The following is a 144,179-nucleotide window of genomic DNA, read 5'->3' as shown; positions in this document are numbered from 1 at the left end:
TATTGAATTAGGTCTGCGATGGGTTTTTTTCCATCCCCTTTTTCATCTCCCATTTGTGCTGCTCAGGCCTCCACCGGTTTCTTTGTCCCCACATCCTGCAAAAATGCTGAATATCTCAAGCTGTTGTTTGTGCCCAGACTTTTGGGCTGCTTTACTTGTGACATTAATTCAACATATCACCAACAAATTTCTGACTGTGAGTGTTTAGGTGTCTTTTGGACATATCCTTGCACTAACAAATTTTTTCCTTGGTGTGTTTTGGCTGCAGGTCTCAATGGGAATAAATGTCTTTTCCTTACTTATTTTTTCATTTGGTGGTAAATCCCATTCTCCAGCATGGCAGGTTGGTGACCCTGCAAAGATCTGCATTAGGATGTTGCACATCCAGATATTTTGAGTCTGATCCTGCTCCTGACCTACTCAGTGCTACCCATTTTATTCCCAGCCAGAAGGAAGAAAAAAGGAAAATTAAAATGTATTGGAACTTTTCAGAAATGACAGATGAGCTCAAAATTTTCTTTTCTTTTTTTTTTTTTTTTTTTAAGGGGGAGGAAAGAGAGTGATTTTTTTGATTACCACAATTTATTTTATGTGTTGAGTAACTGGATTGTTAGGGATTTCCAACCTGGAGCAATCTTCTTCATATCTTTTTGCTTTTTTTTTTTTTTCCATGAGACATGAAGAGAAACAGACCCCTTGAATTATGTCAGCTTTGTGATGGGACAATGTTTTCATGCTACTGTATTTTAATATCCTTCTCAACAATAACATCTTCTCCTCATTAAAGGTAGGTCAGTGAACGAATCTAATAACACATTTGGGGAAACATGAGGAGCTGGGATATGCCCTTGGCTTTTCAGGAAACAGAGGCCTTTCAGAAATGCCAGAAAAATGAGATTCTATTTTTCCAAGGCATCAATTTTTTACTTTTTTTTAAGCAACCCAAAATGTGCATAATCATATTATAGGCAATCAGAGTTCTATTCAGCTACTATATCAAACAGGCATGTCATTAGCACAGCAGGCTAATTGCTGGAGCTTTCCTTGACCTGGGACTTCAACATTAAGGCTCTGGGTGGCCAAGCCATTTTCATAACTTCGTCTGCACTCCACAGGTCCAGAGGAAATCAAGGCCTGTGATTGCTGTGGTAATTTTCCTTTCAGAACAGATTGCCTGATTTGACATTTTAAGTACAGTATCTTGTAACTCACAGGCAGGGGAACCTTTCAAGGAAACTGCTGTGAGTACAGTCCCCTGCTTTCCTTGCTAAAACACTCTCCTGTGTCTTTGGGAGACTTATCTTTGTGAGAACACAGCAGCAGATCATGAGAATTCAGTTGCCACTATGATAAGGTCATGTTATGTAGAAATATGAGCTCCTTAACCTCTGATCTTTCCCCCTACTTCCAATTTTGTAGCCTTTCTCCACACGTAGTTCACTCTGAAGTCAGGAGAAATGCCTGGATTCCTCTTGGTTTCCCCATCAAGAACAGGGAAAACTTACTTTTTTTGGTCTTAGACTTTTTTTTGAAAATCCACATTGTGCTCTTTTACAGGTTTCTAACTGGCTCCCGCCAAACAAAACCTTCTTTCACCTCCTCAGACATGATGATATAAAATATCTGCCATTTCTAAAACCATGCTCAGAAAAAAATTTCATTTCTGTTACTACTTAAGCAAAGGTTTGAGGCGAGATCTGGTGAAATGGCTGCATCCTGAAAGCCCAGGAATGGACCAGAAGCCAACAATACACTTGAATTAAGCAGAGCTGGTTTTTTGACCAGAATTTCAGCATGAAACCCCAAGTCAACCAAAAGTCACTGGAGGAGGTTGTGATCAGTGTGACATCTCTTGCTGTCAACTGATTTGCACTAATACTGGATGGAGAGTTTCCATTTTCCCTGTGTGGAAGAGGGGGAAGAAATGATCCAGAGCCACCTGAACTCCCTGCAGTAGCTATGGAAAGGCAGGAAAACACTCCCAGTGGGATTCTTGCAGAAGCAGAAGGAACACCCCAGCTGAGATGTCTCCCACTTGTCCCCAAATTACTCACTGATTCTGAAGCTCTGAGTTTGCTCCTACTCCTCTAATGGCTCTGCTGGACAGAGAAATAGGAAAACAAGGAATGTGAACTGGAAACTTGTCTAACAGATATTTGGCTTTCAAATTACTCTGGACAGCACAATCAGTTGTACACCCTCTTCCCAGCTCTACTCCCCCAGGCTCTGAAATTTTCCAGGAAAATGGGACATTTTGGATCTGCTCTACAAAATCTGCAGCTGGAGATAAATACGTACAACACATACAAATCACTTTTTTTTTGTTGTTGTTGTTCTTGTTAAAATCCATTAGTAGAAGAATAATGTTAATAATAATTACAATCTCTCTTTTTTTGCCCTTCCCTAAGAGTAATTAGATTGGAAAGGGCACAATACAGACTGATTTTTCAAAGTGAAAGGAGGAAAATTACTCTCCTGAAATCCTTGAATAAGTTGATGGCTAAAGAAAAATAGTTTTAGTGTTTAAAGCTGTATTATGAGGTCACACAGAGACACTTATTGTATGGGATTAAGTCTGAAAACTTGTATTATAATGTGATTTCATAGCAGTATTTTGCAATTTCTGTTTTACCAGTTCACTTATAACTTTTTGAACTGAAAAAAAAAAAGGTGTTTCTGGGAACATTCCATGAGTATCTCCAATCAAGTTTACTAAACACGATGTTCTTTACGATTTTAATTTCATCAACTTTTTAAAATATCTGTTGAACAATTAATGACTTGTATTGCTTGAAGCGGGAATTTTCTCACGTAATTTATAGACTACAACATTGCAAAAGGTGCCTGTCTTTTTCTTAGTATTGATCCAACAATGAGTGAAGAGGGAATATTAAAAGTTGAGCAGAGATTTAATTATGCCTGGATTATTGCAAAGGAGCAAATGCCAGGCATTCCATTCCTGGAAGTGTTCAAGGCCACGTTGGACAGGGCTTGAAGTAATCTGGTCTTGTGGAAGGTGTCCCTGCCCATGGCAGGGGGTTGAAACTGGATGATCTTAAAGGTCCCTTCCAACACAAACCATTTAATGATTCTGTGATTCTCTGGCCAAAGGAAAATATTCATTATATTACAGGAAACACATTTCCTTGGTCACTGAAAACTGAATAATTATTGAGAGTGCAGCAACAGGGATTGGATACACAAAGGGCTTTGGTGACACAGACTGGAGAGGTACTCCATCATCTGCTTGGTTATTTCTCTGATATAATGAGAAGCTGGATGGGACCTGTGGTCCTGACTGGAGAAACAGGGGTGGGTTTCATGCTGTGCTGACCTGCGGTGTGCGTGTGCACAGGTGGAGTTGCTGGTTGTGTCACCATCCCTGGTGCAGGTAGAGACAACGAGCTGCAGAATCACCTCACTCAGTGCTGCAGTGCCTGGAAGGTGGAGAGAGAATTCCAGGCTGCTCTCTTCCCAGTCCTGCCCCTCGAACACAAATATACACTTCAGATGTTTAGCTCAGCTGGCTCAAACGAGCCGTGGCACTATCAGTTATTCGGCCCCTTATCCCATGGGAGGCTCAGGTTGCGTGGACTGAGGACGGTTTATCCTTTGGTCTAACGGGATAATCTTCCAGCTCAAGCAATAAAGTCTTGCAGCTCTGGATCTAGAGGAACAAGAGGTCTCCAGCTCTCAACTGGAACTCTCTTTATGCAGAAGGATATAAAACCAAGCACGTGTATGCTGTGCCTTGGCAAGGGGAGCGCTCTCCCTTCTCCAGGCGACATGTGAGTCTGCTGCTCTTGCCACTATCTTAGACAGTCATCTTCTCTGTAGGAAGAATGGATTTAATTATATCACAGTTTCCAGTTTTATTAATGCTCAAACAATACGAGCATTAAAGTGAAATAATATGCCAAGTACTGTAGAGGCCACTGAAACGTTTCCTGTTATTGTGTTGTAATGGAGATTGCAGTAACAGAGCTGTTCCAAATGACTGCAGCAGAAAACGTCTCTGAGCCTCTCCAAGATCCACAGCTCAGCAGAGCTCTCAGGACTGGCAGGGCTTTCAGGACTATCGCTCTCGACAATAGAGTTTCTAGGAATTATCATCTGAAGTGGCAAAGAATTTGCCCAGGAGGACTGGGCACGGCTCAGGCACTTCCTTGCTTCCCACAAGCCTTTCCAATGAAAAGCAGACCTCCTCTGGCAGCAGTTGGAGCTGCCTTGGATAAAGGGCTGCGACTTTCCCTTTCCACACAGAAATGACCGAGCTGGTGAGCAGAAATTGGTGAGACACACAAGGTGTAGAAAAGTCACTAGTGTTAGGAGAGAGCTCATCTGGGTGGCAAATTTCCAGTAGGAATTGGCATTTGGGCTCATTTTCCTACAGGGACTGTTGTCCCAACACAACATTACCCAAGAGAAGAATGACATATAGTAGTGGCTGTGATTCCCAGCAATGTTCTTCTTGGAAGAGGAAACATATGACATGCCTGTGAATTTTTATACCAGCTCACAGAATCATAGAATCATGGAATAATTATGGCTGGAAAAGAACTCCAAGATCATCAAGACCAACCTTGTAAAAGACCTCCAAGACTGACAAGTCCATCATTCAATGGAGTACTACCTTACCCACTAACTCATATCATTAAGTGCCATGTGTACTTGCTTTTTGACACTTCCAGGGATGGTGACTCCTTCACTTCCCTGGGGAGCCTGTTTCAATACTTAATCACTTTAATTTTCCTAATATCTGACCTGAACCTCCCCTGGTGGACATTGAGGCTGTTTCCCCTTGTCCTATCATTACTTGCTTGGGAGAAGAAGCCCACTCCCACCTCACCATATTTTTTTTACTCCATCTGAAATAAGCAGTTTAAATCATAGCTGTTTAGAGTCTGCTGACTATCACTGCTGGGTTCACATTCCTGTCCTTCTGGAGGATGGTGTCCTTTCAGTCTAGGTGTGGAACCCCCCTGAGATCCTTCCCTGCAAACCATCTCCAAAACAGGGGTTGTGCTAATGAAAGATACAGCTGAACTCCACTGACTTCAATGGCAAAACTCCACGAGGATTGTATTTCCTGCCCTGGGATTTAACCAGATTCAAACACAAAACCTCTAACAGAGAAATGTCTCTTTTATGTTTTACCCCCATTCTTCTACTAGTCTTCAATGTTAACTTAATCTCTGCCTCCTATCTGACCTTTTTATCCATCCACCTTTACTGAAAATGAGTCATTCAATCATTTCAGCTCAATATATTGCCCTGGAATGAATTCAGGGAGACATCCATGATTGTTTCCTGCCATAGCCAGCAAGTGGTTTCTATGTGCAGTCCCTCGTGATGCTTTTCCAAGGCATTTAAACTCAAGTTAAAATAAATTGCAGCTCTTTGAATATAGCATTGGAATACAAGTGAAAATTGCAGTGTTCTCATCTATTTACATGGAGACACTTGATAAATAATGAGTCAGTGGCTGCTTTATCATGAATTGCTTGGACTACCCACAAACCCTTCATTTTGTTACTTGGGTTTGTTGTCACTACCTTAGCTGAGAGTGGCTAGGGATGACTTAAACCATAATTTCATAGAATCATAGAATGGTTTGGATGGGAAGGGACCTAAAAGCTCATCCAGTCCCACCCTCTGCCATGGGCAGGGACACCTTCCACTATCCCAGGTTGCTCCAAATCCCATCCAACCTGGCCTTGGACACTTTCAGGGATGGGGCAGCCCCAGCTTTTCTGGGCAACCTGTGCCAGGGCCTCACCACCCTGACAGGGAAGGATTTCTTCCTCATATCCCCCCAAAATAACACCCTCCTTCAGCTTTCAGAGACTGAAGCTCCCACTGATAAACAGAAACTGAGGTGGTTACAAAAAGTAGGCACTTTGGAAAAAACCCAAACAAGTTTAAACTCTTACTAATCAATTGATTGTACAAGAGTTAGTCCTCGGCCAAGTGATTACTGTTGTCAGGTGAATTTGCTATCACAGGACAACATAGAAAGCAGGCTCAGGTTATATGTTTAGTATAACCTGCTCTATCTATAAGATGCTTTGGAATAGTCAGGGAGAGACCTCAGGAGCTCTGGATGCTTTCAGAACATCTATAATACACATTTCATCAACCCTGGAATATGAATCTTGGTATCAGAATGGATAATTTTTTTCCCCTGTAATAAAAGTAATTTAGTTGCCTGCACACAGAAGTGCCTCTCACTTTTGCCATTTCCCTTCTCATACTGAAGTATCATAGAAATGTTGTCTGTGGACAAAGAGGGAAGAATTAAATCTCAAGCACTGAAAACAGTGGGAAATTTATCCTGATTCTGGACTTTTACAAGTTGTGAATAGTACAGGAATTAACTCTGCAGAATACACGTTTTCAAATGAATTAGGCCATATCTTTATGTCTTCAGCTGGATATAAAGTACATACAAATAATTAATTTCTCCAAATCCCCTTTCCTTCCAGCTGGAGACTCACTGGGATTTTTTGGTCAGTTCTGCACTTCAGGATGGGAAGAATTGGAAAGAAAATCAACTGTAGACAAAACTGGCAGAAAATCAGGAGACAACTGTGCACATGGGCAATAGAAATCCCACGTAAGGAAAAGGAGGAAGAACTGTGGAAGAGAGACAGGCTGCACACAGTAGTCCCAGTGTTTGCACTGGTTAAACCCCTTTTATCTCACATTCATAAACACAGGCTCTCTATATGATATAAACCACATTTAGCTGTCATTGAAATGCTGTGATTTATGGAACAGGGCTGTCCCTAAGAGGGTAACAACACTTGGTGCTTATTTTGGCAGGTGCACTAATTCAAACTGCTGAGCAGCTCAAAGAACAGCTCATGCTAATGACAAAAGGTTAATGATTTTCGTTTCTTTTTCTTCATTATTTTTTTTATATTGGAAATATTTGTTCAGTTTAGGCACTGCTTCATATGTGACCCCAGCTCCAGCCAAGCAGATGTCAGCTCACTTTGCATTTGGCAGAGGCAGCATTCGAAGAAAATATTATTTTAGTTTCAAACATGACTAAATAGCCATCAGAATTGCTGGGCTAATGAAGAGACATCTACAGACCTTTGCCTTTTCTTCATGCTTGCATCTAACAGGCGAGAAATAATGATCTGTTTCCCTGGTAAATCAGAATTAACCTGTCCGATAGAAAAATCAGCTTAAATATATATTCACTTTTCTATTTATCAGTTCTGGATGATATTTTACAATTTCTCCCTGTTCCTCTAATGCTCTTGTTACCTGAAGCTTCTTCTGGCTTAATAGATTTGTCTGTAAAATCTTAAATAATCCCGTGCTCTCCACTGTTTGTTAACTGTCCAAGTTATCCCATTATAGATTTTATAAGTGTTTGTGGTCATGTTTAGCAAGATGGAAACTCGTATAGTCAAATCTTGAACCACACATCAAACCCCTGATTGCCAAAAGCAGGACACAAAGAGTTGGCTGTCCAAGCCTCAGATTTGTGCTGGCTGCAGAAAGGGTCCCTGTTACCCCCTGTCTGAGCTGAAGGTTTTTAGAGGAACAGCAATATCCTTCACATGTGGAATATTTACTGATACCTGGGGTTCAGCCAACTGGTCCTGAAGAGCAACACCAGGTGGGAGTGAACCAGGGATATTCTGCTCTTCAAAACCAAGGTTTTAAGACTATTTGATGTAGTTTGGCTCGGGTGCCAAAGCTCAGCTGATATTCCCACTCCCTCCCATGATGAGGGAAACCAGAGCCAAGTCAGGGGAGCCCTGACCCAAGTTTGGGGACAGCATGGGAGCAGAATCATAGAATGATTTGGGTTAGAAGGAACCTTAAAGGCCATGTTGTTCCAACCCTCTGCCATGGTCAGGGACACCTTCCACTAGCCCAGGTTGCTCCAAACCCCATCCAACCTGGCCTTGGACACTTCCAGGGATGGGGAAAAGAGGAGGCCACTCCCCTGGGCAGGATGTCTGTCGTTCATCAAACCACGTGCCCAGGCAGGTTCTTCAGTGTCTTTCATGGGGTCTGATCATCTTGCACTTCCTGCCTTATATTGCTGAAGATGAACATCAAACACAGGCCTGTTCTGTGCTGGGAGCAAATAGGTGTGGGAAGAAACCCTGGGAGCTCTGCACTGGGGAATTAAAAAAATTAAAAAAGGAATTTTTAAACCCTTTTGAGAGCTTCAGAGGATAGACCCTTAAAAATGCAGTGCTTTATTGTCACTGTCAGCACGTGAGTGCTCAGAGAAGTCCTGTCCTCAGAACACAACAAGGCCACTCATCTCATGTGCAGCAATATCAAAAGCAGCAGAAAAGTCCAACAATAACAACGAAGCAGCAAAATCCTGGCCAGCAGTGAAAAGTAGGTCATTTTGAATGCATCCAAGGGCTGTATCTCCACAAGGAACTGGCCAGAGGCCAGAAAGACATTTGTCAAATTAATCCTGGAAGATCAGGTGCCCGTCCCCCTCCCCGCCCTCTCCTCATTAACCTTTGGCACAAAGGCAGGTTTGAGGCTGACTCCTAATAAGTGTGACTTTTCCTGGATAGTCCAACTTCATTATTATTATTATTTTCTGAACCACAGCGTTGCTCACAGTGAGGGCCATGTTCCTGTTGTTCAGCCAAGTTATCAGTTATACAGGGAGGGGAGCTGGGGTGGTCACACCACTGACTCCTGGCTCTTGTCGTAGCCTGACACGTGCAAAACTGCTTAAGGTTCAGCTCTGGTCCCAGCTGGATCATGCTGAGGACCAGCAGAGCATCAGGGTGGTTCACATCACGAATCAAACCCATCCCAGACCTGGATTAGAGGCTGGAAAGCCCTACAAGCAATTGCAACAGCTTGATAAGTGCCTCATACCGGGAGAATTCTCCACTGGAAAAATGGGGTTACATTATCCTTTTTTAATGCTCTCTGAGAAGGGCTGGATCTCAAGTGGTTGAATTAGGAGAAGCAGAAGTGAACAAAAAGCCCCTGAGGTTTAATGAGTAGCTGTTCAGAAAGCTTGAGTCCATCAGCTATTTACTAGGAAGGAAAGAAGGAAACCTGGAAAGCATTAGGAACAGAAAGACCACCAGACATGAAAAATGGGATTTTTAATGCTGAACTTATCAGCAGAAGAGGCCCTCAGAGTTTATAGGCAGAGTTTTAACACCACAGCAGGACTTGATAGGTAAAATGTGTGCAAATTCAACCTTTTTTCCCCACCATTGGTCAATATTTCTCTCCTACCAAAGTCAAGAATTACTTTGGCTTTAGTTCATTTTTTTTTTCTGAAGAACTCCTTTCTGCAAAAGATGAGTAGATGACAAAATATGTAAGAGGATGACTAAAGCATTGGATAAAAAAATACATTATGGGCACAGGGTGTAATATGTGGTAATGCTGGAGAGTGTGGATGCCTAGGAAAGAAAAAGACAGGCTGACCATTTTAGTCAAGAGCAAAGAGAAGGATGGAAATCTGGATGCTGGAAGTGAGGCTTGGTCCAGGAATCAAAATCCATAAAACACATTAGTTCTGGGGTGAACATAGTAAAGAGTCTAGTCCAGGTTAGCCAAATATCTGTGGCTTCAATAGAAGCTTTTAGGAAAATATGCAGCCACTAAACCATTTTTACTCAGTGCCCTCCAAAGAGAAAATACTCTTTTAGCTGTTTAAGACTAGTTTTTTCCTCCCACCCCTCCTGACCTGCCTCACAGGGCTGAGTCAGGAGCAAAATAGGGAGGAATGAAAAATCACCATCTGCTTTTGTCGCCCCCATGACCCCAGTACCAGTTGTTACTCACTGGCCACATTTCTTCCAGCTCGTCCATACAGATAAGAAACCCTGTGACATTGAATTCACTCTGTGTTAATAATAATAATAATAATAATAATAATAATAAAATAAAGGCAATCAAATTTTAAAAGACTGGTTTTCAGGGAGCTTTTTGCATGGAAAAACCTGGAGAGAAGTGTCTGTTGTCTCCTTGAAGGAAGATACATCACTAAGTGGCTGTAACTAATAATCGTGTGATATTGAAGGAGCACAGAATTTACTGGAGCAGTGGGATTACTTTTGTTAAAGCAATAATGCCTCATTTGTTCTTATGACAGAGCTTTACAACAGTTACACAGGCAAGCCTTTAACATCCATCAACATTACTGTCTGGATTGTATTATCTAGGAAATCCCAGAGTCACCAGCCTACAGGTTGAATTAGCTGCAAATTCATTTCAGATTAGAATCCCTTTTGTAAATGCTGCAGTCACTCAGGCAATACCTCGGAGAAACCAGGGGGATGTTATTGAATTTTGTGTTAATAATTCTTTCCCAGCCCTTTTATTTTTTTGGTAACCGCTGCTTCTTGAAAGGCATTAAGGCATTAAGCTGACTTTAAAATAACAGCAGCAAATGCTTTTCAAAAAAAAAAAAAAATCTCCCTTTATGTTCTTTCTGCAGGAACAAAAACCTTTCAAATAAAGTTTATGGTGCCTCTGTCCCTCCTTTAGGTGTTTCAAAAATATGTCGGCATAGAGGTCCAGAGCAAATCATCCAAGGACTCATTCACATTTTTTGGCCATCTTTTGCACAAGTACCTTCTCTGTACTTGCCTTACCCAGCACACCTTGACTAGACCTCACCTTGGAGCAATCCAGCTCTCAGCTCTGTAGGCTGGAAAGATCTCAGGAGGTTGAGATGATCTTTTCCCTTCTGATATTGTTTTTTGCACCCTAAAAACTGTTTTTTTTGAGAACCTGTTTTTTTTTTTTTTGTTTGTTGGTTTGGTTTTTTGTTTTTGTTTTTGTTTTGTTTTGTTTTGTTTTCTTTTTTTTGTGGTTTTGTTTTTTTATTTTGTTTTGTTTTGTTTTTGTTTTGGTTTGGTTTGGTTTTTTTGTTTGTTTGGGTTTTTTTAGATGTTTCTGCAGCTCCCATGAGAATTAAACCAAGAATAAGGGTCTTATTGCAGTTTTTCTGGTGTAAATGTAGAGCAGGATCGCTGATCAGACCTGGATCCACCTGGGGTGAGTTTGAGTCTCTCGAGAATTTCCAGGCAAGTGGAATTCCAGCAAGAATTCTGCAGGCAGGAAAGAGTGTCTGTGACTCGAGTGTTAGAGAATGTTTGAAGAAAATGAAGTTTGAACTTCAACCCACAAAAATTCACAACAGAATCCTGATTTGGAGGATCACACCAAGCCAACTGTGGGGCAAAGCTGCCACCACATGACTGCTCAAATGTCACCTACAACGCTTGAGGTTTGTATCATTGCTGCTGAACTGCTCCCAGGCAACCCCCTGGCCATCATATTTTTGGCTAATTATGCTGAACAAAGGCTGTATCTGAAAATTCACTTGTTGCCCACGTTATTCATGCAAATCTTTTGTTTGGCATCTTGTTATAGAAAGAATGGAGAAATCTAAATCAAGGAGCAGATCCCCACATGTGAGCTTTTTCTTGAAGGATCTCTTCTGTGCAAGACAGACAGAGCTGGGTTTAAATGCCCTGTTACAGTCTGTGTTGATACACCCCAGGATATGGTAATTTTGATTCTTTACATTTCTAACCTGCTATGTTAACGTTTTTGGTGTAACTTACACTGCTGCCCTCAGAGAAATAAAAAAAAAAAAAAAGGAAAAATCTCCTCTATGCCCTTTTTATAAATTCATTTAAAGCTTTAACAAGAGCATTTTATGTTCTGACTGAAGAAATAGGTGTTATTTATTGTGCCAGAAACTATCAAAGCATCTGTTTAAGCTGAAACCTGTGCTGGAGCTCCAGCCTGTTTCCTCCAGGGCTGCAGGACATCAGGAATAGCTATGGGTGAACGTGGGTCTCATAAATATTTATTTTAAGTATTTAAGGCCAAGTTGGATGTGTTTTGGAGCAACCTGGGCTAGTGGAAAGTGTCCCTGCCCATGGCAGGGGGCTGGAATGAGATAAGCTTTAATGTCCTTTCCAACCCAAGCCATTCTATAGTTCTACGATTTTGCTACCAAAAATGAATTAATTCTACTAATCCTCAGAGCAGGTTTAATCTGTAATTGAAGGCAAATCTATGGATTTCCTTCCTTAAAGAGCAATTGTTCCCTGATTCATGAAGTGTCTGTTTCAGGAGAAGCTCTCTGTTTTCTGGGGACTGGAAAGCCCCAATTCCTACCCAAAACTGAGGTTTCTGTGACTGCCACCCCCTCCCAAGACACACACACTTGCAGACACAGGAGTAATGGCTATTTTAGCCTGTCATTCTCTGCAGCCAAACCCTCACCTCTGTTCACTGGGGTCTTTACATAACCTGACCTCCAGAAGCCAATTACATCTGTTTTCTTTGTGCTCATGTGTTTCTAGTATTGACACCAACTTCGCTTTCAACAAAGGGTGGGTTCCCATGAACTCAGTCCTTTATTACCAGCTGGTTCTTATTAGAGATTAACCAATAAAAAATGAGTAATACAGTCAGCAGTGTGTTCCTACATGTAGCACTTTTCCATGTGTTTCAATTTACCAATCAACCAATAAAGCCCTGCCCTCCAATGAACTGCATTCCATACCTCACATTTTTTGCTTATTTTGATAAATGTAGCTTTTCATAGATAAAAAGGGCAAGAATCTGGCTAACACTGTCTACTGTTAGCTGGAACACTGATGTTGGTTAGATGAATTAGAGAATGCTACTTGATCTTTTCTCTGACAGCTTATTATGCCTCGGTTCCTGGGCTTCTAAAATTTCTCCTGCAAAGCTCCCTGTCACTGTGCTTAGTTAAAACTTGTCAAAAAATTAACAAACCCAATTTCAGGCTTGTTTTGCTTATTTCCTTCAGCACAAACCAGGCGAGGGAGACTTTGAAAGGATACACTCCTGCTGCTGCTGTTGCAGATGTTTCTGCAAGCTAAAATTCCTTATCCAGCATTATGTGGGGGATTAAAGGGTTCAAACCTGAAAACTGCAGTCCATAAAATGGGTCATTTCTAGTGCAAACTTTTGGGAAGGAAAATACAGAAAGCAAACAGCAGCTTCATGGATTCCTCAGTGAGGGAATCTGGGAGCAGACTTGTAAAGCTGTTCTTTGCAGCCACATCTTCTCTCCCCAAACCCTTCAAACATGTACTTTATATCAAGCACTTAAACAATTGCACTCAAGCCAATAAATAGCTCACATGCTTAAAAATAAGCATATGTCCAACTATTAATTCATTTTCATCATTTAACATGAGTGGCTGAAGCCCTGGCTGAGTCTCTGGTGTCAGTGAAGGAAGATCATCATCCTCACTGGAACCAGGCACACAAACATCATCAGGAATGTGTTGCCTTTCACAAGCAGGAGAAGAGCCTTTGGTAGAACAGTCCAAACAGTTAATTTATTTACAAATTTTAAATTCAGCAAATTATTTTGTTTATTGGCACAATTTTAATAAAAATTCACATGTATGAAGGGGTGGTCCATGAAGGGCTATCCATGTCTCTTGCCTGTAAGCAATCCAGGTGGGATGAATGTTATTAGATCCTTTAATTCTCCTAAATAGACCTTCCCTTTGACACTGAATTCTGAACTTGGCTTCATTATCACTTTTCAGCAGGAAAATGAAAATACAGTAAATCTTTCCATTAAACCAAGCTGCTGAAAAGGGAACTTTATTGTTTTAAGGTAGTTCAAAGTAGGTTGAAAAACTCCCTGTAAAAACAGGCACGAACTCCTTAAACCCCCCTAAGGTATAAATGTGCTAACTCGATGCTTGGTTCCTCTGACTCCTTCACTACCCTTTTCCCATCACAGGCAGGGAAAGTTCAGTGGTAGGAGAACACGAACCAGAGAGTCACTGAGAGTTCATCACAAAAGATATGGAAACCTGACCTTGATGCCACCCAGATATCAGCAAACCTGGGATTTTCCAGGGAGTCTCAAAGGCATCTTAATTCTATTAGACCTTCATGACTCAAGGCACTACAGCACCAAGCATCTACTTTTAGGTGACAATCAAACAGCTACAAACCCTCACCCAGTCCTAAAAACACGAGGGCTTTGCACACAAAGATGCTCAGAGCAGCTTCAGAAAGCAGCTGTCATGAAATACCAACTAAAAATAAGTGAAGTACATTCAATGATGCCTTGAACTTTTCCCTTTTTTTTCCATTAGGTACTTTCAGGGGAAACACTGATCCTGGAGAAGTTAAGAACAAACCTTTGACTTCCAAGGAAGCCCCAGCAAAGTGGGGAAAGGTGTGGATTTATGTCCCTACAGTTATCCTGTATAAGTCACTGCAAAAACACTCATTGGAGAATAAGAGGGTTTTGGCTCTGTCTGAAGCCCTACCCTGAACTGTCAGCTTTGAAGATGAGATTCCCTTGCTGACTCCTCTTCCATTGCCTTCTCCTAAGGCACAAAATGTTCTTTTTAGGTGTTTTTCCCAAGCCTGTTTCCCAGCTGTTGCTATGACAAATTACAGAGACCAAGATCCTGGAAGGATACAGGAGATGACAAACCTACTGCAACTTTTGCAGGCACTGAGTTCCCCTCCTGCTGATAGGGCCAAGTAAACAAGGTTGATTCCTCATCCCTCTCTCTGGTGCTTTTCAGACAGAGGTGATATCTTTTGGGAACCAAATTCCTAATTTCTAGCTGCAACTAGGAGAAGAGGTCAAGAATGGGCTCCTTCCCATCCAATCCTCCTTCCAACACAATCCCCAGTGGTGAATTTGCATCCTGTGTCCAAGATCCCAAAGTGTTGCTGCAGATTCCCATGAACCACATGCTTCCAGCTCTCCACCAAGGCTGCTGAAGCCCCATGCCATGAGTTCCTCCAAAACAAAAGAGTAGTTTCACTGAAGCACCACGGTTATGTGGCAAGTACATTCCATTTAATAAATACATTCCATTAAATAACTGATTAAGTCTTATGTGAAAAATAGAGAGTGCTGCAGAAGATTAATTTCCAGAAAGGGCATTTTTTCTTTTCTTTTTTTTTTTTTTTTTTTTGATAGTTGGAATTAGATTCTGGGATGGAGAGAAAGCTGAGGATGGCTGATAACATTTTGACAATGATGAGTGAGGCTTTAAGAAATAAATACAGCCAGGATTATTGAAGTCTTTTCAGCAGCAGAGTTTCCAATTCAGTGGAATCATATGAAAAAATATTTGCCTTTTTCAAGTCACCTAATCACTCTAGAAAGCTGGCAGCTATTCAAGTGATGTACACTTAAAATGTCAGGCTAAATTATAGATTTCAGCCTTCAGAATGTGCTGTTAAGAATAATTCATTTGTGTTTTTCAGTTAAAAACATTTTGAACCTTGTGCTTCTCTATTACCGGTGTGGTTTTTGTTGTTTACGTCAAGGAAGTACAGAAATAAATAAATAAATGAATAACAGGCAAAACAGGAGAACATGGAGTGAGCAACACTTTTTCTGGAGATCAGCAAACATGAAGGAAGGAGAAGGAAATTATGAAGAAAGAAGGGCCGAGTTCTGGCCCCAGTATTAAGGATGTGAAGTAAGTCCCAGGTAAAGCCACAGCACAACAAAGTACTTCCATTTCAGTCCATGGGACTGAACTGGGCTGGGAGAGGGCAGTCAGGTTAACAAACTCTCACCACTGTGCACAGAACACCATTATTATTGCAAGAGGATGATTCATGTCCCAAGGGATCTAAGCACCATCTCTGTCACTAGAACTGAACGATTTAATTCGCTGCTTCAGTGACTAGAAAATTATGAACTGGTGTGAGCTGCTGCTCAGGAGTGGTGGGGGAAATATTGATAATGCACCATCATGTGGCCTTGTCTTCTGCAGGGTGAACACCCCCAGCTCTCAGCCTGTCTCCAGAGCAGAGGTGCTCCAGCCCTCTGACCCTGTTCATGATCCTCCTCTGGAGTTACTCCAGCACATCCATGCCCTCACAGAAGAGGAGAGCTGGTCTAGTCGTTGGCTTCTTCAGGGACACCTAATGACAGGGCCACTCCCTTCCTGTCTCGGCTCGGTTTGGATAAATCCAGCTCTGTGGTTTCTATTCCCAGAATTCCCCTTTCTGCTCTACAGACCTAATTGCTACAGACTCAACTTGTACCTGGCAGAAGAAACTCCCACACCCTTGCAGAAACCTTGAGGTCTTTGCAGTCAAGTCCAGGAGAGAGCAAAGGGGATCTTGTAAAATACCTCTGAATCCGAGGGAAGTGACATATGTCTGGAATATCAAATAAATCATGCCAGGGGAACTCCTGGGGGGGGAACTGCAGGTTGAGGGAACTGGATGGGATACCTGGTCCTGGGAGGGACCTTCTTGTGTCTTGGCCATGGGGTTGGCTGAGGTTCTTCCCATCAGTGGTACAGTGCCACCAACAGAGATGGGCTCTGATATCAGCATGACTTTGCTTTTTTGGCTTCCTGCTCCAGTTGTTGCTTCACATCCCCTTTTCATATTTTCCTCACAATCCCTAGCCCTGACAAGCCACGTCACCCAGAAAGGCCTTCCTTCAGATCACTTCCATGACATACCCTTGACTGTGGCTATTGTTTGTTGTCATTGTTATCCAACCTTGTCCTTTCCCACAAAAGGAACAGAATTAAATGAAATGCTTCATTTCCAATTTCAATTTATTTGTCTTTTTCTCCCAGCCATTGCACTTCAGCTGTCCTCTCTTGGCTAGATTAAACAGACCTCTAATATATGTTATTTTTTCCTTGGTGAAAATAGTTATGTGCTGTAATCAAGTCTCTGTTTGATCTTTTTAATAAGCTAAATAGACCAATTTCCTTCAGTCTGCTCCTTCAGAGCCCTCCTATATTTGAAACAAATGCTTTTGCAAAGGAAAGCTGGTTTTTTTGCAAAGCAGTCTGCTCTACTTACAAGACCCATTCAAGATTCTCAGTACATCCTCTCCAAAATAATGGCCCAAAGAGATATTTTGAGGCTTGACTGTCAACTCCTCTCCGTCCCTTCTGCCTTCAAGCTGAAGAGATTCCATCTGGCAACAGAGTTTTGGGTAATGAAGTCATGTTTGCAAGGACAAGAGGATGTCATGTTTGATGGGACAAGAGAAAATGACCTGAAGTTGTGCCAGGCAAGGTTTAGACTGGATATTAAGAAAAAATTCTTCATTGAAAGGGTTGTCAAGCATTGGAGCAGGTTTCCCAGGGAAGAGGAGAAGTCACCATCCCTGCAGGGATTTAAAAGATGTGTAGATGTGGCATTTGGTGACATGGTTTAGTAGTGGCCTTGGCAGTCATGGGTTAATGATTGGATTCAATAATCTTAGGTCTTTTCCAACCTAAATGATTCTATGCAGTTTTGCACACCCTTTTTGTAGTTGCTTGTGGGATGGGATTGACTGTATTGTGTGCACGTTTTGAGTTCACATCAGCCACGATGCCCATGGTGGTCATTGCTTCTCCAGCTGCCCATCCCACTGGATATGCCATTGGAGATCAACACCTTGTACATCCTCACCCTTTAGGCCACCAACAGCCATGTCTCATGAGGAAGGAAGACTCTCCTGCAGACAAACCTGACGCCACAAGGACCCTGCGCCCCCAAAATGGTGTCGCTCCTTCTCACAGATCAACAGCAGGGCCCTGAGACAACTATAACAAAAGGGAGAAGGAAAAACCCTGGTGCTGGAGGAGTTGTGTGGGGTCACCCCACAGCTGGTGTCTGAGGTGCTGGTGTTGTCCCCCATCCTGGGTCTGGGATGGGAGGGCTGTGGGGGCCGTGAGGGCTGGCAAGGAAGAAGCGCGGGGGAAGTGCCGGGCCGGCAGAAAATAAATCACAGTGCCTTGGTGCTGTCACTCTGTGCCCCAACTGGTCTCCACAAACAAAACTTCACTGTCCACTGACAAGAACAAATAAACCCAGTCGGGAGAGACTGAAATTCACAGGGGATCTGAAATATTTACCTTGATACCTTATAAGGCTAATAACCACTTTGCTGCTTTGCAGCCACTGACAGACTAAAAAAAAAAAAAACACCAAAAAACCAAAACAAAAACCTACCTAAAATGTTTGGGGCTTTTGACTAGTCCAACCTGTCCTGGCAAAAGCATCAAAGCAGGATTAGAACAAGGTTTTAATTATACACACTTTCCCCTGCCCCCCCTTCCCCTTCTCCCCTCCAAATCTCTTGCGTTTGATTCTGGAGATCAGTGGAGTCAGCCAGATATTGCAGTTAATATAAATGATTTCATTCAAGCTCCTCCACCAAAGACACAACAAGCATTTTAAAAGCTGTAGGTGACCCTTTTGCGTGCTCACCAAGTTCTGTTCCTTTCTTTCATATTCTTGCAAACCCCATTTTTCAAAATTACCTGTAAGAGTCAGAACCTGGTGCATGCCAACAGCTCCAGACAAATAACTAACTCACCCTGGGAGGAAATATCCATCATCTTCTGGACATCAAATAAATCCTGCTGGGGTCAGGACTGGGTTTGGCCAATGTTCCTCAGCAATAAAGTACTGGTCAATTAAAATATGGTTACATTCATTTACTGAGCAAGTATAAAACACAACAAATGCTATGAGAGGGAATAACCTCATTTCTCTGTGTTTTTTCCTTGACTGCACAATTGCATCAAGGCTTTAAGTCGACAGTTGAAACAATTTGAGCTGAAGTTGCTGAAGCAGCGCCGTGATAGATTTGCGTCATCTGTGAATTGGACACAGTGGGTTAATTGTAGCACTGACACACCAGGGATTACTTACCCCTGCTGATCAAAGGAAACTCATCCCGAGTGGGTGAGGCTGGAAGGGATTTAAACCCTGGATGGCTCTGACAGTTCAGGCTGATCTCAGCGGAAGACGTTGGGTGTTTCGCCGCCCTGAGCATTACCAAATATTCAAATATGGAGCCTTACGGTGAACTTCTGATCTTCACAGTTGAGGGCATATTCTCCCTTGAAAGGAGGTCAAAAGTTTTCATTTTCTGAGGCTTCAGATCAGATTACAACCTCAAAAGTAGCTTTGCCAGAATACCAGTTTTTAAAGACATTCTCCCTCCACTTCTGAACCCAGCTAGTTTGGTATCACATTTACGAGGATGAGGAGAGGAAAAAATCCTGTCTGAATAGTTCAGTCAGTGTCAGAGTGACCCTGTGTTCCACAGCCACAAAATTATGTGCTTGATTAAGAAAGAGTGAGAAATATGACTGCTTGAAACACAAGAACAAAATCAGAATTAAATCCATTTTTGGTTTGCTGCTTGTCAGACCCCGCATGTGTTTTTTAATCTCTCCTATGCTTTTAAACTGTGCCTGACTCATAGCTCTGCTAGTCCACCTTTACCCTGAGCGTGAAATCATGGATTACAGGGCTACTGTACATGGATTTATTACCAAAAGTACCAGCTCTGCCTGTGTATCCTGTTTTCATTAGCAGTTAAAAAGAAGCAATTGCGTATGTGTGTAAACACATTTAAGAAAACCCACTTATTTTCCTTCTTTATTTTTATTTTCTTTTTTAATCAGAGATTGAAGTTTTGGTTGGCTTCCCACCCCCGAGTCTCTATAGTTGCTCTGTAAAACTCTGCCAGCACGGCAGAGGTTTGTCCCTGCCCTTTGTCATTACCAGTGACCCCAGATTAGGGAACTCCCTCTCACATGTCCCCAGAGTGCCCAGCCCAAGGCTCTTCATCAGCACCACAGTAATGGGCTGGGCAACCACCCCTTTTTCCACTTCATGATTTTTCAAATGTTTCACTTTTCAGCCTAATGACATGACTGTACTGCATCTAATGTGTTTTGGGGTTTTTTTAATTGAAGGAGCACAGCTTTTCAACACAGGATTCACCGTCATAAAGGAGGATGCTCTTCTTCCCAGTTCAGCCCTATCCCTTCCATTCATGTGTGTTGGTGGGGTGGATTGGCTTTCAAATTTCTATCAATTGGGAATTCTTTGGATTTTCCATAAATATTGTAGGTCCCTGTATTCACAATTAGAAGTCCCTAATTGCAAATACAGTGAGCGGTTAAATATTATCCCCGGGGGTTGGAACCAGATTGAGCTTTAAGGTCCCTTCCAACCCAAACCATTCTGTGATTAAAGATAATAATAATAATTCAGTGATGCAGAAAGGATCATGAGACTGATTATATTTTTAGGATAATAGAAAAAAAATACCTTATATTTTTTTGCTTAACTAAAACAGCAAAATCAGTGACTATTTTACATCTTGAGTAGAACTCTCAGGAAGTAGAAGTAGAATTGACCAAGAGGAGTAGCTGCATAACAACTTATTTGAGGCATGAGGTTTTACTGCTCTTGGTACAGCACACTCACCCACAGAGTGCACAGGAAGAGAAGTGATGCCCAAAAGCAGCCAGGATACATAGAATAAAAAAGAATGGAAAATATTTGGCTGAACAATTTTATTTGGGGATTTTTTTTATTTTAATTTTTAACAACAGTTAGTCTGGGAGCAAACTCCTCTGGGGAAATGTCAGGAACAATTATTTTTTTTTTCTTTTTCTGTGGTCTGCATCTCCAGTGGAAAACACTGTCACTGGCAGATGGCATCTGTGGTAACCCCAAATGCCCAACTGAAGGCTAAAGAATGTGCCTCAAAATCCAAGCAGAAGACCTCAATGAAGAGGAGATGCTTTCATTTCCTCTCAATTTACAGGGTATATTTTCTCCACATGCCTCGAGCCATTTGGGGTCATCCCACAAGCCCATTCTTTGAATTTATGATCATTATTTGGTATTTGTGTTGCATGAGGGCTGAGAACCAGCTCTGGAGGCTTATGGTGTGAATGTCTCCCAAGGAAGGGAACACCAGTGGCCCCAGCAACTCCCATCTGCCTGTAGCATTTCCTTTTATCCCCACTAATTTGTTCCTCTCCAGCCCTGGTGGGAAGGCTGTAATGTTTTTTTCTGAGAAGGCTGGGAAGGCAAAGGGGACAAAATGTCCTGGGACAGGCTGGAGGAGGAGAAAGTGGGGACAGAGGACCCCCAACTGTTGCACTAAAGAATTATGACCAAAAAAGATTTGCAGACCTTCAGCAAGAGCCACCAGGAGGAATTACACCAGGTCATGGGCAGTGCTGTATATCATGTCCAACACAAGGAAAGACAGTTTATATTGTTGAAATATTGCAGGTTACTTTAGGAAGCCTTATTTATTAAAGTCATGATGTGTTTAATAATGACAGCTTATCTTAATGCCAGATATGAATGAGTTGCTGGAGCAAGAACTGCCAGCACAGAAAACCCACAGAGTGATGGTCAGACTCCCACAGACCCCATTTCATGTATGTGCAGAGCAATATTCCCTGGGAGCAGCTTCTGGGTCATGTAAAACTATCTTACTGAAGACCATCAGGAGAGAAATCCAGGATCCCCTGTGTGTGATATCCGGGTGTTTGTGGCTGATGCTGGACAGTCCCTCTGGCTGCTCAGAGGCAAACAGCGCCACTTGGCCACGTGGAGATCTGGATGAGATTTAAACTACAAAGGGGTTAAATTTCAAACCAAGACCATGTCTCCTTTGAAGCCTGCCCGACCCTTCCCCCTGTATCCTTTTGGTTTCCCACTGATAGGGCCCCAGGGAGCAGGGGATTAGGGCTCTGCCAGGTCCATGGCCCGTTGCTGGAGGCTGGGGCCAACTGATTATTTGCATGGTCCAACTGGGAGCCATCTTTCAGTTTTCCCTGACAAGGGTCCAAGCATCCTTCTGCAGACACAAGGAGCCAAACAGTCCAGAGGTGCAATTTGTCCATCAGTGCAACCTGTTATTAAGCCATTCATTGCACACCACTCCCCTCCCTTGCTGTCACATCCCTGCTTGTTTTCATGCCTCTAATTTGTCACTCCCAAACAGGCTGAGAATGTTGGAGAGTGGGGACTGACCTTTTGATTTGGCCCATCTATTTTCACCCCAAAGCATTTCTGCCGTCACTGCTTCCTCTGAAAAATCCCACGTCACTCATTTCCAGGTGGCAAAAAAAGCTGGATCTGGCTGTGCTGGCTCATGCTGCTCTGCCCAACCAGTGTGGGAAAGCAGCATCTAGAAGGAAACTATTTTGCTGTGACAGAGACAGCCAGAGATAGACAAGAAGAGAAAATCTGGCTGCCTTTGCTGCACCAGAATTTCCTTTCATGATGTACCACATTGAGTCTGGAGAAGGACCCAAGTCCCAAAATGGTACTTCTACCAAGATTAAAAGGTTAAAAAAAAAATCATTCCTTAAATTATTTTTTCTTTTGTCTTCTTAATTCTCTTTTACTCTTTTTAGTCCACTAATAGACCCCATCTCGATACAAACTGTTCCCATCATTAGATCCCCTGATTTCCTTTTCCCACAGTTTGGGATGGAAGGTATATAATTTGACTTTTCAACACATACTTCTGCTGTTACAGACCCTCATCCTGCAAATGCTCATGGGAACTTGAGTCTGAGTATTTGAGGCAGGAATTGAAGCAGAAATCAATATAGTCCCAATGACAGTCTTTATCCTCATATTTAGCCTAAAACAAGACTGGAGGTTAAATTGACTCTAAGTGTATCATGCATTTTCTAATAATTCTGCAACATGTCATCTCCCAGTTCTCCTCAATAAATGAAAAAGCTGAGCGACATTTTACAGGGGATTCTTTGGTAGAAGTACATGGATGCTGTTTCAAAAATGTGGCATTGATACACCTCCTTCCATGACTCTAAGAAACAGTAAATGTCTTATATCCTAGGATGTGAATAAACTATTTGCATAAATTATGATCAGACAATTAAATAGCTGAGCCACATTCTGAAGAGATTTCTCAGGCTGAAATCCGTGCTTGAGAAATGGTCCAAAATTCCACAATCGCTCACCAAATGACTGTAACTTCGCACATCTGGAATTTAAAACTTTCAGCGTCTCTTCTCCATAAATTTTAGCCACCTCAAGGTCCTTCTGCCACAACTACAACTTTCCTGACATGTTTTAGTGCTGGAGGTTAAAAATCACGCTTTACCTCAGCTCTGTCAGGGTCAGATTTGTGGAGGGTAATTCTGTCAGACAAGATATCTTTGAGATTGCTTCAAAACCTGTCACTTGGGGGAAGAAATAAGACTTTTCCACAGTCCCTTTGAAGAGGAAGCTGTTCAAGTGAACAAAAACGGGCTGGATCTGCTTGCAACAGGGGAAAGAAAAAGTGAAGCTAAATTACCTAAACAGCATCTCAGCTCTTTGCAATATGGCACAGTTTTGCAGCCAGATTAAGTGAGTAGATTAGAGGCCTTGCCAGGGTTAAGCCCAATCACATCAAGAATCGAGCAAAAATTAGTGAGTAAGCCAATTTTCCCAGAAATCTCCAGAGACCAGCTTTAGGAATGATGGTTTTTCCATTCTACTTAGCACTCCATGGCACAGTTTCACAAAGCTTTTCAGACCTTCCAACGTCCAGATTTAATGGGTGGTATTTCCTATTTTGACTGGTAGAGAGCTCATCTATACATCTCTGAACATGTGCAAAAGGTCTTTTGCCAAACCCTTCTTTTCTCTCTCCCTCCTTTCACAAGGTTTAATGGATAAAAGAAATTTCCTTTCTCCCATGTCATGGTCCACATGCCATCTTTACTTTTTTCAGCATTTTTTGTACTCCTCTCGTGAGGCTGCAGCTTTGCTTAAATTAAAGCAAAGAGGTGAACTGTTGGCATCTTAGTTCATGGTTCAAACACCTGAGTTCTTAGTAGGAAATAAAAATAAAAGTTTATCCCCTAAAGAACAGGATTGCTCTTAATGTAACTGAGTTCCAAGAAAAACTTGGAGGTATGGTGTTTCTGGAGAGAAACATTCCAAAATTATTGCCTCTGAGTGTGGGTAGGGTCAAATTAAGAGCTGTCATAAAATACAGTGTTGGTGGAGAGACACCCAGCAGCTTGTGCTTCCAGCCTGTCTTGCAGGTGGGATGAGCCCAGAGATGGCTCTTATGCTTATTGAAATAAAGTTATTTTTTGAAAAAAAAGAAAAATCTTGATCATTTCCTGGCTGTGTGGAGTTTCTTCCAGCTCTCCCTTCCTCTTGGTGTGCTGTGGGACGCTCGTGGGCTGCAGCTGGTTTGCCTTTGTACTCCGTGTCCCTCCTATGCTCCCTCGTCTCCGAAGGTGGACTCTCCCAGGCAGATGAACGCTGTCAAGGAGAATGACAACTCTGTGGCAGAAGCCCAAGAGCCCTGGGCTGAGGAGCAGGAGGCCCTCTGCTTGTTTATTTGGTTCTGGCATGTCAATGAACACGTAGCAGATTCTGCTCCTACCCATTGTGCTCCTCCCGGCCTCGGCCTTGGCGAGAGCTTGCGTGTGTTGTGCAGGATGGCCCAAGCCAGGAGGTTTCAGGGAAGTTCCCTGCGTGTCTTCTCAGCTCAGAGAGATCCTCAGCTGCTTCTGAAGTCCTTGTGAAGTTGTGATGTTAACCTCGATGTCCTGGACAAATTCCAATGTAAGTAATTACAAACTGCCTATCTTATTTCAGCCTCCTATGTCAACTCCACGCAGTGTACTTTGGCTCTGACAATTTTCTCTCCATTTTTCTGTCCTAAACAGTTGCACAGCATTGCTTTGTGGAATTACCCATCTCCCACCTCTGGTGGTTGTCCAGTTTGGGATGCAAATTTTGTCCCAGAAAGAAATGAAGAACAAGTAAGTCTCCACAAATTCTCACTCTTCAGACAGTGGAAACATGACTTCTCCACTAGGTCTGCATCTCCTCACAGGGGATAGATGAGATCAGGAAGCTGGCAGCTCTATTCCAACTGTTTTCAGCTCCTTCAGAGCCCTCCTGAGGGTAGATTACAGCACAGAGCTGCCTCCAAACCATGGACCTGCAATCAGCCCATGGCCACCAGATAACTCACATAAGATAAAATCTCTCCCCTACCCAATGGTGAATCACAATTTGTGATGTTTCCCTGTCTGGGATTAAGGGTGCAAGAGGATCTCAAATGAGTTCTGTGTTTTACTTCCAACTGCTGTTCTGCTACTGTCCACAGAGCTGACAAAGAAGGTAAGCTGTCTTCTGAGTGATCCAAAAATTGGAATAAATACCCCTTCTTGCTAACAAAGAAACTTTCCACAACCTTTTCTGCCCTGCCAAACCAACTGTGCCTTCCCAGCCACAAAGCAGCCCGTCAATCTGCCTTATCACACCCTGATCACACCGTGCTCTCAACTCCAGGTTTCCCCCAGGACTTAACATCTCTGACCCTTGGCCAGACAGTACAGGAAACATGTAATAAAAAAGTTACTAGAACCACTCAGCACAGTAAATGTGGGGACATTTGTGCACCCTGAGAAAAACCACAGGCGCAGCTGCCTGAAGCCAAGACACTTACTCACCTTCGGATATTTATTATTCCTTTCTTCCAACCTGCTTCCTCGTTGCCATCTGTCTCTGAAGCAGGAGGAGTGCATTCCAGATTATCCCTGATGCTTAAAATGTGGAAAGACAATGATATAAATGGCAAACTGTGCGCTCAGAGGTCATGGGCTTTCCCACACATCTCTGCTGGCCACCTAACCTCTGCCTCCCACCCACTCCTAGTTGTGGAGCATTTCCATAAGGTTTCTTTAAAAATGAGGGGATGCTGCTTCAGACTCATTTTTAATAAAAAAACTCCTGCGTCTTTATGTATCTCAGTGATGTTTGGGAGTTTGCTGCCCTGTTGTGACAATTTACATCCAAGTACATTGAAGTCCCTGAGAGGTTTCTGTGACCATAGATCTTGTGCCTACTTTATTCACTTCTGCTCAGCTCTTTTTTCATGGTTGATGTGAATCAGATCTCCTGATTCAGTGTTAGTGGGGCAGGAGAACTGGTTGCAGAAAAAGGTGAATTTCCACTTTAAGTTTATGTTTTGAAAACTCAGCCTGAGCAATTGCAGCCTCATAGTTGAACACACCTATTTTAGGTGTGAAACAAAGCTAAATACACATGCACAAATACATAAAGGATGAATAGTTTTCCAGCTAGGACAGGCAGCTGGAGTCTTTTGGGGAATAAAAGATTTCCTCTGATCCAGTCTGCCTTATTTTGACCCTTTGAACCCTGACAGCATGGCATCTGTGGGAGACCCCACAGCCAGAGCAGGCTACATATTGATGTCTCTAAAGCTTTAACATCGGAGGGACAAATGTTTTAACCTTGGCTTTTAATGCTATTACACATTTTTGTCATGTAAGGCAGTGTTAAGAGTAGTAAGTGACTGTGTTTTGTTACAGAGGAAATAAGGAGCCTGAATCTTTCCTCTCCCCCATCCAGACACTCCCTCCCCATATCCCTGTTAGGCTGTGGAGGTACTAAAGGCCATACAGATGAAATCTTACACTGAACCTGCTTCCTTTTTCCAGCACCACGTAATTTGCCACATCAATGCAGCTCCCACCCTGGGATCTGGAAATTCTGTATCCCTTTTCAGAGATGGCCCTTTGATTTTTCTTGGACCTGGCTGTGTTTTTAAGCCTTTCTAAGATAGCTGCACAGGAGCAGGAAATTCTGTAGACCCCACTCTGTCTCAGGAAGAAGAGATGGAGCCAAACTCCTATTAGCTCTTCCTTTTCATTTGTGACTGTTTGGAAGGAAAAAAAAAAATCATCAGACACAAAAGCCAGGCACAGGCATTTTTATTGAACTTCTTTATTCCTTTTCCTTTTCTTAGAGTGTTCAGCACAAAATGTTTCCATGCATGGCCCATGCCCAGGTCGAGGGTATCTCTCTGTAGAGCAGGCTGTGGGAAAGCAGAGCAGTTGTTGGTTCTAGAGGAGTTTTCAGCTTCAGCGCGTGAATCAAATACCTGAATCAAATTATGATGTGCAGCTGTGAAAATTGTGATCGTGAAACCTGATTACAATCGCCCCCCCTGCCTCCCTCCAGAGGTCAGTGACAATATACAAAAGACCTTCCCTTCTCCAATGTAAATATTCCATGAAACAAAGATGACTTTCTCCGTAAGTCTTGTGTTTCTCAGGGAAGGAGGCTGGACAGTGCCAGCAGAGTTCAGAGCTCGCGGGAGGTCAGGATGGAGACTCTCTGTTCTCTTGGCGATTGGTCACTGATTTTTGGAAACATTTTTTTTCCCTTGGCTGCCTTGTCTCCCTCACCTCACTAACCATTTAAAGACAACTGGTGCTGATCCCTAAAGGGCCATGTTATGTTTTGTTTTCCAACAAACAAACATCTCATTTGACTGTGAGCCTCTCCACATCTATTTTCCAGGCAGTGAAAGCCACATAACCTTCTACCTTCAGAGATTCTTGCTTATGTGTAAACAGGAATCATTGTTTCCCTAGGCTAGGTATGTTGTAATGACATTTGTAGAAAACAGGGATCTCCTGCTCATTGTTTAACTGGTTAAACTTTCATTCTCCAGCCAACACCCCATTACAGAGGATGCAATCTGAACCAGATGGGCCCAGGTCACGATGCCTAAGGTTCCTCTCAGTGAGATCAACCTTAGGTTGCATCTGAGGTCTTATTTCCCTGTTTGCTGGAATGGATGGATCTACTTCTTGAAGTGACTCACACAAGTAAAGTATTACAGAATTAGCTTTTAAAGCATGTATGGAGCCGTAAACTGCCCTGGATGCAAATGTTTTCCGTATGCAGAACATCTGCTGCTGCTGCTGTTTCCAGGCGGGCTTTGCTGTCAAAGTGTCAGCTTGGTCTTCTGGTCAGGCTGCTCCACTGGGACGTTGGAGACCTGGGTTCAACCCTTTGCATGGCACAGACTTCTTGGATGCCTTAGGGAACAGCTGTCTGTGAAGGCAGGAGTGGCAGATGGAAACACAGAGAGTCTGGAGGGTGGGATGTGCAGGACAGAACACAGGGATGTGCTGCGTGTATTGTCCCTGCTCAGAGGGAGCACAGCCTTCCTTTGTCCCATCTGCTCCTCGGGAGTGGCAGCCAGTGAAAGTGGTGGGATACAGTGGGAACACAGAGACAAGGCCAGCATGGCAGAGCTGGGCTGGACCCCTGCAGGACCCTAATCCAAAGACTCTGGGAGAACTCAGAGCTGTGGAGCACACAGGTAGTAAAGCAGAATGATTGAACAGGGAGGAGCAGTTCCACCTCCCCTGCCCTCAGGGTTTTCTTGTTACGGGATGAAAGCCCCAGAGCTGCTTGTGAACTTGGGCCATGGGATTGGCAATTTGCTGGGCTCTCTGCCAAGCCACGAGGCCAGATGTTCCTGCCGTCATCTGAAAACCACTGTCTCAGTCAGTAAACATCACATCAGTCCAAGCTCAGACCTGATTAAAGGAAACTTTGGATTTTCCACTTAATGAAGAAGGGGTGAAAGGTAGGAATGTACAAGAGATTGCTCTTAGCCAAAAATGAATCAAGAAAGTCAGTGTCTTTATATGACTGACTACAACTACTGTGTAACTTCAGACTTGGTGCAACTTCAGTGTGACACAGTCACCAGCAAGACTGAAAAATCCTGGGTTTCAGTCAGAGGATCCTCCCAGAGTTCATTTGGTTCCTGAGGCTTATAAATACTCACATTTCTTAAGTTAAGAAACCTGGGCTGGAAAAATGCACCAGAACAAGGTGCCTGTGGGAAATTCCAGCTCCTTACTGCTTCCATGTCTGATGCTTCGTTGTGGTGCGATGTTCACTTGAGTCCAAACACACGCCAAAGAAAGGTTACCAAATATTTTAGTGTAACAGAAAGATTAAATTCTGCTTCTCTTTTGAAAACCTAAATAAGCCTGCATGTGGCTCTTGTTGGTTTTTTTCCCCCTCCAACTCCTCATCCTCTGCCTGCATCAGAACAACATGGGCTGGACATCTTTTTGTGACAGCATTGCTTTGAGATGATGCTGTTGAGGCAGCAGGCTCCAAATTGTGGCATTCCCCCCATTATTACACAAAGTCTTCTAAAAATGCTGCCTGAGATTTGGTACCCGCTGAGAGGTAGACTGTTGTATAGATTTGTGCAAGAAATGGACCTTCAGAGAGAGAAAGGCAGGGAATGGGGAACAGGGGTGAGAGGGATGGCATGGCAGGGGCTTGGGAGGCAGCTGGACTCATCCTCACCACCAGGGAAATCCCAGTGCCCAACTGCAGGTTGTGTGCTAAAGAGCATCCAAACTCATATCTGAACAGGGACTTTCATTAAAAAATGTAAGGAATTTCCAATCATTTTCAAGGTTGGAGAGATGGCAAAGTGGCATGAACGTGTGTGTACTCAACCACACAGTCTGGGTTAGTTATTGTTATGGGGGAAAACCCATTATTTTGCTATTTTTACTTTTTAAAAAAAATTCTTCCTTTGGAAAGAAGATATTCCCCAGTGCAAGAAATGCAGAAATGGAGATATTGGGTAAATTACTGAGTGCAAAAGTGAGGTGTTAGGAACTTTGTCAGATCTCATGGAAGATGTAGGCAATTCTAGGATTGGAATCCTCAATGTCAGATAACCCAGTGCTGATCTGTATTAACTACCTTAACAGTAGAGCATGGATATTTTATTTCACTGCATGCACGAAGAAAAAACATTCTGAGCCCTAAACAAAGTAGTAAAGTAGATGAAATCAGATCAGCTACTTGGTGAGAGTTAAAAATGACCGTAGGAACATCCAGAGACATTCAACAAACCATTAAATGCTTTTGTTCCTGGCAGCCTGGACTGGCCAACCCGATAGTCAGGAGTAATTTATTGAACTACTTTGTCCTCCACATGCACATGTGTGATGTAAACAGAGAGATAATAAACAGCAGCTGGGGATCCCTTTTTCATGCAAAAGGGGAACTTGTTTGAAATTTTTCTTGCTCCCAACTGTAAAAATGTTTACTTTTTTTCAGGCTGGGACAAAAGCCTTCGTATCACAAAGCAGCGTTAATCATCCTGAGTGACAGCACGGGGACAGAGAGATGAAAAAGGGGTGGAAGCTCGAGCAGTTTGTGATGGTTTAAACCAATCACTTGAAATCAGACAATGTCAGTGCAGTTTACTACACATTTTTATGTAAGTAGTCAACGCTGCTATTAACAGCTGGACTTCAAAGTTCAGATGGAGCAGGAGCCTTGAGGTCTGGGCAATGTTACTTTTTTTCCCTCCTCCCCATCCTTGTAGTCATTAACAAGAGTTGGTTTACATGAACATCAAGTGCTGATAAGGATGTCTGAGTATTGACACAGAAATTGCTCAGTAAAGAGAGCAATTTATAGGAAAGCCAAGTGTAAGACATTAGTCATGCACTATTAGGGGACAGCAAAGTTTTACAGAAGGATCTTTTGAACTCGATTGGACTTGAACTTAATAAAAGCAAATTCCAAAGGAAAGCTTTGCTTTGTGTCGGCCAAACATATTAAACCAATATTGCTCTGTAGGTAATAACAGCAATTCAATTAACCTAATTCTACCTTCATTGGAAATGCAATAATTATGAACAATCAGAACTTAATTGCAAGCTCATAACTAGTAAAGAAGGTTGAAGGTTGAAAAGGGGTTATTCCCTAATATTTTATCTGCTGATAAATGAAAAATTGTAAAAGATTGCTGCTATTGCAGCAAAATAATTGGAGTGTAATAGCAGTTATAAGAGAATTTAATAGAAATAATAATATAAAAATAGAAATCATATCATAAAAATATTTTTTAATTTAATTGGCATCTTAATGTGGAGAAGCCAATCCCAAGAACTGTGTCTGATTGACGCTACTTGATTTCCATGGTGTTGGCAATCTCATGGAAAATTTATTTTAAAATAATCTTCTACCGAGAAAAACCCAACTTAGAAGTCAAGTCACATTTAATACTGAGATTTAAAACAATTCTGAGCACTTTTCACAGAACACACTATTAACTTGTAGAACTCATTGCAGCGGAATTTTATGGAGACCAGAAATAAAAATTAATTTAAAATGAAGAAAAAACCTCCATCAATGACTATTAAAGTCCAGATACACACTCCAGAGCAGGAAACCTCATACCTGTTGATTGCCAGAAGTTGAGAAAGTCCAGAAGGGAAAGATCATTTAATATATCCTGCCCATTGCAATTTTTTTTTTGTAGGTATCTGTTGGTCCCTGGTAGCACCAAGGTGACAGGACAGACAGGCATTTATTCTGATGTGGAAAAACAGGTTACACCTTTCTATCTCTTGATGAGCTTTGGATTTGCCTCTTCCAAGCTGTGAGTAACAAATGTGGAGTTTACACATTAAATAGATGCATGGAGGCTTCCTAGCATCCTGCTGGATGGAGGCTGGACCAGTTTCTCTGATGATATTTATTCCTGAAAATATCAAAATCATCAGTGAGTGGTTTAAAAAGACAAAAATCTTCTTGGTTCCAAGCCTGGGTGTGGGAACAGGGGTGAAATTGGGAATGTGAGGGACCTAAGGCTGGGTACCACAGTGCTGGGATGAGTCCCTGTGTGGATGTGTGAGAGATGTTCCTCAGGGATTGCTGTTGGTGGTGCTGCACATCTCCAAAGTGCACCCATACACCCAGGCTTGGCTTTTCAGTGTGACAGCACCTGTTAATTGTCCAGTTAGGTATTACCTATTAAACATTTACTGCCTATTTCCTGTACATGTCTGGTGAGGCTTGCAGGAAATTTAGAACAAATTAAACGGCAGCTGTAATCCCTCACACTCCCCACAGCCCCCGATATTCTAAAATATCAGAAATCCATGTCACGAGCATCAGACACTTTTAAGGCAGCAAAACTTCCCCTGTGTCCCCAGCCTGGGCAGCCCAGGAGGTTCAATTACTCAGTTGGTGTCTCTCCCCTTACGCTCCCTGTCTCTCCACCCACACTTTTGGTATGTTTGATGGGGCTCTTTCATCCCCCCCACTGTTCCCACACAATTTCACATGTGGTCTGAGTGGGGCACTTCCTGCCGTTAAAAAAAGCAAAACCAAGCCCCCTGCAGGAACAGCCTGCGTGCAGAACACCCAAGTTGACAGAGTGTGAGAGAGAAGGACTAATCCATACCAGATGAGCAACAGCAATAGCCCTACTGAGCCAGGCCAAACACAGAGCAGAAGACAGAACAATCCTTTTCTTCCCCCACCCCCCCCTCCTCCCTGCTCCCTCTTCAAGTGGACACTTCAAAACACTAGGAAAATATTCCAAGGAGCATGGCCCTAACTTTAAACCGATATTGTTTGGGTTAAGTTGCCTACTATGCAATGTTCTTTCTTCACTTTCAAAATAAACCGTAGGAAGCATTAATGCAAATACTGTATAAACACACATTCATTCCTACATTTTAAAATCTGCCCCAGTGCTCGGGCTTTAGTTGCTGTTTAATTTGATGCGAGAACCAGATGTATCTTGAAATTGCAGATCTTCACAACCTCCTTACATGTAAACAGGAGGAAATCTGATCCATATCTGAGACAGAGACCTCCAGAAAGCCGGGTATCCAACCCGGCTGCCTGTCCCTGCCTTTGGATGTGCTTATCATCGCTTTAATTCCATCCTAAATTTGAAATATCAGACCAAAGAGAGGAAGGGCACCAGAGTCAGATTTTTTGGACAAAGCTCAGTAAAAGCTTTTGGGTTTTAATTTTTTTTTGCTCTGGGAGATTAGTTGGAACCGGCTAAATACTTTATTTTTTACATCAGAAAAGGCAAATTATAAGATAACCCAGGTTTTCAGTAAAAGAAGGAAAAAGGAGCAATCTGAAGTTTAAAACTGGTTGTGATATGATCTTTAAATAATATAGACAAGCTTTGAGTAAATACAAACACATAAATTTAAATACAGACATAAAAAATTAATATATTTACTAGCTGATATATTTATTCTAGTATCAAATTGTACTTTCAGCTGTCTTTCTAAAGGACACTGTTCAATCCAAAGCCATTTTTGGTTCACTGAGAATAGATCTAGTTTTGTCAAAACATTCTGGTTTTTTTTAAAATTCAATTTTTACCTCAATCTTCATACCTGGACCTCTTTTACAGCCTCAAAGTGTCAAGTTTTGGGTATAAGACTTTATGACAAAAAATTCACAAATGCAATGGAAAGTGATCACGGGAAATTTTTGGTTAAAAAGTATTTTTTAATTGAAAGAAATCTCTGGAGAAAAAAAAAATTCTACCACCTTCCCATAATATGTTATAAATTAAATGCTTAGTTGGGCATTCGTAAATGTAGTTATTCACTTGCAAATTGAGGTGTAATTTCAAAACTGCTCCTCCCCACAGGCACAGTGGGTGAGCTGTCACATCCCCCCTGGCTGGTGGTGCCCTGGGGACCTTGGGCACCCAGAGTTCTCCAGGACCCCAGAGGAGCATCTCAGGGTCTCATCTGGACCTTGCTGTGGTTATAAAGGAGCTGCTAAGCTGCAACGTGGACCTCCATGAGATATTTCCCTTTTTGAAGCCTCCATATAAAGCAAATTCAGGTCTCTCCATATAAATCCACAGTGCAGAGAGTTTTGAAGATGTGCCATCCCATTACTTTGTTACACTGAGTATTGAAGGAAAAACCTGACCCACTTTAAAGAAAATGAGTCTCTAATTTCTGTAGTTCAGGAATTCATGCCCATCTTGGGCAAAGCCCCAGCCTTCAGATGAGGCACTTCCTCACTCACTCACTCTCCATCCCTCGTAGGTCCTTTACTTCCACAGGACTGAATCTACTCTGATTACTTTTGGCCATGCCAAAAATGATGCATTCCCACAGTTGCCAGAAGGAGCTAAATAAAGCCTATTGGGTCACATATCCACTTCCATAAGAAGTGCCTGGATATATATTTACACAATACTACACCCGATGACAGCTCCAGAGCTATTACACTCCACCAAGCAAACAGTTCACACTAAAGCTCCGCTTTGCTCCACGTTCGTCACAACAGACACAGCAACGATCCAAAATCCGCTTTCCCTTTCACATCCCTCTTGTGCTTATGGCCAAAAGGAGCATGAAAATTCCCCAAAGGAAGATCAGAAGCAGAGGGAAACAGCATTAATCATGTGTGAGGACGCCTGGGAGATGATGTCAGCATGCTCCCTCCTCCCTGCTTCCCGACGAGGATGGGGATACACAAATCCAGCTCTCCAGCGCTGTTGTAGCAACACTCATGGCAGAGCAGACATTTCATTCCTGTTTTTGCTGTTTCAGTGCTCACACCTTGTGATTCTCAGAACAATACTCCATCATTGTTCCTTTCCTCCACTTTTCTCCCTCCTTTGGACCCTTCTTTGGATGGGGATCTCACGCCCGGACACAGGGACTGTAGCTACAGGAATGCACCCCCTCAGCACGCTCATATGTCCATCAAAGCCATGTCTGTTGAACAGAAGAGGTTAACAAGGTCTGTCCCAAACAGGTGGCTCTAAGGGTGACTCGGTCATCCAATTCTGGCTCCTCCAGGGTTTGGAGGTGAGGGGAACAGCTGGGATGGGGAGATTAAACTGAGGAATTGGAGAAGATGGGACAGGCCTCTGTATGAAGCAAAGCAATAGATCTTCAATGATTTCAGTTTTATACCTGCAAGGAAATAGTGTGCTTCAGTTTTTTCCTCATTGCCATGATGGCACAGGAGGCATCCTCTTGATGCTGAAGCACTGCTTCAAGAAATGATGTATTAAAAGCAGAGACATGGAGACATTTGCATAATAATAATAATAAAGTTCATTGTGGTTGGCACAGAAAAAGTGTGTTAGTTGGAGAGAAAGAGGAGACAGTCAGTCCTACATCTACTCTCCTTAGAAAATTTATCCATATGGGAAAAATCTAGAAAATCTCAGTGGTTCCTGATCCTAGGAATAATATCCCACAAGTAGTGATGGTTCCAAGGATGAAATCTCCAGGTAGACATTATCATTGGATGTTTTCCACTTGTGATAAGGGTGACTCTTTGCTGTATCTTCTATTTCTCCTCTCCTTTATTTCCCAAATGTGGGCATGCTCTTAGTCCTGAAAGCCCTGGAGACACAACTGTGGTCACTGATATGGTTCGGTGTGTGACTCACCAAAACATCAGATGAACCTGTGGCCAGATCCTTCCCTATAGATTTTGATGTGTGAAGGGGCAAGTTTTGAGATTATCAAAGTATGTACATCACTCACACAATAAGACAAGATTTGTACCCTGAAACTCGGGCACTGAAAAAACAGTCAGCTAAAAAATATTTCATATGTGCATACCTACCCTGGGTCCCACTTCTCCTGCCATTGTTTATTGTGCTATCCCACTTTTATGTAAAGAAGGAAAAAGTTCACTGGCAGTTGCTCTCTCCTATGAACAAAACCCCTATTCTACATTTTTAAAGCCTGCAGCTGAATAAACGAGGGGAACCTGGCCTTTCTTTACAGGCAGGGGCTGTCAATATTATATGATGCTGGAGAAACACAGGGAGAAGTGAGGCAAGGAATGAAAAACCGAGATTTTCTGTTTCAAATACCAAATGTCTGAAGCCAGTGTTAGGCTGTGCCAACACACTGAGGAATGAGTGAAATGTGAAACATGATCTCCCTAAGACGCTGGAAGACATAGAGGCTGGATTCTCAGAGCGTTGCTATTAAAAGCCCATTTGAAACTCTGGGTTCTCCTTTGGGAGGGTAACAAGAAAAAAAAAAGGAATTTGCTGGTAAAAATTATATTTAATTGCATGTTGAATTTAATTCCATGGGCGGAATATCAGGAACAACAATATATTCTTGGTGTTTCTCATTTGTTGGGCGTTCTGCAAGGTTTTGTTGCTATTGGTTCTTGGGGCAGGGGTTGCCTTTCTCCCTTGGGCGCGTGAATGGCCGAAATGTCATTAGTTGCAATAATTAATCTTTGCTTCTGTGCAGTTTCGAGAAGCAGTGGCTTTATTGAATAGCCTTCTATTTAAATGTAAGCCAGATGCCGTTCTCGTAGCCATCACAAACACAAACTATTAGTTTTAGTTCAGGTCACGGCCAGTTTAGTTATTTGAACTTCTCTAAACGGTTGTGCCTCCCAGGTCTCTTGCTCAGCCAGGCTGGGGCACCGAGTCTAAATAAGGCAGAAAATGGTAATTTTTAAGCCAAACTTTAAAGCCAGTGCAGAGCTGTGTTATGAGAAAAAGAGTTAATAGTTTCAGTTCAGTTCTACCAAGATTAACTTTCTGCTTTTAACCACTTGTGTTTTCTCTCAGCACTGGTGTTTGCTGGACATTTCCATCCAGAGGCAGGTGGAGCCAGTCTTTGTGTTACAAATATTCCCTCTGAAGGCAGGAGAATGTTTTTTGGGAGCCAGCTTACCCTACATGAGCAAAACTCACTCAGCTGAAGACTTGGCAGACACTTTGCTGTATTTACACCCACATATCACACAGACACTGCTTATAACCCTTACAGCTCTGTATCTGACATTCACATACCTGACTCTAATTAATTAAAACACTTTTGCCAGTCAAAGACCTGCCCCTGAAACTCTGGGTGTAGCTTGGGAAGAGACCCAGTCTCTACTCTTTCTCTTAGACATTCAGTGGTCTGTGAAGAGCATCAGCTTCAACCAGATGCAGATAATTGGTGGGAAATGTTTGCAGGACAATTGCAACATGCTCTGTGATGTATCCACAAAAACTTAGGGGTCCACTGGGCTGGAGCTGAGCACAACAGCCCAGATTTAATGAAGCAGATGCCTTGTGTCCAGAACTCTATCCACAAGCCTTTCTGTGTGTATCTGGATATTGTCATCTAAGGAATGACATGAAGGAACTTCTTCCTTGCTAATTTTGCCAACACAGGCTTGCAGCGACACAGCGTGTGTGGAGGATCTGGCTCTGGAATCCATGGAGCTCAAAGCATGTACAATATTTTCCAGTTTCCTGATGGGTTCCATGTAATGCAAACAGAATTTAACTTTTTAACTAGATCATTAAAAGTGTTGGCAAGAAGGTGTTGGTCATGTCACTGAGCTCGTTGCTGCATCACTGTAATTGCTATTAATCAATAGCATCTTGGAGCTGTTGTGCTCACTTAACAGGTTCCAAATGGTTTGACACTGAAGTGAAAACAAAGAGACTTTTTTTTTCGCCTCCACGTCTCCTTTTTGCACTTTATATTACATATCAAAAACCTACTCTCTGGATCCTGATATCAGATAATCTGGGTCTAATTAATGCCTGAGAACATTTGTCCCCTGCTTTACTTTTACACAGAGGAAGTGTGATATTCAGATTCTTTCTGTTATAAAGAAAATATATTAAATTTTAAAGTCAATAGTTGGTGGAGTAGAAGCTCTATGGGTGTCAAATTCTATGAGGGATGGGAAGGAAAGGAAGCCCAGGGACTTTATCCCAAAAGCAGATCGAAATCCAAGTGTTCAAACAGCAACTTAATTACTGTAACCCATTATTGAGATGAAGTGATTTCATCCCTGCTGTCCCATGAAACAAGACCCCCAGCTACTGCCTGGTGAGGAGCAGATGGAGGGGTGTCAGGAATGATAAAAAGTCCCTGAGTATAAATGTAACAAATAGGTTAAGAGAAAGGAATGGCGCCGTGCATATCATAAAACCCTGTCAGGCTTCTCATGTTCCGATAAATCCTGATTTTGTAACGGGATAACAGCAGAGCCCCCTGCTTTGGGTTTCACAAGTGATTAGATCACTGATGTATGGGGCAGGGGACAGGAGAAGGGAGGAAGGGACACCACTGGGAGGCCTTAAATGACCTCTGCTCGCTGCTCTTTGATACGGTGAGAAAAGCCCAGCTAGATGGGGCAGGGTTGCCATTATTCTGTGGTTAATTTTGTGGTGGCCTTGTTCCAAAACGAGTTTAATTGGAAACAAATTTGCTGAAGCCTGTGCAAGGAGACCTGATGGAGGGCATGGAGGGGTGAAGAGCCCAAAAATCATGCTGTTCACTTCCAAGTATGGCAGGGTGAGGGGACTTTGATAGACCCTGGGGCTGATGCACAGAAAGCTCAGAAGAGATGTAAAGGCTCCTCCAGCAGTGTGGTTGAACCTCAAAATGATTTCCCCATCATTCCTGAGCAGGAGCAACCTCATCTTCCCTGGGATGGGGAGCACCATCCTGAGTTCAGCATTCGTAATACCATTCATTTATTTTTACATCCCACTTTCATTCCCATTATTTTCTCATTGCATTGCAAGAGCGAAGCCTTTTCTCAAACAAAAAAGCCCTCTTGAGACAGTGATGTATAAACAAGCGAGGCCTCCCTTTAACAAGAGAGAAAAACATTAAACTTCATTTTGGGCAAAGCACCCACCTATTCATCTTTCTTCGTGCTGTTCCTTTTAACACTGAAAATACCCCCAAGCTCTTGAAATCCTCAAGGTATATTGGCAATGCAGAGGTCAGTAACTTGATCTCAGTGCTAAAAAGACACTAACAGTTCTTGAGGGTAAAGGAAAGCTCGTTAATGATTTTAGCAGATGAACCAGAGAAGGGGGGGAGGGTCAGCTGGTAAATCCCATACTACCCTACAAAAGATAACCTTTGACTTCTCCTGACTCTCTGAACTGCACTGCCAGCAAAACCCCAAGTCCTTGTGGGACCAATAAATCCTTGGGTGTTCATATCAGAGATCCTATATCCCGGCTGTAAAACATGAGAATCTCAACACAGCCCAGTAGTTAAAAGTCAATGCCGATAAAGCCGCTGGGCTTCGCTTACCAGGGATGTGGCTCTGGAGTCCTTTCCTTCAGCGAGGGAAAAATCCATTTCTGGGCTGGAATTGAAAAACAACCAAAACAACACATCCGTAGGCCAAGTCTGCCCTCAGATATGCAGGGGCAGCTTGGGAAGTCGATGAGCATCGTGAGTGTTTAGCTGAGGGCAGGGTTTGGCTCCGGGCCCCCTCGCTCCATTTATTCAGGCACGGAACACGTTCCTGAAGGGAACCAGGCCCAGCCAGGCCTGAATGTCCCTCAGAAAATGAACTCTATAGAAAGGAAAATAAAGACTTGAAGCAACTGGTGTTTGAGTTAGGAAAATCAAAAGACACTGCTATTTTTATTTTGAGGAGCAGGCAGCATCCACAGGGAGCAGGGGATGTTACCATGTGGTAATTTTTGTTTAAAATGCACCTTTCTTCCCAGAACAAAGATGAGATGTGATACAAGTGTTCCGACCAGGGAGTGCTTTCAGGCCAGTAGCACAACCTTTCTTAGACAGGACAGTGAAAGTACTTCTTCAAACTCTGGCTGGTTTTTGCTGGGAGCTGAAAAGCCACTTTGAGATGGAGACCCACTGCTGGGTCCTGGTTTCTCTCCTCCCAAACTGCCCATCGCTTTGAGGGCTGAACTGCTTTTCCTTCACTGGCTTCTCCTTAAATCAAACCCAGTAATCACTTCCCTTTCTAAACTGCCAACATCCATTCTTTGGGGTTTGGTGGACAATAGGCAAAAAAATGCAAGGATACTTCCATGTTCATGTCTGTGGTCATTGTCCAGTCCATGACCACTGTCCAGATGTGCCCAGAGGAGCAGGGAATGTAGAATCAAACCCTAAGTGGTTTCAGGATGGAGTTCAACAAGACTGCTGTGGTGAGTTTTGGTAGCAGGCAGTTGGATTTAGCAATGAGATTTCTTCAGCCTTGTGTCTTCTGCTCACATTTGAGTTTTTACAGTCATTGAATTGAATTGAAAACCCACACAGACACAAACCCAGTGATGCACATGGAAGAGAGATTGTGTGTGATGGGTCATGCAAGAAACATTTCATGAATTACTCAAGAATTCCTCTCCTTCCTCTTTTTAAACACATTAATATAATAGTGAAATAATCACTGCTGTGAATAACAGTCCTGTTCAGCTCATAGCTGTTTGATTTCACTTTTGCCAAAGAATGATACACCTACTCCACTCAAACTAATTTTTTTCAAATCCAAGGATAGATTAAAAACACAAAAAAAATATTTGGCAAAGGAAAATAAGATGTAAACAGTGGTAATTTCAGAGGTCTTAGCTGTTTTATGTCACGATGTCTTTTTTACAGCTACTTCTGGCCTCAGTTTCCCCAAATTAGCACTACCAGATCACCAGTGGCACTGCTTGTGGAACAGGGGAAATAAAAATTTTATTCAATATTATGTTGCTCAGTAATGATTGTAATGAAGAATCCTGTTTTATATCATATAAATATGCCAGATCCTTGTCCAACTAATATTTTCCAATCATTTTCTTTCCATTTTCCTGGTGATTATGAACATATGAACTAAAATGAAATGAAGACGTTATAGAATAAAGTAAGTAATGAGATCAAGGGTCACGAGTATTTGCTCTTGCACTGAACCTGAAAGGAAATCTTCCATAAAGAAGTTTTTCCTGTAAGGCCAGTGGGAAGCTAACAGGAGCATTAAGATGGAAGATAGGATACCTATAAAAAGTTATGTTTCAAAAGAAGGATGTGGGAAGAAAGGAAAGTAGGGAAGGAAATGGTATTTTAAACCATATTAAAGTAAGAAGTGGGTTTCCTAATTCTGCAAGCCTTAATTAGCCCCCTTTTAAAAGTTAGGCAAAATAGATTAATCCCAAAACATCGCATTAAATTTGCCACAGTGCCTGCCCTTCTATTTGTGTGGGTAGGAGCTTCACAAAAGAGCTCAGTAATAATAATCATAAAACAAGGACAGCAGCCCAACACACAGTGAGCAACCCCTCGGTAATAAACTGGAGTGTGGAGCTCAGACCAACACTCCAATAACAAATTAGTTGGTGCAGCGCCGAAGGACAACCCAACAATAACAAACCAGTGTGTGCAACCCAAAGCACTCCAGAGCAACCCAACAATAACAAACCAGCCTGCATGCCTGATGGGAGAGAAGAAATTCCGCAAGGAAACGGGTTTCAGGCCGAATTTTCCAAGGGGTTATTATTATTAACAACAGAGAGTTAAGCTATTAATGTTTAAATTAAGAATAATACCAGAAGGTAGTACCAGAATAATACCCAATCCTGCTCCCACTGGCTTTAATGGGACTAGGAACGGACCCAAAGTACCCTGAAGGGATTTAGCCAGAGAGGAGAACAAACTTTTACCTGTAACTAATGAGCCCACCATGGCAAATGGAAATTTTGTTCATCTCCGCTGGATAATGTGAACTGGGCTTTATTGGGAGATGGAAACTGTTTAAGTCCTGGCACCAGGAGTGTGCTTGTGGTAACCTGCTCTCAGATGCTACTGAGCTGGAGCAGGGTTAGATCACCTGAAGTGAGGATGTCTTTCCACTTCACTGTTTTCCTACTGTGATGAAATTCCCAGACTAGTCTTCAGATGGGATAAAAAGAGGCTAGATCCTCTATGGAGCCAACATAAATTGTGCCCTATTGCATGAACCCCCTTCCATCATTCCCTCACAAACACATACCCACACCCCATTATATACATTATACTGTAAATATATTGTGGTTACTTTTTCAAGCCCAAATCCATCCTCAGGGCCTCTCTGTGCAGAAACCCTCTGCGTCAAAGCCTGTTCCCCCCCAGTCCACTGAGCTGTATCTGACTCCTGAGGTCCTGAGCACAGCCCTGAAAGCTCAGGCACAGCAGCCTCTCCGAACTTCACAGTTTGAGTTCATGTCTGATGGAGTTTATACCTCCCAGAAGCAAGCCTATGGAAAGAGCAGATATCTATCAGAATGGATCCTTAGGAGTAGGCACGGTTACCCGGGTGATATCCAGCCTGAAATATGTTCTTTAATAAGTGAAGATGGTAGTTATTCCCTTGCTGTCTTTCTGTCTTGGTAAGAATAGGAAGTCCAGTTCCATCCTTTCCCCCAGAAACATGTCTCAGAAACAGTCCCTGTTGTCAGTCTGGGATTCGTGGGGAAGAGGCTGGATGGAGTCGCTCAGAGATGCAGGAGCAGATCCAGCATCCCATGTCTGTGCTCCATGCAACATGATCATTCTCTTTTTTTTGTGTCCTCTGACCAAGAGAGCTGGGAAAACACCTCCATACAGAGGAACATTCTGCTGATAAGGAAGACAAGGAGAGATCTGTATTAGCAAGGCAAGGCAAATCCCATAGAGATTTTGTGAGAGCTTTCTTTTTGCCCTGGAAAAGCATGATCCCTAATGTTATAAACTGTGGTTTGGCTCCCACATCCATTTTGCCCCGTGATTACTGCAGAGTGAGCCCTGATTCAGACCAGTTTAACTGGAACCAGAATACAGCTGAAGGTGTTTGGAAATTACTTTCAGTCTTCAACACTCCAGAGACCTGGCTGGGAATGTTGCAAATAGATCAAGGAAATTAAAAGGAACATTGGGGTCACTAGCAGAGGTCAAGAGAGAAAAAGAAGAGTTGACCTTGATTAATCAGAAACACGATGCTGTTGAGAAGAGAAAATATTTTGGGGTTTAGACTCCTGGCAAACAACAGCAAAATACCAACAACTGCCGTTGGATGGATTTTTTTCCTTCCAACCAAACCAGAGGAAATTCCTGAACTGACAATGAACAGGAACAATGAGTGAGTCAGTACCCTCAATGCCAGAAATTCTCTGGATTTCCTAGCCAGACTGATGTCTTTGGAAGGTCAGAGTGATACAGAGATACACTTCTGTAAAACTTGGGGCTTGAAGATAAGCCAAGCCAAGATGCAGATAATGAAGGCAGAAATATTCCAGCTCCCCATAAAACACCAGATCTTTGGAGGGAGAAAGAAGGCACACTTTCTTCTCATTCTTTCCTAAATTTTTACTCATTTATAGCATTATGTTGCTTTTAGTTTTCTACAAAAGGTGCTTGGATGTTGTCCCTGATGATGACCCTGAGAACCACCTAAAAAGAGCTGTGGGAGGATGATGCTAAGAAATTCTGACTATTAGTGCTTTTATCCTGTCTCTTTTGATTCCAAGAAGATCTTTTTCACTTGGTAAAATGGGGCCCTGGCAATACCTCACACCAAAGATGTATAAAAGCCAGAGGTAATGTTAATATTTATGCTTCTTTTTTTTTTTTCCTGAGTGTTTATGCCTTACTGTGCTACATCCTGAGTTTATTCATGTTTATCTCTAATCCACATCAACATAATTGTGGATGCAGCCTCAGCATGTAAGGCTATTCTTAAACCCAGACCAAGCACAGTCACATATGAAAATAAGTCTAATCAGCATAATTGGCATCAGGGTCCAAATTTCAGCCCAGTAGTGGCCTGTGTTGAGTTTGGGTGGATCAGTTTATGTTCTGCACCCAAGGATGGCATAGATACACGTTGACATATTAACACCAGCTCATGAAATGCTCCATAAATGATGTAAACCCAGGAAGTGAGGCAGAAATGAGCAGCCAGAGGAGAATGTGATCTTTAAATCCTAATGGGAGTCTCTCCTCTGTGCAAACATTTCTGCCATACGTTACTCATTCTTTTACTTGCTATTAATTTAAATACAAAACTGTGAACATTATCTCTGGGACTTTTTTCCCCCTGGTAGCTGTAAAGTCCCTAAAATTCCAGTTCCTGGTCCTGATCTCACACTGTTAATACCATGACTAAACACACACACATGATAGATAGGAGCTCTGAAGATATCCAGACGCACAAAGCAGATACACAATGTGATATTATTACTGGCATACTACAAATCTCATTACTTTCAGCAAGTATCAGTGGAGAAGTGACCTCCTTGCAATGTGAACACAACCAGAAACCACAGCCCCAGGCCCTTTTTCAAACTGAAATTTCCTAATCTCACACTACTGTACCAAACACACAAATATGCAACAATGGATGGAAAGAAAATGAGGCTTCACTGTATGAGAGTTGGATTAGAAAGGAATGGTTGGGAAACCTTAATTGTAGTAGAAGAACATTCCAGCTCAGGGATCTGATGACACTGGAGCTGAGCTCTGCTCCTGTGGTTTCCAGTCCCACCAGATGGATAACCTTGTGCTGAAACGGCTTCATCCGCGTTATCCGTGTGTTGTTTTCCTCCACCACAATCAGCTCAGCTACTGTTATCCTTAGATAAAGATGAAAAGTTAACCTGGGAAAAACAAGGTTTTATTATTATTATTTGTTTCTCTCTGAAATTTCAAAGGGTACAGTGGGAGCAGAAGATATCCTCTGGAACACGCTGTCAGGAACTGCAAGTTGATACAGATGTATTGATTTAATCAGCCTGGATGACACCATTTATTTATGCAAAACATCTGTGGCAAAAATGGGGGACTTTGAAGGCACCGTGATACCCGCCTGGTCTTGCCTTGCACGTGAAAATGTGTGATAAGAGCATCCACTCAGCTTGGAAGGGTCAATTTGAGGTGTATTTGCTTAATGTATCCCCTATATTCATGTTATGCAGGACAGCTCAAAGGCCAGGAGGCTGTGAAAGCTTTTTTTAAAAGGACAGCAGGAAATTTTACATTTGAATTCAAAATTATCACCCATTACACCAAACTGAAACAGGCAAAGAAATCAGAAAGCACAAATGTTAAAAAAAAAAAAAAAAAAAGAAAAAAAAAGGAAAAATTAAAGTGATTGTTTTCTGGGATATATTAGAAAGAAATTAAAGAGGTTTTAATTCATGGGAAGGCAAATCTTGTCTGCAAATTTGAGGGATTACAAGATCGAATCTGAGATTGTCATCTCTTCAACAACAGCATGAGAAAATATTTGGAGTTCCTACGTACACCAGCAAAAGTTTACATGATAAATCAGTAGCTTGAGTGCTTCCAGAATACCAGTACAGATGAATGTGTTGAAACTATTGTTTCTGTTGTCTTTTTAATGCTACTGGGAAGCTTTTTGTGGTGAAGCAATAGTTATTGCCAGCTACATTATTACAGTCCCAGTCTAACATCTGCAATTACTATGGAGTAAACGGTTTGCATCCCATATGAAATATAAAAAAAAATGAGGAACAGATTTCACTATTATTCTCTCTCTCTGCGAATCCTGTGACATTTTTTACTGTTTAATCGTGCCTGGGCAGTTTAAAGGTCTGGGAGAAAAGGAAGCCAAGGGGCTCATTTACAATTAGTGATGGCTGAATATCAAAAAGAAAAAAAAAAGGAGAGGCAGAGGGGGAGAATTTGGTGGTTCAGGAAAATGTCAGAAGAGTTCAGATGATTATCAGATATCTATGGAAACTCTCTCTAGAAATCATGTTTTTTGGTTTCCTCTTCTGTATCCAACTCATCTCAAGGTGCTGCTTCTCCCTTTCCACTCAGCTCACTTGGCACACCCATGTCTCTCTCTACCACGACCAAGCACCCACCTCTCCAGCCACATCCTCTTAACACCACTGTCCACCACCCCACTTTTTACGTTTTCTTTCTCACACTCTGTTCCTCAGAGCTGGGAGGAGATCTTACCATAAATATCCATACAGCTTGCTATTTTCCTTGCTTCAAAGCTCTCCTTTTACATTTTCTTCTACCACAGTGCCTACAAAGAACAATAAAATCCATAAAAAGTTGTGTTTCCTCCCTCCTGGAGGGAGAAAATAATTTTGCCAATATTCTGACCAATACTGACTTCGGTGTGGTTGCTCAGAGAGCAAAGGACACCAAGTAATCCCAAAATTCATCATTTGTCCTATTTTAGTTGCCTTTAGAATGGGCTTTGTTGAACAAGGTGCCCAAGGAAATGGACCTTGTGATGAAGATCTCATCCTTGCTGAGATGTTTTGGACCATTCAATGAGAGACTTGGTGCTTGCACTCAGTTCTTCTGGCACAGTGTGTCCTTGAGGGAAGGTTTAATTTGTGGGAAAGCCCAAGCCAACTAGGGCGGATTCCAGCCTTTAAAAAATATATGAAAAAACTGCTTTTATGGAGCTGCCAAGATGTGTGTTTCTTCTGTGTTGCCATCACAACCCTGGATAGGCATTAGACAGCAAGGCCTTGATGTGATGCACTAAGTCCTGATTCCATATTGGATATTTCTAATGCCAAAAACTAATCCAGGAGTAGCCAGTGCAGGCCCTAGTCCACACAGGATTTCCAGAATGCTTTCACATCTTCAAAGCACTGTGCAAACAGGAGCTAATTAAACTTTAATTAATGTCTTGACAGCTAAAAGGTTTCTCGTTTTGCTTTTAGCTGATGCTCATTCATGGCCAGTAGAAATCATCTAAGACCCCAGCTAAAACACTCTCAGGGTAAACAGTCTCTGGTTTGCAGCATACATTTAGCTAAGAGCTGAGTGAACACTTTTTTGTAAATGTATTTACTTATCCTTTTTTAAAAAAAATATTATTTCCTTTTTTTTTCTTCCCTGCACAAAGATAAATAAATAGAAAGCTGGAACGAAATGACAGAATATATGTAAAACGGAGGGGAAAGGTTAAATACCAAAGTGAAATTGGGCATTAAAACAAAAGTCCATTCTCAGGGTGTAAACGAAGTGTCCAACCCTTTCATCAAAAGTGTTTACAGCTTATTTTTGTAATGTGAGTCTAAGTGGATAATGCAGCACACAGCATGGGGCTGTGCAGAAATACGGCCCTGTTTGTGATTTTAAAAATCATAACATTCTTTGAAATATGAAAATCCTGAGTCTTGATACGATCCATATTATTGAAGTGATGCCAGGCACCTCTATGTATTTGATTAACTTGCAGCAATCCAGGGATTTGATAGAGACCTGATTTAAGAGCACAGCTTTTGTAAGGTGGTAATGAAGTGACACAAACTGTGCAGAGATTCAAAAAGGTGAGGAGAACTTCCTCCTTTCCTGCTTAAACTTAATTGGAAATGCTCAGTTCTTCAGAGAATCAGGTCATTTAAGACCAAAGAGAGGATTCCAGAAGCAAGAAGGGACTTAGAAACTCAAGGTTCTCAAAGTAAAACCCTGATCTTGCTGTCATTATCAAAAAGTCCTGGTGTCTGGAGGGTTCCAAGGTCTCATTTGCCCATCTGCTTTTTTTTAATCCAACATGTTTGTACTAAAAAGCTTCTTTCACTTGTTCATGGCCAAAATCTAATCATGGCAACAGCAGGTTTGTTGAAGACCTGTCCGTGCCCCATCCCTGGAAACATCCAAGGCCAGGTTGGACAGGGCTCTGAACAAATGGGTCTTGTTGAAGGTGTCAGGTTGGATGGGGCATTGAAGAACCTGGTCTAGTGGAAGGTGTCCCTACCCATGGCAGGCAGTTGGAACAAGGTGGTCTTTAAGGTCCCTTCTGACCCAAACCATTCTGTGATTCTATGACTTCTGTCCCTCCTTATTGCAGGGGGTTGGACTAGGTGATCTTTAAGGTCCCTTCCAACTCAAACTATTGATTCCAGGATTCTGGGATTGAATCTGCTGCATAGTTCTTGTTGGAAGAAAAGCCACCAAGGACACCTCAATTAGGTGGTTACACTGGGGCATACATGCTCTGCCTCCATGGATGGAAGTGGTCCTGTGAAAGGAACATGGGGCCCAGTGCCAGGTAGGAATTCCATGTTATGTTGTCTCCTGCCAGCTCTAGACAGCTTCCAGTAAGAGAGCTGGGTCATGTGGTTATGTGAACATACCCCAGTACATATGGACTCCCCCTGTGGTTTGGGTGTACCAGAAAGACAACACGGGAATTGGTGTCCACATTTGGGCACCTCCCTGGGAATTCTGGTCAAAAACCACTTCAAGAAAACTGGATCTGGACCAGCTTGTCCTATATCACCTGATGTTTGTACTGGGAATGTAAATTATGCTCCTTCCCTCTTTCATCACACCTTGTGTTCCCGCAGCACCCCGGGGGTGTGTTCTGGCAGGGTTTGCTGGGAAATACTCTGAAACTCTGGAAGGAAGGAGGACTCAGCCATGAGCTCTCAGAAACCCGTGGTCTTTTGTGACTGAGAGCTTGCTGGATACACTCACTACATTTTTAACAACGAGACCATTGGCAGAACTTTCTAAAATCATTGGTTTCCTGCACCAGAAAACAAAGAGAGCCAAACCCTTTCCATTGAGTTGCTGTCGATTGTTCTTGTTTCTTGCTTTGCTACAGGAAGCACTAGAAGCCAATATCTTTAAGAACTGGGATCCAAGCAGCTTTCTCACATCTCCTTGATGTTTTGTTCAGATCAAGTTATATAAAATGTTTTTCAAATTCTGGTCAAATTTACCATTAGGAACAATTCCCGTTATTCATTCATTCAACATTTTCCTTTGTTTAATATAATGGGAGTTCTCTGAAATTTCTTTTTATGCCAATCAAAAAATGTCTTTCCTTTCCTAGTGGTTTACAGCCCTCATATACATGCAGACAGTTATCATATCCTCTCTTAGTCATAATTTGGCCAACTTAACCATATTTAGATATTTTAATCTTTTCTCGTAAGTCAGTTCCCTTTTGGCCCTTCATTATTTTTATTACTTTTTTATTATTATTATTTTGCTTTTTCCTTTCCTCCTCCCTCCCAGAGCTCTCTCTGTGTTGTTGATACCTTGCTGAGGTTCTCTGAATGGAAGAGCATTAAAAAAATTAGAGGATCACCATTAGCACACTTTGGAAAACTCTTCTCTCTCTGGTTGATTCAGCTTCATCTCTCTTTTTGGAGTCCCCATAAATGACCAGTTTTCCAGTGCCATATCCTACAGCCAGCAGAGATCAGATGTGCTCCCCTTTGATAGTCACAAACACCTCTGCATGCACATAGACCTTTTCTGCTCGAGGTGACTTAGCCTGACTTGTTGAGGGTTTGCCAATAATTCAGCTCCAGTGTTTTTCCCAAGTGTTTCCATCCATCTGCAAACTCAAAGCACATTTTGTTTGCTGTTTCTTCCACTTTATTAATGAAGAAATTAGATAAAGTCGGGCTTAGCGCATTTTCCTCTCCAAGTAGCACCTCCTTCATCTCCTCAAACCTGACATGTCAAAATTTATCTTACTTTATGGTATTTCAGCCAACACAGAGACCACAGGCAAGTTTCTCTATCCAGGCCAGATTGAGTCAATCTTTCAAATAATATTTTATGAGATTATCAAACGCTTCACTAAAACACAGATATATTTGCCCAGAAACCATCAGAGCTGTTTCAATCTTCCTTGCCAGGAAGTTAAAGTTGGAGTAGCTGGTTACAAGATTGTGAATATCTCTTATGGAGGTCTTCTGCTAGTTTAGAGCCAAAGGCAGTGCTTTTAAACTAACTTTGTCCCCTGCTAAAACTCTCTGAGTTCCAGCTGCTGTATCACCACCCCAGAGTTGTTTAGTAGGAGGAGGAAATCCAGGCATAACTCCTTGACTGGAGAGATCTGAGCATTGCTCCTGTGATATTCAGATGCAAAGCCAAAGTGGGCCTGGGCACCACATCACCCTTGTTGGTGTCCTGCTGTGCCTTAGCTAAACCCCCTTGTGTCTTGGTTGCTCTGCACAGCTCTGTGGTGCCAAGACTGGCAGAGGGAATTGGTGTCCACCCATGTGGATGTGCCCCTACAGCACCTGTGGGTTGCTCTGGGTCACCTTAACCCAGGCCAAAAAAATGAAGAACTGGGAAAGGAGAAGCCCAAGACCTGAGGCCACTCTGTGTTGGTTTGTCATCACCTGACTTAATAGTTAACATTATGATTACATTTAAGAGAGAACATAAGGAATGCATTTGTCTGGAATTACTTATCACTTGGAAGTCTAGGCTCCCAAGAAGATATGAACAGCTTTAGCAGGTCAGGCTGGAAGCCCATACCAAATAACCTCCTATCTGCAACAGTAGAGAGAGCCCAGGAAGGAGCACAAATGTAGGTCAGATCTGCAGCAATACTTCCCCCAAAATACTTGCCCAACCTAGAGTGGTTTCTGGCTCAGGCACTTTCTGAACCAGACTTGGAGTCTTTCTGTTTAATACAAAACCCAGATGGATTTTAAAAACCTCTGATGAGTTTTTCTTTCATGAATGTATCCAGTAAACTTCTTGCAGTCCCAGTATCCTGTGGCAAGGACTTCCACAAGATGATGAAGCACAGTGTCAAGGATTACTCCTTCTTGGTTTAAACTGCCAGCTACCAGCTTCATTTCATGCTTCTGAGTTGTTGTATTAGAAGAAAAACCATCAAACAGCTGCTTGCTATTCTCTCCTTGTCATTCACAATTCCTGAGAACTCCATCGTATCCTCTCAGTCATCTCTTTTCTGGCTGAAGACACATAGCCTATTTAATGGTTCTCACACTGAAGACCAAGTCTTTAATTACCCTTGGTGCCATCCTCTAAGCCTCTAAGCCTCAGTTTGACTGGTTCCTTTAGTAGCTGGAATATTTCAGGTATTCCAGGTGGAGATACACCAAAGGTTTATAAAATAACACCTTCTCTCTTTCTCTCTCTCTCTCTTTTTCTCCCCCTCCCCTTCATTCCTGTCTTGAGAGCTACAAATGCAACCTATTTCACAGGATAATTACTATCATAGATCTAACTATTCTCAGCTATTAGAGTTAGTTTAGAGTGTAAGAGAATCAGTTTAGAGGATTTCCAGTATGGTCTCCCCATGCACATAATTTGACATTTCTCTATCCTGCATTTTAGCTGATGTTTTCTCACTCAGACATATACTTCCAGATGAATTTTTGGCATCTGATCACAGTCAACTTTTATCTTTTGCCCCTGAATAATTAAGTCCTATCATCAGGGTGGACTCATCAGTCTGTCTCCTTTCTCATATCAAGACTTCTCAATTCTTCCCTGGTTTGACACTAGATTCTAATCTATCTGTCGAGTGGAGTGACCCACACAGAACTATGTCATTAGTGACTGCTGAAATGTCTTGGAAAGCATCTTTCCCTCCTAGGATGAGTGATGTGGGAAGAGAAGTAGAAATAAAATTCCTCTTATTCCTGGAAATAAATGACAATTGTTCCTAAAGTCTGCAGACGTCTGGCTATTACATCATCCTGGGCTCTGGTGTTTTTAGCTAACAGTCCCTCAACAAAGGAGATGCATTTCCTTCAAGGAACTTCACCATTTACACATCTGATACTAATTCTTACTGGGCCAAAACAAGAATAGGCACAAGTGATTTTTTCAGTTTATGTTTACTTTTTCCCAGGCCACAAAACACCCATTGACTGTGAAGCTTAGATTTGCTGCATAACAAATGCCTGCTTTCATAATAAGTTATTAAAGCTGTTTCAGAAATAACAGCACGAGAATCTGCAGATGCTGACCTAAGGGGAAAAAAAATACAAGCAACATTCAGCTTTTATTTGATTATTTATTAAATATTTATCACAGTATCTGAGAACTGAAGAAATTTCATTCTGCCCAGCTGGTCATTCTGAGATTTTGAAGTCAGCAAAAAGATGGCAAAAGGGATTTCTTGTTCCTTCTGGGAGTTATAAATCACACTTTGAGACTGCAATTTGGTTCTTTGCTCCCGTTTCCCCATCTCTGAGACAGGGAAGAAGTTTCTTTACTCACATGGGAGAGAGCTTTAATTCAGGAAGTGTTGTGGAAAACACAGAAATCTGGATTGTCACTGGCCCTGCCAAAAGTTGTTGGTTATAAATAAAATGAGCCAGGAGAAAATCCTTAGTCCTGGGGCATCAGGACTTGTAGCCCTTGGATGGTTCCTGGGATCCAGGCATTGCCTTGGAGCACCACTCAGATCCAAATGTTCCCCACCTTTCTCATCAGTCAGTGCAGATTTTCTTGAGGGGCAGTGGCTGAGCAAATATGCACAGAAAGGAATATTTGGGCCAGAAAAGGGAATTAAAGGGGATGTTGATTACAATCTAAATATTTCCCCCTTTGAAGTGAGCAGGTCTGTGTTTGGGCAGGATCAGATACTCTTTTCTCACAGTTTGAGGCACATCATGAGTTATTTTGTGTTCTTGCTGTTGGGAACATGATTTCATTGCAGCCTATTGCAAAGGGCTAACTGAGGTAAAGGGCAGGGAAGGTGTTGGGATACAGATGCCCTGTGCTCACAGCCCACTCTCTGGCTGGAAAATCCCTATATTGTGCTATAACACAGCTATCTTCCAGTGCAACTGTTGGGTGGGGAGAACAGGAGGGTCAGGAGATTACCAGGGTAATTCTCTCTGCCACGCACAACCCCTCCTTGATCATTTGTTGAGTTTGAGAAGCTGAGATTTGAGCTTTATTCCTGCCTGAGAGGTCTTTATTCTTTCCCTTTCTCCATATTCAGGAGGGTAATAAAGTCAGGAAACGTGAGGAATCTGGTCAATGCTGTATTCCAGCCCTGCCACACATTCCAGTGCCCTGCATTTAAAGAGTGTATTTTGGAAATCAGCCTCCTTTTTTTTCCTACCATTTATTCCAATTCTCATACTTTTCCTAAGCATCTGTTACAGGGAGAAGTCAGTGGGTGTCAGTGTCATTCAGGATCAGGCCGGGACAAGCAGGGCTCTCCTACGTCAGAGCTTTCCAGACCTTTACCACATTTGGATGCAGCGTGGAGTCAGAGATCTGGAATGAATTGCTCTTCCACATCTTCTTTTTGTGTCACTGAGATAGAAAACAGAAAGCATCAGCTCGCAATAAATTCCCAGATGTGCTAAGTAACACACAATGGAGGTCCTTTCAGCAAACTGTCAGAAGGAGGAGACTTCACTGGGAGTAGGAAAGGGCAGCTGCCTCTCTGCCGAGTTTTGGGCTTTACAGCTGCTCCCCAACCTATTACAACCTCATTTATCCACTTCAGCCCCGTCCCCTGTCTTGCCTCTGCTGCAGACCAGGGCTGTGTGAAGGATAAGGAGCTTCATCCTCTCCGGGGGTGCTGGAGCTGTGATAACAACCCCAGTGCTGAGGGCAATTTTGGAGAGTTTAAGGGTTTTGGTAGATCACAGAATCACAGAATATTCCAAAAGGATCATCGAGTCCAACTCCTGGCCCTGCACAGGACCATCCCCAAGCATCACACTGAAAAAGCTCGTGCAGGAACCATTTTCTTAGCTACAAAAAAATCAGATATTTGGCATTTTGTGAGTTGCCACCCTCCAGAAAGAACATCATGGCTGGGTCAGGATCAAGACAAAAGGAAGAAAAATGACATACCTATGGCTCCAAGCCTGCAGGAAGCATTTCCATACCACGTTGAACACTTGGCTGGTCTGCCCTCAACAGAGCTACAAAAAGATGTTTTTCATGGCCAGAGATGGTTTTCTTCTGAATATGAAAACTCAGATATGAAAAGGCCTTTATTTACAAGTGTTGATGCAGAGAGATTTGCAAACTGCATCCCTGAGCCAGCAAAGATTTCTCTGTGGGAGTGGGAGTAGAGTGGGAAGTCAGTGGTACAGGGTATTGGGAATGATCCACCACACTTTGGCTCTGCCACTTCTGGTCTCTTTTGCACTCTTTGCACTGGGCCCCTGAGAATTTTGCCTGCACAAATGCATAGAAAGAACTGAAATTAAGTAGAATCCAGCTTTTCACTTATCCCATGCAAGCTTGATCCTTAACCATCTCTTTCAATGTTTTTTTGGGATGGCTCACATAACTTGGGAAGTTATGGGGAACAGATCAGATGATGAGAATCACCTGCTCCCCTTACACAAGCAGTGATAAGACCCTCCATGTACCCCCAGCTGTCCAGGCTGGCAAAGCTCAGAAGATTTCTGGGCTCAAAAACTTCATTATCTGTAGCATGTGCAAATAACTGCACCCACTGATCCTTTCTTGGCACATTCAAACAAGAGTCGCATTTTTAAAGTTTTCTGTCAGAAAAATGATCCGAAGGAGGTTCCTTTTACGAGTGAAAGTCCACAACATGAGCCTTGCCCCAATTATTCCTACATACTGGGACGACAAATGTGTCTAGCTGGGAGCCTTGCCACTTCCCTCCTTTCCATGGAGAAATAAGGGAAAGGTTGAGAACCGAGGTTGTGAATCCCTGCTGTACCCCTGGAAAGTAATAATAGCAGCATCAGTAATAGCTCTTAAATCAGGAGGACTTGCTGCAGCCTGGCTCCCACGAGCTTTGCATGACAGCCCTGAGCGTTCACGGGAATGACATGTTCCCAGCAAGAACATTCTCATTTGCATTATGGCAGGACATGGAGACCCAAGTTAGATTTTAAGTGTTGAGCAAACCTGATGTGACAACATAGTCCTTGTTTCCATACCCTGTTTAGACTAAGCTGACCCTTTTCAAACCCTCCTCCCTGCTCCCAATGAAAGCTTTGTGGAAAGGCTCACGCAACGCGATGAAGGAAAAGTATAAAAGCAAGAGAGAAAAGGAGGCAAAAAGCATTTGAACCTTCACTGACTCCAGAAATTCCTGCAAGCCCTCAGACTTCTCCATTTTCTAATTGAGGTAACGAGATTACAGGCTACTCTGTTAATTACTGAAATGTGGAATGGACTCATATATGAGTAATGACGTTGTCTATTTTTGAAAAATAGTAAAATCAGAGACAGGTTAAAATTTTTTTTATATTTTTCTACACAGACACTACTTTAAAGCACATTGTTTTATTAACACAAGGCTGACACACTGTGTTGGCCACAAAGCCACTGATCAGGCCAAAATACATGGAGGAAAATATCATTATCAGACCAAACTACACTCTCCGACTACAATCTAAACTACTCCGTGGTAACTATGCCTGATTTTGCAAAATGATTAAATTCATGTTCTCATGAAAGTTCAACCTCCAATTTGTAAGGAGTCCAGCGTTCTGCTCCAGATCCCTTTGCAGGAGATAGAAATGCTCATTAAATTCAACATGCCTTGGATCAGGCTCCAATCTGGAGTTCACATATGTACAACCCACAGAAACAATCTCAGTGGTTTATTTCTATCCTCGTGCAGGTAAAAACTGAAAAGTAAGGAAGGTGATCTTTTCCCAGCAAATAGAAAAATAAGGAGAAAACTATATACTAATAGAATAACATTAATTCTCCTTGTGGAATGAGCATTTCGAATCAGAGGAACAATTTACTGTACCTAATGATTTCAGGAGCACAAATCCCACAGGAGATAATAGGACTTCACTTTACGTGCAGTTACACACTTTTAAAAATGCTTCCTCTAATTACAAAGCTGTTATTATGGGTCCAACGTGTGCATATTAGGCATACACGGAGGAAGGATAACATGCTATACTCACTAAATCAGCCAGAAAACATGCATTTTCAAGAAATAATTCAACGTGTTTTCTTTGTGTTCAGCTTGAAGGTTACTTAGGTCTTAACTACAGGAAATTATAAGTAAGATTATTTTTTCTAGGGTTTTTTTTTTTTGTAAAACTAAATAGAAAATTAAGATATATATCTTTTTCTTCAAGAACTATGCCATTAAATATAGTGATGTACAAATTACAGACAATTAAAAGTAGATTTATAGTAAAATATGAATATAAGATATAATGAAATTAGTTTCTACTGTTCATAAATAAGTACGATGTAATATATAAAATAGTTTTCACTATTAATGATTTTTAAAAATACTGCACTGTGATTTTAAAATGGAACTGATATCTGCAACCTTGGCAAGAATAGAATCCCTTTATTAGTGTTTGTATCAATATAATGCACTGGTTTTAAATGTTATTTTGTACTGAGAAGAATATTTTATGAAGTTAAATTTCTATACATGTTGTGGCTGTTAATGTGTTCCACGATTTACGACCGATTTTGGTTTTCAGATCAGGGCTTGTGTGTTTCAGAGAAATATTTTGCCAACGTTGTTATTCCCTTCTAAAATTCCATTTCAATGGTAATGTATTTTTAAAGAGTGAAGCTCGAGAACAGAAATAGCACATATTTTTTGAAAACTATACAACCTTGTATAGTTTTCATATACAGCCTAACATTCATCATCATCTCCCTGCTGCTTTAGAACCACTAATGTTATTATTCCCTTCTTTTATTTTTTTTCTTTTTTTTTGCTAGGTAGAAATATTAATGAGATATCATTTCCCTGCTTTTGTAAAAATCTCTCTCATGTTGCTTGTTGGATAAAAACCCAAAAGCCGGTGAGCAGCGAGACCACACTCGGACTTGCAGCTCCGTAAACTCACAAAACACGCTTCTCATTTCACCCTTGTTCCCTGCCTTTGCTTTAAGCTGCCCCCAAATTTCAGCAGCAAAAATTCTCCCCATCCCCGTCCGTTCCCCATCAAAGGAACCAATACCTTATAACAGAGGCAGGTTGGAAAAAAAGAAAAAAACACAAACAACCAACCGGGCAAACTGATTAAACAGCGGCGAAAAAAACCGCTCTTAGACATCAGATTTCCTGAGCTTTTTCCCCTCTCTCGCTGCACTACTTACTTGTAATTATGTCTGGGGCCATTCCTTCCTATTCCACAGGATAAACTGGAATATACTGCTCGGCAGTTTTGTCTCGAGCTCTTTAAACACTAGAGACCTTATAAGCAAACAACCCTTTTTTTTCTGCCTGTTATGAAATTTTAATGATCTTCCAGGGCTCTCAAAATCAAACCAACTTTCTTCCCTCCCCCTGCCCCAACAACTTGGCTCCTTTGTACCTTTTGTTTCAGAACTGTGCCCAAACTAAATATACCAAACCAGGAGGGATCTATAGCTTTAAAATAGGGGTTAAAGTGGCCCTTGTTTTCCTGCGTGTCTTCTCGTTCCTGGTAAACTGTGGGATTTTGCTTGGGGAGCGTTGGAAAAAGCAGATTGGGGAGTGGAAACTGGATCAGAGGTGGACAGAGAGTCCTCAAAAGGGGTTTCATGGAGGGGATGAGGGTGCCAGCGCCAGTGTATGCCAAACAGCTTTGTGATGGATGTGTTTATCCTTAAAACTAAGGTCCCATTCAACGCTGCCATGGCCGGGATTGGGAAGGCGGGCGGCGGGAGAAGTGCTGGGCGAACACGGGGGGTGTGTTAAGGCGCCTTGTTTGAGCACTCCCTGAAGTGCCAGGGCAACAGTTTGTATTAAAGGTGATTTGTGGACCTTAAGGACCACTGTAAAGGACCCCAAAAGGGTTTTATTTTGGTGAGAGAGAGGACAACCTCCCTCCACAGCCTTCCCCACCTCAGGGCACCGCTGGACTCAAAGGACTGCAATGTACAAGGAGCTACGAGGTGACGAGAAATGCTGTAAAATAAGTAAAATCCTGGCTAGTCCCTGTTGCTGGAATGCATTTTCTCGGCTCAGTGCTTATCTGGAGATCATGGGTACTGCCCTAAACTCTGCCTAAGTCACCTTTGCTGCTCTTTTGATCCCCTTCACCTCAATAACTCCAAATTCATAGTATTTGACTCCTCTGTAACACCTCCTGCTCCCAGTCCTGCACTGCTCAGTCATAGGTGGAAATTACAGCCTTTCTGAATGTTCCCTAATTTATGCCAAGTGCTTTTGGTCAGTTTGGAGAGAGCTGGCTGGGAATCCTTAAAATGCTGGTTTGTATCCCTGAAATACAGCAAACAGCCATTACAAGTGGAGTTAACAGGTTGTAGCTCAAATTCCACTTCAAAATTTGATGTGTGGAGAGCACCAGAACAAAACATGACCTGACTGGAGCCCTCTCTGCTTCCAAAGGCAGATTTTAGAGAATGATGATATGCAACACTTGGTGTGATTAATAGATGTGGAAATGTGTAACTGGAATTTCACAACTTTCAAGAGTGTTTTGCTGTCTCAAGAAGAGGAGATCTGACGTAACTCTTGGTTTCAGGGGAGAAAGATGGTTGGTGGCTGTCCTAAACCCATTTTGTTGTCCTCATCAGTCCATTGGCATATGGATGGAGAAGAAGAGAAGAAATAGCTATAAGAAGAGTCCAGAGAAAACATTTGGGGTAAGAAGGAGAAGAAGAATTAGAGGTAGGAGAGCAGGTCATAGGTTGCAGACCATGGATTTTTGGGGTGTTCAATAAGCCCCAGAACATCCCTCTTGACAACAAGTCCTCCCCATGAAGGGAGGAAGGGGCTGCAGTTCCAAATTGCCCCCAGCCCTCCTCATTTAGCATTTAACCCTGTGCAAGGGGCCGGAGCACAGCTGAGCACGGCCAAGAACTGGCCTGGGAACAGGGTCCGGGTTAGGATTGCACACATCAGTAACTCACTCCCACGGCCCTGGGCAGCATTGTTCTCTAAAAGCAGACATGTTTCCTTCCAAGTAGCAGACATGGAAAGAAAAACACACACAAAAACAAATCATCTTGTCCTTCCTTCTCCGGATGGCGGGCAGCCCGCTCTGCTTGTCACTGAGGCTCGAGGTGAACACGGTCCCAGTCTGACAGAGGTGATGGGGGAATGAAGAAGTCGTCCCCAAGTCCCTTTCCCTTGGAAAATCCACTCCTGAGGATAGCTGATCCTGCCAAGCTTTCTCCTTGACCTCTCCTATGGGTCCTACCCACACATCTCAGCACATGTCAAAGGCAGGCATAGGGTGCTTGGGGGTTTTCATTGTGTCAAACTCTTCCTACTCTAAATTAGCTCATGGCTCCATTAGGCTTCCCTAATATTCATCTAGTGTAGCTCCCTGCCTTTCTGCAAGTTCTGGAGCTTTCCTAATGTCTTTCAAAGTTTTGGGGTTTTGGCTGGGAAGAAATCACTGCAGAAAGAAGCAGAAACAGCCGTGGGTTATTGTATCCCTCCTCTTGGGCTGCATTCAGTCCTCATGTCCTGAAGGCATTGGGGGCGAAGCTCTGAAGATAAAAATCCTGTGTGTTTTCAAGGGGATAAACCCATTCTTTGCGATGGGATGTCCACCACTTGCTGCCCCAGCTCTGTTATCTGTCCCTCATCATCTATTTTTTTAAGCTTTCTCTCTTCACAAAATATTCAATAAATCATAACAGACTCAAAACACAGTTGGGCATCTGTCCTGCTGCTGGGGCTTTTGGCTGCATTTAGATCATTAAACGGGCCTGGCTTTACACAACCTGACAAATACGAGGTGAACTTTACCCCTGGGTCTGCCACCTTCACACAACAAGGGCACATATTCCACAGCTGGGGAGCTGTTATTCGACTCGGACTGTACCACAGGTCAGAATTTATGACTTTGTTATTATTATGTTTGTGAGTTTTACAGCCACACGGGTCCCGCGGGAACCCGCAGCACTTTCGCTGGGCCATGTCAGTCAGACATTCGTAACGCACCAAAGAGGAAGCATTGAAAATGCTGGGAATATCCTGTCTAACACTGTCTCTCATCTCTCTGACCCTCAGGTAAGGGCCAGACTTTGTTTGCACCCAGCATCGGAGGAAGCTGATAAAGGGCCTAAGAGGAACATGGAGGGGGAGTGAGTGGCAGTGAACACTCAGCAGTGTTACTGCCAGACACCTCTGCTGCCCTGTTTGTTCCCTCTAATGACACATGTCCCAAATTTCCTGATCATAACAGTCATCATGTTGCTCTTGGTGTTTTATTGCCCTCTGATGTTGAGCCAGGAGCTTCACAATGGAAGTTAACCTGATGTTAATGAGTTTAACCACTCCAGTTCATCTGCTGACTCCTCAGAGCGTTAATGGCTTTGGGGGGACACAGAGAGGTGTTTTCACTCACGTAGGATGTGCAAACATACCACACTCTGCCCAGATTTCACTGTGAGCCATCAGCAGCAGTGCTGACAATTCAAAAGCTTTGCTTTTTGTCTTGTGGATGCCTGTGGTTTGCCAGGAGTGGTGTCACTAGTGGGGTAAAATATCTGGAGTGGGAGCCTTTCCCCAACAGATGCAATGGATGGATGCCCATGAGCATCTGCCAGGCTTCCTTATGGGGACTGCAGTGAGCAAACCTCTCTGCTGCAATGTGGGTTGTAGGGTCACTGACATGGTGGCATCTCTTACTGAGCCATCCAGTGTGTTTAGCTGTCAGAAATGCTCCTGTTTGGCCATCTGACCCCCCTGCAGCAGCATGGTCCTTCCCACCAAGCTGCCACAGCCCTCAGGGGATCTTCACTCTTTAGAAAAGTCCAAAGCTTCCCAAGCAGCAAATGCCTTCACCCTCAAGGAGCACCAGCATCTCCTGCCATCCACAGCCAAGAGCTGACAGAGGCTTTTTCACTCTCTCCTATTTTGGGGACACCCAGGCCAGGGACCAGGATATCTGATGGAGATGGTGTAGGCCAGGTCTGACATCTTTGCCTGAAACCATAAAATGTCAAGGTCACGATATCCTCAGAATTTTCCTCCCTTTTCCTTCCTTCCCTGGTCCCTCTTTCACCCTCTTACAGGCAGGACAGTAACACACAGACCTCCAGGATTCACTTCCCTTAACAGGCATTATGCTAAAGGCAGCAATGGAATTGCATTTTATGAGACCTGGGGTCTGACATTCCTCGCATTTGGATGTAGAAAATATCCAATCAATGTCATCCTTTCATTGCCTGTCCATCCTGGGAAAAAAAGGGTGTGCTATTGTGCTAAATGTGTAACTATTATTGGGACCCACAGACCTCTGACTTGGGAACACACTGTGCAAGCCAACCTTGAACACACACATTGAACTTAAAAAACATATACAATAAAAAATATCTAACTCCCAGGTACCCAGTGATTATTCTGTAGCACAGAATAAGCTTTCTAACTGCCTTTCTTTTCCTCCTGCCTGAAGAAATTATTCCGTTCTGCACCTGTCCATGGAATATATCATCTTAATTCAGCATACCTCAGCCCCTGCTGGGCAAAGGCAACTGGATACCCCCAAGAAAAGGCCAAAGCAGGAGTCCTTTAACCTAATAAGGCAGACAAGGCTACAAAGGCATCTACGATTCCCCTGGATTTTCCTCCAGGGAGGCAGGTGCTATTGATCCTCGAGGAGCACAAACATGTGACATGGCCTTGACTGTGTTGTGCCTTTCCTTCACTGCTGTATGTTCTTGTGCTACAGTCGCTGGTTTTCCAGATGGGATGTAAAGCCATGGAATCCCACAGTAATTTGGGTTGGAAGGGACCTTAAAGCTCATCTCATTCCATCCCCTTGCCATGGGCAGGGACACCTTCCACTATCCCAGGTTGCTCCAAGTCCCGTCCAACCTGGCCTGGAACAATTCCAAGCCTGGGGCAGCCACAGCTGCCTTCTCTCTGCAGATCCCTGTCTCAGGCTCTTGTGCTGAGGATGACCCTAAAAGCCACGTGGTTGATGGTTAGGAGGCTGCATGCCCAGCAAAAATTACGTACAGCTGTAGGAAGCTGGGACTGATCCTCTTGTCTCATGTTGCCAGCAAGGTCCCAGCAACACGTGGGAGCATGGGAGGGAGAGGAGCATCCAAGGAGGGGATGGTGCTGCTAAAATGGCAATGGGAGGGATTTGCTGAGGACTTAGTGGGAGAACAGGAGAGATTCAGTGTCCCTGGAGCCAGCAGGGTCTCCCACATGTGCCGGCAATTCACACTCCGGCTTTTATGAGGTGAGAGGAGCTGCTGGAAGGCATTTTCCCCAGCTTGTTGAGGGGTGTGATGCAAAGCCCTCCTGGTGAGGGCAGGCTCTCAGCCCAGGTGTGAGGGACAGCAGTCAGTGGAGTTCCTGGAGTCTGCACATGCCAGCCTGGAGAACGGGCATGGGAAAAGGTCAGAAATGTAACATCTGCTTTATTAAAAAAATAAAATAACCCTCTGTTCAAGCACATAAGTGCTTTCCTGCAGTAGGAGAATTTCCCTCTTTCAGGAGCTTCTGAATGAGGAAACCAAGAATTTCCAAAGAAAAAAAAAAAATAGAAGGAAGATGGAGATAAACTTCAGCTCCAATGCTGAAGGCTGAACAAATGCAATCTGCTTTTCTGACACTCAGCAGAAAGAGAGGCAGAGCTGAGCAGGAAGAAAGAAGGGTCTGATTTCACGTGCCTCATCTTAACGAGCCCAACATCACACGTGCCTTTAGCAACAAGAAAATGCTCTGCAGGCACTCAAATGCCTGTGTGTGTGTTTGTGCACTCGTGTGACGCAGGGCTGAGCCGCGTTGTTCAAGCCCAGCTCCCCACTCAGACACGTAAATTAATCCTGGTGGGCGCTTGGGTTTGCACTTCACGCTCTCAGCGAAATGTTAGACCTTTGTGTGCTGTGTGAGAGGGGAGAAAAGGCAGCTCTTTCCCTGGCACTCAGGGTGACCTGGCTCTGTGTCGGTCCTGGCACCCCCCAGACCCACACACATTTTTTTTATTCCTCGTTATATCCTGCACGAATTCCTTCTGGTCTGAGAGTTTCCATTCTTGATCTCCGTCCAAAGGTGAGCGTTCGCTGTTGAAAGTTTGTTCTAAATTGATTTAACTATTTTTAAAAGTTCCTCATTGCTGAATAAATACACCTTTCCCCCTGCAAATGTGTTTCCCTGATTTTCTCCTCCAAAGGGAGCAGCAGGGATTTAGTAAAGCGTTTTAGAAAGAATAGTGTGGTTGATACCAAGGGACCCAAATGAAAGAGAAACAAAGAAAGCAAACAGGATATTTATGGCAACTCTAGAGAGCTCTCTGTATGTAGCCATTAAAATAGCCCTCAAATGAACAATACTGGCTTTCTGCTCTATCCTCAAACACAGAGGACAACCTTTGAAAGACTCCTACGCACATCCAAGGCTTGTGTGGGTAACTGTGGATTGGCAGGTGAAAGGAAATAATCCTGAGCACGTTCTTAACCTGCATGAAAAGCAGTTTGACTTGTGCACACATTGGAATACACACACTGATTTGTTTTCAGATGTAGTTTAACCATTCACTCTGCATTTCCTTGGAGAAAACTTACAATTCTTCAGGGCAAAGAAAAATGTAGCAAAATTAGGCAGCTCCTGTGCCTTTTCCTGCTTCAAATGTTGAGTTGCTACCTGTCCTCTTGAAAAAAATGAGTCAATAAAATAGTCCCGCAAGAAAAAATTACTGTACTTTCAATTTTCTAAATAAACACAACAGAAAAACCATACAAGGCTTACGTAGTTTGCAAGTGCCTCTTAAAAAATAAAAATCACACTGTTTTCACAGTTTAGGCATCACTAATTTCCAGTGAATAGACCTTGCTGCATCAGCAATTTCCATCTCCACTAAATGACTCCAAAAGGGTCCTACACTGCCCAAATGTTCTTTTTTTTTCTGTCAAAAAAATAAACTGCTGTTTCCCTTTTTGTGCACAAACATTTGTCACTGTTATAACCTGGAGTCTTCCACTCTTGGTTGGGAACAGGCTGAAGGGAAGTATTGCCTGAGATACATCTTCCTTGGACAGCTTTGTCTTTTCTGCTCCTTTCTCCAGCAAACATATCAAATACCACTTTAGAAAGCTGGTTTGAACAAGCCAGCCAGTGTTTCAACATTCATTCTATTTTTCCAGCTGAATTTGAATTTTTTTTTAAACATAAATGGCTTCATTAACGTCAATTTGTGGATCTGTTAAGATGTAGGTGGTCTGATGCCTTAAATATGACTGTACATTTGTTCCACTCCACCACCGAAAAACCCTTCAGTGGGATGCAATGTAAGGAATTACCATCCAGCTCCTTTTTTTTTTTTTGCTTTTTGTTTTCCAAAACAGCTGTGTCACAGATAGCCCACCCCTCCCCTTGCTCCTCTGACCTCTTATTCTGCAATCCTCTTGGATTCCCTCCAGGGAGGGCAAATATTCCCTCCACCTTCCCCCAGAATTGTATGTTCCTTTAACCTTGGAACGATCTTTAGCTGCTAAAAATAGACTCCCAATTCCAGACTTTTGCCGACTCTTCTCGTGCCACAACTGCCTTTTGACATTCTGTTCTCCCTGGTGGATCACATGCCCCGTCTCTGCCTCCCTGCCAAGGCTGACAAAAGCACAATGTGTCACCAAATTTTTTGAACAGGAATTCCAACGACCAGACAGGAAAAAAAAACAAACCAACAAAAAACCCCAATGATGTGTTGAGAAACTTTTTTCATATGAAAACCAACAGAGAAAAAAAAAATCACAGAATTACAGAGTCATGGAAACTCCAAATGGAAAATCATTAGGTTATCCAGGCAGTTTGTTTGCTAATTAGGGATGATCCCCTATGGCACTGGCTGGTTTAAAAGCCCTAAATGAGAGATCTCTCCCCAGTATCTAAAAAGATTATCCACAATCCAAGTTATCTCCCAGTGTTTCTGACTGAATTCCTCCTCTCAGAACAGTTTCCTGTCCTTTCCCATCATGGACCTCATCACCACCACTCTTTCCATCCCATTCTCATGAAAGGACTCGAGGTACTGAGACTTTCTCCACAGGAAATGTCTATTTTTTCTACAAATATTTGTAGGGTAATATCCCCGCCTGGTGTTTTATCAAAACTGAGGTACTCAATAATCTTAGAAGTCTTTTCCAAATTAAATTATTCTTTGTTTCTAATTAGGATAAATTATCTTTCAGCTTTCCAATTTTCCTTTGGTTTTGGCTGTTGTTTATCCTGTTTATCCTGGTGACTCCTTCCAGTATCACAAAATCAGGCAGCACTTTGCTGGTAACAAGGGGCAGCAGGTGGGATGATGTGACCTGACCACAGAAGAGCAGTTGTCTCCTGGATGTCACCCCCACATACATCCCAAGAGTTCATTTTCCCAATATTAATATACACTTGCGAAAAACTAGCGATTTGCTGTTTGTCAGCAATAGCTCAGATTTTTGTCAGTGTTGGCTTTTTCATTTTTTCCCCTTTTGTTGTATATTTGTCCTTTTGACTACCCTTTTCTAAAGGATTTGTTAATTTTTGTTTGTTTGTTTGTTTTGTTTATTTATTTATTATATTTTTTCTTTTCTGCCCACTTTTCTAATCCCTTGGAGCAACAGGGAAAACAGTAGAGGAACATCAGGTCTGATGTAGCCAAAAATGCTGTAAATGTAGAATTTTTGCAATAAGTCTCTTATTTGAATATTTCTTTGCTATTTCTTCCAGAGGAAGCTCTCAACTATGCTGTGGAACTTGAACTTCCTTGTCTCCTTGTTGTTTGTTCATTCCCTGCTCAATGCTGTGTTTTGCAGAGACCTGTTCCTGGTTCCCATCACACACTTTCAGGTTTCTCCATCCAAGGAGCTGCCAGAGGGTCTCTGTGAACACTGTGCTCAAGTCTGGGTACGTGACAGTCCCATTTCACTGTGCTGCTCCAAAGGCCATCCCACAGACCACCCGTGAGCATGAGCTTTCTCAGGATTCACAAATAATCTTTCAGCCAAATCCCAGAGGAACAAAGATGCCTCTCTGTCTGTCTGGGGAGAAACAGATTTAATTGTGTCACAGTCATAAGGTATCTCTAAAGAGTGCACAGAGATAACCAGAGAAAATTGTACAATGAAGGGATGACTCTCCGGATATTCCAGACCTGAGGCACGGACAGAAGGCAAAATAGAGTTTCCAACTGACATCAATATTATTGTGCCCTTTGTCACCCCATCCTTGATTTCAATCAGTCACTTGGACCCCATCAATTGCTTCCATTTTGGAAACATAAAATGCTTGTGTTATTCAAGAGCACCAGAGTGAAAAGGGGGTGAAGAAAAGCAAATCTGAAAACTTAATGCAGAGAGCTCTGACAAGTTGGTGGTCTGGTGGGGTTGAATGATCTCTTTCTGGGTTTCCTCGCTGCTGAGAGCAAATCCTCAGGGCTAAAGGTGCACAGCTCCAAGTGAAACCATTTGTAGCTGTGTCCTGGTAGCACCATAGATCACTTTCATTTGAGAACTGTCCTCACAATCTCTGCTTGTTCCTGATCAATACTTCACTATGAATAAAAGTGAACAGAACAAATTGGAAAGATTTATTAACCCTGCTGATATGTTAAAAGCATTCTGTCAAAGAATTTGAAAAATGCTTCTCATATTTAGTGTTCAGAGACAGAAAATCCCTTTTGAGAAAGGAAAGGTATGTAAAATACATCAGTACCTCAGTGTGGAAATCCAGACCTGGCTCACTATATACATTACAGATGAATAGGTATTATTGAAAACTGCATGTGGTTCTTAGTGGGGAGAGCAGCTCCACATATGAATGAGAAAGTAATTGTCAGCACTCAAGGAGAAACACTGGTCACATCTTTAAGGGAGTTGAGAGAATGGGAGGCTTTAAGATGGTAAAACACAAGATTAATGGAATTGGGAGAAGCTGTTGACAGAATTTCTTGAGGGGAATGAAATTGGAAAGTGATACTGGTTGGGACGCGGCCCTTGGAAATTTGCAGCAGTCTGAAGCCATACCCAGATCTCCTCACTGTAATAAAAGCAGGGGCTGAAACCAAATGAGGATTTGAACCGCATGTCAGAAAGTCACTGCTGGAGTGGGATTCCAAAAAGCACGTTGCAGAGCAGCGAATGAATCACAGCCCACAGGGTGCAGAACACACACTAAATGAATCCAGCATGATGCACTGCTCTGCAGGGCAATCACCACCTTCAGCACTGGCACAGAAAGCAACAACCAACCTCAACGTGTCACTTTTGTCCAAAATATTTTTCAAAGGTTAGGGCAACACACAGCACAACTGGGGGTGCCTCCAGAGGAAAGAACACCCCTGGCCAAATCGCTTTCCAGTTTGTGCTTTGGAGTTTACTGGACTGGCATAAAAGGAGTATCCTGCAGCCCAGCCCAGACTAACATGCTGCTACTGGGATGGGGAAGAAACAAGAAAATATGTCAAAGAACACCCTGGTTTTGTATGCAGGTGATATTCTGGTAATTTCTTAGCAGTGCTAAAACATGAGGCAAGTTCATGGCCAGGAGTTTGAAGGCAGGTCTTTTTTCTTCTGAGCCTGGCAAGGAGGCAGAGAGTTTTATTGGAAGCAGGCAGAGTTTCCATGCCTTTGTCAACTCCAAATCAGGCTGTTCTTCTGGAGAACATCTTTAATCAACTGGAAGCTGATCAACCCACTTCATGAGTTGGGTTTTTCACTGGAACAATATGGTAACACCAGAGGCCTCTGAGCTGTGCTCCAGTTAGAGTTCTGACATTTGAAGCTCTGGATGGCTTAAGCAAGGCACTTTAAAAAAAAAAAATAATGTATAATTTCTTAATAAAGGGAAATGGGTAGGACTTTCTCCATAAAGAACCTCTACTTTTGGAAAGAACTGTCCCTATTCTGGATGGAAACACCCTCAGATGTCAAGAGGATATTAGAGTGAACAGGCACAGTTCTCCCATAAAGCCATTTGGTGAAAGAGTGGTCAAAGTCTTGAGAGCACTCAAGGAAAGCAGACCCTTCCAAGAGCAGATCACCCTCCTGGGATGCTGAGGCAATACCTCCTCGAAGCTAAAAAGCTATTTTTTGACTGAAGGGACAGCATTCACCACTGATTGTAGGAGGTCTTCCCTGTGAGGTCTTCCAAATCCCTCGTGGCCATGTTGAGCCTACCCAGGCTGTGAAAGCCAAAACTATTCCAGGCAAAGCGAGTACAGCAGTAGGAAAGTCAGCTGGAAACACACTTTTTAAAAAATTTCACAGGGAGAAAGGGAATAAAGTTTGATCATTTCTTCCACAGCACTGGTCTGGAATTAGGGATTATAGCAAGATGCAACATGAAAAGCATCTTACTGTATTTTTTTTCATATTTTTGTCCTCTTTGAGGAGTTGGGGAGGAGGATTATGGAGAACACAGAAAAAACGTAAAACAGTCATCTTTCTCACTTGACCTGCTTGCTTTCCTAAATAAAGTGACATTGGAACACTTCACACTAAATGGCATTTTCTGACATACCCACAAGTATGTCTTTCCTCCCTGTTGCATGATAATCCAACACCTAGGAATGCTCAGCCAGCTGGATCACTCACGGGGTAGACTATTCCAGTAAGTCCCTCAGAAAACAGATGTTGGATCCAGCACTGGAAAGGCTCATGAAGACCTGCCTCCCCCCACAGTCAGCACAAGAGGTTGTTTAGAACCAAACAGAACAAAGAAAAGGGATTTTTTGGGGGTGTGTGTTTTCTGGTTGGTTTTAAACTTAAAGCTAAAATAGGGGGTGCAAAAGCAGGGGTTGGAGGAGCATCTGATGATTTGGACAAGTGGGTCTGAATCTCAGAACAGATATTACATTTGGTCTCTAACCCTCAGTGTAGACTAGAAGAGATTCTCAGTGGAATATCAGATTTTCAAGTGACTCTGCAGTCTTCCATCACAACTCCTCATCACTAAGTCAAAATATGTTAGTATCAAACTTTCAAGGCCTTTTCTGAGGGAAGGGTGGGCTAATTTCACACAATATTGTCGAAGTGGGGATGAGAACCCTCTTCCATCTGCTCTCCCCAGTTGCCAGGGGCTGCTGTGGTTCCACACAAGAAAATGTTAATTACATGATCACGTTGTGTTTCTTTCCATCCAACCCCCTACTTCATTCAAAGCCTTGGATGGAAAGCACAGCGGGAATGAATCCAGGCTGTGCCTCAAATGGACTAGTTTTTGCATGTCTCGCCTCTTTTTTTCACAGTAGTTGGACGGGGCATGAACTTGTAGCAATCAGATATCTAAAGGCTTTATAGAATGGGGACAATTTAAGGTTGCTTGGGTGTTCTGGATTCAAGCACTTCCTAATCTTCTCAGAGCTTGAGTTTACAACTTAAACATTTCTTAAATGCTGATTTTAGACGTGCTGCAGAGTTAAAAGAAGGCTGCCATCGTAGGAGATTGTAACTTGGAATTCTATTTAAAAAAATGACAAGCAAAAAACCTCTATTGTTTAGGATCATCTACAGGGATTATCCTGAGCAGTGGAAGTTGGGATTGACTGTCACACTTAGTTGTCACCCTGAGACCTACAATGGAGTATTTAAATAAAGTAGTTGGGGCAAAGGACTTGAAACCCTTTGCTGTAGGAAACAGTTCTGCAATGACCCCATTAAATGGCAGGAAGATGTGCCATATCTGCATTTTCCTCCCCAGATAAATTGTATATAGAGCTTTGATCTCCACGCTCCATATGACTTCCATGAAAAAATGCCTTTCATATCCCGGGCATTGGAGAGTGTGAGAAGACATGAGGGTCTGGCTCTGTAAGATTTATAGGGGCATTTAGTCAATCACTTCTCCACCCTCCACGAGCTGGGCTTGCCCCAGTGCTGCCCGCCAGCCCCAGCCAAACCAGTGTTTGATCTGAATATGCTGCAGCAAAGCCCACCATTTGTGCGTGATTACCCAAATTACAAAGCCATTTTGTAATACGCCCCGTAACGAATTAAATGAAAAAACATGTACAATAATGAGGTCTTTATTTCCTGACTTTTATTTTCTGCAGCAAAATGAATAAATTGAATGATTTGAGCACCAAAACCCTCCAGTCCACCTTGCCCTAAACAAACTGTGGAGTGATTGCAGAAATGAAGAGGTAATTAACTGGGAGTTTAGCTCAACCAGCTGCTCTCTGTATTACCCAGGCAGACTAAGCCTTTGGCAACTGGGTTTGGTAACACCCCTCGGCAATTTTCAGCGTGTCTTTTCTCAGAGCCTTTAACGTGGCCAAAACCCCAGGAATCCACAGGTTTTTAAATGATCAAATCCACAATTTTTGCCTGCCTGTCATGTTCGTGCTGCAGACTTAGCGGATCTCCTAGAATAAGGTTTACAGCACGTCTTCTGGATTTGATTAGGAGAAAATCTGTACTTCATCTTAACTCCTCCACTTTTTCTGCCCTAGACCTGAGGAATGCAATATTGGCTTCTCCCTCAGCAACTCCCACGTTTGTAGCAAACATTATTGAGCTGGGTTTCTGTCTGGAGTGTACTATTTTAAAATGGCCTTATTCCCACCTGAGCACTGTGGCATCTCCAGCATTGAAAATTTTTATTAATTCATATATATATTGCTATTAATGATGTATATACTCCGTAGCTTGCCTTAAGCTTGAGAACCTATCATGCTCAAAACTGTCCTGCCTTCCAGGCTGCATTTATCAAATTAATTAAACACTGAATAAAGAAGTACTGATGGCAAATTCCCTCCCTCCACACAGAATATAAAATATAGGCAATCAAGTAAAAAAGCTTTACTCATTCAAATTTATTTCTATACATTACCCAAGAGCTTTCCAATTTGCTTAGATGTACAAAAGCATATATTCTCTTTTTTTATGGCACACATATAATGTAATAAAAAAGTACAAAATGAACTCATTGGGAACTCAAAATCAGTAGTTTCTCTCTCTTGATTTTTTGTTTTTACTCTTTAGCAATGAACATCAATATTGCAACAAACACCAGCATGAGGCTTCCAACCAATGTTAAACCTCCCCTCAGCAAGCCAAAGGAATGTTTTCCATAATTTCTGTGGCAATATATTTTGGTGGCTCATGTAATCAGAGCTTTGAGAAGTTGTGCCTTCCTCTATCCCTGTATTGTACCTGTTACGTGACTGATCTTAATTTAACTCCCATAATCAATCCCTGCATCACCACTGTTGTAAATCCCATTTTATGCACATGTAGAGCACGTAGGGTGAGAAAATTTCCCACACCATAGTTCCAGACATTGGTGGGGAAGGATTTCTTTGCTGGCTGCTGATAATAACCACTGGAAGTGAGCGGAAGGGCTTGAGGGGAGATATTAGCAAAATGCAAACAGATAAGGAAAGAAAAATGGGATATGTTTATCATTCCTGGCAGGGATTCAGTGTTCTGTGCTGGATGAGATGGTTCAGATTCCAGGGAAGCTACTGCATAGGTGTAGATTGCCCTGAAAAAACAGACTTGGCGCCTTTGATTTTAGTTTGCTCCATATCCAGAATATCAACCCTTTTTTTCTGCTACAGCTGAACTATCCAATGAGGGGTCCTGAAGTCAAACACGCTTTGGTAGCTCACTGCTAAATTATAATTGCAAGACTATGGGCCCTTAAAAAAAGACCTGCACAAATCTGCAACTGAATTGAGACTGAAAGTGGCTTTCATTTTATTATTCAGCTGTTTTGGTGTACCTCATTCATGTTGCTTAAAGTCCTACTCATGGATCAGGAATTAATGACTAGAGATGGTGCTAATATGGAGCTGAAAAAGGTGACCCCCAGGATGTTTTCTGGTTGACAAATCCTTTTCTTACTCTAAACTTGAAAGAAGCTCAAGCTATACTGGCTTTCAACAGAGAACTGCTGTTCACTGAGATACATTGATGAGTTTTTCTTCAGTTGATAAATTTAGAAGAATTAAAAAAGAGATAATTCTTTTAGAAAATAGCTAACACTGTCTGTTTACACATATCACATCAGGGGTCAGGTTAATCTTACTGGTGGATGTTCAGGGTAAACTCTGATTCCCAATCATGTGAAAAAAAAATCCTAATTATTTTAATGCAACCCTAAATTCATTTCTGTGTAACTTGATTTGCTGGTATCAATTAGTATGGAAAGGTTTTTATGTGTAAATCTCAGTTTGCTTTTGGCACAAATGCCACATAACTTGAGTTTGTGTGCAAAAATGAAAGTGAAACTCAGCTGAGTCCATATGATTTCCTACAATTCTGTTTTCCAGGTCCAGTTTCCAGCAAACCTAGGACAGTTAGTTGGAAGCTCAAAAACCATTCTGAACCTTGGTTGACTTTTCAGTTTCAAAAAAAAGCCAAGATCGGGGCAATTTTTACCTGGTTTCCAGTTTCATAGGTACAGCTGGTTGAAATTTTTCAAATAAAACAAATCATGACCACTTGGCTTTTCTCCAAACATTCATATTTTTAATGCAACTCCCCCCACTATTTTTCGACCTCACTACTTTCTTTGGAAAAAATTCAAAAAAATTCTTCGATATCAAAAGGGAAAAAAAAATAAAGACCTTTTCAGTGGCCCACAAAATACAGCTTTTGTTTATTTCTGGGCATTTTGGGGGGTTTTTTTTGGACAGCCACAGCAACTGCTTTGACTGGTTACCTCAGATTGTTCTGTGCTTTAAATTTCCTTCCATTCATAGCTGAAACGCTTTGGGCCTGATTTTCCAATGACAAAGCCAAAACCACTCAACTCCTGGTCACCATCTCCCAGGTTTTTCTGGGGCAATAAAAAATGATTTATCATAAAACAAAACAGGCTGAAAAATGTTATCGCACTTGTAAACGTCCCAGTAAATCTTTAAACCCTGCTTTTCACCCTCTGCCTCTAAGGGAAGTTTGACTAAGTATCAGTCAGGATATCACAGCATATCATCTTAGCTTAGGCAAAGATTAGCTTCCACTTCTTGCAGTGCTCGTTTTAGACCATGTAACAGATGCTGTTGAAAATCCAAAAGGTGCAATAAATCCCCCCCCCCCGTCCAACCCTGAGAGAAAATCAGTTCAGTGACCTCAGGCTGTGGAGTGAAAGGTCCCTGTGTGGCAAAGCTCCACAACTCGAGCCCTGTGGTGACTGTGCTTTGTCAGGAATGACCTTTCCTCCCACGGAACTGTTCCTCCTCTTCCTCCTCCTACAAAATCTGCACATTTTACGAGTGAGTGCCCAGACCTCCCAAACATGTGACTCAATCCGTCCTTCAGGGTCCAGTTGGACTATTTTTCAATTACTGGGCACTTCGTAGCCGGTTGACACCTCGGTGAGCATGTTCTCAAGCGGCTTTTAGCCAGAGACACACAGCTTAAGCTTTTCAGCAGCTGCTTTATCTCTGCTTCTCACCCCTACCCCCACCCCAATTTAAGTCTAAGATGAGCCTCCACCCCCAAAGCCCATGATATCTCACTCCAAAGTCCTGTCAGAGCCACAACCAAGGCCATAAATTTCCCAGCTGGGTCACAGTACTCCCTGTTCATTTAGTGAAACGTTATAAATGTGTCCAGGCTCTGAGTGAAACCTAATCCCGACATTCCCCGCATGGCGATTCCTGCAACTGATGGCAGGGTCATCTGGAATTACCATCCCTTATCTGATTGGAAACTCATCACCTGTGTTTCAACACCGAGGGCTTGGTAATGCCTCATAAAATCAAGCCCTCTGCTATTCCAGGTCTGGTGCTTTGGGATGGAGCAGACACTGGTCATTGGAAAGATCACAGGGTACCCGGTCCTGCCTGGCCATGCAGCAGCAGAGCTGAGCTAGCCGAGGATGATGCTCTCAAACACATCCAAAAATGGCTCATAAGGGTGGAACGGATGGGAATGTCACCCCAAGACAAGGAAAGGCTGCAGTTTGAAACTTGGCAAAGCCAGAGCTCTTGGGGAAGGGGTCAGTGTGCAGCTGGTGGGAAGCAACATCATTTCACTGAGACTAAGAATTTATGTTCTATATTTTTTTCATGTGGGACCCTCACTGTGTCACATCTGAACATCTTCTGTAATGGTTACATGATGTCCTCTCCTCCTGTCCTGGAGGGAAACTAAATCTGAAATGCAGTGGGTTTTTTTGGTTTGACAGGAGAAAAGTTAAGATACACTGTTAGTGTGTCCTTTCCATTTCATCCAGGGAAAATGAAAAAGCCAGAAGGAATCACACCTCAGACTTCATGGTCTGAGCACAAAGACCCACAGGGCAGACACGTTTTGAACTGTTCAACATAAACCCGCAGCTAAACCCTTCAGATGTTTTAAACACCACCCCAGGCCCTGTGCAGGTGCAGAATTAGCTCCAGGTCTCAGCAGATTGGGCTGCCACCCTTCCATTTCCCAGTGCAATGCTATCTGTGACTTCCATTCCTAGATACAAAACAGCAAGTGCCTCTGAGCTATATGCTAAATAAACACAGCTCAGGAAAAGCTCAAACCAAAAAGCTTCACTTCCAGCCAAAATTCCTTCCCCTGTGCCAGCCATTCATTCCTGTAATATTTAGTGGATTGCAAAGAGATTTTGGATTTCCTGTCAGGTTTCTGTCCTTCAGGGAGTTAATTATGACTTGGGACTCAAGGAATGGTGTCTGCTGTGGTGCCACGCTTGTGCACATGTTGCTGCTCTGATTTATCATTGTGTCCTTGCTTCTCTCAAAGGTTCTGTTCAAGTCTCTGAAAAAAAGCAGGGAATTCACTGAGCTGGAGTGATTGATTGGGAGACAGGAGGGGACAGGGGGGTTGATAACTTGGTCTGGACTGGTGGATGCCTCTTACACAGCTACAGGGAAAAAAAGAGGTGAGAATGCAAAGACCAGAGATTTTAGTTCTCTTTAGTGCCTCCCCCTCATATCCAGCTCCTGTGGCATACATAACTCAGTGCTCCTGGTGGGAGAGCCCCTGCCCATGGAGCAGGGAGCAGGCAGGAGGAGGCTTCAGCCTCCACCAACCTCGAGGACACAGCTGAGATCCCAGGACTGATTCACTCAAACCATTTCTACCCTGCAGGGAGTGCAAGTGGGTGCACTTAAATCTGTTTTCAATGAATTAGCGTGGGCAGTCCTGGCATTAACACTGAGCTACTTGCCCAAGTATTTACCCAGCTTCTCAGGTGGGTTTTCCAGCCATGCTGAATTCCGTTCTACTCACTGACTTCCCTGAATACAGGCACTTAAATCTCCCTGTGAGTAACTTCCCCAGCTGTAAAATAGGGACAGTGTATCTCTGCATTGCAGGGGTGAAAGGAAAATAAATATTCTAAAGCTTCTAAGCAGCTTAGGTATTAAGAAAATGAGATACATCTGGGGCTAAAATTTACAGATAGGCCATTTGGATACAATCTGATTAGATTTATCCCCTACTAAAATTGTGTAATTTCTGTAAGTTCAAGAATGTTACTCCTCTCCCAGTGAAGCAAGAATCCCTGCCAGGTCCTAGGCTTAGGCTATACCAGCTTTTGGGGAAAACATCTCAATGAAGCAGCTGATGCAGGAGCTTCGTGCACTTGTATTCCACCTATTCTCGTGCCCATCCTCAGCCATGGAAGCAGTTTCCCACATGCCAGGGTGGCAGCTCCCTGGTGGCTCCCCATGGGTCTCAAAGCTGCAGATGTATTCTAGCCATAGATCCTGGCTGTGGGTCAGGTGTGAATTCACTGCAGCATTCCTGTCTCATTTTCCAGCTTATACTGAAAGCACTACAGTGCTTTGTGGGGTATGACTGTGGCTTCTTAAATCTGACATAAAAAAAGGGCAGAAAACTGTCCTTTGCTGTGTTAGTGAACAAAAGCTGCTATTGAAGGGCCAGGAAAAAATGTGGTGTTTAACAGACAGTGCTCAATAACGCTAGGACAGTGTTATTCCAGCACAGAGGGGACCTGAGGGAGATAACCTTCAGATAAAAGTTATTGTCAGGGCCATCTCCCTGAAAATACCGCTATTCACAAGAGAAGAGACCAATTCCAAGTGTCAGCTTTTTACTGGATTTAATTCCCAGTTAACCAAAGTCATGCCCAGGATTAAATGAACACACATCAGCTGAAATGCTGGTGAACATTTTCCTCTCCTTCTTTTACTGGTGCTGGTCACTTCTCTCTGGCTCACCATGGCCTTGTACTGTGGTGTCCTCACTGAATCCATGCTCCTGCTAGAATCATGGAATGGTTCGGGTTGGAAGGGATTTTACAGCTCATCCAGTCCCACCCCCTGCCATGGGCAGAGACACCTTCCACTAGCCCAGGTTGCTCAAAGCCCTGACCAACCTGGCCTTGGACACTTCCAGGGATGGGGCAGCAACAGCTTCTCTGGGCAACCTGTGCCAGGGCCTCCCCACCCTCACAGGGAAGAATTTCTCCTGTACATCCAATCGAAACCAGATCTCTTTCAGTCTGAAGCCATTTCCCCTTGTCCTGTCATTCCAGGCCTCTCTTAAGAGTCTCTGTCCAAACTTCTCTTCCACTTCTCAGCACATACAGAGCCAACTTTGCCATCTCCACTGCAACAGCCCCTCTCAACCATGCCAGGATTATGGACTATTTAATTGCCCTCTGACAGCTCACTGGGGGTGGTCAAACTGTGAAACCCCTTCAGGAGGCACCAGCCAAGTACAAAATGAATCTCTCTGCAGCTGGGGGAGGTATTTTGTGCAAAACATGGCAGTTCCACTGAATTTGTTGCCCATCTCCATCATGCTGCTGTTTCCTTATGTATAATCATTTTTATTAGCACTCAAACAGCACTTCCTAAAACACTTCTGTCATCTTCAGGCTTTAACTCAGTTGAAAAGTTTATTGTGAATATTATTTTCAGACCATTAACAAAGCAGTTGTCAGCTGTTCAGGGAAAGCAAGGTGCAAGAAAGCAAGAAATTTAGCCAGGGCTACTGAGAGACTCATTGTCAACATTGAGATTAAGCTGCCAACGTCCAAGATCACTTCTTTTGTCATGAGGCTGTGTGAAAATATAGATCTGAGCTGAAAGGGGTTTGTAAGAGAGGCTGCTCCTTTTCTTAGACAAGCTGTGTGTCCTCAGATCATCTACATCAACTGCAGCAAAAGGCCTCTGGAGCTCTGGACTCTGACAGCAGTACTAGAAGGTTTGAGTGGTCTGTGAATAATCAACCTCAACTCCAAAAATAATACAGTTTAAAGGATTAGTCTCTAACTCTTTTACCCTCAGACAAAAGCCAAAAGAATGGTGTTGTCTCAGTCAAAGTCTCAATTTAATGGATTAACATTATTAAATTTAAACTGAAATTATTAATTTTGCTGAGAAATTAGCTTGAAATTTCTTCCTTAAGCCCTCAAGACCTGGCCAGGAGTATGTTTTTTCCAGCTACACCGGCCTGATCAACAAGAACATATTCCTGTCTCTGAAAACTTGTCTTTCTCCCATCACAGCGAGCACAAAATATTGAACTTTGGTGCATCGCAAACTAAGCTCAGAATGCACCTCCTCTGGAGAATTCTTGAGAAGGTGACTGAAAGGTACAGGGGCTGCTGATCTCCAGGTGTGCCTGATACACCCAGGAGATGTGAGGCTACCTGCAAAAAGCGGCAGAAATTGCAATTTTGCATGAAAATTCACAAAAATTTGCCAAATTCATTTATTCACATCCCTGCCCTGCAACTCCCCCACAGCAAGGAAGAGTTACACACCACCTGCAACTGCCCCTGGGAGCATCACCTGGAGCTCCAGCACTGCCTTACCTTTGGACACATCGAATTCATTTGGAAGAGAAAAACCTTTCCATGGAGAAATCTGAAGGGCTCATTTGGGTTTCTGGGCAGCAAAGGCTTCCCTGAACTCCCACAGAGCTGAGCCCACTGTAATGAAGGAATTTTTAGCAACGCTACATATAAAATTGGAGCAGGTGCTCTCAATAAAGAAAATTCTTCACCCTGCTCATATTTATTTCAGTTCCTCTCTGTCTGGGCATTAAGCCACCATTTCAGTTTCAAGCTTTCCTGGCTTGCTGGAAGGGGTGAAGGATAACCTTTTTTTCCCTTCTTCTCCCCCCCCCAAGAAAATGTGGAAACAGATTTTAACCTCAGCCCTGGAAGCAGGTTGGGTGATTTGCCAGCAATCCTTCTAGAATGAACTGCCAGGCCACCTAATTAAACAAACCTCCAACATTTTTTAGGCTCCTCTCTCCCAGAGTGCACAAAAGATCAATTTTTGTCCTTTTAGAGGGTGGCATGAAGGAGAGAACTCAAACAGCCTGATCCTGGTTGTCTCCCAGATAGGGATTTATTTCAGAGATGAATTCCACCTGCAGAAATTATCCCTGGATCCAGACTTCGACTGCGGTGTTGGAGCTGCTGGTGATGGAGAAAGATTTTGGATTTGGGTTATATTGGGCAATGAATGTTTAAATTTGACCAATTATTTTTCCTGTGAGGTGCCCAGAGTCATGTCTCCAGGAATAAAAGCAGTTCCTTGTCCTCTACCTTCTCACAAAGAAGAAATTTTGCAGTGAATAAAAACAACAACCCGACAAAGCGTCGGCGCGCGGGGCACAAGTCAGCGGAGCCACATTCCCATTTTCATAATTCATGGGAGCTGCCATATCTGCTAAACTGCTTTGGGCCACTGGGCGAGTGTGGGGTGAAAAAGGAAGGGGAAAAAAAATAATTAAAAAAAAAAAATGGGCTGGCAGGGGAGAGGGAGACAAACAGACCATTCATAAAGGCATCACTGCAGCGCTTTATGGCATTTCACGCTCGCCCAGAGGAATCACTGGGAACACCGGGAGGAGGCTCCGTGTTAACCACGGCAGGGGCTTGAACTCTCCTGCTGGTTAAAAATAGATGTCTGCCCCCACCCCACAGCCAATCTCTTAAGGTGGACCCTGCCCAGAGGTGCCCTGGGTGGGTATTGAAGGGGAAAGTTTGGCTTTCCCCACTTTGCTGAAGCGCCCAGGGCACATTTGCAGTTAAATCATGCTGTTATTTTTATTGTTTCTGACTCGTTAAAGACAACAAAAAAGGCAAAAAGAAAATAAAAAAGGCAAAAATGAAATAACTTTTATTGACTTGAGGCACTCTGTACGAACACTGAACTTTTCCCAGTGTAGCTTTCCTTGCAGTTTCCACACTCACTGGACTGGGTGACTCAAAGGAAAATATTTCTTGCTCGAAATGATTATTTGAAAGAGTTCACAGGAATCTTTTCTCCTCTGGAATGGATGGGCAAATTCCCAAAGCAATACTATCAACTGGGAAAGAGATGAATATCATCTTAGTCAAATCATTTACTAAAAGACATGTTGTAAAAATCTGCCAAAAGCATTGTCCTGTGAATTTGTTCCACAGACTCCAATCACTGGTGGATCTGATGGCAATCAAAATCCTGCAGTGACTTTCTCTGCCAAGGAAGTAGATTTTTTAAATAATTGGTTATATGCTACTGAAAAATCAGAAATTCTTTATCTGCAAATATGAACCCCATGACTTGTAGCAGAACTAACTTACTGCTTAACCCCCCCCCCCAAAAAAAAATATTGCTTAAGACATTTTATAGAAGAAAGAATTAAATATTCCCTCCTGAAAAAGAGATGATAAGTTACAATCAAAATTAGGAGTATAGCCTGTGCCACTGACACATCATTATATATATAACACATATATGTCATTTTATATTTATCTCATTGAATTATTCAGGCTTACAGATAAGGGTTTTTTCAGTATCAGTATGTGAATTAAATATAAAAAAATTCTCACTTCTTAAGAAAATAGATGGAACATCAAGTAAAGGTATAGAAGTTTGGATGTGAGTTGACTAAGTGTGTAATTGTGAGAAATATATTTTTCAGAGGAGCAGAGAGAAATTCAAACACTCAATGAATTTGGAAGATTTTTAGTTACAAACATACTATTGACAACACTGAAATACTACAGTGAACATGAATCACTTTTTAACTTGTTTTCTTTGATCAGAGAGTGACCTACCAGTTAGAGACTCTATTTTACCTTTTCCTTTCATTTACAATTTTCCCCCCCAGCTGAGCCCCAGTAAGATTAGACTTTACTAAAGTGATATTTAACTTTGTCATTTCATGCAAGGATTAGCTATGGGGTCTACCCACAGGATCTGCCATAGGAACCACACTTTCAAGGTATCCAATATTTTGTTGTTGCTTTCTCTAGAGAAAAAGAATCAACTCCCTGAAATCCATAAACATGCAAATCCATGAACTACACCAATAGAGGAAAAAAATTAACTCCTTAAAGTAACTATCAGCTTGTCAGCATTTGTACACCTCATTAAGCTTCTTTAAGTCCATCATTAGCTAAAGTTTTTGAAATTCTAACTTGAGGAAAGGAATATCTTTAAATTATTACTGAAAAATTCAATATGCCCTTTGAATTTCACAGCTTAACTCTTAATAACCACTGAAACCCCATTCCTGGTAAGTGCTACAGAACTTGTCTAATTTCATGGTGGGGGCAGGCTGGTCATCTATTTATAGGCTTGAGATGAACATTTGCTGACATCCACATGGAAACAATCGGGAATGCAAAGTGGCTCATGCTGGGTCACGGACTGACACACATTTGTTAATCCCCAGTTCTGCCTTCACCTGAAATTGGAACGAAATGGTGCTCACACCTCAGGCTCAGCATCTCCAGTGATCACCCCGATTAGAGCTGATAAGACACTCAGTTGAATAGTGAAGGCACTGTAAAAAAACCTAATTAAGTTTAATTGTTGCGCAACAGTTTAATCAATGTTGTTGGTAATTAAGTGCAAATTATGCACATAATATGTTACAGATGTGGAGCGCTGCTTGGGAAACATAGAGGCTATTATGGGATGTAGGAGGGGTTGTAGGGAGGGGAGGGAATTTGTTGCTAAAGTTGCAGTGGAGACTTTGGATACCCAAGACTGAGGTTTTAGATCTCTGTATGTCAGAGTAGTTTTAGAGCTTGTCCTGTCAAGAACCTGCTTTCTTGTTGGGCTTTAAACCAGCAGAAAATGTGGAAAACTCAAGCCCTAAAACAGGGGATGTTGGTGAGATTTGTGATGGTGATTAGTTTTCTCAGAACCTGAGTAAATCTGTAAACACAGTAAACTCAAGTTGAAAGAGTCATTCCATTCCAACCCGCTGGTTTTATATCTTCCCACATAACTTTCTAAAAAAAAAAAATTCTGGATACAATTTCTCATGTTTAGTCTGAACTTAGAGGGGACTTTTGTTTCTTCAAAAGCTGAAATAAAATTAGGTTGGCTACTATAAGGTTTAAGACACAAGGAAGAATGTTGTTGGAATGGAATACCTTTCTCTGTACATGCTGCTGGCATCATATAAATAAGTCACAAAAATTCCAACCCAACCCAATCTCTGATTCCATAAAATAATTAAATTGCAGTTTTAAAAACTTTTCTTGTATTTTTAAAAAGGTTTTATGTATTTTTCTTTTTGCATTCAGCCTGGAAAAGGTAAAAATCTTTCTTGGCAGAGGGGCAAGTTATAATGAGGAAAAAGTTGTTAGATGCTCTGAAAAAAATTTGATTAAAATTAAAATATTTCATCAATCTGTTCATGATTCTGCATCAAATATCACTCAAAGAGGTGCTTAGGACTGTGTGAGTGTGCACAGAGCTCAGTCACCTCTTTCATTTTCAGCATCTGTGATTGCAAAGGGAAGGACTGAGTAGCAGCTGGGTAACAGGATAAAAGGATAATCCTTTTAATAAAATGGACTGATTTTCAATTTATTTGAAGAAACATGCAGTTTTCTCTCTTACATTTGATCACCCAAAGTTTATCACTGATTACATGTTCACAACCCTTTGAGAAAGTGAAGTTTGATAAATCCCAGTTTACAGGCAGGGAAAGTGAGGCACAGAGGGTAAAAACAGGTTCACTTTGGTTTCTCAGAAGTGAATGATGGTATCAGCCTGACTCACCAAACTTCAGCCATCTGTTTACCCTCAAAACTTTGTTTCTTGTGTTATTTTCTCCTGTTTTTACCTGAGCTAAGTCAACTGAGCAGGATACACACGTGACACTAATTCCATCGTTGAGCAGACTCATGATTTTTAAGCCTTCTGTCAAGCTCTATAAGACTTTTTAGCTGCAATATGAGGTGTGAACAAAAAGAACTGTTAAAACAATTGGGGTCAGAACCTGCCCACTGGATACGAGAACTCCTGTGGACTTTAATGGGATTATTTGCATGAATAAAAAGAGCAGGAATACCCCATGGCTTCCTCATTTATGCCCAGCAAATGGAAACCTGGTGTTATATGACCAGAAGAAAATGAAAAAGAGGTGGTTGGAGTGTGGTGGTTCTCCAGTGATTTTGTAAGCAACTGAAAAACCCGAAATTTCCGCAGAAACTCTCTTGTTTACTGAAAAAAACTCCAAACACAATACTTTTCCAATTTTTAGCAACTGTTCTTCCATTACTTTTGGTTTCTGAAAATTGAAGCATCTTCAGCTATATCCATATTTTTCCCTCTTTTGGTTTTCTTCCTTCCTTGCAGAACGCAGCAACTAAATCATCTTAGCAGAAATACAAATTTTAGCCAAAAAATTCAGTTAGGGGAAAAAAAGGCCCCTTTTTTTCGTTCCAAAGAAACCCTGGAAGGCAGCTCTGTTAGTGATAATAATTGGAATATCAGACAAAGGTTCAAGATGAAGCTGCTGCAGCTCAGGCCAGGTAGGTCTGTGCAGATGCCCTCAGTAATTACCCCAGCCTGGGTAAGGAAAGGTCAGTGGGAATGGTATCCATGCCCTCCTCACTCCATAGGACAATGAGGTCCATATGTTGCCTTCACTCCCGAGCCGGTTGCAACTGGAAGAAGGTCAGCACTGCAGAATTATGGGGAGGAAAAGTGGAAAAGCGAGAAGAGGGGTTTTTGCAAAGGCCAAAAAGCAAGGCTTTCATTTTATATTCAATTTGTCTTTTCGCCTCCGAAAGGGGCACAGAGGTTGGGAATTATGATGGAGTTTTTTAATTTTATTAATGACAGGCTTTGTGGTTGCTAAGGGAACTTGACCCAACCAGGGGGAGAAAAAATGGCCCAGCTCAGTATTATCAGGATTAATCTGCTGCCTTGAAATAGCTGGATCTTTCTCCACCGGCCTCACGAGTCCTTCCTGCTCTGCCTCTATCTCCACGACCACCTTGTTGACATGAGCCTACTGCTTAATCCTTGGGAGGAAACCTAACCCTTGGCCTCGGAGAGATGTCCCTGGGAGAGGGTGAGCAGAGTGCAGCCGTGCAGGAGGTGAACCCCCCCTGGAGTTCAGCCCTCCAGGCACTCGCTCCCGTCAGACAATAAAGCCGCGAGACGTTAATTTAACGGGGGGCTTGATTACACCGTGATAGGGCCCTGCTGGAGGCTTCCAACTGCCCCCTTTATAGTATTAGTATTTATTACACCCCATATTATAAGGCACGGGGATTTGCTTCTGTAGGGCAGTTTGGCTGAGCAATGAAACATAATGTTTCTTTTATTGCTCAATAAACACTGTGCTCTCTTTCACTGCCGCTTTTTCAAGCCTGTTAAGCCTCTAACACAATAATCTTACAGCCCAGCAATGAGAGATCCCAGCCTGTATCCATTTTTGGTTACTTCTGAGGCCTCCTAGAGGCAAGATTCCTGGATAATTCGGTCTCTGGGAGTTTTGCAATCCATACCTACTTTTTTTATTTCTGGAGAGGTTTTGGTCTTTAGGACAGTGATGTTCAATAGGTTCTTCTCATCCTCCAGAAAAAGAGAAGAAACCTAATGTTGGTGTGAAGGACACGGCTGTAGAGCCTCTGGTATTTTGTTTTCCCATCCATATACATCCACATGTGGCTTTGCATCCCATGATTCAACACACCTGGTCTGGCCCAGGGCAAAGTGCTGACAAGAAACCTCCAGGCATCTTCCACACTTCTCTGCCAGCAACCCCAAATCTTTTCCTGTGACATGCCCACCTCCGAGCTGTTCCCAACCTGGCGATCTCCTCTGAGGAGACCAGTGTCTGTAGTGCATTAATTGATAGTGTTATGAAGTGTTCAGCTGTCCCACCACGGGCAAGAACAAGATTTTCCAGTGTTGACTTCCCTTCTGCATTAGTTAATGTTTGGAAACTCAGTACATCAACACTCTGGACTCCTGCACCGGCCTCTCATCACCTTGTACAGCTCCTAATGTGCCAGCCCATTATCCCTCATGCTGTAACGGGATACAGTGGTCACAAATACACCTCCTTTCAATAATATTGCATTTCCAGCAGAGAAATGGAACCATTTTAGACATTGGTTATGTAGGGCAGCTGATTAAGGGCTTAAAAAAAACACTATAACAGCTCTAAGGGCATGACCAAACATTGCAGACAAGGATGACAGTGATTTCTACAACCTTTTGCAGGTTGATTAGCTTAGAACTATGGTTTTTCATTCTATTTCACATTTTACACTCAATGCAGTGTTCAATTTATTTTTTCTTAATTCTCGAAGGATCACAGATCTTTGGGTTAAATTGTGCCAAAATCTTGCATGGTTTTTGTGTTTAGTATGATTTATTTATCATGAATGATGACAGCAGTGTGTCCACTGGAAACCCTCTTTCAAGCAAGTGGGTCTGTCTCTGAAGTTCTCCCTGAAACATAACCTGTTTTTTCCTTCACACTGGACCATTCTAAGCCTTTCTCTCCCTCTTTATTTTTGTGTTCTTAAATGACTGCTCTTAATCATCCTTTTCCACATATTTGTAGATCATTTTAATGTCCCCATAGGTCAATGCCAAACATGACTACAGTTAGCAGTTGTAATCTTTTTGCTTTTTTCAGTCCATGCAGTTATCCCAGCAGGAATCTCATCCACATGATTATGCTTTATGGTGCTGTCCCCCTCTTCTGCTGAGTTTTTGTTTTAATTAAATACCAAAAGTACAGTGATAAAATTACTGTGCCATCTTCAGTGAAGGTTATGGCAATTTTCATACCTGCTATGATTCTGGCAGCTTCTTCTTTCCAAGAGATTATCAGGATATTGGATTTCTCTTTAAATGCACATACACATATTTATATAAAACTCTATTGTCATGTTTAGCTATTTAAAATTATTTCTATGCTTTTCTACATTAAAAGAAGTTATATGGGGGGAAAAGTATACAATCAATATTAGTATAATTCAGGAAAAAGAGAGAAGATTTAAGTTTCCAGTAACATGTTTTCTGATAGATACAAATGGGTTTAATTTAGAATTTTTTATTAATAAATTAGGGAATTACAGTTCTTGTAGCAGCAGCTTCTCTGCTCATTCCTAAGATGATTTAGTTCTGCACAGGAAATTTTGCCTTCAAATTGCAGGTGGCCTTGTTTCTTTGATTCCTAAATATTCCAATGCTTCTTTAGGGGATGTTTGTTCTCATTTATTCCTCTGTGTAATTAGAAATAGTGGTTAGAATTGCTCTATGGATCTGATTGGAAACCCACGGGGGTCAGCTGGAAGATGTGCATTGATTTCCCCGGGTTTGAGAGAGCCCAAATTACCCTCAAGTTCTTCAGACAAGTGTAGTCCAAGCCCCCAGCCACTTTTATATATAAATAGGACCTGAGAGCAGCAGCATCACAGACTCTCCTGCTCAGAGCTCTTGCCCCTTCACAGAATCACACACCTCTATTAAACACTTTGTCCTGCCAGCAAAGGGTTAATAAATACACATTTGGAAAAGAATCCCTTTGAATCATGACCTGAGAGGGAGCTCAAATATTTTCTCAATGGAGAGTTGGTGGAATTTTCTATAGATCTGGGGTGAAAGAAAAGTCTTCAGAAATTCTCAGAAGAAAGATCCTTTGAAATGGCCCGACTTGTGTTATGATAAGCAGTTCGATAAGCCCACCCATGGTAAAGTTATTAGGAATTTATATCATATGGATCCCATTAACCTAAACGTTTGCTTTCAAAGAAAACTTCTCGGTACATGACTACCACTAAGTCCAAGCACTTCAGGTTTGGGGATTGTGTTTTTACAAATGAATCGAGGGTTATCCAATCAATTAGCTGAATTCCCTGTGTAATTGTGCTTTAAATGAATCACCTGGTACTAATGAGGCTGCTTACCCATTAAAAGAAAAAAAAAAACCAGCATTGCCTTTAAGGGAAACACTTTTAAATCTGCAGAACAAAATATCTCACAGTCTATAGTTAATCTTTGGCACTCCCTGCCTTGGGATATACCCAAAGCAGGTAGATTTCCAAGATTAGGCAGAAGGATTTAGGTCACATGGCAGTCAAAATACCACTCAAGCTAGTTTTAATTAATTATTACAAGTCCATCTGAAATCATTACTGAGATCAAAGCCACGTTGTTTAGGTGATAATAAAAATATAGGCTAAGAATAAGGTTGGAGCTTATTCTCCACAGGCAGAAAGCAAAGCAGGACCATGGAGATGACAGATGGAAGAGGAGGAAGGAACTGAATGACCGGTGCTGGATACACAGAAATTCAGCTTTAAAGTTTGGAAAAGAACCAAGTTATTTTAATCATCTCACCTGCTACACTCTGCTGCACTTTGGAAGGGTTTAATACACAGGCTTTTGCCATGAAATAAATTATCTCTGTGCTAAATTATTGAACAATTTAGATGTATTATAACCCCTATAGAAGCATAAAGGATTCCAGACTACAAGGGCTATTTGTCTGTCCTGTAGCATGGAGCTATCAGTGGTTTAGTAAGGGATTTTATCATTGACTTATATTGTGGTTCTAAATTAATTCAATTGAGCAAAAAAGAGAAAGAGAGGAAAAAAAAGCATTTAAGGCCGTGCTCTCCACAGTGGAGTCCACAGGCAGGAGGCTGCAGCGGATTATACGGAGCATATTTCTCCCGACCACAACTGGATTGAAACAATTTACTGGATGTGAGCCTGGAACGACAGCGGGTCTGGGATGGGGGAACACCACCAGCCCTCCTTCCTCCCACCCAGCAAATACTTGATTTTCCTCTTGGGAAATGGTCAACACCTTGTCCCGCTCAGCTTTGTCACAGCGTGATGGGATGTAACGCATCGGATCCAGAGGGGCCTTCAAATCCCATTATTAAGCATATTGCTGGAATTTCTGTTTGGTTATTTTTGGTTCATTCAGGGTCAATGCCCTTCCATGAGCAGGGATTTATTAGATATTCCCCTGGACAAACAGAGAGATAATTATTCAGCAAAATAAAAGAAGGCACTTAGAAGCTGGCAAACCTGAGAGTAGTCTTGTTCTAATTTAGGGAAACTTCTGATGCTTGGAGCTGGGATTTCTGGCCTGTAGAAAGAGTCTGACTAAACTCTCCCCAACTGTTTTCAGTGAGGTGGAAAAAAATGAGAAACACGCAAGAAGTGCCTACTTTTGATCACCAATGTGTTTTGATCTCATAAATTATGGCTGAAATTAGGCGTGGACTGGAAAGTGTGAGTGTGTTTTCTCTCGGTCTGGGAGCTTCTTGTTTTGAGAGAAGGAGCCCTGTGCCTCCACCTTCATCAAATACCTTTTTCATTCCACCTCTGCTTTCTAAGAAGTAGGTTTCTCTTGCCATTTATCAGAGGTGTCACGAGCACAGGATGGAGAAGCACCGCACACCTCCCTTTCTTTCTCCTCTGGGACTTCCTCAGTCTAAACCTCATGCTTAGCTCCAAAGAGACCTGAAAATGTTCCAGTCTATGGAGCAGGTTGACCTGCAACCTAATCTCATCCCAACTGTCATAACACTGTGTTAGCCATGCACAGCTAATAAATCACAATAATGCTGAGTTAATGGAGCGGGCTTTGACAGTGCCAGGATTAGAAGGGCACACAATAAACAAAGAGTGTCTGAGTGCAGAGGTACAGTAGAGCAGTGAAAAATCACCAAGTGATGCTACAAATCTTGTGCTGGTATTTCCATGGGCCTCTGCTATAGGCAGTGCTGGGGGGGAGCTCACCTCCTTCACGTGGTCCCTCTTTTCTGTCAGACCATGAGACAAGGCACGAGAGGAGGTTTGGTGTAGGAGCTCAACCTGGTGTAAAGTGCAGCTGAAGAGACAGGTCAGACTGTCTGGAAGGGTATAAAAGGAGGCTGGTGAATTATCTTGCCTCAAGCAACGATTTCCTCCTCTAGCAATAGGAATCCTCACTGGCAAGGCTGGGAATTCATGGCTTTGCAGGGAGAACCACAGTCTGTCCATCTGAGACAAAATGCCGCCTGAAACAAGCCACCAGGTTCAATTTAAATAGATATAACGAGAAATACAAGGAGAAAAAAATCACACCAGAAAAAGATGTTCATTTTTAAAGGTCTCAGGATGACTTACTGAATAGACATACCCAAAGAATATTCCCTGTAGCTTCTACAACTTCCAAAGCAAATGCATGGATAAGTAGTAGAGCTGTGGAGAAACTTATTATCTTTTTACAAGAATGCTTTTGGCACTGAATTGTGCATCTCTTAGATCCCGAAATAGATTTTAACATTGTTTTCTTAACCCTGGCATGGGAAAGAGTGGATTTTTCAACCTTTGTTAATGATGGACAAGCCTGAAGACTTTTGATAACTTACTTCACAATGGGTAAATAGCCGAAGTCACCTTATCTGAACCAGCCAGGATGATTTGGTCTGAATAAAGAAGCTGGAAGTCTCATGAGAACAGGACTTACAAGATTTCCATTATTTCTTCTTTCCAGTAGGAAAAGTGACACAAAGAGGATATCCTATCTTTCTGTATTTCAGGACCCCTGCTTTTCCTCAGGGCTGGAACCAAGAAGCTGCAAAATCATGTGAAACTAGAGATTGGGAATCATTTCACTGACCTTTTTGGAAAGATTAAATGTGACTGTAAGTTTGTCTGCATGAACACATAGTGATAAAGAAACAACATTTCTTTGCTTCCTTTTCTTCTGTTAAGTCTATTAATTTCAGTGGTGTTATTTCTTCACTTACATAATTTGTTAAGAGATGAATCAGATCCCCCTTTACCCTCTCTTCTTTGGCAATATTTTTACTGGTAGAACTGGAGAGTTCTCCTCCTAGCAGAGGAGAAATCTTAATTCATCTTAGAGTCACCCAGAGAGGTGAAAGAAGGAACTCAGATTAGAAGTTGAAAGAGTAAATGGTCAACTCAGAGGAACTAATCTTAAGCCCAAGTTCATGTTTAGCTTTCAAACATGAACTTTCAAAATTGCTAGAAATTTGCTGCAAACCCTTAAAACAGTACAAGACCAGATTAATAATATGGAAACACACCATTTGTAGAGGTCTGAGCTAAAAAGAATAGAGAACCTGATGACAGCAAAAGTGTGGACATCCAGACAATGATGGGACCTTATGATTTAAATTCTATGTGAACAGTAAAAAAAAAAAAAAAAGAAGGAAAGGAAGAAAAAAACCCCAATGCTGATGCCTGCATTTTTGTTATTAGTAGTGGCCCTGACCCAGCCAGGAACATATCACACGCAGAAATCAAAACTAACCATTGAGCAATACTTTGGGGGGCTGGGGGTGGAAATCTCCACGTTTGGGTTTGCTCCAAGATGAGCAGAATGGTGTGATGTGGATCCACTCACACTCCAGTGCCTCCAACAAAATCTGTTCTCTGGGCTTTTGCTTATGGTACCTGGAAATGTGACCCTAATGAGCAACTTTCAGTCCCTTCTTTGGCCTTTGGGATCTTGCTCTTTGACGTGTCATAAACATGGGTATCTGCCCCAGTTCCTGAAAGGAGTTGTTCCTGCAGTGTAACAGCTGCAAAGATTTATAAACTTCTCTGCTTCAGGCAAATTGGTAAATGTCTATTTGCAGCTAGTTCTTAATTTTGGTTTTGGGGGTTTTTATGTGTGGAACTGCTGGTGACTAAACCCTTGGATTGCCTTGGGACTTTTCCATGCTCATGTAACATCTACCCCTTCCTAGATCAAAACAGGCATGCAAATCAACTCTTGAATATTTGTGGATGCTCTATTTTCTTGCAGACTCACTTCAACTCTTTGCAGACCCAGACAGAACCCAGCTGGGCTTTTTAGACTAGCACAGCTCTGCCTCCACCCAGAGACAATCAAACCTCAGGCAGTAAATCCCAAAGGCTTCAGCTTCTCTGGTATTTCATCTTCTGGTACCTTCTCTCATCCGTCCAGCGCTCGAGAACCTGGTGAGTTCATTGCCCATTTTATGAGCTATTGAGTAGAGTGAACATGTGACTCAACTGTAACTGAGTTTTAACTGCTGGAAAAATATCTTGTTTCTGCTTGGGTACTGAGTTTATTAGTTTCTCAAATTTTTATCAGTTGTTTACATGTGCCTACACTACATAGCTCTGGTGACTAAGAAATGGGAGAGGACACTGTGAATTAGGAACTGTAAAAGGGAGGAAACATAAATTAGTGATGTTCTCTTCTTCCATAAATAAATATTTATGACTCCACCAATAGGTTATCCTGCTTCAGCCTTGTACAAACACCGTCTGCAGCAGAGGTAATGTTGATTTTAAGCAATGTACCCTCAGATGCAGAGTCCTGTTTCTCAGTGCCTGCAGTGGCAGTTAATGCAGCTCAGCTCCTCATAGATTTAAGACTCTGATGCTTGAAATCTATGTCCAGGTGCTTTCCAGGCAACTGGGAAATTATTTTATGCATTTCCATTTCCATGGCATCTCCTAAAACATTAATCTTTGCAGTTGCTGCCATTTAAAATTTATCTGAGCTATTGAAGGAATAGTCGCTCAAATTCCTCGAATCTTGTTCCCTCAACACATTTACTTAGGACATCCCATCCCTTCAGGCTGTCCCTCTTCTTTCCTGAGGATGTTTCAAAGCAGAGTGAAATGAGGACTCTTCTCCTGTTGACACTCTGAGTTTGGCTGTGAAGAAGGATGTTATTTCTGCGAGAGCTGGAGTTTCCGAAGGCAGCCAGTTGAGTTTGTTTATTCCCCCGTTTCAAAGCCTGCACTGTCCTGTGGCTCCACATCACCAGGGCAGCTTTAGTGCCTGACAAAAGTGTCGAGGAAAACCCCCTTGAGCACGGGGTGTTACAACCTTCTGCAGAGGAGTGGCCAACCCCCTCAGCCTCCCAATGCTCTCCTGCCAGACCACGCAGCGCTGAGATGCTGAAATACGTTCTTTCCTGGCAGAGCTCAGGAACGGCCAATTTAGTGGGAGAAGGAAGTTGGCAGAACTCTGTCCGTAAAGACTTTGAAATAGTCTGATTTTTATCAGAAATGACAACAGCAAAAAGAGAGTAAGCCAAGGGTGCTCCAAAAGCTGCGCTCGTCTCCCGCCTCCCTCTACTCTCACCAACGTCATGGAGAGAATTTCCTTAAGTTTTCTCCAGGAGACTCTATGGAAGAGTTTGACTCAGTTCCTGCAGTGTCTTGGGTCCTTATGTTTCTAAGGGAAAAAGTGTGTTTTGAGTAAATTATTGACAAAGCAAAAGTGTGACTCTTCTGAGGTCGTTTCAGTGCATGAGGCCACATTCTTCCTCGCAGAGCTGGTGAAAGTAAACAACATTATTATAGATTTTGGTCATGCCCTGGCATCAGTAAGTGCAGTTTCTGTGTTTGCCATATGCTCTCACTGAACTGGAACAGCACTGCATACACAGGGAAATTGTTTAAAGAGCCAGTTCAGCCTCAGAACTCGCTGTCAAAATTATGATGTACATGATTCGTCCTGTGAACCACAAGAGCGTTTTTGTTTGTCAAGTGAAATAATGTGTAATTTGGTAGATCATTTAGGAAAGCTTTTTTGTTTGTTGGGGTTTTTTTTTCCCTTTTTTTTTTCCTTTTTTTTTTTTTTTTTCTTAGTATCCCACCACAGGCCTGGATATTGGAGCACAGGATTAATGGAGAGGCTCCTGCATCTCCCTGGGACAACAGCGACTCGATGTGAGATTGAAGACAGAGGAGGCACAAGCCAAGACTTTAAACTCTGCTCTCAGAAGGCGACTTGCTGAGCCAAGTAAAGAGAAGAGGGAAAATTGACACCCCACAAGACATGGACAATTGTTGCCACCGGCTGGGAGGCCTTAAATTACAACCCCATTTTGTATATCCAAAAGCTTACACTTTCTATTTATACATCCCACTTCTTCTGTGCACCAAAAGTTGGATTTGGCAAATGCAGCTATTCCCTGCAGGCATATGGGTGAGGTTTGCTGCAGAGAAAATAAACTTGATTGTTGAAAACCTGTGTTTGCAATTACTCTGAGTTTCAATATTCTGAGGTCAAAATAGATCCTTTTAAAAATCATAATGCTTTGAAACAGATTCGTTTTCTTTCTGAAATGGTTATTGGATTAAAATGAAATATTGAAACGTTTTTGGTAAGCAAGTCATAGCAAAACCCTTCAATAGACATTATAAAAATGTGGAAAGAAATAAAGTATAGAAAGTTTTTTGGGGTAAAGACCATTTCTGTTAAAAATAATTAGTTCTAAAAATGACAACCTGCTACACTGAGCAGGCCAAACCAGGTTTCCAATACATCTTTTGGGAGATTATTCCACAGTCTGAAAGATCTTTACTTGGCAAAGGGGCAGGTACAAATAGTAAGAAGCATTTTCTTCAGGGACTTTGGTGGACTAGATGAGAATCTGAGTTCATAAATATTGTCACAGAAAATTGTGGGACTCTCTTAGGACAAAAAGCCAGATTTTGCAGCGTGTTTAATGTGCCTTAATTTCCTTAGGAGTGAGAAAGAGGGACTGGCATTTAAAAATATATTAAAGGTCCCAGCCAGGAATGAGCCAAGGAGGTCTCCCAGGTTGGGAATAATCCTAAAATTCTGAAGCAATCATTCAAAGGGGATGAAATATTTTTAATAATTTATTTGCTATTTCAATGACATCTCCAGAGTGTGTCAGCAGAGCTTTCACACTGGATGACCAACTTGATGTGAATTTTTGATAGAGAAAGAGTAAAAAATCAGAACTCCAGGAGCAGGAATAAAAAGCAGATCTAGAAAAAAGATCATAAGCAATTATTTAGGTCCTTGAGATATAGCAACACACTGCAAAAGAGCTTCAACAGGACTAAGAGCAGGAGCCTTTCTCCTCCACCTCAGACTGGAGCTACATCTGGCACTTCACCCTCCTAAGAAAACAGTGAGGGGCTTGTTCCAAGGAAGGTGCAAGGAGGGCAGCCAGAGCTGCTCTGCATGCTCCTTGCCTTGAAATATTCCTTCACTGCATGCCCACTTGAAGGCCCCTTTATGCTGAGGAAACTTAGTGTAAATAGGAATCAGGCTCAAAGAGCCTGGAAAGCCGTAGCATGAGAGTTCAAACCTTTTCAGTTCAAACCCTTTCAGATCAGAGCAGCTCTAAACCTCCAGCCAGGTTTCCCCCCACCATACACAGCGTGCTCATTAGGGCTGGCTGATGAACTCTGCTAATTACCTTATGCTTGGGGCTGCCATGTTATGGATGGCAAGAACACCAGGGGCGTGTTTTTGGAGGAGAGGAGGGGGCGTCTCTCAGTTCTCTTCCATTTCTTGGAAAGAAAAAGCTTTTACTTTATTTTTTTTTAACCTTAAAGTGTTACTTGTAAATGGAGGCCAGAATTTAATTTCAGATAGTGTTACTCCACCTTGTGCAAGTGATTTCTCTTGACACTGCACTGACTACCCGTGCACAAAAAGCCCTTTATGACTTACACGCCAAAGAGCCTGAAGTATTTTTTGCCTCTCCAAAAATGACATTTCATTCCCCCCCTCCTTTTTTTTTTTTATCACCTGAACACTGGCCTTAAAACCACAGCACGCAAAGGCCCCATGTGAAGTAGGGAAAGGCATTCAGCATCTGCTTATATCCCCAAACTGAAGCACCAGTGTGCCTAAAAAAGCTTGTATTTAAAGGCATTGCAGCTGCATCAGCTCATATTTCATCCAGCCACCAATTTCCTTTTCCCCCTGACAAACAGGCCTCAGAAAGAACCCAGGCCAGAAATTCTCCACGTTAGCGAAACATTTCCTCTTTCCCGTTCTCCCTTCCATTAACATTATTACGCTGCTCCTGGGAAAAGATGACTTTTCCAATCCAGGCAGCGTATTTCTCTCTTTTCTTTTCTTTCTGTCTGTTTTCTCCTTCTCCAGGCCAGAGGTAAGGGAAGAACTGGGGTGCGGATAACAAGGGAGAAGGAATATTTGGGCGAAAGGAAATAGAATGTTTCTTCAGGAAGGAGACCCTAAAATCTGCCTCCTTTTTGCATGTGAATGCTGAGAGATGGCAAGTCCTGGCTCTTTCTTCCACTGAGTGTGGGATAGAAAGAGAGAGAAAAACACCGTGTGGGTGACAACCCTCATTGAGGCTCAGGTGCTCAAACACAACTTTGGTGACAACATTCACCAAATGCTCCCTCTGGGATAAATAGCTGCTTAAAGCCCATTTGGCTGATCCAGGGGTTAAAACTCATCCCAGACCTGGCTTAAGCCAAGTTACAGCTGGTTAATAAGCCAATATTTACAGTTGTCAGGATATTATACTTGTTTCTAGATGTCCAGCCGCCTTCATGGTCTGTGCAATCCCATTTCTGCACATCCCACCTCCACTAAAGGTCTCCATCCTCCCAGCTTGCAGGACCAACCCTTTAACTCACACATCTTTACTGCCTGATTTATGTCAGGGCTGTAGCAAATGGATTCAACCTACACAAGACCAAAACCAGCTCTGATACAAAAAGGAGTGATTATCCCGCGTATCAGGAGGGTTGTACTCGTATCGAGTCTGATTTTACCATGTGCATGTTCACTTCAGCCTGCTTTTATTTTTCTTCTCCTTCAAGAAATGGAAGGCAGAGTCCCAGAGGACAGAAAACATCTCAGTGAAATTAGTGGCAAAGGACAGCCAGGTCATAATTCCTCACCGCAGAGCAAGCGTGTCGTGACTGAACCATAAACTTTCTGTTATGCCCATAAAAAAGGTGAAACAGCAGCATCTGCTCCCTCAAAATACCCTCTGGCATTATTTTAAAGTCACTTTACCCTATTCTAAGGTAACTAACTCAGGAAATCCATTCTCGAGGCAGCTCTTATAAGTTCTAATAGGGAATTGCTTCTTCTTTCTCACTGTGCCTAAAAAGCTGTGAAATAATTTGGGTTTCTCGTGTTTGGTTTTTTGAGAAGTCGACCCAAAAGCAGGGAGATTTTATGAAAAAGTGCCTTATAAAAGGAGCAGTATAAGAACAGGTTTGACAGACAATTTCCTGCAGGTATAAGTTGCTTAATCATGTACCAGTGGCTGAATCAGGTATTTTGAATCAATCAGATTTTATGTTGTGTTTTAGCAATTCTTGGCAATAAGTACTAACACCTCAGAAACAGATTAAAAATCATAATTTCAAAGAGTGTAGGAATGGTTCATTTCAGGAGATCAGACGGAGCAAATTTCCTTTCTGTTGTTCTCTTCCACTTTGACTTTGTAATTCTGTTCTAAATAAACCTTCTGCATAAATTGTTGTTTACAGTGACAAAGGCAAATCACGTCAAGCCAGACCCCTGAGCCTTTTCCTGCAGGATTATCAGAAAGGGGCAGTTTCTCTAACCACTCTCTGTTCCTCCTCTTTTTTTTATTTTGTGTTTTCTTACTTGCTTTGCTGTTTTTGCTTTTCCCTCTGGGTTGGGAGCTTTGTGCAGACAGACAGACCTTCCCTTGGGAATGGTTTCGGCTTCAACAAATTGCCATTCTGTGACACTCTACCAAAGAACTACCTTGGAAAATTCCCAACCACCTCTAGTCTGTTCTCTGGAGCACATTTCACTTCCAAATCCTTGGAAAGTTGTGGAGCAGACCATCCCAGGGCATAGTCCTCTCCACTCCAGGGTATCCCTTTTGCAAGGCAGCTTGGCCCCATCTAAAGGGAGGCAATTTATATCCAAGAAGATCCTCTTGGAGGTGACATTCAGCCTCAATTTAAAGCTGAGGAGGGAGTTTTCCAGCATTTTTGACAAAAACAGAGCAATGATATTATGTCTGGTTTTGATTTAGAGCTCGTTGCAGTGTCACACTTAAAAAAAATTAAATTATTCCTATTTTGTAGGGTTTGAAAGGATCAGTTTTCTGTTTTTGAAGGTTAAGTGCAGGCAATGCACTCCATTTTTTGGCTTTAGCATCTTCAAATAGAGAATCCTGTTGTATTTGACGGTGTTAGCAGAAATAAGAAATCGCAAACTTTTGAAAAGAAATATAAAAGTATTGGTAATGCCAGCTTTTTTTTTCTAAAAATATTAGTTTTCCAGGAGTGTTTTTCAATTCTAACATCAACGAAAAAGATAAGATGAACTTATATATATTTTTTCACTTGGTGTAAAAATGACCGCATAAAGTGCAGAAGATACATAATAAGAAGCAAAAGCACGGACTCGTTTGGACAACCCAAGTTAATTCTTTGGCTGCACCTCTAAATGTTTGATTCTGCTCAGCTCCCCTGAATGTGATTCTTAATTTTTTTTCTCCCTAAATTTGCCCTGGAACAACTCACACAAAAATTTTGACCGTTGTTTTGACCGATTTTATTTTTTTTTCCCCGCTCTTCCCCAACATGGTTTCTGTGAGCTCTAAGAATAACAAAAATAATAAACCCAACGTTCAAGTTATGCCTGGAGAAGTTTTATTTCGCTTTTACTTCCACCAGTGTCAAAATACCATTCTTAGCAGCCCCGGTGCCCCGTCACGTGGTTGGAGATTTTTGTTTCATGCCTTTCTGGTTAGAGATGTCTTGCTTGAGAATTTTATTTCGTGCGTGTCATAGAACAAGTATGTTTTTTATGACATTTATGAATGTGACCAGTCTGGGAACATGCTGTCTGTCTGCTCGGGTTTAAGCCAAAATTGAAGTCATTGTAACTAGAATTTCCAATTTTGGGGAGAGCTGATCCGTCAGCTGGGGGTCAATAAATTGGCAGAGTCATCTTTTATAGCATGAGAAGGTGATTTCTGCCTTAGAGGAATTGTCAGGGTGAGGTTTTGATTATCTGAAATATTCGTCAGAAAGATTCTTTCTACCTTGCCCTGCCTTTTCTTTTTGTTATAAAATTTATATTAACTGTAGTATTAAATAAAAAAAAAATGCATTTAAATTCTCAGTGCCTGTTACAGAAACCAGTTTTGTCCTGAAGTGCAAGAATCAAGCCTGCAGCATCAAAATATCAAAGAATTTCAGTCTCCTGTTGCATTAAACCTACCTCTCTTATTTCAGCTCCTCCAACTCTGAAATTCATGATTGAGAGCTGTTAACTCCCAACGATAGCTCCTGGCAAGCAGGGCTTGAGGTTTTTTTAATATTTTATTTTAATTATTTTTAGTTTATAGCTCAGCAACTCGGCTGACCCAGGGGAACACTTAAACTAAATTTGATAGATGTCAAGTTAGGAAAAATAAAGACAGCAGTGTTCTTTCTGCCTGCAATTACAAATGTTTGCTGGAGACTTTTCTGACAGGATTAAGCAGAGCAGAGACCTGGGGAGAGCAGAGAGGGACTGTCGCTGAGGTCACCTTGGCTGATGTTCTCCAGAGCCTGGAAGGGGAGGAGGACTAGGACACCCCCCGGTAGCAGTTGCTCCTAACTCCAAATGCAGCAGGTTTTCCCTTTTTTTCCCCCTTTTCCCTGAGTCCTGATGCGTCTTGCATCAACTGCAGGAGCTAAAAAGAGAGTGCTTGTTTTTTCAGCTGACATTTGGAGCTGTGGAGACCTCTGAGATGCCCCGTAGATGGGCTGAAAAACCCCCAAGAAAAACAAAAAATGGAGCTTAACGAGCTGCAAAGGAGTGAGGAAATGCTCCAGGAAACGATGCAAAAGCCTGCTTTTGACAGTCTACCCCAAACCCAAATATCAGAAACATCCCCCAAAAATGAAAAAAAAGTAGATCTGCTGTTTTCCAGTCCATTTTTTTCCTTGCAATCTAAAATATATGAAGACACTGTAAAATGGACTGATGCAATCAGTGAGAAAGGGAGAAAAATTAGACTCCTCAAAGTTCTATAGGAATTATTCAGAGGGGAAAAATGTTGCATCTCTCCAGTATAATATACTGGCAAACTGCATCAGGGAAAAGGAGTGGGCTCTCCAGTTTTTTGTCATTAGGTCATGGGCTCAAATCATGCCCAGGAATTTAATCCAAAACTCAGCGAAATCAGCAGGAGCCTCATTACTGGGAATCAATACTAAGGTACACAAGAAAGGACAAACAGAAATTGTCAGAAAAAAATATTGAGCATTCATATGTTCTTTTGAATATGTTCAGTTTTTTCTTTACACTGAAATAAGGGGAGGAATTTCTTACTGGTCTGATCTTTCCATAATTCTTTTCAATATTTGTTTTTGGGTGACCCTCACTCTTATAGCTTTACTTATATTCTATCACTGGAAAAGAAGGGGAGATACAGGCTGGGTATGAATAAAGTACACACATCCAAAATTGGGTTTTGTTTGAAGGTGGGAAACCCTTTTTTTTACTGCTATTTTTAATTATGAAAAAAATCTAAATTATATCTACGGATATGGATAATTTTTCCCACTCTAAAAAAAGGCTGACAGAGAAGTGCTGCATGAATTGATATTGCATGAAAGTTCTTCATGGATCATGTGAGATCAGCTGGTTCCAGCCCAATTTGGGGAATTTTCTGAGTGAAATAATATTGTCAAAGGGGTGCCCACTGCACAAAGCTCAGCATAAAATGCCCTGAATCCTACAACTTTCTAAGTATAAAATCTGAACTACATTTTCCTGCTGGAGATGTCCTTTCTGCTGTGGGAATTGAGGGTGGTACTACTTGCTCGTGATTTAAACTGTTTTCACTGTCTATTTTCCAATATTAATAATTAATTTTAAGGTTAAATCCTTTACTGGATGGACAGGTATTTTTATAACACATTAAAGAACATTTACTTAAGGTGAAGCACAAGCTGATTTATCTCTATAACCATGGAGGGCAAGAGTATTCCCTCCATATTTTTCTTCCCAGCTTTCAGACAAAGAAATCAACACATATATATATATATATATACATATATATATATTTGCAATACTTGGTAGTAATAAAAAAAAGCTGAGGTCATCTGAATTATTTCACAATCAGGCAGGTAAAGTGGCTTAGCAGATTATGAAACCCCACTGCTGCCAAATTGCTCCATGATGATAATTATTTGCTTCTGTTCTTTAATTCTGGGTGGGCAATGCTGCTTTTCTTCTGTCCTCTGGAAAAAAAAAAAAAAAAAAAAAAAAGCAAGATGGCTCTCCCTATGGTTTTTGGCTTAACTGCACACATCTGGGTTTTGTATCAAAAGAAATAAATATCAGCCCTAATTAATCCTCTGAGGCTGCTGGGCACGAACTCCTGAGCGACACAGGCTTTAATTACAGCTTCAGCCAGGGATGGAGTTGGTTGGGGAAGGCTGGCTGTTGATTTAATGCACTATATCATGTCCAAAAGGATCTGGAACAACACTGATTTACATCAGCTGAATATTTGGCTCATTTGAGACTCCCTTGGGAAGGAGAGGGGCGATACCTATATCCATACACTCCCCCTGAGTTGGTCAGATGTGGTGTGCAGCAAACTCTATTGCAAAATGCTCGCGAAATCCAGTTTGCTGAGTTCAAATGTTGAAGTTGTTTAACTGGGGGAAAAAAATAGTGTGATATTGAAAAAAAAGCTCTGAAAATATTATGATCATATATTCAGATATTTTCTCTAGGAATATGAACTCCTTGAGTTACTAGTGCTTTGTAAAAGGTTATGTAGAATGATTCAACCACAAGATAAAGCTCCTGTATTTCAGAAAAAGAAGTATCTAAATGACTATATTCTGATTACTTTTACATGTTTACTAATTCAGCTAATTAAAGATAGACTTCAGGGATTCAGTTGAACAGCAATAAAACTTGTTGAGAATGAGGTTTGTTACACATCCTACAATTCCAAACCTGTCTGTCTGTGTCTCTTGTATTCCCTCCTCTTTTTTTTTTAAGAAGACTTTAAAACCAAGTTGTTTGTAAATATATGAGTGAATTCAGAGTAAGTGAAAGTAAAGAGACTGTTAACACTGTCCTCAGTACAGCCAGGCTTTGTGCAAACTTCCCTCCCTTCCAGTACACCTCAAGTCTAACTTGCAGTAAACGTTGTTATTCTAGTCCTGGGTTTATCTACCAAAGGGCTGCCAATGTACTAAATTGTGTGGTTGATTCTTGTAAAGAGTGCTAATGAAACTCACTATTATTATACCTATTTTCCCTCCCAGCCAAAGCCCAAACTGGAACTGTAATCCCTAGGAGTTCAAACCTGGTATATTAATGCCCTGCAAAACTCCTCCTGCCTCCCCACGATGCCATCTGAAGTCATCCCTGTGTATCCAGGCTGGTTTTGTTGTGCTAGGCAGAGGTGTGTTTACATGACTATCCATCTATTACAGGATATTATTTTTCCAGTGGAGAGTATTTCAAATATTTCCAATGAAGACTTTTCATTTCTACTTTTTTTTTTTTAACTGCTGTTACTGAAAGTAAAAAAGAAAGAAATAAAAGCATACCAGAAAAATCTACAGTAAAGTCAGAGAAGCAGGGAAAATTGAGAATTTAGAGTCATGGAATCATTTAGATTAGAAAAGACCTCTAAGATCATCAAGTCCAACCATTTCCCCAGCACTGCCAAGGCCACCACTAAACCGTGTCCCCAAGTGCCACATCTACATGTCATAAATCCCTCCAGGGATGGTGACCAAAGCACTGCCCTGGACAGCCTGTTCCAATGCTTGATAAGCCTTTCAGTGAAGAAATTTTCCCTAATATCCAATTTATCTCCCCTGGCACAACTTGAGGTCATTCCAGTTGTTACTTGAGAGAAGAGACCAAAATCCACCCCACTACAACATCTTAAAAGATGAGGCTGATGCTGACATTTGCTCTGCTATATGATGGCCCCAGTGGATCCACAGATTCTAGTCAGAAGTCTTTAATTACATACAGTATTTTCTGGAATTCCTTGCATGTTCCTTAATTTCACACATATATTTTTTACACAGATATGTCATATGAAGACAAAGCAAGAGAATCCTGTAAAAAAGTAATATCATTCTGATTAATACTGGTGTACAGCCTGGATTCTTGAGAGTATTTCACAAACACTAAGGGCCAGATTAATTGATGTAATGGCAGGAAATCCATGGCATAATAACCTGATTTAATTCTAGAAATCTTGCACAGTAACTGCTTCTTCGTGCCCAGTCTGTACATGCTCCTCGTGGAGATTCCAAGATCTGCCATTAGCTCTGATTTTTCTTCAAATCCTTTGATAATAGGAAGAAGTAAAATCACAGTTACCTAAACAGCAATCCCTGCTATTCTTGGGCAACCAAAGCCCTCTTGAAAGCAAAGGAATGGCTGCAGAAAGGTCATTGCCAGGAAGCATTCAAACACCATTAATCCTCCTCTATCTCCTCACTGCTGATAAGACTCTCTTTAGACCCTGGAGTCAAGTTCCTCTTACCCTGATATGTTCAAGTGCTCAGTGTTGTGCTCCTGTTATTCATGTCTGGCTGGAGGGTTGAGTTTCTCTCCCAGTTTTTCCTTTCACTTCAGCAGCTCTGGAGCCAGGACAACGTGGCCTCATCAATTTTACTCTTCTCCACTACGAGCGAATCTTCTACCAACAAAAACCAAGGGTAACTTTTAACACGAGTGTGCAACATCCATGTTTGTGTTTAAATGTTCACTCTACATTTACCAATGATATAGAAGTGTCATGTTTGGGCACGTGCAGAGAATACAAAATTACCTCCTGACCTCCCTCCTCCATGAATGGCACCATTAATTTTGTTGTAACTTCATTCACACCTAGAAATTCATAGCTAGAAATGCGTGTTTGGGCATTAGGACAAAAGGTACCCAAGACTGCAACAGTTAATTTGAGATTTTTCATCTTTCTTATTTCTCCAGCTATTTACGGGATCATGCAACCCAAGATAAAAGTTAGTAATATGGATTCTGCAGTAGTCCATTCCACCTACTCTTTGTCATCTTGCTGATCTAAACAGAAACCTGTTATACTAATGAATTTTGGGATTCTTTTCAGCTCCCTTACAACAATATCTGAGCACCTTATTGTTTCTAAACCTGTATTTTACTTAGCAGAGAGATAAAACAACCCTGTTTCACAGGTGGAGAAGTGGGACACTGGAAGATAACAGAAAGGGAATTCAGCTCAAATATGCCCTTTTAAGTGAATTATCTATACACAGCACAAGTACTACTGCTTGTGGAAGCACAACGGAAATACCCTGTTTCATGAAGTCATCTATCTTCCAAATTAATTTTGATCCTCTGTTTACACTTGCTCTTTATTTTTCAAAACAACCCTGAAAGGCAAAAGCAGAGTTTTGAGAACCTTCATGTAATAAAGGAACAATTAAGCTTTTGCTCATATGAGGAAAAGGTTTTTAGTGCAGTGAAATATCCATCAGACTTTGCATTTCTCAGAGCTACTTAAATAGCTCAGAAAACCCACCTGATTAGGCACTTTACATATAAAACAAAGTCTTGTTTGTTAAAATAGACTTTAAACATCAAATTAAAGTTGCATGACTCAGAATTGTACACAAATAAATAACTGGCTGCATACTTGGAACAAATGTTGTTTTATTGTGCAATAAATATTGCTGATGCTGCTATTTAAAATGTGAATGAATTTGTCCTTCTGGTTGTGCATTACTCGTAATGATGGGGAAGGGAGCACTGAAAACTTTTTCTGGGATATCATTTTGGCAGGGGGCAAAAGCTGGGATGCAAGAGACTGGTTGGATGCTGTGCACCCTTGGAACCAACCTGACAGGACTGGAAGTGCTAAATTCTGCCAGCAGACATGACCATGGGGCCAACTTCATCCTGTTTATTCAGCAAGCAAATATGTAGTTAAGGTGGGACTGACTGTGATCTAATTCTTCTGAGAGAGACTCACAAAATTCTTGCCAAAAGAAGCAACAAGAGGTATTGTTATTGCTGAGAGCTGGTCAGTCCTTGGACAGTCGTGCAAAGATCATCTTCTTGAGTGAACACACAAACCAGGTGGGTCCTTCCCCCAAGGCCCTGTTTTAACAACTCTCAGGCACAATCTGAAGTTCAAAGATGTTTAATTGCTTGCTTGAAGTTGAACAAGTGTTTAAATAATTTTCTGCATATAGAACCATAAATGATGTGGGTTAGAAGGGACTTTAAAGCTCATCCATTGCCACCTCCTGATAAGGGAAGGGATACCTTCCAGGTTGCTCCAAGCCCCATCCAACCTGGCCTTGGACACTTGCAGGGATGGGGCACACACAATTTCTCTGGGCAACCTGTGCCAGGGCCTCACCACCCTCACAGCTCAGAATTCCTTCCCAATATCCCATCTAACCCTACCCTGCCAGTGGGAAGCCATTCCCCCTTGTCCTGTCCCTCCAGGCCCTTGTCCAAAGTCCCTCTCCCACTCTCCTGGAGCCCCTTTAGGCACTGGAAGGGTCTCCAAGGTCTCTCTGGAGCCTTCTCCTCCCCAGGCTGAACACTCCCATCTCTCCCAGTCTGTCTCCAGAGCAGAGGGGGTCCAGCCCTTGGAGCACCTTCGTGGCCTTCTCTGAAATTGCTCCAGCAGCTTCATGTCCTTTTTGTGCTGGGGACCCCAGAGCTGGAGGCAGTTCTGCAGGTGGGGTCTCATCAGAGTGGGGTAGAGGGGGAGAATCCTCTCCCTTGATCTGCTGGTCACAATTCTTTTGGATGCAGTCCAGGATATGTTTGACTTTCTGGGCTGCAAGTGCACGTTGCTGGGTCATCATGTTGATCTTCTCATCAACCAGATCAAAAAAAGTCAGGCTGCACTTGTGTTTCTGGAGAAATTATGCAGGAAATTAACTGATAACTACTTTGCCAAGGATTACAGCTGATATAAATCTGGGTTGCACCTTTGGTTGGAGAATGGAGAAGTTGCCTCAGTCTTTAAAGTAGTGTATCCGTGAGAAATAATAAAGAACAAAATGACAAAGGTGTTGGATCTCTCTTGTGTGAACACACAGTTGCTTTAGGTTATGCCATGTTACCATAGAGATTTTCATATGTCATAACTGCAGTTTAGCACAAACATAGTATTTCACATTTTTGTTGTGTTCTCCATGTAAAAATTCATCTCAGCCAGATGTAATTTAGAAAGTGAAGGGGTGTTCCACGATTATTGGTTTCATAATCCAAATCTTCTTGAGAAACAGGTCATGAACAGTTTGGCACAGACTTGGAAAATTTCATATTCCTTTGGCAGAGGAAGCTGACTAGAAATATTCAGTGATTAGATTTTCAAAGAGGTTGAACCTCTGCAGCTCTTCATATTTCCATAGCAGCGCTCCAGGGTTCGACACAGCTGAGAATCTGTTCGTTATCATCCACAGGTTTCTTTTACAACTCCCTTAGAAAAAAATGAATCTCTGTGAAATGCATCTTCCAGAGGAAAAAAATACAGCCAGCTCTGGCTGTGCCCTTCAGGAGTACACACAGCTTAAATCCATGCTCATGCTGGTTTATATGTACTGGCACCCCAAAACCACTGCCTGACTTCTGCCTGTACCAGCTTGAATATTGCATGTCTTTACACTCTCCTTTTTTATAAAGTTAATTTTTAATCACACAGTTTTATGAGGAAAATTAAGGATTTGTGCTGTGAGCCTAATTTCATGCTCTGTGGATTTGTGTATGATTTTTACAGCATGGACGTGCACTCCAGCTTTCCCTTAAAGGAGGACAATAAGCCAAATTTCTGCCTCTAACTATTTTATGAAACATGTAGGAAGTTAATATTTAGGGAGACTTTGGCTCATTGATCAGATTTGACAGATGGATACACAGATACAACACAGAAACAATGACTGCATAAGCCTTAACCCCCTGAGGAGACCAGCTAAAAAACACTTTGTGAGGAGCAGACTCACTTCTTTACAAGCATTTGCAGAATTGCAGGTGGGATTTCACATGGACTGTGGAGCTCTGGCTTCAGCCAGGAGTGGGTTGTCTCTATAAATGAAACACAAAATAGACATTAAAAATGTGTGAAATGAGAAAATCAGAGCTTTCAGTAATTTATAATTGAGCCAGAAGAGCTGATTGGACGTATCTAATATTCTGCTCAGTGTATTACAGGCTCCCCTTTGTCTGGGATGTATGCTTGGAAAAAAACCCACCCAATCATATTTACAAATGTCCACTGATAAATTTGCCTTTTTTATATTTCCATTTTTTTTTTCTTTTTTCATCATAATCAATTCTTTCTTTTCTATGATGACTTGATTATAAATATGGCATTTCGGCCATAGGTGACAGACCCACTCTGGGCCAGATGTGCTGGCTGCCTATGAAGGGCTTGGCCATAGGATGTTAGTGGTTTAAAGTAACAGGAAACCTGAGGAATATCATAAATCAGCCTTTTCTGACTAGGTTTTTGTACAGAGTATAACAAAATGTATTGAATAACTTAAGTATGTGTGAGCCTACTGCCTACCAAATTACTGGGGTCTGCCAGTGGAAAACACACTAATTTGATGTTGGCCTCAAACAGAAAATTGTTAAACGAAAATTAGGCTTCAGCATTTCAACAAAAAAATCAGCTTGGAGCTCAGTGTTAACAGGAGCCCAAGGATTTAACTAACTGTAATGAAAATAAAGAGAGACAAAATTCCTGACTTACTGAGCCCCAGTCCTGAGGAAAGGTTTCTCCTTCTGGATCCCAACACAGCAGGAGGCACAAAGCGTGTACCAAAGGGTGGGTTGTCTTTCTTTTCTCTCTCCTGCCATGGATTTCACAAGGTCATAGGTTGACATTTTGTACTTTTCCACACTTGAATTGACTTTCATTAACAATAAACAGAAGGTACTGGGCCAAAGTCATCGAGTCCATGACAGAGTGTTCTAAAACATGAAGCCTCCTGCGTGCAAGGACATCAGGAGGGGCTGAGCTCAGAGCTCCTCTCACCTGGTGTCCTGGCTCTGCCCTGGTCAGTGCAGGGCACTTCAGGGGAGGTATGAGAACCACATCTGAGCTATTCCCTGTTGGGGACCTCTTTCGAACCCCAATTGATATAAACAATCACATTTCAATTATACTCCTGGAGGTAAATCTGCCTGTGGCAGTGCAGCTTCTGCTCTAACCAGCTAAAATTAATTATTGTCAGTTGATTCATCCAAGGTCTTAAATAAAAGATAGTCTATTCTTATCATCCAATTAAAGGTCTTAAGATGTTGCCTATTTCTCTCCTAGCTCTTCTCTGCTCTACTTAAATAAAATAATAACAAGAATCCAAATGTATTTTTTCCATCTCATAACCATTCTCTCTTTATTTTTTTTAACCAATAATTTTAGACTTCCTTCAATATCCTCCTTTAGACCATTTTGTGGAGACAGTCATGGCATACTGATGTATTCTTGTTCCCTGAAATACAGGTCCCACATCAATGCTTTAGCATCCACACCTTCTCAGATGCCCGTGTTTTCCCTTTGAGAAACCACTGCAAAGTCACTTTTAAATTTATAAAGTTAATGGGCTTACAGTGGATTGGCCCAAGTTTTACCTTTTCCTCCACACTGTAGATGTTTTTTGGTGAATTTTCTTTCCTGCCCTGTCTCTCCCTTTCTTCATAGTGTCACCACATGATATACTTGTACATGGACCTCCCCTTATACTGACTCCTTATGGCTCAGAGAGCAGTTAATCCATTAAATGTTAGAGAAAGCTCCTGCTTGAAATGCACCCACAAACCATAGTCCTGAGCCATATTTCTTATTCTTTTTTTGTGACTATATTTTGGGTTCTGGCAGAGCTGCAGGGAGTGAGAGTGGCGTGCAGCCTTTCCCAGACTGTGTAGCTTGGCACCAGAAAACAATTTCTTGGGAGTTCAAAACCTGTCAGGATGCTCTCGCGAAACCGCTCCACATTTAAGATGTGTAACACTAAAATGTCACTTTTGGAGCCCAAACCAGAGTGCCTTCAGCTTTTTGATTGGCAGAAAACTGAAGGATAAGCTCCAGGGAATTTCTACTACAGCTGTAAAGTTTCAAAAATACTTTGCTGCTGCAGAAACTATAGAGTGTGGTTTAAATGAACAATATGCCCCCTTCATACCTCAGCACCAGGGAGAACAAGCTTTAGACTTCAGCATGAACAACCTATGGTTTGATTTTTAAATTATTTTTCACCCACACAGAACAGGTTAAGCAGCTTTTAGCTCAGTTTCTACCTGTCACACAAACCAAACTATATTCCAGACATCTCTGGGAGGAGGAAGAGATGATACAGATGGTTGTGCAGATGTTTGGATCCTGTTCTCTTAATGCTTTACTCAGGACAAATTTAACCTCCTTATATGCCTCATAGAAGACTAAATCACAGCCCTATTCCATGCCTGGGATCTTGGAGAAAGCCAAGTCTCTAGTTAATATGTTTATGTGACATTCTGAGCTTGGCTCTCCTCCGCCCTTGTGGGCCAAATCCTAATATGACCCAGTGCTCTCTCACATCAACTGGAGTTTTGCCTGCATAAAGCAGAAGTTAAAACTAAGCGATGCCTCCAGGTTTCAGGCCAGTGACTCCATTTCACAAAAACTCATTGTATTATAAAAAGATACATCAGCTTCAGCCCACTGCAGGGTCACTGTTTTTTGGAATTTTTTGTATTTTGGTTTCTTTTGTGGTGATGGTTTTCAAAAATCTGAAATAGGAGGAGGCAGGTCTTCTCCTCCCACTGCTGGGGCTACACCCTTCCCTGAACAAACCTGTTCTCAGCGGGACCTGAATCCCTCCTGGACCAGTTATGTCTCCTGGGGCCAGAGCTGTTGGCACCCTGCCCTACTGTGGTCAGTAGAAAGACGTTTTCTGAGGTTTCCAGAGGCTGGGTTAGGTCCTGTTTTATTGCCCAGAGAACCTGTGGATGCCCCATTCCCAGAAGTTTTCAAGGTCAGGTTGGATGGAACTCTGAGTAAACTGGTCTAGTGGAGTGGAATGAGGTGATCTTTAGGGCCCCTTCCAACCCAAGCCATCCTGTGATTCTATAATTCTATGATTCTATTTGCTTATAAACATACCCCAGCTTTTATTCCGGTCTTATTTTAACATTTACTCCTATATTGTCTCCCTACATTTCATTCAAACCAAAGAAATGATTGATGGTTTTATAGGAACAATCCTGACAAGCAACATAGAAAGAGCTAAACAGTCTTGGAAAAGGGGATTACAGTTCTTATTTTCATTACAGCTGAAAAAAACCCCACTGCTGAATGAAAACATTCAGGCACAGGGAAAATCTTCAAGCACTGATTCCCAGTGAGGGTTGCCTTGGGTTACCTGGAGCCTCCATGGTGTCCACACTTGCACAGCCAATTCTGGACATACATCTCATAGTTCCCAATGTCAAACTGGGGCTGCTGTGGGACATCTGGGCTGTCCTTTGCAGGGAACAATGAGGGAATTTGCTGGAGGACTCCCTGCCACTTGCACGATGCATTAATCCCTGTCCAAATCAGCAGAGAGGCCAAGCCTGAACCCATCAGCTGGATCAGCTGCTTTTGGCTGTAAGAGGTAAAAATTTGAGTTGGTATCATAAAATCATAGACTAATTAAGGTTGTAAAAGACCTCCAAGATCATAAAGTCCAATACCACCAATACCACCACGTCCACTAAATCATATCACAAAGTGCCACATCCACTCCTTTTTTGAATACTTCCAGGGATGGTGGCTCCACCACTTCCCTGGGGAGCATCACCTCTTTGGATGGACCACGGGTGTGCAGGCCAGGAAAGACTGTGTGCATGGAGATGTCCCTGACATGCTGGGTGTACTTTGGCTGTATGGCCTCTGTGTGGGAAGATGGGCCCCCTCACATGGGGTCAACTTCCCCCAAGGCCTGATGGTTTTGGAGCTCTTTCTCACCAGCAACACTTGAAGTTATTACAAGCCCAATGAGGACAAAAAATCAGCCAAATTCATGTTGGATGTCAATCTTCTCTACAAGTGTTTTGGAGGTGCTGTTGAGTCTCTAATCACAGCACAGCTCCTGCACTTTAATTGTGCCTCTGCTTTAGAAACACATTACAGACAAACGCCTGAGTAATCACCACAATCCCATGAATGAGCCGGATAAGAGAGATGGAGAAACTGAGAGGGAGAGACCACACAGCAAGTAGTGTGAGCCATGGGATTAGGAATTGGGATTTCTTTTTCTCTGTGCAGAATCCACGAGGCCATGCTGCCCTGGATGATCTCATGAAAGAAGTATATTTTCCATGTGTGAGGGACTCGTAGCAGTATCAGCTAAGTGCAAATTACTATGATCATTAGCCACTCTTTGAGCGAGGCAGCTGCCAGGAAGCCTGTGTGTATGTTTGAGGGAGAATTCCTAATGTCTGTGTGTCTGGAGGAGGATAAATTCTTCTATTCCCCTCCAGTAGCCTAATTAGATTTTTACTCTGTTTATTAGAAGAGTTCAGTTGCTAGCTTAACATGAAATAAAATCTGCATGATTAAGAAGTCACGAGCAGTAAAGCTTACAGTGTGTTGCTAGAAATTTTCCTTTCGTATCAACAACGATGAAATCCTCCAGTGTTAAATAAAGTGAAGGCAGGAGTGTGTTCAGATCCAGCAGCCAGGATCCAAACAGAGTGTCAAGGACAGAGGGAGGGTGGGAAGGGGGTATCATGTCATTCAAATGGCACCTTAAAAGGGAGAATTAGTGGAAATGTTGCATTTTTAGGCACACAACAGACTGGAAGGAACATTCCTCTTTATGGATCTTCACTGTAAAACAAGGATGGGAAAGATGCTGTTCCATTTGTAAACACATTCTTCAGCTCTCCTCACTGTCTTCTTTAGACACAACGGTCTGTCAAGGGTCAGAAGAAAATGAAGTAGTATCTAAATCTAAGTCTATTCAAACATCTTCAGTGGATTCCAGATCTAAGCCCTTCAGGGGTTGATGGCCCTGGTGATGTCAAAGAGCCTCCAGCTGTATTCATTAGACATCATTTTTTCTAAAGTGATTCCTGGTCTTGACCTTGGAATAAAAATCCATTGAAGACAATGAGATGTGTGGGGTTAAGTTTAGATCCTTGCATGAAAAATGCAGAGATCTATGATGAGCAGCAAATAACCACTGAGATTTCTGAAATTCAGGATTTGCCCCTCAGTTTCCAGATCTCTGGTGGCACTGGTGAAATCCAGACATGCATCCCTCAAAACCTCCGTGTAACGTTGTAGATACTGAAGGCTGGGGAACCCAAACCAGGAAAGGGGATGGATGTTCTCTTTCCCTGACTTTGCTGGGAGCAGCTGTGTCACACACAAAGCCACTAGCAACCTGCAATAGGAAATTTTCCAAATGGTCTTTGAGTTGATGACCCCAAACTCCTACTGAGAACATGTCTCTGTATTCACTTACCCATGGAAAGCAAAATACAAAGTGTTTTTTCTGCCTCCTAATAAGGTGGCAAGGTGGGTTATTCTTCTAGAGGACCTCCAAAAGCTCTTTCTAATCTGTACCAATTCTGGGCTGCACCCACAACCTCTGAGTCCACCCTAACCTCATCAATAGCCACCAACAGGATGAAGTCCTATTTCTCATTAATCATTTAAAAATCCATTAGGGCTTAGAGTCAGGGTGCAAATCCGAGGACCAAGTAGGAATCTTGGTATAGAAAGTAAGTTCTGGAGCCTAAAAAAAGAAAAGAGAAAGCTCAGAGGAGGTTAGGAGTCAAGGGAAGGAGACTTGAAACCTAAAACCTTCCCAAAAAAGCAAAGGGATTTGTGGAACCCAAGAGACTAAAAGTACATTTTGGCCCACGGTCTGGTTTTCCTCAGCACGTGCCCAGCCACAAGAGTCCATGTGGTTCTTCTGTTTTCCCAAGTCTTTTGAAATATAGAGGCAAGAGTCTCGAATCCCTGCACTTCCCTGCATTCCTCAAGAAATTGGCGCACCAAGTAGTTGTAATTCAGGATACCACCATACACCCACGTGTAAGATTCCTTAACAACTATGCACATTTTTAGGCTCAAATATTTTAGAATTGTTTTCACTGTGCCTGAGCTGTAATTGGCTCAGCTTCCCAAGTGTTGGATCATCTAACTAGAGTGATTTTTGACTCAGAGCCCAGGCACCATATCAAAACATTTATCAATTAATCATAAAAAGTAACTAACATTGTTGTCCACCCAAGAAAAACTGTCACTTACAGACTCATGTATGTTATTCCTTATGAAAGAGCTGCTATATAGAAGTTGATTTCCTGCACAGACCAGGTGGAAAATCTGCTAAAGGCAGAGGTCAAATCTAGTTTAATTTTATACCCTTTGTTAAGAATGTTCTCCCTCTCTCTTTCTCTCTAAAAAAAAAAAAAACCAAGGGAAAAAAAACCACCCTTGTGCTCCTTTCCAAGTATTCTAAAGTTAATTCATGTGGAAGAAAAAAAGATTAGGATAAAATTTCAAATATTAAATTCAAATGCAGGATTAATGAGTTTTATTTCAAAGCCCCAGAGGTTGTCTGGAATTTAGGACATTTTTTTAGTAGCAGACACGAGACACAGCCAGATGCAGTCGTGTTTTGGACCAGCTCAGCACAAATTTAGCACCTTGAAGGAGAAATTTTATGTCTGTTTTGTAAAGCAAACATTTCAACTTTTCCAAAATCCCTTGTCCAAAAGATGTTACTGTTGCATTGGATGAAGGAATGGATTTAAAATAATGCTGACTTGTTGCTCTAGCACATAGTAATTGCCATCACCATCACTGTAGGTGATGTAGGTCCTCTGCCCCACTCAACAGATCCACATAAATCATATATTGATTTTTTAAATCGTGTGAAGCAACCCAGATTAAAAAAAAAGGAAAAAAAAGAGTTGAATTAATTTCTGAAGCCAAATTCAAGACAGTCCTTGCAACACTCTGCAAGAAGGAGCTTTTTGCAACTTGGTTTCTCAAAGGCCAGCAGGGAACAGCTTGGCAGAGGTACAAACACTGTTCTTCTCACGCCCTTGCAGATAGGATGGCAAACCCAGGGAGGATGAGCTGCTTCACTTCACACCCGCTCCCTGAGGCAAAGGAGTTGGAGGCCAAACCCTCCAAAGTCCCTTCATTAAAAGACTTTATTATCATCACAAAAATTAACTGCCTTTGACTTCCTCCCCAACAGGGTTGCTCCCAAGAAGCAACAAATGTCAGCAGCTTTTCAGGTCACGAGTGTTAGTTTGTCCAACCAGGAGAGAAATTCCTGTTTCCAGTCAAAACTGCACTTCAGTGGTGGCTCAAGAAGGGCTGGTGACACCTGTGTAGCACAACCTGCAGATCCAGAGCAGGTGATCTGGACCAGGGTGTCTTTTGAACAGCCAGAAGTGTTAAACATTGGCGTGATTGTGCTTTGCCTGAAATCAAAGAATAAAATCCCTGCTGAGTTCAATGGCAGAAGAAGGCAGCCAACATCAGGTTTAGTGTTTTCTACATCAGCACTGAAAACTTGATGGGAAAGGACCAAAACCTTGCAGTGAACACCTTCAAACATTGGAATCTTGTCTTAAAAGATTCCAATTATAGCCAAGAAGAAAACACTGGCGTTTCAGTTTCAGATTCTGGCTTTCCTTCAAATGGACATACCACAGTCTGTAAATAGAACCAAAACCTGAAAAATCACTCTGTTTAAATTCCTTCATTGCCTTAGAACTCTGCCTCACCTGTGGAGAATTAATGTAATTAGCTGTAACACGAACAAGTAATTAGGACCTGGTGACAGGCAAGTTCAGATTAATTATTCCATTTAGAAAAACACTCACAAATGATTTTTTTCTGATTTCTTTTTTAGCTGTAAATCCTACAAGAACAGGTTTTCTCCCTCCAGTACAGAACAAAAACTGTCCACGGAAGTAGCCTTGTCTCACAATATTTATGGTTTTGGTCCCCATCAAAATCAGTAAATGTGATGACACACCAAAATATGCAAAGTTAACAAATGCACTTAAAAAACTTACAAATGTTTTGTTTGAGTTGCAACAAATTTTTCTGGTCAACCACAACTTTATCCCCTCCAGTCGCTCAGAATCACGTCCCATCTCTAACCCTTTTTAACAGCGTTAAAACAAGAAGTTTGGATTTAAAGCTTCATTTTCAAATGGATTTCTTGGACAGAATGGAAGAAGATGGATGTAATTGTCAAGAATTTCAGATTATAAGTGCCTTGAGCTATTCTGAGTGCAGCTCTGAGCCACCACTAAAGGAAGGGAAAAGCTGTGCAAGGCAGTGGCAGCTGCACTAAGTGCAACCAGATTTCATTTATGTGAGGCTGATGCCTCTTTTGGTCTTTCTCATCTCTGAACTCAACCCCGGACATTTTCTCAGTGCTTTAAGCTGAAAAAAAATCTTAAAAGTCAAAAATGTCACCAAAATTTGCTGAAGACTTGGTGTCTTACCTGGTTTAACAGAACAAGCCTTGGTATCAGTGGCACAAGTTTATGCTTCATTTCTAGGCACTGCCTTTGCATATAAACTAGTGAAGGGTCTAGAGACTGAGTCATATGAGGAGCAGCTGAGGGAGCTGGAGGGACTCAGCCTGGAGAAAGAGAAGCTCAGAGGAGACCTCATCACTCCCTACAACTCCCTGACAGGAGGTTGTAGTCCAGTGAGGATCAGTCTCTTCTCCCAGATAGCAAGTGACAGGACAAGAGGAAACAGCCTCAAGCTGTGCCAGAGGAGGTTCAGGTTGGACATCAGGAGGAATTTCTTCACTATAAGGGTGGTCAGGCCTTGGAATGGGCTGCCCAGGGAGGTGGTGGAGTCCCCATCCCTGGAGGTGTCCAAGGAATAACTGGATGTGGCACTGAGTGCTCTGGGCTGGGTGACAAGGTGGGGATCAGTCACAGGTTGGACTCGATGATCAGAGAGATCTTTTCCAAACTTAAAGATTCTGAGATTTACAACCCTTATCAATACTGCACAGTTTGAGCCAAAACACTCATGTCCAAAAGCTGCCCCCAAAATCAGCTTCGTCACTATGACCTATTGTTCAAGAACAGCTAAACTGGAGACTTAGCCAAGGACATGTCATCCAAAGGAAATCAGCAATAGCTGAAACGTATCTGATGCACCAACAGGATGTGAACCCTACACAACATCTTCCTTTGTTGAAATCATATACTCTCAGCACAATGAAAACATTGGGCTGTGCTCCCACCTGAACCACGTGAGCACCTCCCAAGGCTGCTCAGCTGAATAGATTTGATGGTTTTCCATTCTTGGCCTGGACTTTGGTGTGAAATATTCCCACAGCTGGACGCTCACAGCAAACAAAGAGTGAAGCATCCCAGTGACCAGAGAATAGACACACAGGAGCCAAGCCTAGGCCTGGGTGGAAGCCTGGTCTGTGACCAGTTGCTCCACACCTGGCTCGGTGCTTGGGGATGTCGTACGTGGTGCCGGGAGGTTTTATGGGCACTCCATCTATCATTGCACTGAAGGGAAAAAAAAAATGAAAAAAAATGGCAAAAATAATCAAATGAAGATCTTTATCGCCCTAGGAGGAGCTAACCTGGAAATATCATTGGCACAAATAGAGCTGTTCAGCTGACAATAGCACTGGGGTATTGCCACAAGTTTGTTTACCCAAACGTGGCCATCCTCGTTGGGAATTCCCACCCTCCTGGTCTCCAGCCTGGTGAGCTGGTGGAACACCAGCACTGCAGTGATTGCCATGCTGACAGCTTTATTGCCTCCCTGACCTTGCTATTTTTAAAGGAACAGGTTATCTCAGTGTCTTCCTCGTGCCATTATGTCATTCCCAGTGCAGGGAGCTGGAGCCTTTGGTCCTCACTCCCTTGGACTGCCAAGGCAGCTGTTCCAGGTGCCCAGCTTATGGCACTGGTGTAACTGAAAGCTCCTTGGACTGGAGTAATTTTATTTTCCCAAATCACTCAGAAAATACAGCTTTAGTTCTCTTCTTCAAACTCACTTTACCCAAATTGATAGAGAGAGTTGAACTGTCCAAATTTTAAGCTTAAAAGAACATCAGTGAATCCTCTCTGGGGGATGAGGGAAGATGCCCACGTGGGATGCTGGGTTGAGCAGGGATCAGTTAAATGTGCACTTGTATTAGAAGTGAGGAAGTGCAAGCACAGCTTTCAGTGCATGAGGGATTCTCTGGAATAAGAGCAATAAGTAGGTAAACAACAAAAAAATGTCCTTGCCCTTCCACTTCGAAAGTTCTCATTGCAAAACAAATGGACAGAATGGTCAGACCTTCACTTAGGGAAAATAAAATATCTCAATTGGCTGAGTGCTACAGAGTTATTAAAAACTTAATGTCAAGATTATCTTTTTTGGAGAAGAGGCAGCCACGGTTTCAGAAAATGCTAAAAGTTTGGGTTAAATTAGAAAAGCATTTAGTGATTTCATAACTATTTATCCAAGATTCTCTGTATGCAAGCTATTTACTCAGAATGATACAAATAAAATGGGAAATGCCACAGTCTCTCTCCAATTCTAAAATTTCCTGCCTCCTGTCCTAATTCCATGAGCAGAGAAGGACCCACAGCAAAGGTTCAACCAGCTCTGTTAGAAAGCCTTGTTTCAGCTCCCATGAGAATAGAACATCTCTTCCAGTCTCAGCTTGAGTGAGGATGTGAAAAAAAAATTAAAAATTAAATCCTGTTTGAGCTAATGCAGTCCAAACACAGCCAAAGGTACCCAAGTTGCTCCAAAAAATTTCTCCAACCTCTATTCTTGTTTATCCCAGTGTCAAAGAGGTTGTGAGAGTCTAGCACAAAACTGCTTGGAAGGTTCTCCTTGGTGCCTCTCAGCCCGCAGACAAACCTTGAGGGACGTGCATTAAAAGAAATGGTGTCCCTTTCCTCCACAATTGCTGCTGCTTAGCCCTTGGGAATGGGAAAATAGGTGGAAATAGGTGCATCTGAGGTCTCCAGGGAATGGGTGGGTGTGAGGTCTCCAGGGCAGTGGGTGTGAGCTGCTCAGTGACACAGTTCCCATAACATCATAGCAAGATGAGGTGAGTTAGAGTGAAAATACAATTCAGTTTCTCACCACTCACCCTTCCATTTCTTGGAGTGCAGATAAGCAAATTAGAAATGATGTCATGGCTCCCCCAGGACACTGCAACACGCTGTCATTTGTCCAGCCAGAGTACAACTCTTATTAGTATGATATAACACAGTAGTTGGGAACTCAATAGAAAAAACAGAGCTGGAATTTAATGAAAAAACCCTACAGCTTTTAACTCATTGCCCTTAACACACAGAGCTACTGCAAGTGAGTATCTCAACATGAACACTCTGAAGACCAAAGAATTAAAGTAAATGCAATCAGCAGATTACTAAATACCAATGGGAAATTTAGAGCCATAGAGCAAAATCCCAGAGCATTAAAGGATTTACCACTTGGCATTGATGAGAAGCAAATCTTTGGATTTCCATTCCTATCCTTAATTAGTAACTGGCGTTTATTTTAGTCTAAACTAAGTCACAAAAGATAACACACCCTAAAAGAAAATAGATAGCAGTGCAATAAACTTCATACAGTGTCTCATTAAAAATTAGAAGACAAAAAAATAATAGATTCAAATGGAAAATCAATTTCCAGGACTTCTATTTCCTTTTGTTTTCTTGTCTTCCCACCCATACTCAGCTCTTTTCTAATAACATTCAGCTCTTTGCTAGAGAGGTTACCAAGGGTGCTGACAAAGATAGCATTTGAAACCCAAAAGGGAGGCTCCCTTTTAGAAGGGACATTGTAGGAGTGTTCTTGCTCCTTCACAGCTTGGGTTTTGAAAGTTGTCTCCCTGCCCAGTTCCCAGGGCCTCTCACTGGAAGTGGGATCTAAAATGGATGATCCGTGTTCTCCACGGCCCCAGCTCTGAAAAAAACAGCTGTGTGAAATAGAGCATTTTTTGTATGGTTTCTCTGGGACAGGGGAAAGATAAGGCTCTTGTGGTTCACGAGGAGATTCCTGGCTTGGTTATCTGATGTTCCCATCTACCATTTGCACCACTCCTGATATGCTCCCAGCAGCTGGTTTGGCAGGGGCATCCTGGTTTGTTGGCAGCACCCTGGCTGGGCTGGAGCATTCCCAGCTGCCAAGGTGCACCAGGGATTTGGTGGCTGACTTCCTAAACTATGATACAGACTCCCACATTTTGAGCACAGCTCTTGTCATGGCTTCAAGTAAAGCTGTAAAATATAAGCAGCTGCTTCAGAACAGGAAAAGAGTAAAAGTCTGTGAGTTAAATCTGAAGAAATATATAATAATGAGGCCAGTTCCAAACTAAGAATGGGCTGCAGGGAGAAAAAAAATTGACGTCCCATCTCCCTGCTGTTAATCACTCCCTGCTTTCCTCCCTTCCCCAGTGAACCCAAGAATACATTTGGTCCCCATAACAATTTACTACAGAGTGATCTGAGTGGGATTCCTGGGCTGAGGATGAAAAGCTATGCCCAGGCATGATGGAGTAGTGAAAGGGTGTCATGCTAGTGAAGCCAAGACAGGGAAAATAGAGCCATTTAAGGAGAAAGGTTTTAGGAAGTTCCCCTCTCTGTGTAGGTGTGGGCTCAGTGAGTGCCTTGGGTCCCAAGACCAGCAGCAAGGCACGTGTGAGTTTGGTTGTTTCTTTGTCTTCCACAGTCAGAGGAAAGCAGGACATAGGACTGGAAGGGATCTCTGGAATCATCCAATGTATCTCCTTCTACAGGAGGTACTAGGTCAAATAATTCCCATCATAAACTCATTAAACTCCCATTAAAAAAAAAATATTCTATCATTTGCACTGTCTTTACCTACTACAGCTGCTCCAGAGCCAAATTTCAACATCTTCTAGTGATTTCTACCCACCTGGGAGACTGTTAGGAAAGGTAATAGAGACATGGGGGAGTCTTAGATAAAAGGATTAAACACTTGTGGCACAAAAGCCAAGGTCAGCAAGCTTTGTCCAAGGGTTAAAATACTCATAGCAGGCTCATATGTGCAACAACACAATCTCTTGATTTATCTGTTTGGTTTGGGATGCATTGTGGTGACTGCCAGGGGGTCACTTCTGTGTTAAGCCCAGCAGATAAAAGATTTTTCTCTTGCCTGAACTCAGCCTATTTAGCTCTGCAGCATTGCACCTGCTGACTTACCATGCTCCTGAGCAGTCTGGAGCCCAAAATAAACCACAGCATAACTGCAGTGGTGGTTTTGAGTTCCTCTGTCAGCATTTGGGGGCTGAGGAGGGACTATGGGATCTCTCCTCCTTTCTGTCTCCTCTCCCACTCCTCTGCAGTCACAATGATGTGAAAGACAAAGCGATGCAGGCTCCATGTGAGAAGTCATTTCTCTGGACCAGGTTTGAGCCATAGTTCAAATGTTATTTCTAGAGGTCTGGCCTGGAATTCAACTACATCTTGCCAAAGATGGCCATAAATTTCCCTCTCTCCCCTTCTTGTTCTGTGTCACAGTGTGACTGGACAGAGCTTGCCCAAACCAAAAGTGTTGAGAGTAGAAGCAGGGATGAGGCTCCACTAATGCCCAGTTCAGACTGGCTGGTGAGGAGAGTGAAACTGGGCCCATCTTGAGCTTTTTCCAGTGAAGCAAGGAGCCAGCAGGCATGTGCAGTGCCTCGTGTGGTCCATAGGCTCCTGGAGTCTGGGGGTTCCAAGGCCTAGATCCATAGATCTGTCCCTCCAGCCTCACAGTCACACACATCTTCACAACCAGGGGTTTGAGTCAAATCCAGTCCCAGCATCAAACAGGTTCTCTAAGCTTGTGAATCATTTAAGCAGCAAAACTCCATCAAGTACAGTTAATCCCAGAAGTTGCAAAGTTGATATTTAGGACTCAAAAATTAATGGATGGCTTGAAAATTATGAGTTTTAAAAAAATCTGCTACGAATTATTTTTATTTGTCTTGTAGTTTGCAGTCCCTTGGATTGAAAACTGGACATTTGATGGACTTTGTCAAAGCTTTCACTGTGAGCTAAAAGAATGAGAGATATGTACCTGAAAATGAATACTGAGTACAGTCATAGGATTGCAGGAGCTGAACTCTTAAGATAAATCATCAGTTACCTTGCAAAGTAAAATCATTAGTGAGCCCCCTTTTAACTCCTTCATTCATGGAAGAAAAAAAAAAAAGGAGAAAAAAAAAAACAACAGCCACAAACCAAACAAAAAGACCCCAAACCCATTTAATGAATTACTTAACAAATGGTGGTTTTTCAATTTATGGTCATTCATTGCATCCTTATTCCCAAGGTGAATCCTGGTATACTCATTTTGAGCCACTGATGGGTATCTGCCCATCTGAGTTAGCAGCCCTCTTTATCTCACAGCCTGAGATAAAGCTCACCAACAGCTCACCAACTTAAATGTATTTGGGGTTTGTGACACCTCTGCTATCGCCAGGAGGAAGAGTGACAGAGGGAATGTGATGGACGAGCGTGGCAGAGCCATGAACTGGGACTTACAGGGTGCCCTGCACTAGCTCAGGGAGAAGAGAGCAAACAACTCCCTCCCTTGTTTTTTTAATTTGCTAAAACAACAGCTCCATATTCCCAGGGGCAAATGTCAGGAATAATTGCATGCAAATTGCACTGGAGTCATGCTAAGGCACCCACTGCCACCCAAGGGCTCCTGAAGGGTTAATATCGAGGGCTCGCTGGAGTTCAGCTAATTTACAACTGAAGACCTTTATCAGCTCACACTGACATTGAGGGCTCACATTTCGCACTTAATTACTTGTTCGGCAATCACGCCTGGAAGAGATAGATGTGTTTCTGTGTTTAGCCCAGGCAGCTGTGAATTGTTTATTTACTTATCGTCAGGCCGGGAATGGCTGCAATTTAAAGGTTCAGATCTCTGCTACCCTGAGCCGGGCAGGTCTTCCTTTAAACACTTCCATATTGTGGAATTTCGCTGGAGATGCCCATCTTCTCCTCCTTATCCGGGTAATGGGCCGGCAGGTGTTCCTGGTTATCGGCCACTGCGATTATTTACACCAAACAACTGCTGCCAAGTTCACAATCATAACGAAGGATCTGCCGGGATAAATTCTGGAAGGCAAAAAGCAGGCCAGGGAGATGAAGCGAGATGAACTCCAGTAACTCAGCTCCCGTGGAATGACTCGATCCCTATCTCAGCGCTGGAAGAGCTGAATCACAAGGCAGCTTCAAACAGTGGCTCGCAGCAATTCCTAGGCCAAACGGTGTAATTACAATTTAAGCTGTCAAATGGTGACCAGATGGCTTTATCTTTCACACCAGAGGCCTAAGAAGTTGGTAGGTGTGACCTCTCCACATGCCGATCCACCTGCACAGCCATGAGGTCTGGGAATGCCCAGCCCTGTGTGCTGACACCCATCCTTGGCTTTGATAACTTTTGAGCAACGCTGAGTAAAATCAACAGCATCAGTTTTCACAGGGTTGCATTGCCCTTAAGTGCAGCACCACCAACAACCACTTGAGGGGTTGGACTCATTAAGGGTTTGAACTAAATGATGCCTTCCAACCCAAATTCTGTACTTCACCAAACCTGGATGCAGAGGGTTACTGGGGTACAAACAAAGGGGGATGCTCCTCATTATTCCCTTGGAGCACACACAGACCTCCCAATTACCTAGGAAAGAAAGAGCTGTGCAGAAGAAGAGGATCTCTGTTTAATAGCTGGCTGACAAAGTGCATCTCAGAAGGAGAGGTGGTGAAACTCCCTTCCAAGAGGGAGGAGCCCAAATAGTCTGTCCATCCAGGCCATATTGCTGCTGTCCTCAAGTTGTGCCCGATGGAGGAGGTGATGGTGGTGGAAGCAGGCTGGACACATCCCCTAAAAATCCTAAGGTAGTTCCTGGAGACTTGCACTGGGCAAAGCCCAGCCCAGTTTCCAGTTCACAGGGTTAGGGACTTGCTGGGAAGAATATCCTCATAACCAAGCCTGACAGAGCTCAAGAAGCATTTGGATGATACTCTCAGGCACATGGTGTGACTCTTTGGGAGGGTCCTGTGCAGGGCCAGGAGTTGGACTCAATGATCCTTGTGAGTCCCTTCCAACCTGGCATTTTCTGTGATTCTCTGACCTGTCCCATCACCACAAGCAGCTCTCTCCAGCCTCCAGGAAAACCCAGCCTGTTCCCACATGGAGAACACACAGCTTTGCAGCAGGTCTCAGATTAGAGCAGAATTAAAAATATGGACTTTGGGTTCGATATTAACCCCAGAGAATTGTGCCTGTGGGCAGGTGGAAGGGCTGACACACATCAGCAGCAGCAGCAGAGGTTCTGCCTCAAGGCTCTTGCAGCCGCCAACTGCTTTCGATTTAAAGAAAAGCCTTTCCTGTCCCGAGCTCTTATGAGAAACACACTTTTCTCCCAGTCCCAAGGTTATTTCTATCTCACAGATGAGGAGAAGGAGATCTGAACTGACAGGGAACAAGGTAAGGAAGGCTAATGCACAGGGGTGGTGCTTCCTAATATTTTTTCTATTATCATCACTGCTGCAACAAATTAACCATCTCTGAAGACGGAACACCATTAAAATGGTTTAATAATAATATGTAATAAACAATAGATCAAAACTTTCTAGTCTTGAAGAATTGTAAGAGATATTATTGGGCATACACAAAGAAAGAATTCCAGGGTGATTTGGATTTTCTCAGAAGCAGACACACTAATCTGTGTCAGTTCAGTAAAGATGAAGAAAGAAGAAAAGAATCTCGATAGGTATAATTGAATTAGACAAAATCCTGGAATTTGATGAGAGATAAAGTTACCACTAATTCTCCTAAAAAAAAAAAAAGGAGATGAAATTAAAATGTCAAAAGAGCAATGAACTGCTTAATTGAACCTTCAGTTTTGGGTGCATTCATGAGTGTGTTGGCAGCACATCTGTGTATGCACTGAAGTAAAAACACTGCAAAAGGAAAGAAAAAAAACCCAAAATGGGACTTTTATGAAGGACTGGAGTAAACAGAAATGCTGCAGGATTTACAAAAAAAAGCAGTGCAAGGCAGAAACAAATACAAAACCTGGACCAGGAACAGCCCTGTGTGTACAAACGTGCCGGGGCTGGGATGAGCTCTGCGGGCTGGATCAGTGTAGGCAGCACCAACAAGTTGGACCCAGCTAGCTCCAAGGGTGACCACCTCCACAACGACCCACTGACACAGAAAATGGAGAGAAATATTTGTTTCTTACAGTATTTTGCTATTTTTCTCCTTTGTTTTAATTTTCCCTCCTGCTGACTGTGGGTTGGCAGCAGCAGTGCGGGGGTTTGGGGTCGCAGCCTCAGCTTCGGTAAATGGGGATTTTCAGTGAGTTATGAAAATTTAACTCAGATGAATCTTGCTCTGACTTAGCAGATAGAAAATTACAGGAGGTAACTATCGGCTATAACTAAGCTTCTCAGGCCATCTGAGGAATTATTGCCAAGCTGCAAAATAACCTGCACAGAGATTAAAGGCAATGGGCACAACGAGCTGTTTCAAAGGCAGGCACAGAAGGGAGGGAGAGAGCACCCCTTGTGCCATGTCTCCAGCCCTGCTGCTTCAGCCAGGCTTTTCCCACACTTAAAGGGAAGCAAAAAAGTTCTCTGACAGCCTGAGGGGATCTGAGGAGGCAAAGTGGGCTGGGAAGGATGAGCCAGGGTCCTGCTTGGTACCGTCGGGATGCTGACCCAGATGTAAGGAGTACAGGGAGAGAGGGAGGACCCCACATTGATCAGACACTCGTAATGTTTTTGTCCTGAATGCACAAAACACTGGCTATTGCAATCAAGTGCCTCAGCAATAATATCATTCTCAAATGCCTTTTTCCCCCAGGCATTTGTAGCAGAGGACTGGAGAAGATGCACTTCTAAAGGCCGTGGCTCTGGGCCTTGAGAGCAAAGGGGGATCACATACTCTGACAGTTGCTCATCATCACCCCCCCCCCACATTTCAAAGAGATTTTATCTGTCTGGCACGAAAGATTTCCAAAACTGTTTTTATTAAGGGGAGTTTTTGATGCCAGCAATGAATATTACTATATTACTGAAAGGAATCAAAAGCTAAAGTGCCTGCGTGTACAGTTAATCTATCCAAACAGAAAATGTTTCTTAAAAAATTACGGCACTATTTTTATAACAAACCTCAGCCAAACTCAAAACTGAATAAATATAATGTGTTCTTTTAAAGCAGATTTATTTTTTTAATCATGGGCAAAAAAATACTTTCCTTGCTTTCATTCATCAGGTAATACTTCACACCCCCCGTGTTCGAGCATGGAGATTTGCCTGTGACGGGATTTTTGCTTCAGTGGCATCGGATTGAGACACCTCCAGAGGCTGGTGGAAGGTGGATGTGAGCTTGGGTTGGCATCAGAGACAGCCTGTGGTTGCTATCTCTTTTTAACAAAACTATGAATAAGGCAAGAAAATGCCTCAAAGGTGCCAGTCATGATGGGGAAGAGCCACCCTAAATCGGTCAAGAGCCTAAATTAAGGCAGAGCAATATGTATTTCTATAGGATTATACAAGGGCATCTATTCCTACTGACATGCTAATGTAAAGGCACTGTCTTTATGTTATTTAAAACTGGCCTGCACAGTCATTACCACAATGTAATTATCATTAGGGTGGCTTATAGTGGAGTTTGGCCCTTCCTCTTTTTTACCATGTTATTATTATTACGGTTTTATTTTAACTAGAAGCCTGTTTAGAGTTTTTCCTGGAGTTTTTCAGTATTTATTTTGACTTGCATCACTGCCCAAGACCACAATTTGAATCTATCAAGCCTCATCCCACGATCTTTTACTCCCCTAAATGCTGTGCATATTTGATTCCGTCATGAAGGAGTCGAACCAAACAATTCACAGCCTGTAAATACCCTAAAATGTAGTTAAAAATTACTAGAGGAGATGGTGGTGAATAGGCAAGCGGGGTAACCTGACCCCTGAGAGCTCACACATCCCCTTTTTGTTTGTTTGTTTGTTTGTTCTGCTGAACTTTCCAGGAGTTTCAGCCGCTGGATCAAACCCGGGGCCTTCCCGTGCTAGGAAAAGCCAGGAAAATGCTTTAATTCCAACCACCACGTTGATAATTCGTGTGCATCTTTTTAAAGGGGGATGACTGGAGCTGCACGCTGGCAGAGAAAAATCAAAGATTTAAATTTCTTCCCTCTGATTCCCTTGCATGAAAGAAGAAACTGTGTGTGGGTGCCTCACTGTCCTCCAGCGTTTGTGCTCTGCTTATTCTGCTGCCCTGCTAAAGGTCAAAAGCAGGTAATGTGTGCTGAAATTTCCACAGACCAGGGTAAAGTCGGAGCTTGTTGACTTTGATATCAGTTTTCTTCCACCCGGGGGAAAAAAAAAAAAAAAAAAGGAAAAAAAAATCATTCCAGCTCCTCATTGATTTTTCATGGAAATTCACCAATTTCTCCTCGTTTCAGATCTGGTCTCTGATTTCTCCCTGATTATCATATCCCTCTGCCCCCCAAATGAAGTCCTGCTTTGTTTCAGCTCGGGATGATGAAATCATTATTCCTGCACGGAGCACGGGGCAGAAATCCCAAGGTGCTGGAGCGTTGGTGCTGAATGACAGGGGTTACTTCAGAAAAACACAAACCCGAGTAAACACACCTTGAGAAAAAGGGAAAATAACGACAGGAGAAGTCGGAGAAAGCTGGAAATGGGAACGTAACGATCCCGTGCCTTTGTGCAGGAGATGCTAATGAGCCCGGCGTGGCAGAATTAACCACGGTCAGGGCTTTAAATGCTCCTTTTGGAAATTCCACTTCGCCCTGGCTGGGTTTGGTTGGGTTTAATTGACTGTCGCTCTCTCCCCTGGCTCCAGCCCTTCTGCTTGTAGCTGCAAACTGATACAAGGGGGGAAAATGGTTTGCATTTCTCCAGCTTTAGATAAGACATCAAAAATTGATGGAATGAGCCATGTAAATTTATGTGTGTGTGTGTGACCCGATTCTGCAAGGGGCAAAAATGACCTTTAAACAACCAAAATTTCAGTCGTCAACGAGTTTAATTGCTGCAGAACTGGATTAGGACTTTCCCATTGGGCTCCCAAGAGTTAAAGCCACTTTTCTTCACATATATCGATGTAGATGTTGGTATTAATTCACCCTCTTGGGCTCCTGTGGATGTTACAGGGAAAGTATTTAAAACTTACATTTTAAAACATATGTGGGACATGAACACTCCATTTGTTGTTGCTGGAGTCTGGAAAACTAAAGTATTACAGGGAATTTTTTTTATTAATTGTCATCGACTCATATACTGAAATAAAAGTGTTGTTATGTGCCAACTATACTGAAAAAAAAATTAAAAAAAAGCTTTTGAAAACTTCAGTTGTCAAAATAATCAGAATATTCCCTTCCATGGACCACAGGAAGGGTTATTAAAAGAAGTTCAACAAATTAGACTTTTAATATTTGCTCAGAATATTAATCCAGGGAAAGAAAGGAACACGTAAGGAAGGTAAAAGTGAGGAAAAAACTGTACTATGAGAAAATTTTGTAGCTTAAAATATTTTTTCTAGATGAAACCAAATAAATATTTTAACATATATTTAGCCATTAGTATGTGAAAATATTTCATCATATACATAATATATATAATATATATAAAATATATTTTTATATATTTTTATATATATATATATACATCTATATATCTTGAGGTAGCATTTCCTATACAGCTTTCAGCCATAACTTTGACAAAATGTACAGTTCAGTCTTTGTGAATCAGGAGGTTTTAAAACCATTTAGGTCTTTAAACACAGTGCCCTGAAATTAAAATCCAGATTTAATTCTTCAGAATATTTTTCCCAAATGAGTATAAATGTGAAGTCTGCCCTTTAAATTAAATGACAGCAAGAAGTCAGGGAGGGGAAAAAACCAAACCAAAACAAACAATAGCAAACAGTTTGAGATGGATTTTGTTCTCGCAAACCTCACTGTAAATAAGGGACTGGGTCTAATTTAGTTAATGAGATTTCAGCAGTGTAAACTGAATTAGGCTAATTATCCTATGATTAAAATTATCTCTGTCTTTGCAAACAAAATAGATTTTTTTTTAACAGTTGAAGGATTTTTTTAATTGAACAAGAACTGCTGGCATGAGATGTAAATAAAAGAAGAACTCCCAGAGACAAAAAGTTACAGTGAGGAGAAAAAAATATTTTTCTTGAGTGATTTATATTAAATTCTATTTTTTTAGAATTTTGATTATTTTTACTATTTAACATTGCATCTATAACCCTTCAGATCGAACCCAATTTGTGCTGTACACATTAAAAAAGGGATTTTTTTCTTATTACCATCTTGTCTTTGTGCAGCAGACAACATACCCATAACTTGGGTGTCAAATTCCTGTCGGGCTGAGTTATCAGGTGTTTGAACCTTTAGAAAACAGGAAAGGGCTGTGTATAATCTGTTGCACATTATTTTTGTTTGTTATGCTTTTTAAGTGTTGTGTAGTAAGAAAATTATTTTTATAACGCCTTTGATTGAACAAAAAGCTGCTACAACGCTCTCCGTGGAGGGCAGGGAAGTATTGCTTTTCATTCCCGATACAGAAAACGACCCGATAAAGCTATTAAACTGTGTGTTGATAAAGCAAATTGTACTGTAAGTATATAACAAGTGCTGAAAAGATAAATACGCTCCCAATCGCGAGGCAGAGCCACGTTCTCCTCTCCCACCACCAAACTACCAATGCCACCTAATGGAGAGCCCGCACCTCGCACCAGCCCAGCAGGCAGGTTTTGCCCTGATAGCAATCTCCGCTTGGCTTTCCCAGCCTTCCAAAAGCTTTCCAGAGCGATAATTTCAATGGTAGAATAACAAAATCCCGCGGCAAAGGCTGCACAAATATTTGGATTGCCGCGCTCGGTGTCAACACTTGAAACGAGCGGCGTTGTCCCGACCCATCCCTGTCTCGGGGGCAGATGCACGTGGCCCCTAAAGTGTGAATAAAGCGTGAGTCTTGGTTTTTTATGGGGTGCAGGGCTTAGATTTATCATCTCCATAGAAATCCCCCGTTCCTGTTGGGCAGAAAACTCAGAGGTGTGACCCGGTTGCAAAGCAATGGGAAAACACGCTGGGATGCTCTAATTCCTTCTCTCTGGGATGCACTAATCCCTGCTCTCTGGGATGCACTAATCCCTGCTCTCTGGGATGTACAAATCCCTGCTCTCTGAGGCGTGGTCCTGCCATGCTTTCATCCTCCCCGTCCTTCATCTTCCCCATCCTTCCCCTTCCCCATGGCTCACACCCCCAGCTCACACATCCAGGCTCGCACGTGGCCGTTTCCATGGGGAGAGACCTGAGACTGGGGTGCAGGGCATGAGAATAAATTTGTCCTTGCCTTAAACTGCCCTTTCCCCGTTGTGTCTGCTTTCTGCAGATCACAGGTATGTGTTCACCTTCCCAGGAATGCTTTTAGATCCGTGTTCAGAGGCAGGCACGCACGGGCCGGTCACCCATACACACATATATAAATATAGGGGTGAACCGCTGTGTTTTCACTGCTGCAGCAAACAAAGTTCTGACCAGTTTTTAGGATTGATTCCCCAACCAGGCCCTAATCTGAAGATTATTTAAGATAAGCCGGTTAAACACCCCTGGACACAAGACTACCAGCAAGCAGTTGGGATTTTGCTCTCCCCTTTCCCCCTTGCAGCTGAACAAAGCCCCATTCTCTCTGACTCCTATATATTTTCCTTTACACTGTACCCAGGATTTTCCTTTAATTTATTTCTGTAGGGCCTGATCCAAAGCTCCTGCTGATTTCAGGAGGTTTGGGGTAGGGCCCTGCACTTCTGCAGCTCCTGACCTGCTGCAGCCAGGTCTGTAGTCGGTGATAATTTGAATTATAAACATCAGGCCACACAAAAACAGTTTAGGAATGGGTTTGGGGGAAGAAAGACAGTAATTATCTATAAAGTGCACTGTGCTTATGCCAAAGTTTGCATCCCCCCCCTATTTCAAGCATATTCTGCTATGGCAAGATTAGGGATAAAAATTTACTATAAGAAAGATACAGGTTTTTTATATTTTTACATTGTACAGTTTTTGTACAGTTTTTACACTTTAAGCAACAGACTAAAGGCAATAATTACAGACAGCAGAGCTGGGAAGAAAATGCAAAGTGTAGCTTTGCTGCTCTCGAAAAAAAAATAAAATCGAAATAATAGTAAAAACCCCACAACAGAAAACCCGAAGCAAATAACAGGGAGTGGAACCGATTTCCATGTTTACTTTTCTTTCTGCAGTTGGATCCCTGGTCGCAGCCACAGGAACTGCACGGACAGGGCGCGAAATGGGAAATAAAAGACAGGAAAAAGAAATAAAGGAAAAAAAAAATTTAAAGCGATTTAAGGAAGCAAAGACAAGTGCTGCAGCCCGAGACAGAGGAGCAGCGGCTCCGCAGAGCAGCGGGGTCGCTTCGCCTGCCCGAGCTCCGTCCCTGGAGCCCTGCGGGGCTCTGGAGGCAGGAGAGGGGAAGGGGATGGTGCAAATCCCGGGCTCGGAGGGGAGGAAGAGGAAGAGGAGGAGAGGGAAGAGAAAAAGTCCAGTACATACAGCTCGATGCGTCCACCAGCCCCCAGCCTCCGCTGCTCGCTCTCTCTCTCCCTCTTAAGTCAAAAAGGAAATGCGGTTCCTTTTTTTTTTTTTTCTTTGCAGAATCAGAAAATGAACCATCAGGAAGTTGGCAAAACCTCTGACTAAACAATCAATTGAGGAAATGCAACAAATTCGCTTTGGCGGGGGAGGGGGAGCGAGGGCTGGCGGGCGGCGCGCAGGCAGCGCAGGCAGCGCAGGCAGGGCAGAGCCGCGCAGGCAGCGCAGGGCGCTGCGCACCACAGACAGGGCTCCGACCCGCAATTCCCAAACATTCCCGTGGTTTTTGACCCCCGCGGATACTCATCCTCCGGGCCAGGTACGCGGCCGCGGACTCGCAGCATCTCCCGCGGGAGCGGCAGAACGCGGGGCAGGGGCGGGCGGTGCCGGCCGGGTCCCGAGTTCCCCCAGCCCGGGGGTTCCTGCCTGGCACAAATACCGACAGCAGCTCATTTGTCCCCAAAAACGAGCCGGAGGTAGCTCCCTGTGCACCCGTGCGGGGTGCACATCTATTTCCCGGGAATTATCGTCCCTTCCCATGGGCTGGGATAAGCAGGATGGAGAAATGAGAGAGTTCCGTGCCGGTATTTCTTCTAAAAGTGCAATTTGTACAAGGACGGGGGAGGCAAGGAGAGTTTTTGGGGAAGAATTTTAATATTCTTTTCACAGTTATGGCCCCTTTTTTTCCCTATTTTTTCCACATTTCCCCCGTTCCTCCCCCTTATCTTCTCGTCTCCAAATGATGATCTCTAACTGCTGATAGAGACCGAAATTCTCACATACACCCCGTGTCTCCCCCCCCCCTTACGTAAAACAAACAAATGAATCAATAGAAAGTGCGGTGCGGTGCTGCCCGCCCGGAGGAGGGAGCGTTTCGAGGCTACTTCAGGCTCCCATCTGGGTGAAAGTCACCCCTCAAACCTCCACAAGGGATTTTTTTTCTCGAGGGGGGTTCTTCCAGCTGTTGCTGAAGGCGACTGGGGACCTCCCATCTCCTGTGGATGCGGGGCTGGGAGCGGGGGAGCCGCGGGCAAGGGGAGCTGCCCTCCCCCAAAAATGCGGGACACGCTCCGGGGTCACTGCTAAAAGCAACACAAGTCCGTGTTTTTTAATAAAGAGCGTTCTCTTGCGAGCTGGCCGCTTTCCACCCGCCCCACGGATGAGCTGGCTCTGTAAACACTGGAGAGAAGATTAACACTGCTGTTCTAACCCCATAGCGAGAGCCCTGCCTTGCGAGAGCTCTTACTGCTGCTGATCTCTGCGCTCCACAATGGCCCTTTTGTTTTAGGGTGACAACAGCCCCCAGCCCTCGGTCCCTCTCCATCACCAGCCCTCCCCCGCCCGGGGCTCTGGGTGTCTCCCCTGATCCCTCTCCATCATCATCTCTCTCCTCCCTGGGAGTTACCGAGGCTCTGGGAGTCCTCCAAGTCCCTCTCCATCACCATTTCTCCCCTACCCGAGGCTCTGGGAGTCCCCTCAGGCCCCTTTCCATCTCCATCTCTCCCCTGCCTGTGGCTTTGGAAGTCCCTCCCGGACCTTTTCCATCTCCTTCTTTCCCCTGCCTGGGAGTCCCAGAGGCTCTGTGTGTTCTCCCAGCCGAAGCAGCGGCTTCAAAAAACCGACTAATTTTATTTTTTTAAACATCATTATTATTATTTTGATGTCTTTAATTTGGCAGCCGAGAAGGGCTGGGAACTGCCAGAGCGTGGTTTTCCAGCAGCCACCGGCCTGTTGGCAAGAGCCCCTTTCCCACCCTCCCGTACCCCGGGAGAGGGAGAACCAGCGCTATCTGCGAGTGGGAGAGCGGGTCATTTATTAGAGGAGCTCAGTCCAAAAGCGCTGCTCTGCAGCTCTGGAAATCGAGCTCGGTGTTTGTGAAAAGGTGGAGGAAAACTGGCAACGGCAAGTTCATTTGCCCGGGAATTCCACAAACACACCAATCCCGGGGGAAGCTGCGCCCCGGGATGGGCCGGGCGGGGAGGGGGGTGCTTGTTTTTTGGCTTTTGCCAAAATAGGACCAGGCTGAGGAGGGGGAATGGAGAGTAAATCGGAGGGAAAATACGAGGCAGAGCCGAGGGTCCCGAGCCGAGCGCAGCAGCACCGGGAACAGCCCGCAGACCCAACGCAGCCTCCCCCATCTCTCCATCCCTCCATCCATCCCTCCATCCCTCACTGGCACCGCCTGTGCATCCAGCTCAGCCCCAGAAAGAGCGTGGAGTTAGGAGAAAAGAAGTTGAAATAGGAACAAAAAAACCCCCAAAAAATAAAAAAAAAAACCAAACCAACCCAAAACAAACAAACAAAAACCAAACAAACAACTCCTCCAAATAAAACAAACTTCCAAGAATAAATAAAGTATATTTTAAAAAGAAAATAAAAAAGAATAATAAAGAAAAAAGAAAGAAAAGAAAAAAGAAAGAAAAGGAAGAGAAGAGAAGAGAAGAGAAGAGAAGAGAAGAGAAGAGAAGAGAAGAGAAGAGAAGAGACTAAGAAAAAAATAGGAAAAAAATGAAAGAAGGGGGGGAAAAGAGTAAAAAGCGGTTCAGCTTCTCCCTCCCTCCTTCCAGCAAGACCTTTACATAGTAAAATGTTTCCTTGGGTGAGGATTTTCCCCATCTCGTTTTACCCTCTGGATCCCTTTTGATAAATCTCTGTAATGAGGTTCCCCCCACCTCCCGTTTGCCCTTTCGGAGGAATAGGGGCACGGGCTCACTGGAGGGTGATGGTTTGACTCGCTTTGACCACAATCCCTGTGACAGCGACACCGGGGCACTTTAAAACGATATAAAATCGGAATAAAACATCAGATCGAAGTTGGAGCGCCCGGAAAACTGTCAGACAAAACACGCTGTAGCCAGAATGGGCTTTACCTTTATGAGACGCTACAAATTGCTGCTATGGACACTTTGGAGACCTTTGAAATCCCTTCATTAGTTATGTGATGCATTTGACATCCGAGCTCATTGTACCCCCGAGGCGTCCAAAACCTTGGAAATCAAGTTTTATTAACCTAATAAAACGCACGCACACAAAATTCGGGGGAAAATTCAAGAATCAAGAGAGTCTAAATAAATCCCCTGACGAGTTGCTGGAGGTTTTTCAAGGCTGTATGAAATGGGAAGGAAACAAACTATTTGCTTGTCAGAATAGGAATTTTTTTTAGGCGTTTAGTTTTTTAGAGGGATTGCTTTATAAAAGAAATCGAGCATTCTTTTACACTTCTAACTGACAGGCTGTCTTCCATCCTTGTGCTCTGTTTTCCCTGCATTATGCAATAACTCCGTCATTTTTAGGAACAAAGGGGAAATATAACCAGAAACATCTCAGCAGCAGCGTGCATTTTCTGCCCACTAGCAGAGCGGTCTGCATGGAATATATTTTATTCCCAGCCAAAACTAACGATCTTAACGTCCTACATGATAGGAAAGGACGTATTTACAGTGTGGTCGTCGTACATCGGGACGTGGAGGCTTTTCTGTGCCATAAACATCACCTGGGAGGAGGTCCCGGCGCCGCTTCCCAACCTTTGAGGGCAGCATCCATCCCTGCTTCAGAGGTTTTTTCCTCACTCTTCTTTTCCGTAAAAGAATAATAATAATAATAAAAAAATAATAACAATTTAAAAAAAAATCACCTTTGCGATCGTTTTGACCCAAGAAATTTAAACAAACTCCAAACTCTTCCAAACGCAGCTCAAATTCAGCTGCAGGCGCGGGGCTTTTAATGCTCGGGGCACACTTTGTTTGCTTAAAACGGCGTTTGCCGTGAGAAAAACACCTTTTTTAATTATTATTATTTCCTATCAGATCCCTTCTAAATCTCTTCTTTCCACCAAAAAGCCCCATTCGAGCTGTGCTCTCGGGCCACCGATAACCGGGGCTGTTCGCACCGTAATTGAGGCACAAGTGCCATAAAGCCAGTAGCCATTAGCAATTGGTAAATAAGTGTGCAGACTGTAAAGCTAAGTGTTGGATCCTTTAGATAAGGGCTTATCTGCCCAGCCATTAAACCCACACTTGCCTCTTTAGCATGTGGAGAGGGTGGGGGTGTCGACTCCTATAGGAAAATATTTACCTAGTCCCTTTTGCAACGGGAGGATTTAATCCTGACTTGATTTGCAGGGAGAAACCCCTTTCTTGTTTTTGTTTGGTGGGTTGTAATGCCGTGGATTAAAATCTTTAAAAACTTACTGTTTGCCCACAAAACAAATAGAAGATAATCTGGGTGCAGTGACAGAGGTCTTAATATATGAGGTGTTTTCTGTCATTCCGTCTTGATAAAGTTCATCATTCATCATATACACAGGCTGGTGATTAAAACAAGTTTTATATTCCAGAGTAAGAAAATAAGGAAAATAGGAGCCAACCCTGCCAGCTGTCACTGAGGCTGGAGTATCCTGGATCTGTGTGGTCCAGCTAAATTAAAAGTTAAGTCAGCAGCGAGTCTCCTTCGGATTCGAGTGTCACTGGGATCAGGCCCTGGAGATGTTCACAGTAAGGAAGCAGCTGGGGAGAATCTCTGAACCTTCTACACTGATTGTCTGATCCATGTTGTTAGGTTGGATAATTGCATGGATCAAGTAGAATTAGCAAGATTTGGGTACTGACCCTGTATCCTCAGTCTTTCTCCTCAACAGAGTTTGATCTACTTAAGGATGCTCATACAGTGTGGACTGCAGGGTACTGGAGACCGTAAATACCAGATGCAACAACACCAGCAAAAACTAGTCCAGGAGGTAACTAGAAAGATGTTCTGCTATTTTACCCACTTCTTTTCTAACTTTTAAATTTAATACGAAAACTAGAAATTTGTTTTCATTTTTAGAGATGAGGAAACTGAGGCATTGAGAGAAAAAAAAGAGTTTATCCAAGGCACAACTTCAGTGGCAAAGTGCAGGATTAAAACACAGTTTTATTTATATCCCAGCCTGGTGTGTTTAGACCAAAGCCACGTTGACTTGCAGGTAAAGACTCCTTCTGGTTCTTATGGAATTTGATAGAATTTCTTGCACTGCTTTCAAAGAAAAGGCTGAGCAGGCTGGTAAATGATCACTTGCTATTGATCCTTTCTGAACAGCTCTCTGTGTTTTGTTTTTATTTAACATAAGCAAATCTCCCAGCCCCATCTGGGGCCTGGCATACAAAGTGGGGGTATTGCAGAAAAATGGGAACTTTGGTATGCTTTGGTCCAGTAGGAAGCAAAATAATCAGTCATACAAGCAGCATTTTCAAACAGGGACCGCTGCAATCTGAACCCTTTCTCTCAACTGAAGCTGTACATTTTTAGAAGGCTACACTTTTTGATCTGTCTATAAAATATGACAACTTTGCTGGCAGCAGAATGCATGAAAGTATCAGACTGAATTATTCATGTGAAAGCCAAGTCCTAACTTTCCATGACACAGCACACACAAAATTCAGGGTTTAGACAGGAGTAGAAATCTTACACGCCTTAACTTAATCCGGGCACAATGGAGCCAGATTAACAGAAAGAACGTTTTTCTCAGCAGCTGTCAGCTTCGAGGACAAGGCTGTGGATATCATCTCGCTATCTTCCTATCCCCCCGATAAAACTAAAATCCAGAGCCTCAGAAAACGGGGAAATTTTGCCACTGAGTTAAGCGAGAAGAGATGAAATCTCTTGCTAAAACAACGATATTCCCTTACAGTTGTTTTTGGCCAGTTACTGTCCTGTGTTTGCAATCTGCCTCGTTACAGAGTTGCTCATTTGGGTGCAGGAGTCTCATCAACTTCATCGGCAAAGCCATGTCAGACGGGATTGTGGCATCAGGGCATCCTCCTACCACACATGGCAGTGAGATTTGAGGGCACCGAGTTCTGCTCAAGGGATTTTTTTGGGTCAAACCTTCAAATGTGTCCTCTGAGAGCTCTGGAAAATTAGATGCCCAAAGGAGGTGGACTCTGTGTGGGTTTGCTCTCCCTGTGCCACTTTTGCAGGTTGTTGATGTGCATTTAGCTGTGCCTCCCGTGGGGTCACATCTGTTATCTGCCCGTGTTTATTTAACACTCTCATTGCTGTAAGATGGATGATTGACTGCTAAAATTCAACTACAAGAGGATTTTCTTGCCCAAAATGTCATTCCTGAGGGCCTCTGACAGCTCCCTTCTGGGATCCCATAAAAACCACCCCCCTTCTGGTCCTCTCCTGCATTTGGTCTTGGCAAACGTGCTAAAAAAGAAACGAATGTGCCAATAAGTAGTTTATTGCTCTCACTCATTTGGGATCCACAATGACCCTGAGTACCCCCTGCCTTGTAATCCCATTAGGTTGTGTTAGCCCTCAGCCTCCCACAGAAAGCTTTATTTCATATATTTCTGTGCTTTCCAGAAGAAAAAAGTGCCGAGGTAAGACATCAATTTTCCTGCCACTCAGTATTTCAGGCTGACTTGCTGAGTGCAACACAAGCCAGCTGTAATTCCAAAGGCTCCAGATGATTTTATGCTTTTTGCCTTTCTTTTTACCCTGAGTTGTAACAAAAATGCCCAAAACTAAAACCCAGGTGAAGTTTTAAAAGTCTAGAGAGCTTTCTAAAGCAGCCGAAGCAATGAGCAGGGAGAAGAAATGAGCAGAGCCGCGAGAAATAGGGATTGTACTTCCCATAAATGCCCTTCTTCTAATTAACCTGAATCAAAGAGCAACTGACCCTTTTATAATGATCATTAGGATGAATTTCAAGGCTGATCTCTTCCTTTTCTCCAGCTGCAGAAGGTTTCTGTCCCGGGGATGGGGTTGGAGCAGCAGAGGCTCCACTCCACCTGTCCCGCCGAGAGCATCCCGATGGGATGCAGCCTCTGCACACTCGGCTGCACCGCTCCGAGCGGAACCCTCTAGTGGACTCTGCGAGTATTTTCTTTTGGAAAAAAAAAAAACGGGGAAAGAGCTTTATATGCAACTTCCATCTTCATCAAGCGTGTTGCTGAACAGCTCTGTGACACCTTCGTTGCTGCGTTGGAGGAATATTCTCATTATCTCAATATCTTGCCCACTGAAAAGGCTCTGGCCAGACATTTTTTAAAAGAAATTTTAAAAAAAATACATCACAAGAGAGAAGCTTTAACACCTTTTTCCCTCGTGGGAAGAAAGCTGAATGTATCTCTTTTCATTTTCCAGGCATGAAAGGGCAGAAGGAATTCCAGCCCAAAGCAAAGGACTAAAGGAGAGTTAATATATTTTGGTTATATTTTATAACTGTATGGATCTGATTAAAAGTAATCTTCCTAAAATAATTCCCAGGCTGAGCACTTATTTTCTGGGGGAATATACAATGGTCAAATAGTCTTGTGAACAAAACCAGTTCCATTATTCAAGGGTATGAAATTTAAACAATAGATGAAAAAAAGATGAAAAAACACTTCCAATTTGCTCTTTACCATCCTCACCCTGACTTTTAAGCCAGTCACAGTTACAAAAAAAGTATATAAAGTTATGAAAACTTTACCCAGATTTTAAGCAATGATAGTGGCAGCATTTAGTTATAAAAAGGAAATCCAACATTGAGAGAAAGGTTTATATTATGCCTTAAAATTTCAAACAACTACTATTTTATCCAGAATAGGCTTTGATTTTACTTCCTTTTAAATAGTGTAAATTATACATTTGTGAAATGTAGGGAAGAACAGTCCAGAGCTGAGTATTTAATAATGTACAGAGGGAAGAAGGAGAGAGGAAAATAGTGATAACTTATATCCAGATTAAAAAAACCCCACAAACTACTGTTATCACTTCTTCACTGTTTCCCAGCCAGACAAAAACTGTGAATTCCTCATCTCTTGGCTGTATCAGCTCAGCTCCTGAGTCAGCCCAAAGTGGTCACAGCTCAAGAAAAGGTCACTGTCCCAGATTGCTCTTGGTCAGAAGGACCCAAGAAGATTCAAATCAGATTCAGATGCTGACTTGATTTTCCAGGGACTTTGCAAGTGTCCATGTGTTAGGCCGTGATTTTTTAGATTCCACCCCCCCACCTTTTATTTGCCTTTTAATGTCAGATTTGTGCTCAGCAAACACCCCCAGGTGTGCATGGCCACACTCTGTCCATGGTACCACCCTGGAACATCAACCACCCCTTCCTGTGCCAGCACATGGCCTCAGTTCCACTTCCCAGCCCACCCTGGGTGTTCAATTCACCTTTATTGGACACGTGTGGGAGGTGTCCCACCAACAGGCAGCGTGGAATGACAGCCAAGAGCTGATAACCCAGCTCTCCTCTTCAACCATCTCTTTGACTTGCTGAGCTGGGGAAGGGAGGAGGCAAAGCATGGAATCACAGAATCATTTCTGTGATCACAGAATCAGGCTGGAAAAGCCCTCTAAGACTGCTGAGCCCAACCTTCTCCTAGCACTCCCAAGGCCACCACTAACCCATGTCCCCAAGTGCCACATCTACGAGGCTTTTAAATCCCTCCAGGGATGGGGACTCCACCACTGCCTTGGGCAGCCTGTGACAACACTTGATAACCCTTTCTGTGAAGAATTTTTCCCTAATATCCAACCTAAACCTCCCCTGGCACAGCTTGAGACCATTTCCTCTCATCCTGTCCCTTGTTCCCCGGGAGCAGAGCCCGACCCCCACCTGGCTCCCCACTCCTGTCAGGGAGTTGCAGAGAGCGAGAAGGTCCCCCCTGACCCTCCTTTTCTCCAAGCTGAGCCCCCCCAGCTCCCTCAGCTGCTCCTGGTTCTTCAGACCCTTCCCCAGCTCTGCTGCCCTTCAGAAGCAGCTTTCCCTCTTTCCCAGCCCCTTACTGCTACCTGGCAGCTCTAACTTCAGGGATGTTCTCGGAACAGTTGGATGCACCAAGCCTGGAAGCTGCAGGACAGCAGTAGCAGAAACAATTGCATTACAACCACGTCACATCATGTTTGCAAAGGTCTCAGTCCACAGCAGCTCTCCTTCTGCAGCCTTTTTGCATTAAACATTCACATTAATTTTATGCTTTGTTTGTTTAATTGTAGGAGGAGAAAACCAACACACTTCCCCATTATCAGAGGAGAGGGAACAGTGGCAGGAAATTAGGTCAGTGAAATTGCCCTGCTGTGTGGAGAAGGGGTTTTGTTCCTTAAGAAATTTCCACTGCAGAAAACAAGTATCCCAAGCAGCAGAGCTGCCTCTTTTGTTTCATCTCAGGCCCCCTTCCCAGCTCTTTGCCATGGATCCAATTACCCTTCCCTGGGAACAAGCTGTGTCTCTAAATTAAATCAAACCGTTTATTTGTCTGGGGCAGTTTGACTGAGAGACATCGTGGGGTTTTCAGGGAAGCTGCTGCCATCTGAAAAGATGTCTTTCCCATTGTCACTCCTCAGCAGGAAAAGGAGAGCCATGGGTGCCTCTGTCAGACTGGCATCTCTATTTTGGAGCCTTTTTTCTACCTCCAAGGGAAATGCTTCCATCCAGGATGGGTCTTCTTTTCTTTATTGGTGCTATTTTCCTGTCTTAATTGCCAGACTTTTTGAAATTGCATTTTTCCATGCTGGAGGCATTCAAATCTTCAGGTGTGCCAAAACACTTTCCTCCCAAGGTTTGATTTCTTCCAGGCCTCTCAAAACAGAATCCTGTGAATTCACCTGCATTTTTTTTTTCCAAACTGAACAGAAGGATGGAGTTTTCTCTCCACTTTGAAACCGAAACAAGCTCCTCAGCGTCTGTCCAGACTTTCTCCTGTAAGGCCACTTCACTGGGAAAATGCCCCAAAACCACATCAGAACATTGTTTTGGGACTTTAGATCTTCCACCTTTTTCTGTGTGTACTCCATTTTTGATAGGAATTCATCCATAAGGGTCTTTGGAACTCAGATGATGGAGTTGTCTTCCTGTGTGTAGTCTAGAATGGGGTTTATTATGCATATGCATATACATTAAAATAATAAAAATATATATTTGGTCTTGGAGGCACACAAAGGAGCTCACCAGACCTTCCTAAGAAGAATTCATTAAGGACTGAGATGCAGGGAAGTAGTGAAGGTTTCTGGGGATGTGTTACCAGACATAAGGAATTGCTTATGTCACCAAACAAGCAATCATACATGGAGATCTCCAAAAGAATTCCCATTTTTAAGCATTTCAGTGTTGCCCATGAAAAAAAAAAACAGGTCAGATGGAGAGAGAAGAGCAAGACAGCAACTTCCCAGCAAATCCAGAACCATCCTAAAGGCAAACAGAGGACAGAGACCTACAGCCAAAAAGGAGGTATTGAGGGGCCAATTGCCCTCCTGGGCAGGAGGGAAAATGTTACAGGACATAATATCCAGTTTTGCATTTATATCAGGGATTTCCCCCATCCCTAATCCAGTCTCCTGCAGACTTGCAGCAATGGTCCCTCAATGGGACCCCCTTCCCATGGGGGAGCAACAGCTCCACACACGATCCATTGTGCTGCTGTAAACACAGAGCAATGGAGAATTAGAGACACATTTTGGGCTCCTGTTTCTGTGGGAGGTTAATTAGTGGTTTGTTAGTATGTTAAGTGTTCTGCACACTGACCTCAGGCTGGGTGTCTCTAATGAACAAAAGCAGCTCTCCAGCAACAGGTAACCACGGATTTCTCTGGGACTATAACTGAGCTAACGAGCGCAGAGGTACCGAGTCTCCCATCTGGCCAAGAAGTGAGAAAATCCTTCTAAGAAATTCACCCTCTCCATTCCCTAAGGAAGGAGGTTATTAGAATGATTTCGAGTCTAATAAAACCTGAAGTCTGGGATAGTTTGAAACCTTCCTTTTTTTCTTTACACTAAACTCCTGCAAAGCTGAATTGGCTTTTTGGACCATGGGCTCATAATTGTCAATTTTGTTTCTACGGTAAAGTTCATCAAGAAAGAATTCACCTTTTGTAGGAAACCCCATTTTGATCAGGAAACATATTTTTGCCAATGCTAAGTCCAACTAGACAGGCTCTTGTCAGGAAGTAGGATAGGGCCAGGCTGCAAATCCAAGACTTTTTCCCTTTCCTGTTAGGATGTCCTTGCATTGACAGGTTATAAAGCTGAAACATACTCTGACAAAAAAACCTGAAAAACCAACAACAACGCACAGAGATGGCTCTTGGGTGACCCAATGGCCTGGCTCCTATTTTTTTCTGTGGGATTTGGGAAGAATTGCAAAGGCTTGCAGCCTTTGCAAAAGAAATGCTGTAAGTTGCAAGCAATGCTGACTGTGTTGGCTGCCAGGAGTTTCGAGATGATCCCTGGAAACACATTTGGTTTTAATCAGGCCCCTGCACTGTGGAACATCCTGTTTGTCTACACTTATTATTACTGACAAATTATCCTCCTCCAAATCTCAGGGAGCATTCACTTTATCCTCACATTAAACCTGATTGGAAACAGTAGGTTTAATTGGACTCAGCATGAGGCCCAGTCGTAAACTGCACCAGTTCCTTGTTTTATTGTGGCATTCACTAGATGTGTGAAAATACTATATTTCATATACAGAACCCAATTTGCTACTGCAGGGGCTGTTACAGACAATGCACAGATGCCCTGTGCTGCATGAGCAACCTCTGTCCACTCTTGGCTTTTCTCACCCAGGCTTGGGAAAATTTGGCCATTCTCAGCAATCTGTGTATGCAATATGTCATTCCAGATCTGCCCCAAACACCTGAGAGTTGTCTTCATCACTAACTGAGCCCCACAGTTTGCAGGACTGTAAGAATCTGCCCTGCTGGAGCTGAGGCTTGGAATTTGAGAGGGATGGAGAAGGTGGTGCAGGGTGTGGATTGTCCTCACTGGTCTTGCTGAGAATCATGAGCATCTCCTTCTTCCCCTCATCAGCTCTAGATTCTTTCCTAGGAAAAGCCTGGGAAACCTGAGGGGTTAAAGGTGTACAAATTCAGTTTAATGTGTTTGGAGCTTGTGGGGATGTTTGATTTTATGGCAGAAGAGCTGAAATCCTCATGTTTGCCAGAGCCCACCATGGCAGGACCAGGGTAGTGACTGATGGTTAAATGTTTGGCCAATGCTCTGAGATCTTTCCAACATCTCTAATTTTCCTTTGCTGGGATTGACCCTCCAGCAGTTGTGCCTCATCCAGATGTGCATTACAGGGAAGGCCAGGTGTTCCCAAATCAGTGAGAAAGTCCAATGAAGTGTCCTGGAGTGGTAATCTTGGGTGGAAGCCCAGAAAGTGAGCTCGTGTCCCACGTCACCGAGAGCTGCTGGCAGGAGCTGAGCTATTAAACAACCTCTTTCCAAAGTCCTGGGTGTGGAAAAGCATGAGACAGCATGATGTGTCTGGGTGCCAGAGGGAGAGGAAAAACCAAACCAGCAGAGTAGAACCCAACCTGTTTGCTGTTTATGTTTACACAATTTGGGGTTATTCATTTGGCTCAGAAGGTTGTGATCTGCTGGAATAAAGCTTTTCATGACACTCTCTGAAGTGGGTAAAAGAATACCATTCTAGGGATTATCTTGTGTTAGATACTAGTTTACTCTGAATTTAGATGGTATTCACATGTACCATGACTGTAAATACCTTCACAGAATCACAGAACATTCTGAGCTGGAAGGGATCATCATTCCAACTCTTTAGTGAATGGCTCACACAAGAATCAAACCCACAGCCTTGGTGTTATTAGCACCATCCTCTCACCAGCTGAGCTCATCTCACAGTTTCTTGTTCTGGAAGAAAATCTAGATGGCATTTCCCAGTTTGTGAGATGTTTCTCACTGTTTTCTGCAAAAAACACCTCTTTGAAATGATAAAAACGTCACATGGCTTGTTGACTAAGGCTCCTTACCAGCAAAACAAGTTCACAAAAAAACCTAAACTACAAATGGAAAAAGGAATTGCAAAGGTAATTAACACCTACAAGATGGAGACTTGTCCCAAACCAGACTAGAGCACAGCCTTCAAATCTCTCTCCAAACTTGTCTTTGACAAAATCTGTACCTCATGCTGTCTGACAAACAGCACCACTCTAATGCTCCTTCCACTGACACAAAATCTTTAACTATCAATCAGCTCTGAACTTTAGATGGCAGCTTAATCAACTTCTGGTTGCTTTTTTGGAGACTTGTATTGCTATTTTTTTAGGAGAACTTCTAAAGAGGTCCCAGCAGAGGGGTTTATCCTTGGTGGCTGTGACATTGGGCATGCTCAGCTCTTCCAAAAGCAATGTCCATTTGCTCTGCTATTAAATATCAGCCCTGTTAAAGGTAGAAGCAGGTGTGTCTTGCTGAGGTAGTAAATCCTCAGCGCTTTTCTAGAAGCATCATGGACATAACTCTGGAACTGGGGTGCCCTGCTGTCCCTCAGACTTTCCTTTGGTGCAGGAAGATGTGCAACCAGGGTGACACCACACAAATCTGACATTCAGCCTTTCCCCTCCCTCTGCTTCTCGTAGCCTGGTGTGTGAATTCTCCTGTGCCATTTTTGGGTGCTGTCTCCTATGTGCACCTTATTTTCTTTGCCCTAACTGCTGAGGCACCCTACTTATGCCCCTTTGGGGCATTTTTTCAGCAGGCAAATCTACAAGAGAGTTGCCAACACACGTCACAGAGTCAAGGCACCCAGCTTTCGTTGAAAGTTCCTTCTATCTTTCTCAAAGCAACATGTTTCCTCTACGATATTTTGAAAGAAAACACGCTGCAGTGGTTAGGGGAGATGTGGAGCTTCTTACCAGATGGAGGTGGCCTGACAGCTTGTAAAAAACCCTTTGCAAACATTTAGCAGTAACAGACAACTGACCTCAATTACTGCAGCCTTTCATTTCTCCATCTGGGGAGGGCACTCACGGCTCTGGGGTGATAAACAGGCTGGAAGGCGCAGGGAAACAGCCCGTGTCAACCCAGAGTGCCTTGGAAAACACATCCCACAAAACAAGCCCTTTCTCATGCTGTGTTTTTTTCCCCCGTCAGTTCAGCTTTGGTGCTGAACTTTCCATTTTCAACTGACCAACATAAATTAAAGCCAAACATTGGCATAGAGAGGAAAGATGGAGAAAGTTGACCATTTCCCTCAGGAGGTCAGCCACAAATTCCTGCTGTTGTCTGAGAAATGATGAGCTACTCTTTGGAGACATGACTTAGATCATTCAGTGTCACAGGGAAACTTTTCAGGCATTTGGACAAGAGCTGAAATATGTCGTCTTTTTTTCCCCTCCCCTTTTTTAATAAATATACTTTTAGACTATGTGTGTTCCTTTTTCTTCTTTCTTTTCTTTCTTTCTTTTTTTCTTTTTTTTTAATATAGTCTTCTACACAAAAAGCCAGTTGTGCACGGTGCTATTTCCTTTGGGCAATCTTACAAGAAATGTTCCCTGCTCCCTTCATGCCACTACAAATATCTCTTTACCTCGGAGAAAAGGGCACATCACTCACTTTGCAGGCCTAAACTAATTTGACTGCTCAGAGCTCTAAGAGATCTGGGTGACAAAGTACGTCAAGGAAAAATATGTCATTCCCCCCCCTCCATCATTACTCTCACTTTCACTATTCATAAATATGGGATATAAATCTATTTACTCTAAAAGGAGTCGCGGGAGACAAGTTAACTGGCGATCGCCTCCCAGCCCACCCTGCTGAGTTTGGAGACACATTCCCAATCAAATGGAAACTCAAATTGCTAAGGATGGAGGGTTTAGAAGATCTTGTAGGTGACATTTCCAGACAGAAGGAAAACAAGCTCTCAATTGCACCTCTAATGATAAATAAGGAGAAATGGTTTCAGGCCTTCAGCAGAGGCTTTTCTGGTTTTCACATTTACGGCGGCTCCTTCCTGACTGACTTAACAGATGCAGCCCCCGTTTAACAGGGATGAGTAAAATGCTTCAAGACACCATAAATGTTCATCAAAAACTCACACGAAGCCTGAACTGAGCTTTCTGCTGAGGTTCCTGAAGCTGACTTTTTAAATTCCTCCTCATCATGTAACGGCTCTGGCCCCACTTTCATCCCTGGATTTCATCCAGGGAAAGAAGTCAAAGAAATTTCTTCTGCTGGGATATTTATTGCATTTGCTGTTCCAGGAAGTATTTGTGACTTGTTCAAAGTTCAAAACATCACCTCAAATCTTGCAGACTGACCTATGAACCTGTTGCAGATTCATTTCTGAGGGTGTAAAATCCAGGTTTGAAGCTTTTACAGTTATTTGGGGGAGGGAAGAAGGGTATAAATAAGTGTTTTTACCTCTAATTCTAATTTTTTACATATGTCTAAAAACAAATAATTTCCCCAGGATATTGATGCTATGCTAGATTTTTGCTAAATTAAATGAAATCTTTCTTTTCCCTCTCTCTTGTAATTCCAGCAGGTTTCCATTTGACACAAGGGATCTGGAGGCCAGTTGGGATCATCTTATTTTTTAATCTGTTGGTGAATTGTGGGAAATCCCATTGGCAAGATAATGGTGGATTAGCCAATAACATCAGCATATTTTTTATACCCTTGACTTAAATAATTACCAAGGTGGGTTCTGCAGAGTTGGTTTGTTTTTTTTTTTTTCACAGATTTACACTTCACTCCTCACATTTTTCAATTGTCCACACCCAGTGTAATTTAGTGGTATGTGGATCCCCAAGCATTTTTGGAAACTATGGATTGTTTAATTGAAAGAAGCATCTGGGGATGAGGGGAAAAGCTTTCCATGAACTCCCAGACTCTGCTTCCCGTTGTATCACATCCACTGAGACTCAAAAGAGAGGTCCTGAAATAAGGAGGAAAGCGTCAGAGGAAGGTCTGGGATGCAGACCACCCCTGTGCATCCAGAGGTCAGGGATTCAACCCAAAAACCAAAAGCAGAGCACATTCCCAAGCAGCAAGCACCAGCAAGGACTGTGTTTTACCTACTTAAGACTATCTCTGTAACTTTATTTCCCTTTTTTTGGGGGGGAAAAAAGACCTCTCAGTTGCATTTAAACTATAGGCATAGTATTAATAAAGGTAACAGCATCTGCAGTGTTAATTGTGGTCGCAAATTATCCATTGGCTTGTGGCTCCACCAAAACTCTGGAGCAGGATGCAGGTCCCCACCTCTGATGGCAGGTTTGGAAACAAATATTGATCATCATCACTGCAAGGAGACAATGGTCTTGCATCCTTAAACATGGATGTTTCTGTTGAAAGATTTTTTTTTCCCATTCATCAGTATTTCCAGTACCTTTGCTTTAGTAATGAAAGCAGCATTTCTACAAATAGCATTTCTAGGAATAGTTTCTGATGGCTCAGCTGAGCATCACTGAACAGACACAATAAAGGAGATGGATATTCTCCGTACCATCTGTGAAAAATTGATGCTGGCTGTGCCAGGATGTAGGTGTGAAAGGTTAATCATAATTAAAAGGCTTACTTTAATAGATATATAAAGTATTACAGAGAGTGAGCCTGTGGTAGTCAACAGCAAAACTTGATTTTTTGGTACAAGAACAGATACAGACCCTTCTGCAAGAAACCTTTCTTCATTTTCAACATGACTCCTTAGCTGTGGCAATATGGGTTCAATTTGTTTTAAAGGTGCATTGTGAGGCTGGAACTTGAAATTAGACATTTACAGTTTGAAAGAAAAGCCATCTTTGGGCGGGAAGGAACTTGTAATTTTGTTAAATTACACAGAAAATGAAATTGGAGGAGCAATAAAGTGCCTGAAATGAGGTAGTGAAAAGTTCCACAATGAAAAAGCCCAATGTGCTGCACATGCAAAAAACACATCTCCTTTGCCTTTACTTAATTCTTCACATTTCTCCACAAGCAATAATGACATAGTCTTGCTTTCACCTTTAAATACACGGCTCTTTGTTTCGCTGTTTTTC

The 144,179-nt window shown here is 42.6% G+C and overlaps 1 long non-coding RNA gene across 2 annotated transcripts; it reads right to left on the bottom strand.

The window, feature by feature from the left end:
• Positions 1-51,941: 51,941 nt before the first annotated feature.
• LOC108642223 lies at positions 51,942-104,567 on the bottom strand. 2 transcript variants are annotated; one of them, XR_001922510.1, is made up of 4 exons: positions 104,500-104,567; positions 103,748-103,829; positions 100,291-100,446; positions 51,942-52,244 (listed from the first exon to the last, which is right to left on the bottom strand). It is a non-coding gene; the product is annotated as an uncharacterized LOC108642223 (long non-coding RNA). The 2 variants fall into 2 exon arrangements; XR_001922506.1 differs by lacking the exon at positions 51,942-52,244 and having other exon boundaries at positions 100,228-100,446.
• Positions 104,568-144,179: the final 39,612 nt, after the last annotated feature.

The sequence above is a fragment of the Manacus vitellinus genome, unplaced genomic scaffold, assembly GCF_001715985.3.
Source record: "Manacus vitellinus isolate BGI_N305 unplaced genomic scaffold, ASM171598v3 scaffold_10_pilon, whole genome shotgun sequence".
NCBI classification, from domain to species: Eukaryota; Metazoa; Chordata; class Aves; order Passeriformes; family Pipridae; genus Manacus; species Manacus vitellinus.
Note: the sequence above shows the minus strand (reverse complement) of the source record. Positions and strands in the feature narration are given on the sequence as shown.